The following is a 144,179-nucleotide window of genomic DNA, read 5'->3' on the forward strand; positions in this document are numbered from 1 at the left end:
TTTATTGCAACAGCAGTGCCCTGCCATTGTAGTTCGCAAAAGCCAGATAGTATATAGACGGATGCACATGGTCGTATTCCAATGAAACATTATTTATAAGATAGGCTGAAGGCTGGATTTGGCTCTTGGACTGTAACTGGATGACTCTTGATCTAATACATTATGCAGAGTGCTTTATAAATGCAATTGGTGTTAGGAGCAACATGTTGAGCTAGATGAATGGTGTTATGTGCTTACTATGCTCCGAAACATTTAAGTCCTGCCATTTTTAAAGGCCTGAGAACTTTTAATGTATTTTTTCAGTAACTCAAGAAAATTTGAATATGAGAGAAGATGGGGAGGAACTGGAAAGAGTAGAAGAGGGGGAACTGTAATCTGGATAATATTATATGAGAAAAGAATCTGTTTTTAAGGGGAAAATCATTTTATATTATTAGGAGTTTGGTATGTTTAACAGGCAGGATTAGGTGGTATATGAACTTAGAAAAGTTTCTAAATGTCAGTCTTAGTCACTTCCTTCATCTTTTTTATAAAATTAATGGGATATGAGTTGCATATTTATGGGGTATAACCTAACATGATGCTTTAACATAAGTACATGCTGTGAAAAGCACTCCTCCTTTTGTCTTGTTGACTGCAAAGAAATCTTCATGGAGCATACAAATATTCAACATATAGGACTTAATGGTATTGATATTAATACTCTCACCTGGCCTAATCAATCATAAATTTTGTTAAATCTAATTTTGAATCTCTCCCTTGGTTATTCCTTGGAGAAGATTTAGATGTCAATAAAGTTCACAGTAGAGAGGCAAATACTATAACAGAGGAATATTGAAAGTAACTTTACAAATTGGCTAAATGATCCATGTGTATTTAATAAGAATAATTCACGAATCTGAGGGAAAGGAGAAACATCCAACAGAGCTGTCTCAAAGGTCCTTTTGTGCTTCTTTTTTTTACCGGCATTATTTTTATTCTTTTCTTGTTGAGCATGGTGCATGTGTTTGTATGGCTGTGAGCATAAATGCACGCTTGTGCTCCTATGCTCATCAGAAGGCAAGGTTTGGGGTTTTACTTGGTAGCTTTCTATTTTATTTTAGATGTGAGTTCTCTCATTGAACCTGGAACTCACTGACTGGGTAGATAGACTGCACAGTAAGCTCCAAGAATTCGTTCTCTGTCTCCCCAGTACTGAGATTGTAGAGGCTTGATGCTGCTTGCAGATTTTTACAGGGGTTCTGGGGATCTGAACTCCGGTCCTGATACTTGCATAGTAAGCACTTTATCAACTGAGCCATTGCAACCATCTTTATTAGTTATAATTTCCAATGTAGTCTAAAGAGCAATGAGTGGCTTTATTTATGCTAACTAGAATCAAGATGTCTGGAAATGACAATCTGTTGAACAGTCTCAGCATTCACCACTCCATTTTCCCTTCACTTTGGTGGTGGCCCTCGTTCCCAACTTACTATTCTTTTTCATATTTGTCATTTGAAGTTGCAGCTTGGCCTTCTACTCAATTCACCATGGCAACTTCCTAGTGAGATCACCGAAGCCATCTTATTTGGCCTTTGACAGTTTCTTTATGAAAAATAAAATATTCACTTGGTTTTGTTCCTAAAAAATAGAAAGCAGACAGACCACCAAAAGCAAGCAAGCAAGCAAACAAACAAACAAACAAGAATAGTATTGTTAACTAGAAAATTGCACAGATTCTAAAAGATTGTTGGTAAAGAATTTCAGAAACTCTACAATAGACATAACCTAACTAATGAAGTTTTCAAAGATACTCTTGTTTTTTTTATCATTCATCGAGTTTATAAAAATCTCTCTACTAGATTGATAAACTTGGATATGGGCTTTGAATAAAGACAGGTTCTAAGGCTCAGTTTATTTTCTTGTCAAGATCTTTAGTAGTTTGTGTATGTATGTGTATGCATGTGTGTGTGAGTGCAGTCGACTAGTGTGATAAAAATTCATCTAGTTAACCATCAGGATTTGACAGAGTACTTTTTAGCAGTGTCATCCATTCAACTCAACAGAGCAGTCATTTCAATCAGGGAGTGCATACCAGCCATTCAAATGAGGGAATACTGCCAGAGCTGGATTTCATCTTAATGGGCTGAACAAAGGGTCCAGAACCTCAGGGTTTTTCTTAGTCAATACAGTGTATTAATATTGTGACTGAGACTGTCAGGATCAATTCTTAATGATATCACTGTTTAGAACTCATCTTGAATACATAAAACAAAAGGGAAAACAGGCTTTATGTGATTTCTCATTCAGCGACACATAGATTTCTCTGTCATGGCTTCAAAAGCGTATCAAAAACATATATCATATTTAGTATCTCAAACGTCATTGGCTCTATTTTTCTCTTCCTTTAAAAAATATTATTATTCTGTGCGTGACAGTAATAGAAAGAGAAGAATAAGTGAGAAAATAAGGAGAGGGAGGAGGAAAGAGTGTGATTACCTGTCACAGTATGTGTATGGAGGTCAGAGAACAACTTTGTGGAATCTGGTCCCTCCTTCCATGCTGAAATTGGTTCATTGATTCTAGGGATTAAATTTAGGTCTCCACACTAGGAGCACCTTTACCCTCTCAGCCATCTTGCTAGCTCTTTCCTTTCTTTTTCAAATAGGTGGCTCAATTTGGTTCTGGGTCAATGATATAGTCTCCTTATTCTTATATCAGCATTCTGGGACATGATCTTTTTTGGTGATGATAAAAGCATAACCGTGTAAGCTCTTTTCAAGCCTTTGCACACATCATGCCTGCTAACATCCTACTATACAAAGTAAGCCATATATTCATATTAATGGGAAGAGCAAATACATCTTATATGCAATGTGTAAGGTAGGACGTGAATACTTTCTGAAAGATAATCTAGTATATTCTACCACATCCAACACCTCACTACAACCGAGAATTCTATGAAATTAGGTATCTGAGAGCACTTCATCTTTTTTAAATCATGCTATGTAACTATGGCATTTATGAATGCTCTGCTACAAATTACTAACATGATTTCTTTTAATATCAGCCTACTAAGCATTCCATAACCTTAAAATAAGAAAAAAGCACATACACTGCTTATTAGAAGCTGTTGACTTAGATTACCAAGGTATCGTTGCATATTATTATAGTAGGAGGCCAAAAATCAGGAGTATCTATTACAGCCTAGGATGTTTAAACTACTTCTTGGCTTTCCATAAGACTTTAAATTCAAGGAGAAAGCAAGCCAAGGAAAGAGGGTTACGCTTGAACAGTCTTCATGATAAAATAGTAGTAATTAGTTTGAGCAAAATCCCATAATAGTTTTTTCCCCTCACTTTGCAGGAACCAAATGGCAGACAGATAAAACAAATTACTTTATTCGGCATAATTAGCAAGCGATTATAAGGTTCTGCCTCTGTTCTCCCAAGAGCACAAAGATCATGCCCTGTTTTTTTCGAAGAACTTTATGTGACTTAATTCCTAATCCATCTAAAGTCACTGCAAAATGTGACAGCAACCTAGCTATAAACACTTATCCACACAAAATAGTTGAGGCACTGGGAATGCTCACTGAATTAAGAGAGGGATGATGTGGGAGTGATTTCTTATTAATAAAGAAACTGCCTAGACCCATTTGATAGGCCAACCCTTAGGTAGGCGGAGTAAACAGAACGGAATGCTGGGAGAAAGAAGCTGAGTCAGGGAGTCGCCATGATTCTCCCACTCCAGACAGACACAGGTTAAGATCATTCCTGGTAAGCTAGCTCGTGGGCAACACAGATTAGTAGAAATGGGTTAGATCAATATGTAAAAGCTAGCCAATAAGAAACTGAAACTAATGGGTCAGGCAGTGTTTAAAAAAATACAGTTTCCGTGTAATTATTTCGGGTAAAGCTAGCCGGGTGGCGGGACACAGCCCGCCGCTCCGTATTTCAACAGAGGGAGGTGGGAAACAAAACTATGATGCCTTTCTTTCATTTTGTTATTCTTTTCCCACCTATGTTAGCCCCCTACACTGCATTTTTCTTAATGTAGATATGATGTAATTACTAAGATTTAAGATCTACATGGCACCAAAGCCTAAGATTATGAACTAAAACATTATTGTACATTTAAGTTCATGGCATTTCATTTGTGAACAGTAGCATCAACGAGAGAATTGTATTCTTGATAGAGGTCACAGGAAATGCAAATTAATTTCTAATCACAGATGACTCAGGAAAACAGTTCACATAATGTTTTGATTGAAGGACATTGAGACTTTCCGAGTAAAGTTGCTGCCAACTAATAAAAATGAAGGCATCTGACTTTTGTGTATGGGGGATGATAACACAGGAACAGATACAGGTTCCCTTTGGACACAGAGGCTGTAAGACCTAGTCACATTAGATATGGTAGACCCTAATGACAAGGAAACACATTGATTGACACACATCATTAAAAGTCTTCTCTATTCACATATTCACAGGAAAGGAAAATACACATACAGAGTTTCGCCTTTTGATGAGATTGATTTTTTCTTTTTAATGTATAAAGTCTTTTTTTAATACGTAAAGTCAAATCTTTCTAAGTTGTTCATTGTGCTTTTCTTTTCTACACTTAGTTATATTCGGGAATGGTTTGTAACACATTTTGGACATGTAAATATCTACAAAGACACAAAACTTGTTTCCATTCTGAACCTGGTTCTTAAAGGCTTTGGTATTACAGATGTGCTAGTTTGCTTGTTTTATTGAATAAGACTCTGAAGTATTAGATGCACTGCATAATGAAACAAATGTCCAATAGAATTACACCACACTGGATATGTTTTTGTCATGTTTATAGAGTAAATCTATAAACAGAGTATGATTCACCATTCACTGCCAGCCAGCCAGCCAGATGCCTTTTTTTTTTTTTTTTTTTTTTTTTAACGGTAGGGCTTGAATTCAAGGTCAAGTTCTTTTGTCATGGCTGTGTTATATAAGCTACCTGGTCTTTTTATTTGATCTTATTTAATCTATGAAACAAAACTAGAAATCCTTCCTACTCAACATGGCTCTTGTATGAATATAATGAAATAGTGTTAATAAAATTGCACCAATATAATGTGTGATGATGACATACACAGTATAGATCTGCTAATGCTATATAATGAGACATATCTGAAAATAACAAACAAACAAACAAACAAAAACCCAAAGAATTTTATGTTACTAGATTAAAATATATTGGTAGGTAATGAGGAAAAACTCAAATGGCATGGCAGTGAAGTTCGAGGAGCTAATAATGTAAAATGATAAGAAAGTAGAAGTGTAATGGCCTATGACTAACAGGGTACTAGAAATAGAAAAGTGTTGTCTTAGCCAAATACATGGATGCTGTTAATCTCCTTTGAAGAGTTAGAGTTGTGAGTGAATCTGTTCCTCTTTAACATGAATAGATCCTGTGAGTTACATTTGTAAAACATTGAAATTCACGTTGTTCTTTCTTACTTATTTGGATATTTTGATTCATACTGATTGATTATATATGCCCCAGTTTTTCTTGCTTCTGTGTATCTGTGCCTTGTGGTAGTACCAGCCATTTTCCCATGGTCTTAGCCTAGGAAGTGTAACATGAGGGCTGGCTTGTTGGGGTTTCCGTCCTGCACGGTACCCCACAGCCAGCAAGCCTCAAAGGAAATCACACAGAGATTGCCAAAAGCTATAAAACTGATTGGCTCATTAGCTCAGTCTTCTTATTAGCTCTTATAGTAACCTATTTGACTGGTCTAATATTGAGATCAGCTGAGACAATTTGGTTTTCTGCCGTACTTGTCTTTTGCAGCCTTCACACAGCTTGACCCAGGTACCCCCTCAGATGAGAGACAGGCCGTCCAGGAGAGCAAAGGGACATGCACAAATGTTTTTTTAAGTCTGCTAACATCAGACTTGCTATTATTTATTTATCACCACTCTTATTTCTCCTTGTAGTATTTTCCTTGAAATAATTTTTTTGCAAAATGTCTTTAGAAAGCAGATCGCATTTTTCCCGTGGCAACAATGCTGCATTAGCAGGGATGATTTCAACTTTTCATCATCCACTTGATAGTCAACTCATTAATTGTGTAATATTCACCTAAAACTATTTCCACCAGATCCTTCATTTAACCTGACTAAACAGCCCCTTTTCAATCTTTACTCCCAGTTCCACCAGCACCATTTGTCACTACTAATTTTACATGCCACATTCTTGCAAAGTGTTGGAACAAAGCTTCCCTCAGTATGAGTACGCAGTGTTCTTCCTTATCTCTCTGCAAATTTATGTACTTTTATTTGCCTGCAAAACTCCTATTGCCTCTCTAATTCCCAATTCTCTCCTATTTTGCTCTTCTTTGTGTAACTCACCATGTAGTCTGGCTAAATATAACAACTACTCGAGCTATTTGTGGTATTTATTGAAATTGTCTAAATACTAATATAATGATCACAAATGTATAAAGTTCTAAATCATTATTTTTACTTTACTTTCACAAAATCTATGCCTGGTGCAGAGAATGTTAGCTTTGAGACTGAGTTTTATGATCCTAGCAAGATTTTATAAAATATTTTGAAGTAAGTTTTTACTGCCAAACACACCACAACCAGACAGGATCACATGTAGCCCAGGCTGATTTCACACTTGCTATGTAGCTACAGATGACATTGAACTTTTGGCTATTGGTTCTGTCACCCCAAATGCATATATTAAGGTTGTATACGATGAAACTTGGTTGCATTGACATCCCTAGCCTGAAAACTTACATTCCTTTCATTAAGTATTTACTCCTATGCTCTACTACTGTCTATTTGCTAAGTTTAATCACTCGATTGTGTCATTGAACCATAGTTGTACTGACTTTTGTGTGCATTCCAGGCAGATGCTTTGTTAGATCGTTGGTTCTGAGTGCGTTGTTAGGTTGTTGGCTTTGAGCAGCTAACACACTTTGTTAGGTTGTTGGTTTTGAGTAGTTGTTGAACCCTTTTAGTGGTATTCTCACTTTAGGCTCGATGCTTTTAAATTAATTTGCATTTCAACAAGATGGAGACTTTGTGGTGGGAAGGTGAGCTAAGTGAGCTCTTAGCATGTTTTTCCTATTGTCCCATTGTGGAGTACTAAGTTTCTCTCTGATGGTTTTAATTTCTGACAATTTTTACTGCCTTTTCAGCCGATTTGTCTACAACCTTAAATCCATTACTTTCCTTACACATTTATTCATCTTTCTGTTCCACTTGTTCTCACGCATTGTAATCAGAGAGCAATAACAGGACAGAGTGCAAGGGTTAAACTGTTTTGAAATTTCTTCCAGCAAATTAGCATGTTACTTTTGAAATCAGCCTAACTCACAGTTATTGGTGTTTCTTTTTTGCATTCTGGTCTTCCAAAGTGCTATGAGAGTGAGCAATTAATATCTGTTTACAACATCCTAAGGCTTATGCAGACCAAAGTGTCATCCAAAAGTCAGGATTCTCACAGCTATCTCCTGCCCCCAGATCACAGAACAAATTTTCATACCTTCTTAAGGGGAGAAATGCTTATTTGGGCTTACAGTTTAAGAAAGAGCACAATTTATCATGGTGGGGAAGGTGAAGTGGTAGTGACATGAGGTAATTCTTGTCACATTGTGTGTCCAGCCAGGAGGTAAAGAGAAGATAAGTCGAGTCAAGCAACAAAATTACAAGGTTCATTCTGAAATGACTCACTTATTCTTTTAGTGAGACTTTGCCTCCAGAAGCTTCCATATTCCAAAATAGTGCCACCTGCCAGGAAGCAAGTTTTGAAGCAAATGAACCTATGAGTGCTATTTTACATTCAAGCTACAGCACAAAGCTGCTAAGTATCACAAAGAATTTAAATCTAGTCTAGAATCTACTTGGAACTGTCACGTCATTCTAACTTTAGCTTTACTGTATGCTTCTACTAAAGATGAAGAGTTTGTGTGTGTGTAGGAGGGGGTTGATGATGATGATGATGATGATGATGATGATGATGATGACAACAACGATGATGACGATGATGTGTATGTGTGCATGTGTGCGTGCAGTTTTTTGTTTCGATGTATGTTTCTGGAGACCAGAGATGGTTGTTGGCTATTCGCCTCTAACATTTTCTTCCTTATCCACTAAATAGGCTCTCTCACTGAAGCTGGAGCTTGCTGTCTTGAGGCTAGGTTGCTCCAGTGATCTTTCTCCTTTCTCTCAGCATTGGGGGTTTACCGGTGCAGCATTTGTGTGTGTGTGTGTGTGTGTGTGTGTGTCTGTGTCTGTGTCTGTGTATGTGTGTGCTAGTGATCTGAACTACACTTGGGCAGCAAGTACTCTTATCCATTGCACCACCTCCCCAGCCCTAAAGACAACTTTTTAATTTCCAGAATCATTAATGTTCTACTATTTGATTGGTTAAAATGTCACAAAGACGGAAAGGGTACTGTAATCAGAAAACCCGGTCAAGTGGTTGATGGAAGAGTGGTTTGTTGTGTTAGGCAATGTGGAACAAGTAGAACTATTATATTTGATTTCCTCATGTGGGTCTCTTATCCCTCAGTCAAAGGCAGAGGTCTGCTGATGTCTTGGAAAATCTCCCTTTGCACATTTTCTTTGGTGGTTTGTCTGATTGAAAGAGTTATCCAAATTCTGTGGACTGAAGAAAATCAACTCCAAAATACTAAAGACCCTTGAAATCCAATATTGATGTAGCAACCTAATGGAATTGACTCAAATATTATATTAAATATGTGTTATTCCTCTGAAATAATATTGGGTACCAGAGATCTCTAAAGAAGACACAGGACATGCTGGAATAAGGTAAGTTAGGAGAAAAAATCAGATTGTCTAAATCCCCAATTGTCTGTACTTCACTGGGGAAAGGTCAGAAATTCTATCCTGTGCTAATATTGCACACTCATCCTTTCTGCAAACCCTTTCAAAAGAGATTAGGTTCCTATTACTTTATTACTGTAATAAAATGTACAGCCAGAATTCTGGAATGAAAGAGCTTGCTGCTACAGGAACTGTTATAGAAGAAGCTGTAGGTTAAGTGTTAGCTTGAAAAACTGCCATAAAGGCAATCTTTCACAGAGAAAATGCCTTCTAATGTCTTGCTGCAGAATATGCACTATTATAGATATATAATGAAATAGACTCTGAGTTTCAAGGGTCCTTAATTTTTTAAATACAGCACAGATTATCATTAGTTATGGTTGATACTTTATTGATGATAAAACTGTTAGTTAACCCGCTATTTCTAGGTAAGTTCATTCCTTAATTAATGGGTGTCTTAGGGTTTTTATTGTTGTGATTAAACTCTATGACTTGCAATTTGGGGAAGAAAGGATTTATTTCATCTTACAGTTTGTAATCCATCGTTGAAGGGAAATCAGGTCAAGAATTCAAGGCAGGAACTCAAGGCAGGAGTTGATGGAGGGGCGATTAAGGTGTAAATGCTGCTTATTGGTTTGTTCCCCATGGCTCACTCAGCCTGTTTTCTTAGACAACCCAGGACCAACCATCTCCCCAAGAATTGGACCCACCCACAGTGAGCTGGGTCCTTCCATATCAATCATCAATCAAGAAAATGCTCTATAGACTTGCATATATACAAATCCTATGGAGACATTTTCTCTATTAAGATTCCTTATTTTAAATTACTATTGTATATCCAATTGACAAAAAACTCACTAGTATGACCAATATTATTTTTAAGTTTGTGCTATTAAACATCAAAAGGCTTTCTAATAACACCTCTATTTTTCTCTCTTTCGCTTCCCTCCATGTACTTATCGTCTTTTGTTTTAGAGTCGATTTTTCCTTTTTTATGACTGCTGAGATGGAACAAGCATGTTGATCTCCCAGTTGTTTCTCAAATAATAATCTCTGTTCTCATCACTATGTGCAGTGTAGGTATAGGTTTACTTTGTGGAAAAAAGGTCACAATCAGGGCCATGCATCTGAATTTTCATAGTAGAGCAAGGGATGTTTTTGTAATATGATCTACTATCATCTTTCGACAGATGTTGTCTTTGCAAGGAAGCAAGAGACACTCTACACGCTTATTTTTGTGCATGCCTTCTTTGTCCACAGAAGCCTCTATGAAATAAATGACAGCAGAGATTTTGCAAGCACAAAATACATTGTTTCAGTTTCAATAAAAGGAACCATGAGACATTAAACAAAAGCCAATATTGAATTTCAATGTAACTAACATAAATATTATATTGCTGTACTTTGCGTGTAACCCACAGTTTCAAGTCATGTGAATCTTTTAATATGTCATTAAATAATTTTATGGCACACTAGCAGCATTATGATGATATGCTGCTGAGAATTTGTAAGGGAGATATGTTTATCTTAATCTCCTAGATCATGTGTCTGACTTGAGTAACCCATTACATAGCCTACCTAGTGCTTTCATTGATATTGCCTAATTTGTTCTTCAGAGCAATTTAGCACACGGGAAAGGCAGATAAGGCTGTTTCCAATTTGGTAATATGACAAAGGACTCTCATAGAAGCTAAGTGACCTAGGAAGTAAAAGTTAGATACCAGAGTTTCTGTATCATGCTCCAAAACAGGGTAGTCTTATAGCAAGAGTCTGTGTTCTGAGTAATGGTCTTGTCATGAAGGTTACTACAAGTGGATAACAAATGGCTTTCTTTTAAAATTATTTTTCATGCAATATATTTTCATCATCTTCTTCCCCCCTCAAACACCTCTGAGATCCTTCCCACCTTTGTACCAACCTAACTTCATGTTTTTTTTTCTGTCTTCCTGTTTTTCTTTCAAAAAGAAAAAAAAAAGAAAATTGAACAAACTTTTAAAAAGTAGGGCAACAAATACTAACAAAACAAAAATCTCACACATACAAAAAATCCCAGAGTTTCCTTTTTCTTGGTCAACTATCCTGGATATGGAACCTGCCCTGGAGGGTGGTTGATATGTCCAGTGACACCTCACTGGAAAAAACTACTTTTCCCTTTACCAGCAGGTATCAATTGCAAATAGCTTCTTAGTTGGGGTGGGATTTGTGTCTACTTCCCCGTCTCATATTGGGACCTGTCTGGCTTGAACCTGTGCAGGTCTTCTGTGTGTTACCACAGTCTCTGTGAGTCCTCATGTGCATTAGTCCTGTAGTGTCTGGAGTCATCTACCACCTCTTCCAGACCTTCTATCTCTTCCCACCTACATCCCTGAGCCTCAAGGGGAGGGGTGTGCTGAAGATATCCACCCCATTTAGGAATGAATGCTCCAAAGTGTCTTGTTCTCTGAACATTGTCCAGCTGTCAGTTTCCATACGGCTTTTCTAAAGGCCTTTAGTACTAGTTGTCCCTCCACACATTACCCCTCTACCTTACTCTCCTATCCCCCTCCCCATTTTTTCCTCCTATTCTAGCTTCCCTTTATCTCTTTACAACACTCGATTTCATTTCCTCATTTTTCTTTTATTTTCTTTCCCATCTCTTCCAATTCTGTCCCCTTTTCCATGCATCTCAGTTCTTACTGTCCCTCCTCCTCCATGCAGGCTGGCACGTCACTGACTAGGTAGACCAGGCTGACCTTGAACTAACGACATCCTGGCTTGTCCTTCATGAATGCTGGGATTACTAACCTATGGCTGAAACTGAAGCTTTAGCTCACACCTCCACTTTGTTTGCAAGTCTTACTACATTTCAAAAAAAAAAAAAAAAAAAAACCAACTGTTTTTGCTTTCCTATTTCCTGTCATTTGAATTTCAATAAATGTTTCTAAATCTCTGTAGAAAAAAAAATTCTTTCCACCATTCTGACTTTTTGTCTTCTTGAAACAAAAGCTATCAGGGCAAATCTCTGGCATCCAAAGTAGCAAAATCAGTAAGCTAAGTTAAGGATTGCATGGAATTAATTTCAATTTAGGTCTGTGGAAATATGGTAGAGAAAGCAATTTTTAGTTTATTGAATTTTAGAATCAAAATATATTATAATGATGCATTTTACTTCATACACTTCAATTATTATGAAGTCATATACTTCAATTATTCCTTTGCAAAAACATATATTTTGACCCCAGGGTGCTAAAGCATATTGAAAAGTCCCAAAGTACAATAAATATATAAAACTATTATTTTTAATTAAAAACTTTAAAAAGTCTCCAAGCTGCTGAAGATAAAAATAGTATTATATTGAAGGTAGAGTAATTGCATTATAAGTTTTATTTACTTATTTGTAAACAAATAAATAGTAATTTTTTGAGTCTTCATTTGAATTGAAGTTATATTTCTAGGAAGGAGGTTGTAAAGTGTGAGAGAATTATACCAAGATGGCAGAAGGAGAATTGATGGAAATAACTGATGGAGTCCTCTGACTTTAATATTTATTAATTTCACTTCAATAAATGGTAGTTATTTTCTTTGTACTTCCACTTATTTGGCACTTTATATGGAAGAAAGCGGGCGGATTTTTGCTAACACTTTGCTTTATTTACTCATGATTGACAAAGGATTTGTCCTTTATTCTTCACATTTTGTTTTCCATCAACTCCTTGTCATATATCTTGATCTTGTCTCTTCTAAGAATTTGGGGATTCAGTAGTAAGAAGACTTGTAAATAAGATTTACCTTTGAGTTCCAAATATCTATTTCATCTCTGTGTAAGACACCACTAACTTTTCTTTTTTTTTTTTTTTACCATTTTTGCTTCTTTATTTTTATTTATTTTATTGAGTTCTACATTTTTCTCTGCTCCCCTCCCTTCCTCTCCCCTCCCCTTCAACCCTCTCCCATGGTCCCCATGCCCCTAATTTACTCAGGTGATCTTGTCTTTTTCTACTTCCATGTATGTCTCTCTTAGGGTCCTCATTTTTCTCTAGGTTCTCTGGGATTGTGATTCGTAGGCTGGTTTTCTTTGCTTTATGTCTAAAAACTACTTGTGTACATGTGATAACTGTCTTTCTGGGTTTGGGTTACCTCATTCAATATGATGTTTTCTAGCTCCATCCATTTGCCTGCAAATTTTAAGATGTTATTATTTTTTCTACTATGTAGTACTCTTTGTGTAAATGTACCATATTTTCCTTATCCAGTCTTTGGTTGAGGGGCATTTTAGGTTGTTTTCAGGTTCTGACTATGATAAACAATGCTGCTATGAACATAGTTGAGCACATGTCCTTGTGGTACGATTGAGTATCCTTTGGATATATACCCAAAAGTGACACCACTCACTTTTCAGCTTTTAGACAATTCAGAATAAATTTCTTTTTTATGAGAACCATTATAACTAGCATATGATGATATTTCATTACAGTTTAGACTTGAATGTCCACGTTGATTAGTGATGTTAAACTTTTTTACTGTACTTTTTAGTCACTTGTATATTGTGGAACATTAGTTGAAGATGTACTACATTTGTTTATGTTGTGGAACCTTTGTTTAATGATGCAAAGATGTATTGCATTCTTTTGTGGTGTATTTGTTTAACTCTACGAAGCTGTGTTACCTTGCCTGTCTAAAACACCTGATTGTTCTAATAAAGAGCTGAATGGTCTAGAGCTAGGAAGGAGAGGGGAGCGGTGGAAATGGCAGGTAGAGAGAACAAATAGGAGAAATCTGGGAAGAGATGATCAAGGAGAAAGAAAGGAGGATGTCAGAGGCCAGTCACCCAGATACACAACAAGCCATGAAGAAGTAAATAAATGTATATAGAAAGGTAAAAAAAAGTACAGAGACAAAAGACAGACAGGATAATTTAAGTTAAGAAAAATTGGCTAGAAATAAGCCAAACTAAAGTCAGGCATCCATAAACAAGAATAAGTCTCCGTGTATTTATTTGGGAACTGGGTGGCAGATCCTCACAAAGAGTAAATGTAAAACAACCAATTACACTTGTATATCCCCTTTTGAGACGTGCCTAGTAAGTCCATTGCCCACATTTAAATTGGATTGCGTTGGTGTTTTGCTATTCAGTGAGTTCTTTATATATTCTGGATAACTCATTGTAAAATAAATGTACAGCTTGCCAGTGTTTTCTTTCATTATATATGTTGCAGCTCAGTATATTGGTTGTTTCTTTGCTGTGCAGACATTTTTAGTTTAATATAATCATATTTTGTCTATTTTTGCATTTTTACCATGTATTTTTGTTTTATTTTTTTATATTTTATTAAGATTTTTTAATAAAATATTTTCTCATTTTAAATGGCTCTTCCCACATCCTCCCCTCCTCCAGTACCACACCCTTTCCCCCATCCCAACCCCCATCCACTCCTCAAGGTAAGGCTTTCCATGGGGAGTCAACAAAGTCTGACACTTCACTTTGAGGCAAGACCATGAACCTCCCCCACTATATTTAGACTGAGCAAGGTACCCCACCAAAGAGAATGTGCTCCTAGTTGCCAGGTCAAGCCCTAGGGATCCTGGTCCCACTGCTAGTGGCCCCACAGATGGCCCAAGCCTCACAACTCTCCCCCAAATTCAGAGGGCCTAGTTTGTTCCTATGCAGGTTTCCCAGATGTCAGTCCAGAGTCAATGAGCTCTCACTAGCTGAGGTAAGCTGTTTCTGTGGGTATCGCCATCATGGTCTTGATCCCTTTGCTCATAATATTGCTCCTCCCTCTCTTGGGCTGGTCTCCAGTTGCTCAGCCCAGTGTTTTACTGTAGATTTCTGTGTCTGCTTCCATCAGTTGTTGGTTGAAGGTTCTATAATGACAATTAAGGTAGTCACTAATCTTATTATAGAGTAAGGCCAGTTTAGTCCTCCTTTCCAGTGTTGCTTAGAATTTTAGCTGGGATCATCCTTGGGAATTCCTGAGACTTTCTCTGGTACCATGTTTCTCACTAGCCCTGTAATCATTCCCTCAATCCAGGTATCCTTTTCCTTTCTCTCTCTCACTGTCCTTCCCTCTTCTTGAGCATCCCGTTTTCTCATGTTCTCCTTCTCCCAAATATATGCTTCTTACACACTGTGAGAATAGTAAATTAGTAAAGTTATCATGGAAACAATATTAAGGCTCCTCAAAAAAGGAAAAAAATTGGGCAACATGTGATGGCAATACCATGACTCTAATGCCAGAACTTGGCTGGCTAAGGCAGGAGAATCATGAACTTGATACCAGCCTGGGCTACATAACAAATTCCAAACCATCGTAGAGTATACAGCAAGAATCTGTTTCAAAACACTAAAAACTGAATTACCATCATATAATCCATACTATTGATTGCATGCATTTAGAGAAATGTCTAAAATGGTATTTTATTTGGAATTAAAATTTTAAATTGATTTTAGAAAAGTAGGAAGGTGTCTTGTTGAGAATAGTGTCAATGGAACAGAGACGAATAAGTGGGGAGAATAGGGAGTGAAAATGACTTAAATTCAATCTGAAGAACAGGCTCTGTACCTTGCCTAGGCAAAAAACATTAAAGCTGACCCTGGTGATATGAGTGAGGGGGACCTATATCTGAGGAACTGAGGGGAGCTTGTTGCAGGCTGCATTGGGCGAGCAAGATGAGGCAGTGCTGGAGAGCTCATCTGGGTAAGACGGCAAGCTGAACAACTCTGCTACCACCCAGGCCCAGAACCAGGGATATGAATTGACCAATCCCAACATCCATCGAATCTATGAACTGTTGGAACATTTTAAGAGGATGAACCTATAAATCCAAAACAGCAGGATCTCCACAACACAGGACAACAACAGGATATCTAAGAGGAGCCCCAGTGAGAGAGCTCATTATCTGTATTTTAGCAGAAGCCAGAGGTCGTGAACCAGACCAATGATTTCCTGCAATGAACACTTGCAAGTAAGAATTAATGGGTTAAAGAGTAAACTGTGTGACCCAATGGGCCACACCACAGAAACCACAAGATTCTTGTCTTTGTTTCTTTGTTTTGTTTTGAATTTTCTTTAAATTCAGTTTAGTTTTCGGAGGAAGATTGCCAGAGCAGGAGATAGATTCAAGGGGACAGGGAAATAAGTGGGTTCAGAATGAATGATGTGAACTCCACAAAGAATCAATAAAAATGGCTGAAGTTCATTATACAGATGTATGAACACTTCCAGAAAAATAGAAACAATATATTTTTAAATATTCCGATGATTTTGGAAATGTTAAGTTACTGCAAGGCAGGGAACGTGATCTGGAAAGAGTTGAGGGAGGAATGGGAGGTGAATATGATCAAGATATATTATATGAAATTCTGTAAGAATTGGTAAATATTTTTAAAAGTCTAATTTGACTAGGATTTTCAGAATAAAATGTTACTCAACTGTATTTCAAATCATTATGAAGAAAATTCAATTTTTATAAATTAGGTAATTTTTCTTAGTAACAAATCAATTCCCTTATTTTTGAGCACTTACTACTTGTTATGTATATTGTGAGAACATATACACAGTAACACAAAATACAAATTAATAGATCTAGTTTCTGGGAAAAGTTATAACTTCGTGAGAATATAAATAATGATTCAATATGATGCCTTGTCCAAATGAATCAGGAAGTGATGAATCAGAATGCTCAGGTTGATTTCTTGAAGGATATTCACTTTGAACTGGGAGGAAGTAAGATCTAAGTGGCTAGTAGGGTTTGTGGTGATGAGCAAACATGATAGGGAACAGTATCATATCAGTTGCTTCCTAGTCTTTCTTCTTCATATCCTTAAAATGAAGACAATTTTGAAAATGATTTAATGTTTGATTGGTCAATGTTTATATAGAAGGAATTAGGAAATAATGTCAGGTCTTTTCCTTATAGGAAGGATGGATCATTTTCTATTAAAAATAAATATTTTTTCTATTCTATTATAGCAGTCAACCATGTGAAGAAAACTTACTCCTGTTAATTAATTTTTATTTAAAACATGTTTCATACAAAATATTTTGATAATGTTCTTTCCTTTCTCCCAATTTTTCTCAGATATTCTTCATCTTCCTACTCACCCAACAAAGAGAAGAAAAACAGTACATTTGTAATTTTTTGTTAATACTTCACTATTAGAATTAAGTGAAACAAATATAACTTTATTCAGGAGACACAAACAAGAGGCATGATGTAGTTATTAATATATGACAATTTTAAAATATTTAAACAATGTCTTCTATAATGAGATAGTTGACTTAATGCTACTGGGCTTTATGTATCATAACCATGTTTTTATTTCATTTTTACTGTTTTTTAAAATTTTTTTTGAGATTATAATATAGTTACATCATCTCCCCCTAACCTTCTTCCCTTCAAACCCTCCCATATGTCCCTCCTTGCTTTTTCCAATTTGTGATCTCCTTTTTCACTGTTTGTTAATAGATATATATCCTAAATTATATCCTATATACTATCCTGAATGCATAAATGCAACCTACTCAATCTTAATAATGTTACTTGTATGTAACACAGATTCATTTTATACTATCTTCTATGTATTGGTCCTTGAAGGTGATCAAGGTTGTTCAGGTATCTAAAGTTGCTAGATGTCTCTCAATGGGACCTAGCTAGTACTAAAAAGGACAGCAGGCAAATAAAGAAATACAGCTCAGTGAGCAGTTAAATCAATAGTGTAAATGGACTGTTAGCACCTCATTGACTTTTATTGGTCATTGACTGTCCATGCTGTTTGTTAAAGATCAGTAAAGTAATTTTTCCTCTTATTTATCATCTGCTTAGTATTGTTCCTTTTCAAGGCTACAGCTGCACGAGCGCGCGCGCGCACACACACACACACACGCACACACACACACGCACACACACACACACTTTCTTGAGATCTAAAAGTGCTTTTCAAATTTGGATAATCACTGCAATTACTTGGTGTGTTTTTATAAAATATAGTTGCCTGAAATTCTGTCTGTATCATTTAGATAAAGATCTCCATGCTGAGCTGGCACACCGATACATGTCCTCAAAGCTGCCAGTACTGCTGAAGTTCCATGTGATTTGAGAGGTTCTGACAGCCCTTGGGCAGCACTGAGAGGATTAATGCATTCATTTGTGTATGTTTTTTTCTGTCATGTGCTTTAAATGAAGGCATTAACCGAAATGCATTTTCAGACCTTGGATCATTGAGTTTTAAATAAAATGAAATGCATGATCAAACAGTAAGGACATGATGCAGCAGATGCTGACCCAAAGAAATCGAGCACCAAGGTCACCATTACAGCAGTGTCTTTAAGAAGGACCAGCTATGGACTGGAGAGAGGGCTCAGTTGTTAAAGGCTAGGCTCCTAACCAAAAATATAAGAAGAATTAGTGACTATACAGTACCTTTGTGCCAGGGGTAAGTATGTATCACCATTCTAATTCCTTCTGGCGATTGAGTGGATGCTGTCATCTAGATACACATTGGGAAAACAAAGCTAATTAAGCTATAACAACCTATCACATATGGGGAGTGAGAAGTGAGGACCCAATGAGAGAAACTCTTCTGATTCCTTGGAAGGACAAAGAAAGAGCAGGAGGAGACAGAGTGAAGAAACTAAAAAGTCCACATACAAAATATCTTTTCTATGTGTAAGATGCTGTGTAATAGCCAGGAATCATTGTCCTCCCACCTCAGTGAAGCAGAGTGACTATATATGATCTCCTTCTTGGACTGCTTTTCATAGGTTTACATTTTGAATGTCTCCCCAAAGTTCATTTATTTATTTATTTGTTTGTTTATTTATTTATTTTATCTTATTTATTTATTTATTTATTTTGGTTTTTCGAGACAGAGTTTCTCTGTAGCTTTGGTGCCGGTCCCGGAACTAGCTCTTGTAGACCAGGCTGGCCTCGAACTCCCAGAGATCCGCCTGCCTCTGCCTCCCAAGTGCTGGGATTAAAGGCGCCCGGCCCAAAGTTCATTTTTAAAGGCTTGGTTTCCAGCACATGCCTCTGTTGGGAGGTGATAGTACCTTTAAGGGCCTAGTGAAAGGAAGTTAGGTCACTGTAAGTATGTCTCCACTGCTCCTGTCTCTTGGGCTCTCTATGGTTATATCTTCCTTTCCTCATCTTTCTCCTTGCTAGGCTCAGTGACATGAAAAGCTTTCCTCTATAATATGCATCCATACGATGTACATCCTTATTCCAAGCTCAAAAGTGATGTAGCTGACCAACCGTAATCTGAAATCTGTGAAACCATGGATAATATTAGTCTATTGTTTTTAGTTGGTTTATCACACACATTTGTTAGGATAATGGAATGCTGACCTATAAGCAGGAAATCAGTCATAAAGCATTTAGAATTTAGACTCCAATTCAAATCTAACTGTATCTATATATAGTATTAGTAACTCTGGAGAGGTTCCTTTTCTTGTTGGAGGCTGCTTCTCTAAAATATGTACAGTTTTGATGTATGAAAATTATAGAAAATTTGGCTATAAGTTCATTAACCTAGTATTTATTAGCTACTATGGACCAACTACTGGCTAAGTAGGACTACAGAAAGAGCAAAATTGACCGACTTCTACTTCTCACATATCACACAGAAGTAGATGAATCAAAATAAGAAATACATTTAAAAAAGAGACATAATATTCCAAGTGGCTATTGCAGACTTTGCAGAAATGGAAATCATGGCAAGAAGAAGATGAATTCTTGTTGGGGATTGGAATATGGAGGTTTTGAGATTCCGTATTGGGAAAACTTCACTGATTTAAATATTTGTGAAAATTCTTGATGGAGTGGAGCCAAGTGGACAAATGTGGTATACTTACTTCAAGGACAAGACATAAAAAGTGCAAAAGCCTTGAGATATGATTTTGAACCCCAGGATGTACATGATGGAAAAAGAGAAGATGTAGTAATTTACACAATGGAGTACTACAAGCAGAAAAAAAGACATCTTCAATTTTGCAGACAAATGGAAGGATCTAGAAAACATCATATTGAGTGAGGTAACTCACACTCAGAAAAACAAATATATGTACTCACTCCTAAGTGGCTTTTAGACATATAGCAAAGAAAACAAGCCTACAATTCACAATCCTAGAGAACCTAGACAACAATGAGGACCCTAAGAGAGATATACATTGATCTAATTTACATGGGAAGTAGAAAAAGACAAGATCGCCTGAGTAAATTGGGATCATGGGGATCATGGGAGAGGGTAGAAAGGAAGAGGGGAAGAAATGAGAGGAGTGGAGAAAAAGATATAGCTCAATAAAAACATTTTTAAAAAGAGAAGTACTCTTTCAAATTGTTCTCTGATATATGCATTGCTGCAGCACCACAAATAAGTAAATACGTAAATCAATTAATAAAAATTAGAAAAATCATGAAGAATGTATAGGGAAAATACAATAGCCAGAAAATGTCTTAAAATGATCATTGTTCTGGGATAATTTACAAATGCTAGGAGTCCATTATGGCCGTGCTATAGTGACAAATAGTGAGACTAATAAGTGACAAGTAAAAAATTCAACAGGAAGCCAAGTATTTAGATGGAACCATTCTGCTCAAGCTATTCCCTCCCCGTGTGTGTGTGTGTGTGTGTGTGTGTGTGTGTGTGTGTGTGTGTGATCTAGGGATCATATTGATGTGCAAATTAAGACTTAATAGGTCTGGGCTTTTGCATTTCTCATTGACCCCAGATCCAGAGACTACACCCTCTAGGTAGCACTGGTGTAGGATAGTGTAATAAGTGTTTTTACAGATACTAGTTTTAGTTCTGAAAAGGAAAACCATAGGAAAGTTTTGAGCAGGATGGCCTTTTGTAGTGATTGTGTGACTACTATCATAATGAGATGTGTTCAAGAGCCCTGTCTGGCTTTGCAGACAAAGTTTGTCTGAGTTTCAGTCCAAGTATCCCCATGCATGCATGCTTTTTGCAAGTTGCTTAAACCTCTATTTCTCCCAAAATTTAAAAAAAAGATAAATGTAGATAAAGGATGAAAGGAAAGCATAACATGTATTTTTATGACCTGTTTTATATTAAACAATTATTAATATTTTATTATTGTGCTTATTAGGTTTTTTGTCAGCTTGACACAAGTTGGAGTCGTCTGAGAAAATGTCTCAATCAGATTGGCTTGTAGGTACCTCTGTGGGCAATTTTTTTCAATGTAGTTTTAAAAAGTTATTCCTTTTATTTTTTAAAATCATAATATAATTCCATCATTGCCACCTTTCTGTCCCTCCCTCCAAAATGTCATGCAATATACCTTACTCTCTTTCAAATGTATGGCCTTATTTTTCATTAAGTGTTATTTGATGCATATATATTCCTGCTCAGTCTGTATATTGTTACTTGTATATGTGTTTTCACGGTTGACCATTTGATAGCCAATTTCTGTGCTCTTCCTTGGGAAAGACTATTTCTCCCACTGTCAATGTTCCTTAATTACCAGTGGTTCTTTGTACAGGATTAAGGCCTCAAGGGCTTTCCCATATCCACTTGAGCATGCGTACTGTTTTTCAGCTAATGTTTAGGTAGTCATGTTGGTGAGGCTTTATGGGTGTAGCTTCTGACTTTCCTAAGAGACACAATCTTACAGCAAACTACCTGTTCTTCTGACTCTTAAAATCTTTCACCCCCTCTTCTGTAATGTTTCCTTAGCCTTAGGTGTAGGAGTTGTATTTGTATGCATTGGGACTGACCTCCACACCTTGACCTTTTGATTGGTTGAGGTTTTCTGTAATCATCTCCCTCTGTTGCAAAGAGAAGTTTCCTTGATGTGGGGTAAGGACTACATTTATCTGTAGGTATAAAGACAAATATTTTAAATGTGCATAGGAATTGCTATGTTGTTTGATTAATGTGGCTGCTGTAAGTTCTCCAAGATTCATGAATTCACAAGCCCTAGGCAACTGGCAAAGATTTCACAATAAAGTCTGATTTTCCTCTTGTTGAGCAGGATTTAAGCCCAATTAGGAAGATCATAGTTATAGCCAATGTATGCATGCCACAATGGCACCCTTAGGGTTGTTATGTAGAGGTTAGTTTTTAATTTGATTGCGTTATAAACCATTGCTATTGCTATTCTGGTGGCCAAATTGTCTTCCAGGGATAACCTATTTAATCTGATTTCTGTGTTCCTTTGAGTTTCTGAGTACTTCCTTTCTTTTTTGATTTTCAATGTTGTTCAGGCTCATGTGTATGTGTGTGTGTGTGTGTGTGTGTGTGTGTATGTGTGCGCGTGTGCACGCGTGTGCTTGCATACGCATGCATGTGCATGTGTGTGACCTTCTTCAATATTGTATCAGCTATTACTCCCATGAACTGTATTGCTTTCCCTGAGAACTTATATAAGTATTGTTTTTTTAATTTATAAAATTGAGAGGCAGGTGGCTGGAAAAATGTCTCCATGGTTAAGATCACCATCTGCTTTTGCAGAGGACCATGTTTCAATTCCCAGTGATGTGGGATTCCCCCTCTGTATGCTGTGAATATCATTGGTTAATAAAGAAACTGTCTTAGGCCTGTGATAGGGTAGAGTAGAGCTAGGTGGGGAAAACTAAACTGAATGCTGGGAGAAAGGAGGCAGAGTCAGGGAGAAGCCATGGAGCCCCGCCAGAGACAGACACCAGAACCTTGCTGATAAGCCACAACCACGTGGCGATACACAGATTAATGGAAATGGGTTAAATTAACTTGTAAAAGTGAGCCAATAATAAGTTAGAGCTAATAGGCCAAACAGTGATTTAACTAATACAGTTTGCGTGTGGTTATTTTGGGAGTCTGGGTGGCTGGTAAACAAACAAGCAGCCTCCTACAACATCCCAGTACACACAAGATGGCTTACCACAGTCTGTAATTCCACTTACAGGGTATTTGACACCCTTTTGGCCATCTGTGGGCAACAGACACATATGTGGTACACATAAATACATGCAGGCAAGACATTTATACACATAAAAAAGTAGTGTCAGATAATAACGTTTTCCAAATTGCCTGAAGAGCAAATGAAAAAAATTATATGAAAGGCTTTGCATGATACTTGTAACAGAATGTGCTGAATACGTTGTTTTTTCTAATGACTGTTAAGGGAGTATAAATATCTGGACATCTTATAATAAAAATTAGATAAATTATATGAACCTATAGATTTTTCACAATAGGTCTAGATCTATGTGCATTTCTTCTCACTGCACAGAGAAAAACATGTTTGCTACCAAGTGTAGTATTTTAGCATGAACAGTTCCCAATCTTGTTCTCAAGTTCTTATGCAAATAACATTAAAAATAAGTCATACTCTCAAGGAAATGAATTCTTAGTTTTGATGATTTGGGAAGGGATTTTACATAAAATGTTCAATCCTAAAGCATTTTACTTAAAATTATTTGCAAAAATTCTTTAAAAAAAGTATCATATGTAACAAAATTGGTGCCTTTTAGATCTACATCTAGATCCAAGCAATACAGGAATTTAATCCCAGAATTTTATGGTGAAGAGATTGTATTGCTTCACCATTTCTAAGTTCTTTTCATTTGTTTGAATGGTTGGTCTTCATATGTTTTATTGTTTTCTAATAATTACTAAGGTTGTTCTTTCTAAAACAAACAATGCATGCTATTTGTGAGTAAATTAGGGCATGTGAATAATCAAAAAGGGAAAAAAAGTTGTTATTACTTCAGCAGTGAAGCTAACTTCAGCCAGTGAGGAGTTGGTTCAGGAGTCGATTGCTAGTCATGCAAGCATGGTTACTTGAATTCAGATCCCAAGCACCCAAGTAAACATCTAGGTGTGGTGGGGTGCCTGTAATCCTAGAGCTATGGTTGCAGAAAAAGATCCTTAGTGTTCTCTGGCCAAGTCAGTTTATCTGAATCATTGAGCCCTGATTTAGTGAGATACTTTGCCTCAAAAGCTTAAGATGTAGAGTGATTGAGAAAGACATTTGATGCCAACCTTTATATGAATGTGCATATATTTGTACCTGCACACACATGCGCGCACGCCTGCACACACACACATATAAAGGAACATATACATACATAAAATAAAGGTGACTGTAATCGATACTTTAGCCAATACTATGTATTTATAGGTGTTTATATATTTTCATACAACAAGTATGCACTGATGCTACAGTATTGTATTTACCTACCTTTAACAGAAGATATTTTGTTTTTAATCATGTGTGTATCTGTGTCAGTTTGTGCATGTGATTGTATTTGCCACAGAGACAAGAAGAATATGTCAGATACCCTGGAGATGGAGTTACAGGCAGCTGTCAACCATCCAGTGTTGGTGCTGAGAACCTAACCTGGGACCTGCAAGAGCAGTGTGCACTCCTGATTGCTGAGCCATCACCAAAGCTCAGCTCTCCCTTTCTGAAAACTATGCCAGAAACATTGTAGTAGGAGAGCGGTGGGCTGTGTTCCGGCCGCCCAGGCTCCCACATGGCTAGCTTATGCCCTGAAATAATTACACAGAAACTGTATTCTTTTAAACACTGCCTGGCCCATTAGTTATAACCTCTTATTGGCTAGCTCTTACATATTGATCTAACCAATTTCTAATATCCGTATTGCCTCTTGAGTGTGGCTTACCGGGATGAGTCTAATGGGCATCCATCTCGGAGAGGGGAATCATGGCGACTGACTGACTCAGCTTCTTTCTCCCAGCATTCTGTTCTGTCTACTCTGCCTACCTAATTTTCTGTCCTATTAAAAGGCCAAGGCAGTTTCTTTATTTAACCAATAAAATCAACACAAAACAGAAGACTCTCCCCCATCAAAACATAATTTCATGTTGGTCCATATTATGTTAAATCATTTTCAAGGACAGAAAATAGTCAGTTAAATAATGCTATAAAGATTTATTTAACAACCTGTTTTTGGGAACTGTGTCTGACACTTCTCTTATAGACAGTGCCTATTGTCCATAAGAATATCTTGTTTATTTGAGGTTTTCTAGCATCCAACAGTTTGTCAGTATCCATTTAGAAGTCAATAAGTATGTCTTCAAGGCATGCATACTTTAAAAATATCTCAAGTTCATTCCTATGTTGGGAACTTTGTTTTCATGGTAACATACTTAGTAAGACAGAATCTAAAAATAGTTTTAGCAAAAGAAATTTCGAATTGTTTCTCTAGGATACAGGAGTACATGCCCTGGGGGGAAATGTTAAGTGAATCCTTCTTGAACCTCTATGTAGCATTTTCATTGCAGAAATATAAGGTAAAGGGACACCACACACATTATGATCTGATACATAGTTTTATGCCTCTCCTGATACTCCTTCATATGTATAGTTTTTTTCCTGGAGAGAAGGGAAATGTTCTCATTATGGCAAGGGGCTCTGTGTAAGCAGAGGCAGTGATGTCTTTCCATTTGGGTAACCTCTCTCTCACTTTGGTATGTCAGTTGAGAAAGGAGAATAATCCTTTCCCAAAAGGATTGTTCTAGAAAGTGCTGGCAAGGGCTCGATTTTATTGTTTGTGGTTGAAGTTTTAAAGTGTTCTGTTTCAGCTAGTTAAGAGCAAGTGATAAGCATGTAAATAGACATTTCTGAAAGTGTTGTAGCCTTGAGAATTCTAGGGGTGGTACTCCGTCCATTACAGGCATCTAAATTAGCCTGGCTGTCATCACAGTGAAGACTGAGAGACATCCTCTATGCGATGGACTTTTCTTATGTAAGTGATGGGAGCAGGGTAAGTTGGCAGTTGGGAACTTGCATTGTGTCAGGGCCACTGTTCGCTTCTTCTGGTTTGCATTCAAACCTGGCCAAGCATGTTTTATTAGAAACAGTTGCATTTTTTTAAATTTAATTTTTGAGAATTGAATATCTGCATTCTTGTTTTACTTTTAACTTATTCAAATGATAGCCTGTCTCCAAGTATATAAACTTAGCCATTCTTATGTAACAGCACTCATTGACAGAATCCCTTGGCATTGCTGAAGGTGTCTGACCTAGCCTGGGCATAGTTAGATAGCTCCACTGCACACTGTGTCACTGGATCTGGCTCCATGCAGAAAACTGGGAGAAGGTCTGGTCTACATATGTTCCTGCTGGGACTGCATTAGTCAGGGTTCTCTGAAGTAACAGAACGGATAGGATGGGTATATATTAAAAGGGGAGTTGTTTAGAGTCAGGCTACTCACAGCAATGGCTGTCTCTCAAAGGAAAGACCAAGAGTTGTTCAGTCCGTAAGACTGGATGTCTCAGCTGGTCTTCAGTCCATGTTAGAAAAGCAAAGAAGTGGGCTCTAATGCCAGTGAAGGAATGCCTCAGAAGCAGAAGACATGAAGTCGTCAGTCAGAGTGAGGGCAAGCAGAAGAAAAGTAAAAGCTTCTTTTTCTCCATGTCCTTTTATGTGGACTAACTCCAAGTTATGGCCCAGATTTAGGATGAATTTTCCAATCTCAAAGGCTTCAAACAAAAAATACCTCAGAGGTATGCCCAGACCCTTGGGTTTTAGTTGATTCCAGATGTAGTCAAGTTAGCAGCCAAGAGTAGCCGTTACAGGGACCAAGACAGGGAGATCAGCAGCCACTTGTGGAAGGTGCTTCCTTCTCAAATGGATGTGAGAAGTATAAAAGGAAGTGCCCTCAGGGAGCACATTTTAAGTCTTTGCTTGCTAATGCTTCATTTGTCCAAGCAAGGCATAATACGCAAAACAACACAGTCAGCTTCTATTGGAGGGACATGCCAGCCCCTGTGGATATAGGCTAGCATGAACAATAGAGGCAACAAGTCAATCTAAACATTTTTATTACACTTCATTTTACTTATTTATTGTGTATGCACATTATATGGACATATATACATGAACTCCATAGCGTGCGGGTGGAGATCAGGGATGGCTTCTGAAAGTCAGTTCTCTCCTTAAACCATGCAAGTTCCAGGAATTAAATTCAGGCCTTCAGGCTTGGCAGCAAGTGCCTTTACTCCTTGAGGCATTCCACTGCCTTCAATTAATCAGCTCATCACTTCAAAGACCACACTGTCTTCCATTCTGAGCATTTCTTTGCCAATTTCTTTTATGTCCTTTAAAATAATTACATCATTTCCCCTTTCCCTTCCTCCCTCCAACCCCTTACTTGCCCACTCTTGAAATTATGATCTCTAGATGTTCTTTAACCATTAACACACACACACTCCTAAATATATAAATATAACCTGCTCAATTTCAGGGCTGAACACTTGGTATTGAGTAACTAATTAGGGGGTACCTATCATCCCTGGATAGTGTTTTTTCGCATTCTCAGCATTCCTAAGTTTCTTGAAGTCCTTTGTCTAGAGGTGAGGCCCCGTGAGACTTCCCCCTTTTGTGGTAGCGTGTTTGTTGATGCTGTTGTTGTTGAGGTCTTGTATAGACAGCCATATTGTTAAGGCTTCATGGTGGAGCTTCACTGCCATAATCTACTTGCAGCAGATTTTCCAGTTCTCTGACTTTTACAATCTTTCTTTCTTTCTCTTCCCCAGTGTTCCCTGAGGAGGAGTTCTGTTGTAGATGTACCAATTGGAGTTGGACATTTATGGTCACTCATTCTTTGCATTTTGACCAGGTGTGTTTTTTCTTTAGTTGTCTCCTTCTGCTGCAAAGAGATTCTTTTTTTTGCTGAGGGATGGGAGCTACATGTATGTGTGGGCATGAGGATAAATATTTATAATGCAGTTAAGCCACACCGGTTTAGCAAAGCGGCAGTAAAAGGTTTTCTTCTCAGATCTATGGCCTCACTAGCTATGAGTAGTTGGCCAACATCCTTCCAGTAGCAAGCATGATTTTCCTCTTGCTGAGTGGGTCTTAAGTCCAAATAGAGAGGTTTTTGTTCCCAGGAATATATGAATGCTGTTATCTAGGCATATTTTATGGAGGTCTTGCCGTATCATGGTAGTTCATAGTTGGTTGCGTCCTTTCTTTGCAGGCTTTGCATAAGTTCATCTGGTGCTATAAAAGTCCTCAGTGGGGAGGATTTTCTATCAGGTCCTCAGAGCCTCTGGGTCTTGTGTTTGAAGGGTGTGGTGTCCTCAGCAATAGGGACGTACTGTCATCCTTTGAGAGGCAGCGAAGGGCAATAGGGATAGGTTGTGTCTCCTGGACTCCTTGACCAACAACTGAAAACTGAGTTTCTCACGCCTGATATTGGGGGTTTTGTTGGTCTATGGATCCTGAAGGAAGCCTTCAAGTAAATTCAAATAAATCATATAATTCTTTTTGGCTTTACAAGATATCTTTTTAAAATTGATTTTTATTGAGCTCTACATTTTTCTCTGCTCCCCTCCCTGACTCTCCCCTCCCCCCTTCAACCTTCCCCTAAGGTCCCCATGCTCCCAATTTACTTAGGAGATCTTGTCATTTTCTACTTTCCATTTTCCATGTAGATTAGATCTATGTAAGTCTTTCTTAGTGTCCTCATTGGCTTTACAAGATATTTTTAGTGTTACTTTCACTCCCTTCTCTCTCTCCTTCTTACCCCTTCCTGATTTAAAGAACCCTCTTTTTACTCATTTACCCCTTCAAATCACTTATATCTTGCTGTTCCCTTCTCTAGTGATTTCCCCCATAGTTCCCTTTATACTTTTTTAGTTTCTGCAGTCACTCCATGTTGTATACTCACATCTGAACATTTTGGAATCAGGAACAACAGATTAGAGGGAGCATTGTGATGTTGGTCTTGCTGTGTCTGTGTTTTTTTCAAGCAATATAATCTTTTCTAGTTCTATCCCTCTATCTGCAAATTTTATGGTTTCATTTTTTACAGCTATATGTACCTTATTTTCATTATCCAGGAGTAAGTCAATGAACATTGAGGTTGTTTTCATTTTCCAAGTATTGTGAACAGACTGGTAATGAGTGTGGCTGATCAAGTATCTACAATTTTGGAGGTCAAGTCCTTTGGGTATATGGCAAGGTGTGATATAGCTGGGGCATTAGGTAGATTTATTTTTAGCTTTTGGAGGATTCTCCACATTGATTTCTATAGTGGTTGTGCTAGGTTGCATTCTTACCCGACAGTGAGTGAAGTTTGCCTTTTCCCAAAACCTCTCCAGCATTTGTTGTTAGTTGTTTTATTTACCTTAGTCATTATGACTGGGTTGAGATGAAATATTAAAGTTCATTTGACTTTATGTTCCCAGTGCCAAGAATAATGAACAGTTTTTGAGAAATATCTTGGCTACTTTATTCCTTCTCCTGAGTAAGGCCGCTACTTAGTTTCCAGTCGCTTAGCCCCAGTATAAACAAATAATAACTGTATTGTTTAAATTACTGCTTGGTCCATTAGCTATAGTTTCTTATTGGCTAACTCTTACATCTTAATTTAACCCATTTCCATTAATCTGTGCATCACCATGAGGTCGTGGCCTACCAGTAAAGTTTCAGCACATCTGTCTTTGGTGGTGGCTCTATGACTTCTCCCTAACTCCTCCTTCTTTCTTCCAACATTCAGCTCAGTTTTCCCCACCTAACTCTGTTCCACTATAGCTCTTCTATAGGCCCAAAGCAGTTCCTTTATTTGTCAATGGTAATCACACCATACAGAGGGAAATCCCACATCACCTGAGAGCTCTCTGTTCAGATCTATAGTCTGTTTAATTTGTTCATTTGTTTTTTGTTTTGTTTTTTTGAATAGGTGGTTTGTTTTTTTTGTCTCTCTCCTTCTCTCCCTGTCTCCATCCCCTTTCTCTCTTTTGCTCTTTATAGATTTTGGATACTAATCTGTCAGATACACAGTAGGCAAAAGGGCCTTTATCCACTGAGTTATTTCATCAGCTCCAATAAGTCAACCTATCACTTCACATCAAATATCACAATATTCTCTGATATGAGCATTTCTTTGCCAGTTTCCAATTCCCCATGTTTTTACTGAAGTTGTTCTTTTTAAAACTCATATACATGAAACTTTAGGATTTAGTTATATATGATACCAATAATACTCAAGTATATATTCATGAAAACAACATTAGAGATATTTCCTGGAGAAAAAGAAGCCTTATAAATGCTAAGATTTTAATCTATATTCTCATTAAAACTAGACTGTAAGCATATAAAACCTTAAAGAATTTGACATAAACTCACTGCCTAGCCCTTTCCAAATAAATATGAATCTGAAAGCAGTAGGAGTTGTATGTTTCTAGGCTGCCTACTGATGTAATATTAACTATTTCTGGTAAAATGGCAGGCTGTCTCCTCTATAATCAAAGAAGTATGTCAGATTGTCGATGCTTCAGACCATTCAAATGTCTTTTAAAAATAAGGTTGGTGATAAGTAGCAGGCATTTTGCTTATGCTGGTTATTTTGAGCTGATAGATTTGCAAATTTTTTTGTGTGGAAAGAACATAAAAAAATCAACTGCACCCTATTTTTAAGTATAAGTCTTGGGTGCAGCAAATGAAGTCGCATTATTTATTTATTTATTTATTTAGTCATTCATTTATTTGTTTGTGCTGTTAGAAAACCACTTTGTAGTGAGCATGAGGGAGGGAGAATGCTTATTAGACTAATAACAAAAGAATAATAGAAATGAGGCATGTAGAAAATCTGAGAGGAAAATGAAAATGAATGACTGTGTTTAGGATGACAGTTTTGTCTTTAATAACCATTGAAATTTCTGGAATTTCATTAGATATCTAGAAATTCCTCCAAATAGATAGCTTTTATTCTGCACATATTGATATTTCCTAAGGGTGTCATTCTCATAGATGGAAGTTTCTGTCCTGCCCAGCGCCACAGCCATTTAGTCCCAAAGAAACACACAGAATCTTATATTAATTATAAACTCATTGGCTTATTAGCTCAGGCTTATTATTGACTACATATTACAACTTAAATTAACCAATAATTATTATCAATGTTTAGGTATGTGTCTTGGTACCTTTTCTCAGTAAGACATTCTCATCTTGCTTCCTCTGTATCCTGCATCTGGCTGACTCTCTCCCTTTCCTCTTCACAGAATTCTCTTAGTCTGGTTACCCTGCCTATACTTCCTGTCTGGCTACTGGCCAATCAGAGATTTTTTTTAAAGCAATGTGAGTGACAAATCTTTACAGTGTATAAGAGCATTATTCCACAGCACATTCTCTACTATGTTAGATATAGTCATGTGTGTGCACATGCAAATTCACACACACAGACACACATGCACACAACCTTTGAGTTATATAGTGAAATTCACTGTCAGTAGAAGTTATTGGTATGGGAAATAAATAAATGAGCATGTTTGTGACAAAGAATGCCAGTTCTTAAATATAATGTTTTCTCTAGCCACATAGAATTTTGTAATTATTATTGTTGTTGAAACATCCTCCTGTAATGTAAGAGATAATACATTATGTTTTCTTTTAACAAAAATGCAGTTGTTTCGAAGTACTGGCTCTGGCTTCCTTTCAGTTTTAAATGCAGTATCATGAAACATGTTTTCTTTTCATGAAGATATTTATTCAGAGTGAAACCAGAAGATAATGTCATAAAGGAATGTGTTTTGTCTACACACACTGTTTTTTTCTTGCTTCTTCAACACCCAAAGGAATTTCCAAGTCCTATGTTCAAAACTGGGTAAAGATTTTTTAAAAAGGCTCTTTTCTTTTTTTCCTAGCTGTCTTGTGTTCATAACATTGTTGATCCAAGATTATACTTCACAATCCATTCTGAAACATTGAAAGAAAATAGTTAAATAAGGTACATTGCATTTATTTGTGCATTTCTGCTGTTTATCAATCATAATTGTCGAGTGTTTTTCATATTCTTGCAAGATTCAAAAGCCAACAGCTCCAATTTCTGACCTGTGGTCTTTAGAAACATGAGCAGAGATTATAGGATGTATTGTTGTTGTTCATTGTGGTCTTTTGTTTTTTAGATAGGATCTCACTATGTGTCCCTGGCCAGCCTGAAATTCACTTTATAGACCAAATTGTCTTTAAACTTGCTAGCAGATCCTCCTGACTGTGTGCTGAACACAAGGATTACAGGTGTAAGTCAACATGTCCAGCTTGACGCTTGGAGTTTGTATAATGTACCATAATCATTTCTTAGGACTATCAATGTAACACTCTGATCTGTTTAAACAGCCAAACATTTCCACATAATTTTAGATGTTATCATTCCCAAATCGTAATTGTGGGAGAACAGACTTTACTTCATGCCTCTGGATTTGTTTTCTAGGTGGTCACCTTTCTCACTGACTTTGTGTGGACAGAGAAAGAAATAATATCATATTCCAAAATAATGAGGAGTAGAATTTTAATGTGAAAATAGGAGAATAAATTTATAACACATTTTATTAACATAATGTAAGAATGTTTAGGTCACTTCTAACTGTTTCAATTCCTATCAGTTTGATTTAGTGTAAATATTTGTGGTTCAACATATGTTTGGCAAGTCAAAAGTACTTCAGGGCATTCAAAAATGTTGTAGCTATGTCAGCACATTTGGTAGGTAATCCAGTCATATTGGGCAGATTGCCTGGCTTTCATATCTACATGTACACTGAATTGAGGCCAAATATGTATTTTTTTCTACCTTCTGCTGTCCTCCCACCATAAATGAGATGGAATTACTTGAGAAAAATGTTGAAAGTAAAAGAACCTAGAAGAAAAACATACACGTATAAACAAATGTATATATATATACATATATATAATACATATATATACATATATAATACATATATATACATATATATAATATGTATATATGTGCACATATTTTTTTCAAATATATTATAGTGGAAATGGTATAATGTAACTATTTATATAATCTCTCTAAGGTGCATTTCCACAAATATCTGATTGCCATATCACCCTCCCCTCCATTCCTTATTCCCTCCTTACCTCCCTGTTTCCTTTGTTTCTTTCTTTCGCCTCTGTCTTTCTTTCCTTGATCAACTAACTCTGCTATTTTTACATACAAGGAGGAGGGCCTGCCTCCATTAAACTGATTGCTAATGTAATTCATTTACCACTCATCTCTGTGATCACTCCAAGTTATCTGATAAGGACAATGAAGTTAATAATGACATAGAAAAGAAGAGAAGCCGGGAAGGTTAGTGATAAGGAAATAAGCACAGGGTTGCAAAGAACAGGAGAAGAGAGAAGACTGTAACTTTCTCCAGGGTACCAGGCAGGTAGGGGGAAGAGGGTACCTTTCCTTGTGACCCTCAGTGGAATAAAATGCAGCTGATCATATTAATCATGTGCATTGCTTGCAAATTCATAATTGAAGCAAAGGTGGTGGGATTTTTTTTATTTGTATTTATTTATTTTACATCCCAAATGCAGTTTTCACTCTCTCCTCTCCTCCAATTCCTTCTCCCACCTTCCCTCTACTGCATCCCCAACCTACTCCTCCTCTGTTTATGTCCAGAAAGGGGCAGACCTCCCAGGGGTATCAGGAAAGCATGGAGTATTAAGTTGTCATAAGACTATTATTTCGTCAAGGCAATACAGTATGAGGAATAGGTTCCCAAGAGCCTGCCTAAACATTAGGGATAACCCCTGCTCACTTTGTTAGGAGTTAACACAAATAGACTAAGCTACACAACACTCGCATATATGTAGAGGGCTTAGATTGGTCCCATTTTGGGTCCCTGGTGTGTTGGTTTAGACTTTGTGAGTGCCTCAGAATGAGGTTAGATGTTTCTGTGCATTTTCTTGTGAAGTCCTTGACCTCTCTGGTTACTACAATCCTTCCTCCTTCTCTTCAGTAGGAATCCACAAGTTTAGCCTAATGTTTGGTTATGGGTCTCTGTATCTGTTACCAAGGCTCTCTGATGACAAATGGGGTAGACACAAACCTGATCACAGGGGATGGCCAGTTAAGACTACTATATCCACTATTTCTAGAAGTCTTAGTTGCATTCATCCTTGTAGATCCGTGGGTGCTTTCCTTGCATCCAGTTTCTATATGGCTCCCCAAACCCCCTTTCCAGTAATCTCTTTTAGTATTCTCCCCCTCCACTCACCCCCACCTTGATCCTTCAAGTTCCCATGCCCACCCACCCTCAGTCCATCTGGGAGATCTCTTCCATTTTCCCTTCCCAGGGAGATCCATGTGTTTACCCTTGGGCCATCCTTGTTACCTAGAATCTTTGGATCTGTGGATTGTAGCCTGGTTATCCTTTACTTTACAGCTAATATCCACTTATAAGTGAATACATACCATGTTTTTCTTTCTGGGACTGGGTTACCTCACTCAGGATGATTTTTTTTTCTAGTTCTATCCATTTAGTCTTCAAATTTCCTGATGCTATTTTTAACAGCTATGTAATACTCCATTGTATAAATGTATCACATTTTCTTTATCCATTATTCCATTGAGGAGCATCTAGTTTGTTTCCAAGTTCTGGCTGTTACAAATAAAGTTGTTATGAACATAGATCAAGAATCCTTATGGTATGATTGAGCATGTTTCTGGTTTATGCCCAAGAGCAGTATCACTAGGTTTTGAGGTAGATCAATTCATAACTTTCTGAGAAACCATCATTATGATTTCCAAATTGTCTGTACAAGTTTACACTTCCACCAGCAGTGGAAGAGTGTTCCCTTTGCTCCACATCCTCTGGAGCATAAGCTGTCATTTGTGTTTTCGATCTTAGCCATTTTTACAAGTGTAAAATGGAATCTCAGAGTAATTTTGATTTTCATCCCCTTGATGGCTAAGGAAGTTGAACAAATATTTAAGTGTTTCTTGGGTATTTGAGATTCCTATGCCGAGGATTCTCTGTTTAGATCTGTACCCCAATTTTTAATTGGATTATTTGTTTTTTTATGACTAGTTTCTTGAGTTGTTTATGTATTTTGAAGGTCAGCCCTGTCAGATGAGGGTTTGGTGAAGATCTTTCCCATTCTGCCAGCTGCTGCTTTGTCCTATTGACAGCATCCTTTGTTTTACAAAAGCTTTTCAGTTTCATGAGATCCCATATATTAATTGTTGATCTTAGTGCCTTTGCTACAGGTTTTCTATACAGGAAGTTATCTCCTGTGCCAGTGCATCCAAGGATACTTCTTACTTTATCTTCTATCAGGTTCAGGGTAACTGGTTCTATGTTGAGGTCTTTGATCCACTTGACCTTGAGTTTTTGCAGGGTGATAGATATGGATCTATTTGCATTCTTTTGCATGCTGATATTCAGTTATGCCACCACGTGCTGAAGATGCTTTATTTTCTCCTTTGTATTTTTCTGGCTTCTTTGTCAAAAACCAAGTGTTCATAGGAGTGTGGACTTATGGCTGAGATTTCTATTTGCAGATGATATTATAGTATACATAAGTGACTCCAAAATTATAACAGGGACTCCTACAGCTGATAAACACCTTTAGTGAAGTGGCTGGATAGAAGATTAACTAAAGAATATCAGTAGACCTGTTATAAATAAATGATGAAAGGACTGAGAAAAAAATCAGGGAAACAGCACCCTTCACAATAGCCACAAATAATATAAAATATCTTGGTATAACTCTAACAAAGCAAGTGAAAGACCTGTGTGACAAGAACTTCAAGTCTTTGAAGAAAAAAATTGGAGGGGATATCAGAAGACAGGAAGATGTCCCATGATCACAGATCAGTAGGTTTAACATAGTAGAAATAGCCAGCTTACCAAAAGCAACCAACAGATTCAACACAATTCCATCAAATTCCACACAATTCCAACACAAGATCTTTATAGATCTTGAAAGAACAGTACTCAACTTCATATGGAAAAACAACAACAACAAAAAAAAAAACCCAGAATAGCTAAAACAGTTCTGTATAATAAAAGAACTTCCGAAGGGATCACCATCCATGATCTCAAACTCTACTACAGAACTATAGCAATAAAAACATCACAGTATCAACATAAAATAGACAGGTGGACCAATGAAATTGAATAAAAGATGAGACGTAAATCCAAAGGTGTTGTTCAGGAGAGAATATGCAAATAAGAATGATTATATGGCTTTGAGGTATGATTTCTTTGTTCTACAGAATATATTCTTTAAAGAAGTTTTACTAGACTCACACATTTTTCTACAGGAAATACAGGATAATTTACCAAGAAATAACAAAATCTACCAAAGTAAAAAGCATCAAGAATGTAACAAAGGAAATCCTCCTTTTTTCTTTACACTGAATAAAAAGAACTAGCTTGTTTCTTGGTAAACTGGTCCAGTGCTATAAAAAGAATCACAAAGAGCACATTTGATTTTGTGCATGATTGCCAGAAGTAACTTCAATGTATTCCTGACTTTTGTCACTAGACAAACCAGAAACATATGGAAGTTATTTGCATTTGTTAATCTGTTTTTACTGATAGGAATTGTAAAGAGGATTTATCTTAACCATTTTAGGGTTTGCTAATTAGATAGCTATGTCCTAAGAGCTGGGAGGATTGATTACTTCAGGTGCATTTACTAACAGGCCATTGCAAAAGTAGGATTTTGTCTGGCAAGGACCCTATATTCATTCCATCTGTCCAAATGACACAGTTGTTAAAGGATCCTGGGACCAAAGCCAAGGTCGGAAGGCAACACCTGGTGATAGATCAATAAATACTTTAAAGAATCTCTTTTGGTTGAACATTTTCCTAGCAAAGCAAAACATGTTTAAAACAGTATGGGTCCTCGATTCAGCACGGGAAGTTATTAATTCCACAATACTAGTTAAATTCACTTTTCTTTTTTTTTTACTGCATTGAGTTTATCTACAAAAGTTAAGGTAACAATTACAATGGCATCTACCTACCTACAAAGGCATTTGAAGATCAAACAAGATGGTATAGGCAAGTCTGATACAATAATGATCACACAGCAAATAGTAAGTTTTTGTATTAGTCCTGTTATTGTTATATTTAAAATATGCATAAAATTTCATTATGCATGTTAGAATGGAAAACTGTACTCTGACTTTCTTTGAACTACCATCTCCCAAATAATGATAAGGAGGCGTCTTATTAACTATGAAAGGTTGGCTTCAGTTTAGACTTGTTCCCAACTAGCTCTTAAAACTAAATTAACCTACTTATATGAATCTATGTTGTGTCACATGGCTCCTTACCTCTCCTCTCTACTCTATGTACGACTTGCCCTGTGTTTTGCTGACAAATTCTGCCTCTCGGATTCTTTCCCCAAATCTCTCTCTCTCCCCAAAGCTCTTTAAAGTCCTGCCTATACTCTCCTGCCTAGCTATTAGCCATTCGTAAGCCAATCAGAAGGTGCCTTAGGTAGTTGAGGTAAAGCAGTCCTATTTTCACAGTGTAAATAAAGATTATCCCACAACAGAAAATCCAAACTCCAAAGTATTAAAGGAAGAGTAGTCCTCACGCTGCAAAATTTTGATGGTATTCATTGCAAAATAATGTGTCTACAGTTGGGAAGATAGAATGAAAGTGTTTTATGTATGTGAAAATTCTTTTGGGAAGAGATAGTTTCGGTCATTGGATTTCCCTATGTAGCTCAGGCTGGCCTCAAACTTGCCACCATCCCACCTCAGCCTATAGAGTTCAGGAATTACCCATATCTGCCACCATGCCTGGCTAGAAAAATTCTTCTCTTTTTGAGATTATAATGTACGTTTTTTTACATATAACCAAAATTATATTTGGTTGTAATTTGATTTATTTTATTTTTCTTGATTCTTTGCCATTCAACAATATTATTCTTATCTGAATAATAGCTTATATTATTTTATTTGGTTATTTTTAAATCATAACATTTATATTTAAATTTTTATCTTTAAAATTTATTTTAGAGATTTATTTTATCCTTAAATATTTTATCCAGAATAATGCTTTCCTAAAATTACACATTTGTAACATTTTGATTGAATAAGTAGGTTTCATTGGATGTGTTTATAAATTTACAAATAGATAAATGTATTTATCTATTCACATCTATCTCCTGTAGTTTATTTCACAGCGTTGAATTTTTTGTTGTTGTTGGCCTTTCATGAAATTTAAGGAAAGGCCCTTGATTTTGTTGTTTCTTTCTTTGTTTTTTGACACAAGGTTTTTCTGTGTAGCCCTGGCTGTCCTGGAACTCACTCTGGAGCCGATGGTGGTCTCAAACTCATAGAGATCTCCCTGCCTCTGCCTCCTGAGTGCTGACATTAAAGGAAGGTATGCAGCACTATCATCTGGGAAAGTCCCATGATTTTTTTTTTTTTTTTGGTTTTTCGAGACAGGGTTTCTCTGTAGCTTTGGTGCCTGTCCTGGAACTAGCTCTTGTAGACCAGGCTGGCCTCGAACTCCCAGAGATGCACCTGCCTCTGCCTCCCAAGTGCTGGGATTAAAGGCATGCACCACTACCGCCCGACAAGTCCCATGATTTTGACCATCACTTTCAGGTAAGAAAATAACTCTTAGACTGTAGTTTGTCTTGTGGAAGTAATGAATTGTATTTTAAGCTTTATTGTTTGTTCTGTTTTGTTTTATTGTAGTCTGTTTGGTGCAGGCTAGTTGCTAGTCAGCGGGTGGTGTATGACTGATCCTGATTGCCTTTCATTTCCTTCTTCCCCTTCTATATTAACTCCTTCACCCCGAAACATTTTCAAAACATGATGGGTTTTGTGCCACAGGGGTCAGATGAGTAAAAGACAAGAAAATTCTGGCTTGTCTGCCATTGCTTACTGACTTACTATGAATTCTCCCTGGAGTTGGCAGCTATTCAAAATTAAGTCTTGGGATGGGGCATCTAGTTCAGGGATATAAAAATCCTGTAGTATGTAAGGGACACTGGTCCCACACTTAGCACCACAAAAGTGAAAGCATGACTAACTAGTTAATTAAAAACTAAAGCAAACAATCTTTAAGGAGTATTTTATTGGTTCACCAATGACCTCTGTGGCCATTGGCTTCACTTCATTAATTGATCTCTTTTTCCCACTCAGTGTTCTGTTGGTAGAGTCAAATGTATCTGTGATTTTTCTTGGATGATTTCTAACTTCTTTAGCTCCTAGTCATCTGATGGTACTTTCAAATTCTACTTGTTCCTTTAGCAAAATCTAAGGTGCAGCCACACTAATTCTCTTGTGTACAAGAGAATGCCTTTCCAAAATTGTTTTAGTGATCCACATGACCCCTGATGTGGGATGTCTTTCTGTGTATGTGCTGCTTTTATTGGTGGATGAATAAAGTTGTTTTGTCCAATGGCTTAGCAGAGTAAAGCCAGGTGGGAAATCTGAACAGAGATAGGGAGAGAAAGTAGGCAGGGTCTAGGAGACGCCATGTAGTCACCATAGGAGAAAGATGCCAGAACATTACCAGTAAGCCACACCCTTGCAGAAATACAGAGATTAATAGATGCAAGATGCATTTGGGAATACATCTGAGACATTGACCAAATAGTGTTTTAATTAACTTAATTTCTGTGTGATTATTTGTTCTGGATGGCTGGGAAACAAAAGTGCTGCCTCCTTTCACAATCCACTAACGTAGCAGTGTTTCCTGCAGTACTGTTTACAGAAGCCTGTTGGCTAGGTCCTGGACCTTTGCATTACTAAGGAATGAGTCCGACTCTTATCCAGGATACATTTCCACCTGAATGAGAAATAAATGTAACTTCCCAGACAGTATCTTTAGAGTTCTTTCCCTAGATGTGAGGAAAGGAGTCTCAATACATTGATTTGTTTCTCAAAAATTCCTCTTCTGGTTTAAACTAAATTTATTCTTTTTATATCCTTAACTTTAGTGTGAAGTTAAGGGTAGAATAATAGGTTATTTTTCTTTGACTCTTAACTGAGGGGTAACAGTCTACTATTGTTGAAAATACAATTATTATGTAGTGTGTCACAATACAAGATCACTTATTCTAAAGTCTTTTACAGCTATGCATTCTTTACTCTATATAGTTTCATCTAAAGATATATAGATTTGAATTAATTATATATAAAATATTTATTATATGCATGATTGTGATAAAAGACATGACACAAAATTTTCCATCATACATCTTAAGTATGTAATTTAGTAATATTCAGTATAGTCACACTGTGGTTGAACATAGGCCATATTTTAAATATCTCCCTGTGTATTAAATAATTCCAGGTACTTGCAATCAAGTTTTCAAAGAATTTTAATTGTTTTATTGGTTGCTGAAGGCTTACCTAAGCTGATTAATAGAGGATGAGGCAATATCATGACAGCCATGGACAATAAGAAGATGGAATTTCAAGACAATTCAAATTCTTACAGTGGCAAGACTCATGAGAAGTATTGTTGGAAGACTAGGTGGGAATAGAAGAATGGCTTCTGAAACCTTGACCACATGAGTCCCCATTCTATAGCCACACTGTTTATGGGATGTGGGTGTTCCTAACATGTTTACTTCTTTTTAAACTGACTGTATCTGCCTGTTGCTTTTTATTTATAATTTATTTATAATTTTTTAATGTTGCACAGTTTTTATTTTCTAACATTTTATGGTTCATAAGATTTTCATTCTGCTGATTTTATGATCCTGACAACCTATTCATCACTCCAGCTTATCCTCACAACAGAACTCCTCATTTATTTGATACTGGCATTTCCTGACATATTTTCAATAGAAGAAATGGGATCGCCCATGCCTCTCTTCTCATGCTGTGTTCTCCATTGTTTTTTCATATGAAGTTTAGGTTAGAAGAGATGCGACAAGAAATTAGCAGAAGCAAGGCCTTTCTGTACTCCCTCCTTGAACCCTGTAGATTGAGGAATGGAAGAGGAAAAGAGGTCTGGAGTAATGCACTAATATATATTGCAGTCATGGTACCGTATTACAGTACACAGTTTGCAATTTTCTTTTTTTTTGTTTTTCTTTTTTTTATTTTAATTTTAAATTTATTTATTTATTAAAGATTTCTGTCTCTTCCCAGCCACCGCCTCCCATTTCCCTCCCCCTCCCCTAATTAAGTCCCCCCCTCAGCCCAAAAAGCAATCAGGGTTCCCTGTCCTGTGGGAAGTCCAGGGAACCCCCCACCTCCATCCAGGTCTAGTAAGTTGAGCATCCAAACTGCCTAGGCTCCCACAAAGCCAGTACGTGCAGTAGGATCAGAAACCCATTGCCATTGTTCTTGAGTTCTCAGTAGTCCTCATTGTCCGTTATGTTCAGAGAGTCTGGTTTTGTCCCAGGCTTTTCCAGACCCAGGCCAGCTGGTCTTGGTGAGTTCCCAGTAGAACATCCCCATTGTCTCAGTGTGTGGGTGCACCCCTCATGGTCCTGAGTTCCTTGCTCGTGCTCTCTCTCCTTCTGCTCCTGATTTGGACCTTGAGAATTCAGTCCTGTGCTCCAATGTGGGTCTCTGTCTCTGTCTCCTTTCATCGCTTGCTGAAGGTTAATATTCAGGAGGATGCCTATATGTTTTTCTTTGGGTTCTCCTTATTTAGCTTCTCTAGGATCACTAATTATAGGCTCAATGTCCTTGGTTTATGGCTAGAAACCAAATATGAGTGAGTACATCCCATGTTCCTCTTTTTGTGTCTGGCTTACCTCACTCAGGATAGTGTTTTCTATTTCCATCCATTTGTATGCAAAATTCAAGAAGTCCTTGTTTCTTACTGCTGAGTAATACTCTAATATGTATATATTCCATACTTTCTTCATCCATTCTTCCATTGAAGGGCATCTAGGTTGTTTCCAGGTTCTGGCTATGACAAACAATGCTGCTATGAACATAGTAGAGCATATACTTTTGTTGTATGATAAGGTCTCTCTTGGGTATATTCCCAAGAGTGGTATTGCGGGGTCCAGGGGTAAGTTGATCCCGAATTTCCTGAGAAACCGCCACACTGCTTTCCAAAGTGGTTGCACAAGTTTGCATTCCCACCAGCAATGGATGAGTGTACCCCTTTCTCCACAACCTCTCCAACAAAGGCTATCATTGGTGTTTTTGATTTTCGCCATTCTGACAGGTGTAAGATGGTATCTTAAAGTTGTCTTGATTTGCATTTCCCTGATCGCTAAGGAAGTTGAGCATGACCTTAAGTGTCTTTTGGCCATTTGAAGTTCTTCTGTTGAGAATTCTCTGTTCAGTTCAATGCCCCATTTTATAATTGGGTTGGTTAGCCTTTTACAGTCTAGTTTCTTGAGTTCTTTATATATTTTGGAGATCAGACCTTTGTCAGTTGCGGGGTTGGTGAAGATCTTCTCCCAGTTAGTGGGTTGCCTTTGTGTCTTAGCGACAGTGTCCTTTGCTTTACAGAAGCTTCTCAGTCTCAGGAGGTCCCATTTATTCAATGAGGTCCTTAATGTCTGTGCTGCTGGGGTTGTATGTAAGAAGTGGTCTCCTGTGCCCATGTGTTGTAGAGTACTTCCCACTTTCTCTTCTATCAGGTTCAGTGTGTTCAGACTGATATTGAGGTCTTTAATCCATTTTGACTTGAGTTTTGTGCATGGTGATAGATATGGATCTATTTTCATTCTTCTACAGGTTGACATCCAGTTTTGCCAGCACAATTTGTTGAAGATGCTCTCTTTTTTCCATTGTATACTTTTAGCTCCTTTATCGAAAATCAGGTGTTCATAGGTTTGTGGGTTAATGTCAGGGTCTTCTATTCGATTCCATTGGTCGACTTCTCTGTTTTTATGCCAATACCAAGCTGTTTTCAATACTGTAGCTCTGTAGTAGAGTTTGAAGTCAGGGATGGTAATGCCTCCAGACGCTCCTTTGTTGTATAAGATTGTTTTGGCTATCCTGGGTTTTTTGTTTTTCCATATAAAGTTGATTATTGTCTTCTCCAGATCTGTGAAGAATTTTGATGGGATTTTGATGGGGATTGCATTGAATCTATAGATTGCTTTTGGTAGAATTGCCATTTTTACTATGTTGATCCTCCCAATCCAGGAGCAAGGAAGATCTTTCCATTTTCTGGTGTCCTCTTCAATTTCTTTCTTCAAAGACTTAAAGTTCTTGTCAAGTCTTTCACATCCTTGGTCAGAGTTACCCCAAGATATTTTATGCTATTTGTGGCTATCGTGAATGGTGATGCTTCTCTAATTTCCCTCTCTGTTTCCTTATCCTTAGTGTATAGGAAGGCCACTGATTTTTTGGAGTTGATCTTGTATCCTGCCACATTACTAAAGGTGTTTATCAGCTGTAGGAATTCTTTGGTAGAGTTTTTGGGGTCGCTGATGTATACTATCATATCATCTGCAAATAACGAGAGCTTAACATCTTCTTTTCCGATACGAATCCCCTTGATCCCTTTATGTTGTCTTATTGCTATTGCTAGAACTTCAAGCACTATATTGAAGAGGTATGGAGAGAGTGGACAGCCTTGTCGTGTTCCTGATTTTAGTGGGATGGCTTTGAGTTTTTCTCCATTTAATTTAATGTTAGCTGACGGCTTGCTGTAAATAGCTTTTATTATATTTAGGTATGACCCTTGTATCCCTAATCTCTCCAAGACTTTTATCATAAAGGGGTGTTGAATTTTGTCAAATGCTTTTTCAGCATCTAATGAAATGATCATATGGTTTTTTTCTTTCAGTTGATTTATATGCTGGATTACATTGATAGATTTGCGTATGTTGAACCAGCCCTGCATCTCTGGGATGAAGCCTACTTGATCATAATGGATAATTTTTCTAATGTGTTCTTGGATTCGGTTTGCCAGTATTTTATTGAGAATTTTTGCGTCGATATTCATGAGTGAGATAGGCCTGTAATTTTCTTTCTTGGTTGGGTCTTTGTGAGGTTTTGGTATCAGGGTAACTGTAGCTTCATAAAAGGAATTTGGCAATGACTCTTCTGTTTCTATATTGTGAAATACATTAAGGAGTATAGGTATTAGCTCTTCTTGGAAGTTCTGGTAGAATTCTGCATTGAAACCATCTGGTCCTGGGCTTTTTTTGGAAGGTAGATTTTTGATAACGGTTTCTAGTTCTTCGCGACTAACAGGTCTATTTAGATCGTTCACCTGGTTTTGGTTTAGCTTTGGTATGTGGCACTTATCTAAAAACATGTCCATTTCTTCTCCATTTTCTAGTTTTGCGGCATACAGGCTTTTGTAGTAAGATCTAATGAGTCTCTGAATTTCCTCTGTGTCTGTGGTTATGTCCCCCTTTTCATTTCTGATCTTATTTATTTGCGTGTTCTCTCTCTGTCGTTTAATTAGTTTGGATAGGGGTTTGTCGATCTTGTTGATTTTCTCCAAGAACCAACTTTTTGTTTCATTGTTTCTTTGGACTGTTTTCTGCGTTTCTATTTTGTTGATTTCCGCCCTCAGTTTGATTATTTCCCGTCTTCTGCTCCTCCTGGGCGTGTCTGCTTCTTTTTTTTCTAAAGCTTTCAGGTGTGCTGTTAAGTCTCCGATGTATGCTTTCTCTGTTTTCTTTAAGTGGGCACTTAGTGCTATGAACTTTCCTCTTAGCACTGCTTTCATAGTGTCCCATAGTTTTGAGTATGTTGTTTCTCTATTTTCATTGAATTCCAGGAAGACTTTAATTTCCTTCTTGATTTCTTCCTTAACCCAGGTGTGGTTCAGTAGTTGACTGTTCAGTTTCCATGAGTTTGTCGGCTTTCTGGAGGTAGGATTGTTGTTGAATTCTAACTTTAATCCGTGGTGATCTGATAAGACGCAGGTGGACACTGATATTTTTTTTGTATCTGTGGAGGTTTCCTTTGTTTCCGAGTATGTGGTCAATTTTCGAGAAGGTTCCATGGGCTGCAGAGAAGAAGGTATATTCTTTCCTATTTGGGTGGAATGTTCTATAGATGTCTGTTAAGTCCATTTGCTTCATTACCTCCAGTAGTTCTCTTACTTCTCTATTAGGTTTCTGTCTGATTGACCTGTCCATTGCTGAGAGAGGTGTATTGAAGTCTCCTACTACTAGTGTGTGTGGTTTGATATCTGCCTTGAGTTTTAGTAATATTTCTTTTACATACATGGGTGCTTTTATATTAGGGGCATAAATATTCAGGATTGAGACATCATCCTGACAAATTGTTCCTGTTATGAGTATAAAGTGTCCATCTCGATCTCTTCTGATTGATTTTAGTTTGAAGTCAGTTTTGTTAGAAATTAATATGGCCACACCTGCTTTTTTCTTAGGACCATTTGCTTGAAAGACCTTTTCCCAACCCTTTACTCTGAGTAGATGTCTGTCTTTGTGGTTGAGATGTGTTTCTTGCAAACAGCAGAATGTTGGATCCTGTTTTCGTATCCAATCTCTTAGCCTGTGCCTTTTTATAGGTGAATTGAGACCATTAATATTAAGTGATATTAATGACCAGTGGTTGTTCATGCTGGATATTCTTGTTGTTTTTGGAAGTAGAATTTGTGTGTCTCCCTTCTTTGAGTTGTGCTAGTGAAGGGTTGCTAGATGCCTGAGTTATTGTAGGCAGTGTTGGCAATGTTGGATTCCTTGGGTTGCGGTTTTCCTTCTATTACTTTCTGTAGGGCTGGATTCGTGGCTACGTATTGCTTAAATTTGTTCTTATCCTGGAATGTCTTGGTTTCTCCATTTATAGTGAACGAAAGCTTGGCTGGGTATAGTAGTCTGGGCTTGCATCCATGGTCTCTTAGCTTCTTCAGTACTTCTATCCAGGACCTTCTGGCTTTCATTGTTTCCATAGAGAAATCAGGTGTAAGTCTGATCGGTTTACCTTTATAAGTTACTTGGCTTTTTTCCTTTGCAGCTCTTAGTATTCTTTCTTTAACCTGTATATTTTTTGTTTTGATTATTATATGGCGAGGGGATGTTTTCCTTTGATCCAGTCTGTTTGGTGTTCTGTATGCTTCTTGAATATTCAAAGGAATATCTTTCTTTAAGTTGGGAAAGTTTTCTTCCATAATTTTGTTCAAAATATTTTCTGGGCCTTTGAGCTGTGACTCTTCTCCTTCTTCTATTCCTATTATTCTTATATTTGGTCTTTTTATTGTGTCCCATAATTCCTGAATGTTTTGTGATGAGAATTTGTTGGCTTTGCAGTTTTCTTTGATCAGAGCGTTTATTTTCTCTATGGTGTCCTCAGAATCTGAGATTCTTTCTTCTATTTCTTGTATTCTATTGATTATGCTTGTTTCTGTAGGCTGTGCTCGTTGACCTCGATTTTCCATATCCAGCTGGTCCTCAGTTTGTGTTTTCTTCCTTGCTTCCATTTCAGTTTTCAATTCTTGAACTGTTTCTATTACCTGTTTGATCGTTCTTTCTTGGTTTCCCAGGGTATTATGTACGTATTTACTCATTTCTTCAAATTTTTGTTTATACTTCTCATCCATTTCTATAAGGGCATTTTTCACATGTTGTTTAAGGGACTCTACTGCTTTCAAAAAGTCAATTTTTTCCACTTCTTCTGTGTTAGGGTGTTGGAGACCTTCTGTTGTAAGATCATTGGGTTCTGGTGTTTTCATGCTGATTTTCAGATTATTGGATGAATTCTTTCCTTGACGCCTGCCCATCTCCTCCTATCGATGCTATCTAAGGGGTCTGTTAAAACTGGTTCAGGTTTCCCTGCTGGCCAGGGGCTCCTCTTACAAAATGCCCTTGCTCTGTTTCCTGGTTCCTCCCGGGGGGCCAAGATCCCTCTCACCCCTCAGAAGGGTCTTCAAGAATAGGACCCGGCTCCTCCTCTGCCAGGGACCTCCCCAACCGAATGCCTACCTCTTTGGTTTAATTGTAGTGTGGCGATCTGTTCTCGGTGTTTCGCGAAGTCCCTGCAGCCTGCTTCTGCTGCTGGGATGGTTCCCGCCACCAGCAGCCTGTGTCCTCTGCTGTCGCTCCGGTCCCCGCCGGTTCCAGCCTGTCCCAGTTGGTCCCCGCCTGCTGCGCTGGGCGTCCTCTGGCCACCTTCCGCCGCCCGGTGTTCTGGCCGCCTTCCGCCCCAGTTTGCAATTTTCTACTTGTTACTAAATACCTGAGAAAAAGAAACCTAGGATGTGGGTTTGGGGAAGATATTTTCCCATTCTGTAACCTGCAACTTTGTCAAAACAATGGTGTCCTTTACCTTACGAAGCTTTTCAGTTTCATGAAGTCCCATTTAGTAACTGTTTATTTCAATTCCTGTGCTAATTGTGTTCTGTTCAGAAAGTCATTTCTTATGTCAAGGAGTTCAAGGCTATTCCCACCTTCTCTTCTGTCAGGTTCAGTGCATCTCATTTGATTTGAGGTTTTGATCCAGTTAGACTTGAGTTGTGTGCAGGGTGATAGGTATGGATCTCTTCGCATTCTTCTACATCTGAGCATCCCGTTTGATGTGCTGCCATCCAGCTATGCCAGCATCATTCCTGGAAAATTCTGTTTTGCATAATTCTGGATTCTTTATAAAAATTCAGGTGTCCATAGGTGTATGGATTTATGTCTGAGTCTTCAATATTTCCACAGATCAATCTGTTTTATGCTAATATCATGCTGTCTTTTTGTTTTCTACAGCTCTGTAGTATAACCTGAAATCAGGAATGGTGAGACCTCTAGCATTTCTTTTATTGTTCAGGATTGTTTTAGCTATTCTTTTTGTTTGTTTGTTTTGTTTTTTTCATATGAAGTTTAGAATTGTCCTTTCAAAGTCTGTAAAAAATTGTATTGGAATTTTGTTGGGGATTGTGTTAAATCTGTATATTGCTTTTGGTAAGATGGTCACATTTATTATCTTAATCCTACTGATCCTGAGTGTGGGAGCTCTTTACAACTTCTGATATGTTCTCCATTTTTTTTTCGAAGACTTAAAGCATTTATCATGAAAGCCTCTCACTTGCTTGGTTAGAGTTACCCCAGGATATTTTATATTATTTGAAGCTATTGTGAAATGTGTTGTTTCTCTGATTTCTTTCTCAGCCTGTATGTCATTTGTATATAGGAGGGCTACTGATTTTCTAAAATTAATCTTCTATCCAGCCACTTTGCTGAAAGTTTGTCTGTCAGTTGTAGGATTTCTCAGGTGGAATTTTTAAAAATTTATTAGATTTTTAAAAATACCAATCTAAGTTCCCACTCCCTCCCTCCTCCCATTCTCTCCATCTTACCCTCATCCACTCCTCAGAGAGGGTAAGACACATTGCTTTGTGGAAGATCCAAGGCCCTCCCTACTATATCTAGGTTGAGCAAGGTATACATACAAAGAGAATAGGTTCCCAAAAAGCCAGTAAAAGCAGTAGGGATAAATACTGGTGCCACTGTCAGTGGCCCCTCAGTCTGCCCCAACCATGCAACTGTAAACCACATTCAGAGGGACTAGTTTGGCCTTATGTTTGTTCCTTCCCAGTCTGGCTGGAGTAGGTGAGCTGCCATTAGCTCAGGTAGACTGTTTCAGTGGGTGAACACATCATGGTCTTGAACTCTTTGCTCATATTCTCACTCCTCCCTCTCTTTAACTGGACTTTGGGAGCTCAGTCCAGGCTCCAATGTGGTTCTCTGCCTCCATTTCCATCAGTTGCTGGATGAAGGTTCTATGGTGATATTTAAGATATTCATCAGTCTGACTACAGGGCAAATCAAGATTGGTTCCCCTCTCCTCTATTGTTTAGAGTCTTAGCTGGAGTCAGCCTTGTGGAATCCTGGGAATTCCTCTAGTGCCAGGTTACTGCTAACCCTATAATGGCTCCCTCAATCAAGATATCTCCTTCCTTGCTCTTATCTATGTCCTTCCTCGACTATCCCATTCCCTCAAGTTCTCCTCAACCCTTCTCTTCTCCCCTCCTCTTCCCTTTCCACCCTCCCTTCTCCCTCCACCCCCATGCTCCCAATTTTGTCAGGTGATCCTGTCTCTTTTCAATTTCCAGGTGAATCTATATATGTTTCTCTTTGGGTTTATCTCAGGTGGAATTTTAATGCTCATTTATGTGTGTTATATCATCTGCAAATAACAATACTTCTATTCTTCTTTTCCCTTAATCTCCGTCAGTTATCTTATTGCTCCATCTAAAACTTCAAATACTATACCAAATGGATATTTGCATTATTCTACATACAGATGCCAAGTTAGACTAGCACCATTTGTTGAAGACACTTTCTTTTTTTCCCATTGTGCAGTTCTCACTATGTTTACAAAAAATCAGATGTCCATAGGTGTATGGATTTAAGTATTGGTCTTTGATTCAATTGTATTGATCAACCAGTTTTCTTGACAGTACCATGAGGTTTGGTTTGTATTACTATAGCCTTGTAGTCTGTAGTCAGGGATGGTGATACCTACAGGAGCTCTTTTATTGTACAAGATTGTTTTAGCTATCTTTTTTTTTTTTTTGGTTTTCTGTATGAAGTTGAGTATTGTTCATTTGAGGTCTGTAAAGAATTGCGTTGGAATTTTGATGGGGATTGATTGGATCTGTTTATTGCTTTTGACAGATGCAGAGACCCATAGCCAAACATTAGGTGGAGCTTGGGGAACTCCACTGAAGAAGGGGAGGAAGGATTATTGTAGTCAGTGGGATCAAGGATACCACTAGAACAGGAGCCACAGAATCAACTAATCAGAGCTCACAGGGGCTCACATAGTAACAATCAGGGAGCCTGCATGGTACTATGCTAGGTCCTCTGCATATGTTAACAGTTGTGTAGCTTGGTGTACTTGTGGGACTTCCAACAATGGGAGTGTATGTATGTATGTATGTATGTATGTATGTATGTGTGTGTGTGTGTATGCGAGGGGAGTATCTCTGACTATTCTTCCTGCTCTGGGGACCCTTTTCCCACTACTGGGTTGCCTCATCTAGCCTTGATATGAGGGTATGTGTCTAGTTTTATTGTTAGTTGTTATGCTATGTTTGTTTGATATCCCTGGAAGACCTTTTCTGCGCTTTTCTGAAGGGAAAAGGAAGAGGAGTGGATCTGGGGGAAAAAAAGGTGGAGGAGGAAGTGAGAAAAGAGGGAGAGAAAACAGAGGTCAGATATAATATATGAGAGAAGAATAAATAAAATAAATATTTAAAAAATAAAATGCTATCTTGGTAGATTTTTCTTTGATTAGTATGTAGTGTCCTTCCATATATCTCTTGATTAGTTTTGTTTTTATGTCTATTTTGATAGATACTAAAATGGCTACACCAGCTTGATTCTTAGGTCCATTTTCTTGGAATATCTTTTTCTGTCCCTTTACCCTGAGGTAACATCTATCCTGATATTGTGGTATGTTTCTTAAATGCAGCAGAAGAATGGATCCTGTTTTCACATTCATTTTGTTAGTCTGTGTCTTTTTATTGAGAGATTGAGACTATTACTATTGAGAAATATAAATGACCAACTATTGTTGATTTGGCTCCTGGGGCGTTTTTTGGTGGTGATAGTGGTGATGATGATGAGATGATGAGTGTGTGAGTGTGTGTGTGTGTATTTTTTGATTTAGTTGGTGTGAGATCATTTTCTTTGTTTTCACTGATACAGTTAACCTCCTTAAGTAGTTTTCCTTTTATCAACTTTTACAAGGCAAGATCTGTACATTGATATTGTTTAATTTTTATTTTATCATGAAATTTCTTATTTTCTCTATCTATTGAAAGTTTTGATAGATCTTAGCTGGCATTTGTGTTCTCTTAGAGTCTACAGCACATCTTGCCAGGCCCTTCTTGCCTTTAGAGTCTCCTTTGAGAAGTCAGGTGTAATTCTAATAGATCTATCTTTATCTGTTACTTGGTCTTTTTTTCCCTTGCAGCTTTTAATATTCTTTCTTTGTTCTCTATGTTTAATGTTTTGATTATTATGTGTCGAGTAGACTTTCTTTTCTTCCCCAGTATATTTGATGTTCTGTAAGTTCTTTGCACCTTTACAGGCACTTCTTCTTTAGGGTAGAAAGTTTTTTTCCTATGATTTTGTTGAAAATATTTTCTGGGCCTTTGAGCTGGGTTTATTCTCCTTCCTCCATTCCTATTATTGTTAGGTTTGTTCTTTTCATAATGTCCCAGATTTCCTGGATGTTTTGTTTCAGGAGTATTTTAGATTTAACGTTTTTCTTTGGTGGATATATCCATTTCTTTCATCTTTTCTTCAATGCCCAAGTTTCTCTCTTCTTTCTTTTGTACTCTGTAAAACTAGGCTCTGTAGTTACTGTTCAAATTTTTAAATTTGTATCCAAAATGCCCTCAGTTTGTTTTTTCTTTACTAATTCTATTTCCAATTTCAGGTCTTGATAGTTTTATTTATTCCCTTATACTGTTTGTGTTTTCCTGGATTTCTGTAAGGAATTTATTAATTTCCTCTTAAGGACCTCTAGCATATTCATAAAGTTGCTTTCAAGGTATTATTCTTGTGCTTCATCTGTGTTGGACTATTCAGGGCCTGCTATGGTAGGACAGCTGAGCTCTAGTGGAGACATATTGCCCTGGATGTTGTTGATTGTGTTTTTATGATGGAAGAAGGTCATTGGCTAATAAAGAGACTGCCTTGGCCCATTTTATTGGTTAGAACATAGGTGGGTGGAGTAAACAGAACAGAATGCTGGGAGGAAGAGGAAGTGAGCTCAGACTCAACAGCTCTGCTCTCTGGAGCAGAGGCCATGTTCCCCTCTCCCGGGCAGACGCCATGAAGCAAGCTGCCAGGTCAGACATGCTAAATCTTTCCCGGTAAGACTGATGCTACACAAATTATTAGAGATGGGTTGATTGGGATATGAGAATTAGCCTGTAAGGGCTAGAGTTAATGGGCCAAGCAGCGTTTAAAAGAATACCATTTCCGTGTAATTATTTCGGGTATAAAGCTAGCAGTGTGGGCGGCCGGGTGCCGGGAACGTAGCCCGTCACTCCTATTACTACATTTTTATGCTGCCATATAGGCATCTGGGTTTGAGATGCTTATAGGTCTAGGCGCTGATTTCTAGATTTGTCTTTGCTGGGTGGATGTTCCTTGTTTTCTGCTTCTACTCTAGAGTTTCAGAGTGTGATGGCTGTGTGCTGCCTGTTTTCCTGACCCGTTCACCTGGTGTGTTCTCGGAGAATATCTGTTGGCGTTGGAGACTGTAGAACTGAGATAAGTTACAGGGAGAAAGATTGGAGGAGAAGGTCTTTGTCATCCATTGGAGATGGAGTCAGAGAGCAAAGGGAGACCTCAGCATGTTTTCAGCCGCAAAGCTGGGGATGTGACTGACTTGGGCAGTGAGGTTGGATCTCAGGAGCAGTAGAAGTGTGGGTCGGCCTTCAGCCTACTTGAATTGCTAGCAGTGGCCCTTGGTTTATGAGGGAGCACCTGCTGGAGTTAGGGTCTGGAATAAAGCAACAAGTGAGGAAAGGAAGTTTAGAAGAGGAAGATATGTGGGATACACAGGAAATGCGAGTAAGAGGAGCAGGGAAGGCTGTCATTTGTAATCTACTGCAGATCTGGGGATGAGAATGGGGGATTGGATCCAGGAGAAGAGAGAGGGGGGGGGAGAGAGAGGGGGAGAGAGAGAGAGAGAGAGAGAGAGAGAGAGAGAGAGAGAGTCAGTGGATGGCCTACTTCTGGGAGGTGTGGCCTGTGGGTTAGCTAGAAAAGAAAAGCCTGCTGGAGTTGGGGACTGGGATGCAGCAATGAGTGGAGGGAGGGAGGCTATGAGGCGAAGATCTGTGGAATCCACAGGAGATGTGGGTAGGAGGGAAAGAAGGCTGCAGCTGGTGTTCTGTTGCAATGCCAGGGATGAGATTGGGATTGGGAATGAGTCATTTTCAAGCTCTCTCAGTTTTGTGAAAGAAGGTCCTCAAAACTAACTTTGTACTGTCAGTTTAATACTGTGTGATTCTGTTTCTGGACTTCATCATTCCAGAGTTAAGCTGAAACTTCTTATCACCATGTTTTCTGTTATCATTCCATCAGCCTTTACTCAAAGTTATCTAATTCATTTTAAATTTTTGTGCTGTTCTGTTCTTCCGTGTCTTTGTAATTTTTCCCTAAATGACCTAGGCCAGGTTTTCGAGTTCAAAAACTAAACACTATGTATCATGCATCAGAAGTTACCCAATTAGTTTAATTTTTCAAAATCTGGAAATGAAAATACTGCCCCCTACAGTTTTTTGAAGTAAATACAGTAATTTATACTTTTAAAGTGATTAACCAAAGAATTTATTTATATCCATTGCTCCAACTAGCAAGTTAGTAACATTTAGTATGAAATTAAGCTGTCTGACAAGAACCCTCAACGCCAAAAGTTTGTGTTGTGTAAGGCATGGTTATTCAAAGATACCATTCTCAGAACTGTAGGTGAGAAACTTTTTGGAAATATGTATATGAAATCTCCCCTCTGACAATCAGAATGTTACCTGGGGAAAAAAATCTCAACAAAGAGATCTTCTTATTTTTTTATAATTTAATATATACAGGTAATGTTCTTTGATTAAAGTACCCTGTTATCATCCTCTGTTTTTCTTTCTCCCTCTCACCAAATCCCTTCTTTGCTCCAAGTCCTCCTTCTATTTTCATGTTCTTTTTTGTATGTATTTTTTTTCTGTGATTTTTTTTTATTTTATTGAGAAAAGGAGAAAAAAAAAACAAGTTTCCACCTCCTCCCAGCCTCCCATTTCCCTCCCCCTCCTCCCCCCCTACGCCCCCTCCTCCCACCCTTCTCCCCCTCCCCCCACTCCTTTCCCCTCCCTCTCCAGTCCAAAGAGCAGTCAGGGTTTTCTGCCCTGTGGTAAGACCTAGGACCTCCCACCTCCGTCCATATCTAGGAAGGTGAACATCCAAACTGGCTGGGCTCCCACAAAGCCATCACATTACGTAGGATCAAACCCCCGTGCCATTGTCCTTTGCGTCTCATCAGCCCTCATAGTTCGCCATGTTCAGAGAGTCCAGTTTTATCCCATGCTTTTTCAGTCACAGTCCAGCTGGTCTTGGTGAGCTCTCAATAGATCAGCTCCACTGTCACAGTGGGTGGGTGCATCCCTCGTGGTCCCGACTTCTTTGCTCATGTTCTCCCTCCTTCTGCTCCTCATTGGGACTTTGGGAGCTCAGTCCAGTGCTCCAGTGTGGGTCTCTGTCTCTATCTCCATCCATCACCAGATGAAGGTTCTATGATGATATGCAAGATATTCGTCAGTATTGCTCAAGGATAGGGTCATTTCAGGTTCCCTATTCTCAACTGCCCAAGGAACTAACTGGGAATAAATGGGACCTACTAAAACTGAGAAGCTTCTGCAAAGCAAAGGACACTGTCACTAAGACACAAAGGCAACCTACTGACTGGGAGAAGATCTTCACCAACCCCGCAACAGACAAAGGTCTGATCTCCAAAATATATAGAGAACTCAAGAAACTAGACTTTAAAATGCTAATTAACCCAATTAAAAAATGGGGCACTGATCTGAACAGAGAATTCTCAACAGAAGAAGTTCAAATGGCCAAAAGACACTTAAGGTCATGCTCAACTTCCTTAGCAATCAGGGAAATGCAAATCAAAACAACTTTGAGATATCATCCTACACCTGTATTTTTGTATTTAATTAGTGTTGGTGGCATGAAAATGGGTGGGGGATTGTGTACGTGTGTGGAAGCAATTCACCAATGTCTACTTCACTAAGGAATATGATGCCCTCTCCCTCTGCAACCTTTAACTGTACATAGCTCCTCTGGGAGGGGTGAGGCCTTTTGAGCCCGTCCCTTATGGAATGTTGATGGCCCCAGTCTTGGGCAAGTCTTGTGCAATTGGTCACTGCTGCTGCCTGGATTTGTAAAAGTTCATATGAATGTGGGAAACACACTGCAGAAAAAATTAAGACTAAGAATTATAGGCTTCATGAAGTATTATTCATTTGTATATGCAATGAAACTGAAATAGAATTTAAGAAAGTGCTTCAAATTTCATGTGTTTTAAAAATAATGAGTTGTACATGATTCCTTATTTATGATCTTGAAATTCAAAGAATTCATAGACAAAATTGGCAACATGTCTAGGAGGCTAGCCATGACCTTGCTAACAGTTTTGGGTGGATAAATGTGCACAAGATTGAGACAGACACCAGGATGCCAACTGTTTAAAATCCCACGAGAATTCATTGTCAAGCTCAGTGTCTACACAAGGGCCCCCTCATCTGTAGTCCATGCAGCACATTAGCCAAGGTTTGCCTCGTTGAGTAAGAAAGGAAGAGGATGTCATGAAAATCCCCAGCTAAAATAGATGAACAAATCTTCTGATTTGAGAAGTTGCTTTGCTACTAGCACCAGGATATTTTAAATTACTTGGTAAGCACTTTCTTTGTCAGAGTTGTGTGTGCCCATTGTTTGGTGTTTCCTATTTATTTGTACTTCTTTGTGATTTATTATGAGTTTCTGTAAGTACCCATTTTCCTTATATCCCTCAGAATCATAGTTTCAATTGCTGGTTTGGCACACTGATGTTCCTGATTTGCCTGGTGTCAGTGGTTCTCAAGGCTGGATGCACATTAGAGTCACCTTTGAAGTTTATTAATTTAGTCAATTATATCAGAAAGCCTTGTTGCTGGAACTTAAATGTTGGAAAGTTTAAAAACCTCCCCAAGCAAAGCATATCCAGGGTTGGAACACTGGATGGGGTCTTCTGAGAAAGCTATTTACTTATGTTTTTAATGTGTTTTCCTCCCTTCCAGGACGGCTAAATTACGTGTCTCAATAGTCCCTTTCTGTGCTTTCATCAGAAGGCAGTTTCTCTTTCTGTATTTCTAGGTATTGGGAGATATCTTTTTGTAGTCTCAAAGTGCAGTTAAAAAAAAAAAGCATGTGTTGCACATTAAAATGCTTTTGTACTGTCACATTAAGGATTTTTTAAATTGTTCCTTTTCAGTATTTGAAGGTGCAATGTTTTTCAACCTTAACTGCATTTTGAAATTACCTGGGGGAAGTTCTTAAAAATATTGATGGTATGAAAGGATCCCATATACAGAAATTCTGTAGAAATTGGTATGGGGTACAACTAGTGCACTGGAATAAAAAAAACAGTCTTCACATAATACTTTAATAGAGTATTAGCAGATAACACATATATGTTTGAATTATGTAAATGATATGTTAGGTAAATGATATGCTGATCTATTATTGAACTAAGGGAGCCGGTTAAGCCAGTTCTTCATGGGAATTGCTTGGGATCAGGGAGCTTTGAAAACTACTGATGCCTATGCAGTATGCTTTAGTAATTTTGATGCTATTAGTCGGGGGAGGGGGCGGGCAGGCTATATTCTGAGATACTTAAGAGATGCCTAGTGATTCTTATTTGTAGTAAAGTTGGGGGCTCCAGTTTATCTTGACTTACCAAGTACATCCATTCAATTTCAATAGTTGGTGTCATGGGAAGGATGTTTTGAAGGGCCTGTGTGTGTGAAACTGAGAATTCAATGGCTATATGTATATATATATATATATATATATATATATATATATTAGTATATTCTGCCTCCATCCCCTGATTTATTTCCAAATAAAAGTTTCATGTTGTGAAAATTGATTATAGTACAGGACCCTACACTTCATTATTTTGAGTTACTGTTCAAATTACTATTATTGAATTGGGGCTTTATTTGGTGTTGTGTTTGAATATAAGTTTCTGGTGGAAAGGCCAATATCTTTAACTGTTTTTAAGTATTGATCGTACATCCTTCCAGTGTTCAGATGAATGTCAGTGATTGTTCCAGAGTTCAATGGGACTTATATAAGTGGCCGTCTATTAAATTCTCTGCAAGGTGGATTTTCAAAAACCTAACAGATACTTAAGGTACGGGTGGACATAGTCTTTTTTTTTTTAACCTCTCTTTTGGAGAAAAGAAAAGCAAGATGGCATCATTTTTTAAGGACTTCCCGGAGACTATGCTTTTTACTTCAAAAGGAAAATGCGTATATTTAACTGGTGACAATAATGTGGAGGAGAAGGTATTGATTTTTTTGCAGCAAACACGTAGTTCATTTTTACTATAGTTCATTGCAATCGCCAATATCCTTTATAAAGAAAGGATTTAAATAAAGTTGCCATTTTTGGTAGAGAAACAGAGCGAGGCTTTCATTTGCAACTTCTTGCCACTGGGGGTCACCATTACAATTGCTAAGTGCTGCCTGTGGCTCAGGAGCAACTGCTGCAACTTGGCTAAAATGAGGAGGATGCCGGGAGGACTGATGCCTCTTAAGCAGCTTCTTTTCCTCAGTGTCGCAGAGAAGCATTTTCAGATATTAAGATAAATATCTGTGTTTTGTGGGTGGGATACTCACCTGTGGTAAGAAGGGACTCGATAAATTGTCTTGTCTGTGTAATAGAGAAAATGATTCTTCATGGTTACAGCTCATTCAGAGCTCTGTGCTGTCCTTCAGAGAGGGTGATCGATATATACTTTTCTGCCCTTCTACATTTTTCAAACATTTAACTAGGATTGGTCTGCAATGTGTTTTCAAATAACTCATCCGAGTTTGCTTTATGAGTACCAACCCCTACTGTCTTATGTTATTAATCAATACATTGTTTCTGTCAAGAAAAATCCCTTCAGCTATTTGCTTCTTACATAGCAGGCCACTGCTATTGCCATTACATCAGGGAAAATGAAGCAAGAAGGAAACCAATGCCTAAGTCTCCTATAGTGTGAGTCATGATAGAGCAAACAAGGTTTTTGGATAAGGTGAGGTTACATACACATTTTGCAATACAGACGGTCAAGGTAAGATGCCGAGACAGGAGAAGGGCAAAATGACAGCAGATGACACTTACTCCTAGACGTGTGTTACTATGCAGTGCACTTCACTTATGTTAGACTTTGCCCAAGTAAACTTTCCCTTTTCACACAACTCTCCTGGCCTTCATTGTTTGCGCGGGACATTTAATTAACAGTTCCCCAACATCCCCATGATAACAATCATGGCTAAAACACTATCTCGGCCCTCAAGGCCAGCTCCTGAAATTAAGATTTCTACATGCAGGGCCTACTACTCAGAAGTATCCTCCCATTCCACATTGTCTTTAAATCTCTTAATACTTTTGAAATAAGGGCCCTGCACTTTCATTTTCCTTTGGGGTTCAATAATTACGTCCCTGAACCTGACTGCCCGCAAGGGTTCACATTGTAAAGGAGAGACAAAGAAAATATAATTGGTACTTATTATGCTAAGATTTGAAGTTTGATCTGTTACCTTTTCGAACAAAATATTATGGAAATGACATTATTCTTCCTGCAGAGAAGTGGAGTGAATTTAGGAGAGTTTTCTTCATCATTCACATATTATTGAGTACTTACTATGTGCAAAGCATGGTGCTAAATGACTCGGGGATTCAAAAATGAATTAACTGGGAATCCTGCCATCCATCTCAAGTTAACTCGGTGTATGAAAAGCATAGAGAGAGCATAGAGGGTTTGATATGATTAGGTAGTCCATGGAGCTGGAATGAGACGTCTGTGTCAATGCTACATTTTTTTTTCTCGTTTTTATCCTTTCCTTTTCTTACATATAGGCTTGCTGAACTGTTTTCTTTTTAACACATGCTTTTGAAAATACCCCTGCTCACTACCTCCTGGCCTCCTTATGACATCATTCAAGATATACTATAACCCACTATTTGAAATTTAACATATATTACTGAAGATATTGCTGGAATGTAGAATTCAATACAAGAGGTATATGGTATAGCCCAAGACTACTTGCTTCTAAAATAGGTATTAGTATATGAAGGTTTAAAATCAGATCTAACAAAAATATACCATATACCAAGTTAAACATTTCTCCTTGTAAACTTGTGTGTCAGAATGAAAAAGCTTAAGACAAGTCATTAATAAACACAGAATTCTGCTTTGTTAGAATGGTTTAATATTAATAATGTTTGTTCCTCTTCTTATATCTTACACCACATACACACTGTCTCTCATCAGACAAAGAAAGAGGGTTCCAGCATTCAGGAAGTTTTCCTTCCTTGGGTAGTTTGCACAAAGCTGGAGGTTTGGCTCAAGTTCTCTTTGCACAGGAAGATATTCCGAGCTGCATTATCATACTTGCTAACCTGTGGTTTTCACATCTGGAAATCATATCACTGTTAGAATGAACTAGGTACAGCCTCTTTTATAAACGTTTCTGGAACTCCTGCAGCATAGCAATGCAAAGCCATATGTGAAGCAGATGCTTATAGTCTACTAAGGGAGAAGGATGTGCCAGATAAATTCATTCATTGTGGTGTAAGGCACAAAAGTTACTGAGGTAAGAGATGGGGAGTAGGTAGGTTATAGGCTGAAGTGGGATGTCGTTATAATTGAGGCCCCATCTCTTATTTGTAAAGCTGAAGTTAAGGTCTTGTTTCTGCTGTTTAACATTGAAGCCAAGCAAACTTGGGAAACTAGAATCCTTTCATCTATAATGGATAATTCTCTTCTCTCTGAAGTTCTTGAGGAAATTATGTGCCTGAGAACACAGCATGGTGAACATTAAAGAAATCACCCTTTTATCCAGTGGCTAACTGTTTACTACCCAAACTCTGGCCTCTGTAAGTGATGCAGTAGCTAGTGTCTCTCTTTCCCCCCTCAGTCCTCAGATCTTTAGACTCCTTAACTAGATCATGTATTTCTCAGACTGCTGTTGCTGTGGTGAAATGCCTGAGAAAAACTGTTTGGACGGAGGAAATAGCTGATTTTTGGCTCCTGGTTTACGGGTTTCTGTACATGATCAACTATCTCTACCATCTTTAGGCTTAAGTCAGAATATGGTGAGGATCACATGGTGCTCAAAAATGCCTGTAATTCTAGTTCCTAGGGGATTCAAGCATTTCTTGCCTCTGCGAGCCTGCATATGCATGCTACACATATATACCCTCAGATAGACAGACACACGCACATACACTAAATCATTTCAAAGGGAGGTAGAAAAGGGTTTTGGAGGAGTGAAGAAAAAACTATCATAAATTAGAAATATGGAGCTGAATGCAAGTCAAAAATGAGAAAAAAAAATGCCAACACTTAGTCAGAGCTCTCCCTTTCATTTTCAATAGTGTACTTGGTGTTTAGTTCTCATTTAGTAGATAAAATTATACTGGGAATGGGTACACATTAAAAGTAACTCAACTTCTTAATTCTTGATCATCCATTTTAGAAACTGTGCCATGAATTAATACACGCCAAAGAAGCACATGTAGTAAAAACTGAGTCATTTTATCTAATGCCTTGATAATCTTTCCCCAGCTCTCCGTGTCATCATTCCTCTTCTTTTGATGCAAACAATGAGGGATGAAAATATGCATATGTTATTTATGCCATATAATCATATATTTGTTAAGCTAAGGTGAGTATTATAAAGGGAGTATCAGCAGTGAAATTTAAGTGGTTTAATACAGATGAAAGTTTATTTGAACTTATTGTACTTATTTTCCTTCTTATAACATACCCAGTGTGGGCTGACGTAGGGAGGCTGTATTCCATACAGTTATTAAGAGATCCAAGATGATGAGCGTTATGTCACCTTGTAGCTATATAGAATAGGTTTCAGTGAAAGTAAAGAGAAAAGAAATGCATGAGACATATTATTCTTAACTGCTTGCCCCTTTACCAGAGCCAGTTATGTGATAATACTCAACTAAAAGGAAGGCTAGTTAAGTGTTACAGAAATGTAAACTCATATTTGTTTCAATTAAAAATTCTTTTATCATGTGTACATCAACCCCCCTGCCATGTTTCCCTAAAGGTAGAAAGGGTCTCTAGAATCAATAATAAGGTGTTAGAAAATTCTAGGACTAGAGCATCAAACAAAATTGAATTGAAGAGATCAAATGGAAGCAGTCATTCCAAGAATTAAGAAATACAAAGTAAGCAATGAAAAGAAAGAAGCAGGACGGTTTGAAGTCAGAAAAAATGTAATCAATACAGCTGTCAAAGCATTAAGTCTAGAGTAAACAAGGAATTGGAGACATCAAGTAGCAATCAATATAGAGCAAGCAAAGGTGGTTTGTAGTTGTGGGTAGATGAAAGGCAGTTTAAGATCCAGCCAGGGACATATCCTGTTTACACTGACAGCAGGCCGCTATTCTTGTTCATGTATCCTTTCAGTATGCCAATTGTAAAACCCCATGCTAGGCAGCCAGAGTCCCATCAAGACTATTGTTTAAAAATCCATCAGAGGCCCCAAGTGCCTTCACCAGCTGAACCATCTGTTTGCTGCATGCTAGCCTTGTGGCTGTCAGATAGTCTTTGCAAATCCTCAAGTGTGGTATATTTTTCATATTTCTATGTCCTTCACCTTCAGGGAACATTTTCTAGAATGTGTTTTTATCCGTCCTCCATCAATCTAAAATCATCTCAATATTGTTGAAGCAATAGGTACCAGAGAAAGTGGTCTGAACAAACAATATATGCCTTGTATTTCCATGGCAACCTAGGCATGTTTCTATCATTGCACTTATCAGATGATTTTTAACTACTGGCTTTCTTTCAGTTAAGAGATGTGTGTCTCTTCACAAAGCACAGAGTTTGGCCACATCAAGGGTACACCTTTATTGTTTCTTGAATCATCATCATGTATTCAGGGGCCATTTGATGACACGGAGCCCCAGACAAGGTGCGTTTATGATTTTGATAGCATCAACCTATCAAAATTCAAATGTACCCTATTTAGCACAAAGTAATGCTGTGTAAGAGTTGGAAATTTTGTTTCCTTCTGGAAATGGGAATATTCTGGTTAATTATTTGTAGTTTCCATCTGCCTATTGTCAACAAGACTTGATGTATTTTTTGTTTTTGATTTAAAAGACAATAAAACACAATAGAGTAGCTTATCAGTCCAAGTTTCCTTAGGAGAACGATGATACACATCAAGTACTTTAACTGACATAACTTGATAAAAACGCACACCACCACTCCCCCCACAAAACAACTATGTTGTGAAACACTGTCCTCTGAACATAATAGCCAGTATCATATTAATCAGATCAGCACTTATTGCCTACAAGAAATCTTCAAGTTCATGATATTTTCTCATATAAGGGAGAGGTTGGAAAGTCCACTAGATGCTTACCCATGATTCTAGTCTCCGTGTTCTTATCCAGATTGCATGTGATTCTGATTCTGTTACATGTGGTCTCAGGAGCTGCTAGTGGGGGCTTCTATGCAGCATAAGACAGTTCTTATGCTCACTGAGTGGGATTTTTTTGGTGATGCAACTGTACTAAGCTAGACAGGTGAGGTCATTACTTTGGTCTGTTGTTGGTACTCAGGGGCAAAAAGATGTTTTTGTCTTCACAGAAAAAGTTAACATACAAAAAATGTAGTCAGATGTGAGAGAATGAAAAATGCAGAGTGGAGATGTGGCAGTCTACTAGTATGAAATTGTTAAGGCTTTCAGGACTGAAGGAACAAAGGAAGAGGGTTGAAGGGATGAAAGAAACGTACCTTAAAAAAGACTTGAGGAGCTAGGACTTATATGGGGGGAGATAGGGTGACAGTTATGAGGTGCTGGCATCTGTGAGGTTAAAATGAGATGGATTCTGTGTATGCATAAAAGGCAAAAATTAGAACTAAATGCTGCTTCTGGGCTAAAGAGTTGTTATGGGATGATGAACAATTGTAAACAAGCAAGAAAAACAAGTCTTTTTCTTCCTTCTCCAGTTTTATAATCTCCATCATATAAACCCTCATGATTTAAAAAGAACATGAAACTGAACTGAATGGGATACACACAGGTATAGAATTACTAATAACCAGCAATAGAATAGAAGCACACTACCACAAGACATCTGTTATATTTTAAATTTCGATGTGACTTTTCTTTATATAGTTTCAACATTATTCTTTCTTTATTTGATACCTCATTAAAATAATTCTGGTTTTCTATATTATATTCACAATCATAATGTTAATTGCTAGCTAATTGTCTTGGTCACCCATTGGTCATACCAAATTTATTAAATTGTTCTTTTAAAGTTCAGTATTTATATAGTCTAATTTATTGTTAATATAGATGGCATTTTAACAACGGTATGTATATATCATTTTCCTTCTATTTAATATCCCTAAGAGTAGAATTATTATTTTTTAAAAAGCGAGCATGTTTATGTGTTGTTTTATTGTAGCAGGCAAGTCCGCCTGTTTACCCAGTAAATAATGATTTTAAAGCTCTCCTGTGAAATCACAGGAGAACAAGAGCACATAGTTGGAGGCAATGACAAAATACATTATGGGATGGGGCATTTAAAATTTTGCCTTTAAATCCTACATGTTTCTCTTTAAACAGAAAATATGGTCACAGTATAAAGTTGATATAGGATTTTTTTTTTTTTTTACTTGGTTTAGGCTTTCCAATTAACCGATAAGTTAAGATGGTTCCTCTCTAAGTGTTATTATGCCTGGGCTGGCGGCATTGGCACAAAAGCAAACTACTGACCTGTATTTCAGTTCTATTGAGTTAAGAAGCCTGAGGAAGGGGAATCCAGTGATTTGAGTTTTTAGAATATCTCTGCTGCTTACTAAATTTGGCGACCACCAATGTTATGCATATTCTGAAAGATAATGTGAGCATTAGCTCTGCTTTGTACATGAATCATACCTAAAAATCTTTTTGATTTTGTATTAGGAAATAATGAAAAGGGAAAAGTCTAGACACACGATTATGTTAACATTAAAACACTTCTTTCTTCTCAGCTTGAACTTTATATGCGTCAGAAAAATATTTTTTTAAATAAAAATATGCAGATAGTTACATGGATCCAGTTTTACCCCATGTTTATGGCTCAACTGTTTTGCTTTTAGATATTTGTAGTGGTGCCTTTAGCACTGAGGCAAGTATTTTAAACTATACTGAGAAGAAAACTCAGAGGTTTGTACATACTATCCTGAACCTAAATAATCATGCTCCTGATCTGTATTGGACTTTAAATTCTTCCAGCTCTTTTATGTTCATTGTGTTAGTACTTTTTTTTGAGACAGGGTTTCTCTGTGTAGCCCTTGCTGTCCTGGAACTCACTTTGTAGACCAGGATGGCCTCAAACTCCAATCCACCTCCTTCTGCCTCCTGCATGCTTGGATTAAAGGTGGATACCACCACATAATAAACAAAAATCGGACTCAAATCAATTAAGTCAAAAGGAGACTATTTGGGATTGTATTCCCCTAAGTATTGGCAACTGGGGCTTAGGACAGAAATCCAAGAATGATTGGACTTAAGCGCTCTTTCCAGTCTTGGTCTGTGTTTTTCTGCTTATTTCTTCTATCTAGTCAGGAAAATGGCTGTCTAAACCACTGACTCAGATGATGACAATAGTGCTATAATACATCAACTGACTCGTGATGAACATTTAGAATGTTTTAGTTACTATGACGAATCACAGTAAATGGTTTATGTGAAACATATGTTTATACAGATTTGAGATATAAGAAGACACAGTTGGTAGTTTATTCAGAATCATAGAATTTTTTAAGTGGAAAGAAGAGGACCCAAATTTAGTAAGTCCAATTTTAGACTCCTGGTTATAAAGAATAGGCAATATTGGACTTGTGAAGAGTGGCCAACATGGCCATTCATAAAGAATTAAGGCTTTTTGATTGAACCATATAATTAAAATAGAAAAAGCATTTTTCCCAGAAACAAAGTGCCTTGTTTGTTTGTTTGTTTGTTTGTTTTTCAGTAGAGAGTATAATATCAGTCCACCAAATCCAATGTGGACAAACAACTCATTGTTAACTATGCCGACCGATCATTTTCCAGATTTTTAATAATTTATTAGATTTTTTAAAAATACCAATCCAAGTTCCTACTCCCTCCCCTCCTCTAATTCCCTCCACACACCCTCCCACCACACCTCTTCCAATTCTCAGAGAGGATAAGGCACATTGCTTTGTGGAAGGTCCAAGGCTCTCCCTACTATATCTAGGCTGAGCAAGGTATCCACCCAAAGAGAGTAGGTTCCTAAAAAGCCAGTATGTGCAGTAGGGATAAATACTGGTGTCACTGCCAGTGGCCCCTCTATCTGCCCCATCCATGCAACTGTCACCCACGTTCAGAGGACTAATTTGGTCCTATGCTTGTTCCTTCCCAGTCTGGCTGAAGTTTGTGAGCTCCCATTAGCTCAAGTAGACTGTTCCAATGGGTGAAACCATCATGGTCTTGACCTTTTTGCTCATATTCTCGTTCCTCCCACTCTTCAGCTAAACTTTAACAGCTCATTCCAGTGCTCTGATGTGGGTCTCTGCCCCTGTTTACATCAGTTGCTGGATGAAGGTTCCATGGTGATATTTAAGATATCCATCAGTCTGACTACAGGCCAAATCAAGATTGGGCCCCCTCTCCTCAATTGCTTATGGTCTTAGCTGGAGTCAGTCTTGTGGATTCCTGGGAATTTCTCTAGAGCCAGGTTTCTGCTAACCCTATAATGGCTCTCAATTAAAATATCTTTCTTTGTTCTCATCTCTGTCCTTCTTCCTTCTCTACTATCCCTTTCCCTCAAGTTCTCCTCAACCCTCCCCTTCTCCTCTCCTTTTCATTTTCCACTTTCCCTTCTCCCCCATTCCCCAATGCTCTCAATTTTGTCAGGTGATCTTGTCTGTTTCCAATTTCCAGGAGGATCTATATATGTTTTTCTTTGGGTTCACCTTATTACTTAGCTTCTCTAGAATCATGAACTATAGGCTCAATGCCCTTTGCTTATAGCTAGTATCCACTTATGAGTGAGCATATACCATATTCATCTTTTTGGTTCTGGATTACCTCACTCAGGATAGTGTTTTCTGATTCTATCCATTTGCATGCAAAATTCAAGATGTCACTTTTTTTTACTGCTAGTAGTACTCTAATGTGTAAATATGTCACATTTTCTTATCCATTCTTTGGCTGAGTGGTATTTAGGTTGTTTCCAGTTTCTGGCTATTACAAATAATGCTGCTATAAAGATAGTTGAACGAATGCCTTTGTAGTACTACTGAGCATCTTTTAGGTATATGCCCAACAGTGAGTGGTATTGCTGGATCCTATGGTAGGTTGATTCCCAATTTTCTGAGAAAACTTTATACTAATTTCTGAAGTGGTTGTACAAATTTGCATTCCCACCAGCAATGGATGAGTGTTCCCCTTACTTAACATCCTCTCCAACACAAGCTATCATTGGTGCTTTTGATCTTAGTCATTCTGATAGGTATAAGATGCTATCTCATAGTTGTTTTGATTTGCATTTCCATGATGGCTAAGGATGTTGAACATTTCCTTAATTATCTTTCGGCCATTTGAGATACTTCTGTTGAGAATTCTCTGTTTAGTTTTGTACCTCATTATTTAATTGGGTTATTTAGAATTTTAATCTCTATTTCCTGAGTTCTTTATATATTTTGGAGATCAGTCCTTTGTCTGATATGGGGCTGGTGAAGATCTTTTCCCATTCAGTAGGCTGCCTTTTTGTCTAATTGACTGTTTCCTTTGCTTTACAAAAACTTCTCAGTTTCAGGAGGTCCCATCTATTTATTGTTGCTCTCAGTGTCTGTACATATAAATAAACTGAAGGAAAAAGCATATGATCATTTCATTAGATGCTGAAAAAGCATTTGACAAAATTCAACACCTCTTCATGATAAAGGTCCTGGGGAGATCAGGGATACAAAGAACATATCTAAAGAAAATAAAAGCAATATATACAGCAAGCTGACAACCAACATAAATTAAATGGAGAGAAACTCAAAGCAATTCCACCAGAATTAGGAACAAGACAAGATTATTCACTATCTCCATATCTCTTCAATATAGTTCATGAAGTTTTGGCTATTGCAATAAGGAAACAAAAGTAGATGAAGGGGATTAAAATTGGAAAGGAAGAAGTCAAACTTTCATTATTTGCAGATGACATGATAGTGTATATAAGTGACCCCCAAAACTCTACCAGAGAACTCCTACAACTGATAAATAACTGCAGTTGTGTGGCAGGATAAGAGATCAACTCAAAAATTCAATAGCCCTCCTATACACAATGATAAAAAAAATACTGAGAGGAAAATCAGAGAAATATCACCTTTCACAATATCCATAAATAACATAAAATATCTTGGGTTAACACTAACCAAAGAAGTGAAAGACCTATTTGACAAGAGCTTTAAGTCTTTGAAGAAAGAAATTGAAGAATATACCAGAAAATGGAAAGATCTCCCATGCTCTTGGATAGGTAGGAACAAACATAGTAAAACTGGCAATCCTACCAAAAGCAATCTACAGATTTAATGCAATCCCCATCAACATCCCAACACAATTCTTCCCAGACCTTGAAAGAACAATAATCAACTTCATATGGAAAACAAAAAAAAAACCCAGGATATCCAAAACAATCCTGTACAATAAATGAACTTCTGGAGGCATCACCATCCCTGATATCAAGCTTTATTGCAGAGCTACAGTAATGAAAACAGCTTGGTATTGGCATAAAAACAGAGAGGTTGAACAATGGAATCGAATTGAAGATGCTGATATTAATCTACACACCTATGAACATCTGATTTTTGACAAAGAAGCTAAAATTATACAATGGACAAAAGGAAGTATCTTCACCAAATGGTGCTGGCCTAACTGGGTATCAGCATGTAGAAGAATGAAAATAGATTCATACTTATCACCATGCACAAAACTCAAATCCAAATGGATTAAAGACTTCCATTTTACAGCTTTAAGGGGCTTAAGCAATTTTCCACAGGGAAGTTAGGACTAAAATAGATCATTCAACTCTGAGAATTGTGCTCCCTTCATTATACATTTTTGTCTCAATTATAGTCGCTCTGCATTTTGTCCAGTTGTGGAGAAGCTGCAACCACCATTTCCCCAAACTAATACAATTTTAACTATATTTCAATTTTTATTTTGTATTTTGAGATAGGGTCTCTCTATGCAGTCCTGGCTGTCCTGGAACTTCTTCTGTAGATCAAAGTAACGTTAAACTCACAAAAATCCACCTGCTTCTTCCTCCAGAGTACTGATATGTGCCACCATGCCTGTCTCTAACTATATTCTAAGTACCCTCATATCAACACATCAATGTAACTCTCACTCCTCGTGGAGAAGATTCATTTTGCAACAAATGGACACTACTATAGAGATCAACAATTGGTCATATGAATTTTTATGTATTAAGGTTTGATTTATATTGTCAATTCATCTGTACATATTTGGATACTCCTAAAGAAAATTTAAATAAATAATGTCATAGTCTTCTGTTTCTTCTTTTACCATATCTAAGTTACTCTGGAAAGAGTCACATTAAGAAGAGCAAGATCATATTTTTAAATGTGATATAAGATAAAAATATAAAGAAATATATATAGGAGGAAAGTCAGTCCCATCAAAGCTCTTTTAATTCTCACTAGTTGAAGAGCATTTTGTTTGAGAAGAGCTTTGGAGCTGCATAACCAGTAATCTTTACAGGGATTAAAATATACATTAAAGATGTGAATTTAAGGAACTAGTATACCTATTGTCCTAAATTCTATCTTCTTATGTATAGCCAGTCAACTTAACCATGTTCTCTGTCTTTCTCCTTTGTCCAACCCTTCTTTCTCTTCTATATGCCTCTCCTTTCCCTCTTATTTCCTCCCCATCCCTTTCCTTGTTCTCTTCATAGGCGAGAGCTATCAGTACTTTCTGAAGTTATGTGTTCTTTCTCCCCACTGTCTCTCTTTATTTAAATCTTTTCATACAATCTTTATTGATCATATTTTCTGCTTTACCAACTCCTAAATCCTGTTCACTTCCCGACCCTACCCACCCAACTTCATGACTTCATGCACTTGCTCTCTCTCTCTCTCTCTCTCTCTCTCTCTCTCTCTCTCTCTCTCTCTTTCTCTCCCTCTCTATCTCTGTAAGAAAAAATGAAAATCAAAAAAAAAAACAATCTAACAAGACAAAAATAATGAAATGCAACAAAAATCACACAAAAAAGTTGTGTGTATTTTGTGCTGGCCAATTACTCCTGGGCACGGGGCCTGCCCTGGGGTGTGGTTTATATACTCTGTATCACTCCATTGGAGAAAATTGGTTTTCCTTTTCTCAGCAGGTATTAATTGCAAATAGCTTCTTGGTTAGGGGTGGAACTTTGTGTCTACTTTCCCTTCTCAGTGCTGGAATTTTGTCTGATTTAAACCTGTGCAGGTCTTCTGCATGCTGTCACAGCCTCTGTGAGCTCATATTCCACACTGTCTCTTTAAAACTACTGTTTGTAATACTAACTCAGAGAGCACAGTGACTTTCACAGTGACTTAGTTAATGCCTCAAAAGTCTAAGGAGTGATACATTTGCTCTTAATTTGTCAAAGGTAGTAGGAACTAGCAGTTAAATGTGATAAACAAAGAGGGATCCCAATATAACATGCCTCTTAATAGAGGAGATGATGATTGCGCTGTGCCTTTTTCTCACAGATGCAGGCTGACATTTCATTGTGTGGGCGATGCAGACAGACCTAATGCATGTGTAGCTGTAGAAGAGATGACCTCTGCTGTTCACTATTGTCTGTGGACTCTTAAACATTGCAGCAGTAATTCCCTATTCGTGCTGGCTGCTCTTTAGACAGTTTTCTGAACCTCAGCAGTTTTACTGTCAAAAGGGTAAAGATTTCCTGAAGACTCAGGGGAAAAGGTCCTGAAACTTTCACCTTGCTTTTTGTCCTTGAAGGTGTTTGTGTGAAATGATGATGAAGAAGAAAAGAGAGAGAGAGAGAGAGAGAGATGAGAATGAGGCAGAAAAATTCTGCATAACAAAATAATGACAAATAGTGCCTGACTTTTGTGATTACAACTGAAGCCATTCAGGCAGACTACAAGCTTTCAGAACGTCAATAGTATAAAAAATGAATTGATTGTTACCAGGACCCTTCGAGAATGGCTTGGAAATTTCTAGCTGATCAAAAATGGCCTTGTGGGAATGGCAAACTTTTCTAGACAGGAATTAAAATCAAGTAATGTTAACCTTGACCATATTTAAATATTTTCTTTTGGAAAGGAATCGAAAAATAATCAGAATTTGCATATGTACTCACTACTGCCACAAACTTATTCGCCCATGCCTCAAATTCATTCGCTTACTATTAAGGGTGATTCTATAAAGTGATATAATGAGAATAGCAAAATTTAAAATTCTAAATGCAATGCAATTTACTAAAATTTTTCATTCTGAATACATTTTTAAGGAAAATAATAGTTCTGGAGGTCAAAGCTGAGAGTGTAGTTCTTGGGCATCTGGGAAATTTAACCTTTTTAAATCTCTGTTCTTCTCTGCAAGTTGGGGATACTATCTGCTGTGGTATTTAGTTAGTACTCAATAGAAAGTTATACTCTTTCATTGTCCCTAGGCATTGGATTGTTAGATATTGGAATAATTAGTGGACCTATTTGTTTGTTGTCCATCTCCAACCTTAATGACATCCAGCTTAAGAACATACCTACTAGTTCCAGTGCATCTGGAGTAGTATGATTAGCTTCTCCATGGGAAGCATATACATGGACTACCTACCTACTTTGGGCTTCTTGGAAGAGTGATTTAGTCACTGCAAGCAACTGAAGTATCTATTTTCAAAAGGATGTCTGTATCTCTCCTGTCTGCTTTGTGTTTCTACTTTGGTTTCTGCCTCATACTTGGTCTTTGCTTTTACAAAACCACTACATGGTTAAAGAGCTCCGTGTGTTTGCTGCTGTGTGCTCTCAGGAGCTTATCAATATGTCACTTAGGATTCCAGTAAGCTTCTGTGGTCTATAAAGTGTACATGTAGTTGAAACTCCCACTTCAACAATTGCTCTTCACCAATATCCATGCTAAATATTATTCCCCAAAGAAATGAATTAGTTCATCAAGCGTGACCGAGTGTTTGGGTCTGGATTTTCTCTCTAATGTGTTGACAATTCTGAGAGATTAACTCATTTACGTCCCTTGGGTTGTAAGTTATACAAGTACAAAATGAAAGGTTTAACCCTTTCCCAAATTTGAATAATGGTGAAGAATGATCAAATATGTTGCAAATGAAATTTACTATTGCACAAAATAAAACCATAGGTTTAAACTCTAATTTGAGGCTTTATTAGTTAGTTTATATATCTTTACCCAGGCACCAAAAGGTCAAAAAATTGTTGCTTTCACTGTTACATATTGTGAAACTCGTACAGACTCTTCACTCTGCCTTTATGGCTTTCTGCAATTCATCAACACAGAATCCAATGGCATAATAGAGAAAGGTTTTAGTCACATGTGGGTGGCTGAAATGAACATTCTTTGATAATGCAATTATGTGTTTGATGCTGAGTAAATGGCCCTGTTTCTCAGTGAATGTCTCTCTCTTTTTTTGTAAGAGGCAAAGCCTGTGTACATTAAATGTGGGTTTCTAGGGAAGTTATCTGACCTGTCTTTTATCAAGTAGGACACAAATGGAGAAAGATAGACTCTGAAATAATTTGTTTTTAGCATGAACAAGTTCCTCCTAGAGACAGTGGGAAATACTGCCTTCATTTGGGAGAGGGCTCCAGGGGCCTTGAGAAGGACATAAGGAGGCTATAGTTTATTGAGTTCTGCTGCGTTTAAGGCACTGAACATTCTTATTTATATAGGTCACATTGTGTAGGGATAAGTCCCGCCCCTTAGGGGGCGTGTTCGCCTCGGGCTAATGTCTGCCTATAAATTTGGCAAGCAAGCTCCCAGCTCTTGCTTCTGCTTTCCTGGTCTCCGCGGGAACAGTGGTTCTGTAAGTCTATTTCTACATTAAAGCTATATATATATATTTACACTCTGTCTGCATTCATTTACGCCGTTACATTTTGGCGTCCAACGTCGGGCTATTTTGCCCCCGACTCAAGCGGGTAGCCCGCTAGATAACACAGCACCCTCCCCGGTGCTGTTTTTCAGTTCGTGACTCTGGCCCCAGTGCCGAGTCCGAGACACACTCGGCGACACAGGCCCATTCTGCCTGCCTTGGCTAAGTTTTGCAGCGGAACCCCACTGCCTGAATTAGCAGAAGCTCAAGTACTTGCGGTTTTGCAACAAAAGCTGCCACAGCGTCAGATTTGGTCTGTTACAAAGTGACTTGGCCGGTTGTGGTGGCCCACGCCGGTAGGATTTGCTGAAGGAGGCAGAGGCAGGAGGATCACAAGTTTGAGGCCGGCCAGGCAGTGGTAGAGCACGCCTTTAATCCCAGCACTTGGGAAGCAGAGGCAGGCAGATCTCTGTGAGTTTGAGGCCTGCCAGGCCTTGGTAGTGCACGCCTTTAATCCCAGCACTTAGGAGGCAGAGACAGGCGGATCTCTGTGAGTTCAAGGCCAGCCTGGTCTACAAGAGCTAGTTCTAGGACAGGCTCCAAAAACACAGAGACCACCACTGGCAGGAACCGATCTTTGCAGGTAAAAAAATTTTCTTTTATAAATAAAATGTCTGAACACATTACTGTTCAAGAATTTAATGATTTTTTTAATTGTACCATGTGGGAGATTTTACAAGAGGTGTCTATCACCCCACATATATGGATCCTTCTGGGATTCGTAGTTTTCATTGGCACCAAATGGTTTGATAATAGAAATATGATAAAGTCTTTACGAGACGAATCCAGGATTCTTAAGGTAGAGATTGAACGCTTAAAAACAATTGAGAATGACAACAATCTTCTCAAGAATCAGTTTGAAGTTCTCCAGGCTGATAACAATCTTCTCAAGAATCAGTTTGAAGTTCTCCAGGCTGATAACAATCTTCTCAAGAATCAGGTTGAAGTACTTCAGGCTGATGTTAAGGAGAAATTCATTACTATGGAAGAGGGAACAGCTGATCTGGACCATAAGATTCAGTCCCTTTCTGTAGGAAATGAAACATTAACTGAGAGAATCAAAACTGCTGAATGTGACAATCGGATTTTGTCTAAAGCTTATGACAGATTGACGGAAAGATTGTCAATACAAGAAGGCACGGTTTATGCCATAAAAATTATGTCCAAAGATGAGATGTTATCTCTAACGGACAAACTTCATATTTTAGAATCCTCAATGAAGGCTTTGGAACATAATTCTGGACAGGAGATTCAGACATTGCAGAAAGCAATGGTGAATAGAATTGAAAAGATTGAGGAATTTCTAAATTCTGATGAGGAAGAGCAAAGGGTAGAAAGGAAAATTTTAACTACATCTGTGGGTAAGTCTCTCCGGGACAATTTCCACAAAGCTCTACCTACAGCTCTACCTGCCTTTCCAGTAATAACAACAGAGAAGGTGATTGGTTCCAAAAACCCTAGGGTCATCAAGGAGGATACATGGGAACCTGTGCGTATGAATGATCTCAAGGAAATAAAACAGGCTGTCATGACTTTTGGGATGCAAGCCTCTTTTGTTAAAGAGATGCTAAGATCTTGGGCCACGACAAGCAGAGCAACCCCCTCAGACTGGCTCCAGCTGAGCTCTGCGGTACTGGAGAGTGGACCGCAATTGAAATGGAAATGCTTATTCAGGCAAGAGGCTAGACTCTTAGAACAGCAGGAAAAAGCGAAGGGAATTGACATTTCCCTAGATCAAATTCTAGGTGAAGGGCTCTTTTCTGATCCTCAGGAACAAGCTAATTTGGATGAAAACACACTCTCCATGTGTACTACAGCAGCCTTAAGGGCTTGGGACAGGGTACAAGACCCAGGACAGAGAATGGAATCATTTGTCAGAGTTAAACAGGGTCAGAGAGAACCCTTTAGTGACTTTTTACAAAGATTAACTAAGGCTGTACAAATAGGAATATCTGACCCAGAAGCAAGACGTATAATGATTGAGTCTTTGGCTTATGAAAATGCAAATGTGGAATGCAAAAGGATTTTGGGTCCTTTAAAGCTCAGATCAGCACCGTTGGAAGAATGGGTCTTGCATACACTCAATGTTGATACATTTGATTATGGCACTGAAGCATGGGTAGAAGAAGCAATTTCCAATGGTAAAAGGAGACACCAGAATACCAAATGTTTTAATTGTGGAAAAATGGGTCATATTAAAAGGAATTGTAAACAACGGATTTTCAGAAATAATAATAATAATAATAATGCATCTTTCAGAAATAATAATAATAATGCATCTTCTAGAAATAACAGAAATAGGAGGACTCAGCCTTCAGGTTTATGTAGAAGATGTGGAAAGGGCAGACATTGGACGAATGAATGCAGGTCTACAAAAGATAGACAAGGCAACCTGATACAGCCGGGAAACGTGAGAGGGGGGGCCTCACAGGCCCCCATGGCAAACATGGTTCAGTCATATCCAGTTTCTGCAGAGAACGTGCCTCATCAGGACAATTAGGAAGCCCCATGCCTACTGTTACAAGCAATAATGATCAGAAAGATAAGTTACGTGTGTTTTGGCAAACTTCTATAAATGATCAAAGACCTAAACTGAGAGTGTGTGTAAATGGCATTTTTATTACTGGCCTGCTGGACACAGGTGCTGATGTAAGTATCATTACCCCAGAATCTTGGCATCCGTATTGGCCTCTTCAGAATGTAAATGTTCAGCTCCTGGGAATTGGAACCCTATCTCGAGTAAGGCAGAGCACGAGATGGGTTGAATGTATAGGGCCAGAGGGACAAATAGGAAAATTAAAGCCATATGTAGCCAATATCGCAATGAATTTATGGGGTCGTGACCTATTACAACAATGGAATACTGAAATTAACATTCCTGCTAAATCTAGAGCCTATATTTCTGAGAATAATATTAAAAGATATTACAAATTGAGAAAACCGGCCATTCGGGCTGTAAAAGAACAAGCAATTGATGTCCCTTCAGAGATACCAACAGCCTTGCCTCTAAAATGGTTGACTGAGAAACCAATATGGACAAAGCAATGGCCTTTAGCTGAGGAAAAGTTACAGGCTTTAGAACAGCTGGTACAAGAACAATTAGATGCTGGACATATAGAAGAATCTACCAGCCCTTGGAATTCTCCTGTATTTGTGGTTAAGAAAAAATCAGGTAAATGGAGAATGGTGACAGATCTCAGGGCCATCAACAAGGTTATTCAACCTATGGGCCCTCTGCAATCTGGAATTCCTTTGCCCTCTTTATTACCAAAAGGATGGCCTCTCATAGTTATTGATTTAAAGGATTGTTTTTTCACTATACCTTTGCAAAAAGAAGATAGAGAAAAATTTGCCTTCACAGTGCCTACTTATAACAATTCTCAACCTTCGAGGAGGTACCACTGGACCGTTCTCCCCCAGGGTATGTTAAATAGCCCCTCCCTGTGCCAATATTTTGTGAACCAACCATTGCAAATAATACGCAAGAAATTTCGTTTATTGTCTTAGTCTTTAAGTTAGATAGATATTGAGAATTATATAGACTAATTGTCATCTAAGTTTGTCATTTATAATTAGACTAATCAGGTTCTTTAGATATATAGAGATTATACTCAGTATAGATAGATAATCTTCAACCTCTTCAAAGAGCTGTAGAATATGGCCTTTAATCTAACTCAGAGTTTCGTGATAGTGAGACACAATTGCTCCTGGCAACACCGCTCTATTCCCGAGAGAATGTTAAGCACCAAAAACACTCCACCTGGAGCCTTTCTATTTGGCAGAACTGGCCTTTGGGCAAAGAAATGCCCATACCTCAACCACTGACACAGATACAGAGCGTGCATCAATGGATAAAACAGGACTGTCATATCCTGCCAAGACAGGGTAAGATAGTTTTGAAAAGTTCCTTGCCTTTAATAATGGTATGTCAGTTATGTTAGGCCTTAGCCAAAATTGGTTGACTCAACGTTGCAAACGAGACTTTGGGTGATTGCCCAGGTAGTCAGTTGTCTCTGTCAATTGTTGCACATTTTGGATATATCTCGTTTGTTGAGTAGTGTTTATTCCCTTCTCAGATCTTTGACTGAGTTGAAGATTATATAATTGTAGTTACTCTTTACATTATTTGGACTCCTTGAGATAGAATGTTTAGCAAAGCTTTTGTTCTCAATATTGTTTGTTATATTTATTATTTGTTGTTATTGTATGTAGTTGTATTTGGTTTAGTTCTGTCTTATTTAGACAAAAAGGGGAGATGTAGGGATGAGTCCCGCCCCTTAGGGGGCGTGTTCGCCTCGGGCTAATGTCTGCCTATAAATTTGGCGAGCAAGCTCCGAGCGCTTGCTTCTGCTTTCCTGGTCTCCGCGGGAACAGTGGTTCTGTAAGTCTATTTCTACATTAAAGCTATATATATATTTTTTTACACTCTGTCTGCATTCATTTACGCCGTTACAACATTGGTTAATTATTTCCTCAATTAGCATATTCTTTCCTTATAGGCAAGTTGTACACAAAATAAAATGGCAGTTCTAGAGTTCTGTATTAGAATGGAATTTGAACAAAAGACTTGATTATGTAATATGAAATTTTAATAGTTGTAAAAACTTTTATACTACATATATTGCCTGCACGTGTAGATGAGAGAGGTTTTGAGTAGCTCGTAGACAGGTGAAACATTTTTCCATACTTTCTCTTTTCTGTGGTTTGCATCTCACCATCTCTATTTTGACGACCTCAGAGGTTGCTACATTAAACCTTCATTTTCAAGCTCAAGGACTATAGCTCAGGTAGGATTCAGCTGAGCTAGGCTCAATTTGACTGGGTCAGATTAAACGTCTTACTTCTGGGCTGGTTCAGCTCTGTTTCTCATGTCTTCTAGAGGCAAGGTTGGAGGGGACATGGTCACTTGGGGATGCTCTTCTAATAGCAAGTGACAGGAGCACAAGAGGTGATGTTTCTTAAGGGCTTGATTTTGAGCTGTCAGGCTGCGCTGTAATTTCTTCCACATCAACAACTATGTAGTCACAAGGCCAAGCATTGCTAAAGTGCAGAAGTATACTCTTCTAGATGGGAAATTTAAAGGGAAAGGAGCAAGGATGCAAACTCTCAAAAAAAAGGGGGGGGGCGGAGTGAAGAATTGAGAGCAACAATCTAATCTACCAAGATAACTCTGCAGTTGTGTATTATAATTCATTATATGTTTATTCAATAGATTAGTTCTCAGAATACAAATTTATTTAGAGTCCTGGGAGTTTCAAAGGAACGTGGCATTTCAATTTTGCTTTCTGTTCTCATGGTCAGGGAAGGGGCATGCCTGAATCCTCCTCTTTATATCTGAACATTTACTTTGAGTCAAACTGACTCTTATCCCTGTCATTAAGTACATTAATGGTGTAAAGAATTGTTCAAGGGATCACAAACCTGAGGAATGCCTTGCTTGGCCTGATGTCAAGGCAGGGGACAAACCCTATTAAATCAGAACCTTTCTCCTTTCGTGATAAATAGGCCTCACCTCTCTTTGTTGAAACTAATTTGTAGGCCCTCTCTAGGGTGTTGTTATTATTTGCTTTACTGGTTGCTCCTGAGAACTAAATTGCCCACATAGTTCAATAAATATGATTATTATTTTCATTGAAAAAAATGTGAAATATATCATAATGATAGGGGAGTATATATACAGACCAAAATTAATTATAAAACTATAGTCTATGTTATGAACATAGAACCCTTTTAATGGTCATTTTTGTTGATGAGTATTTGATTTTTCCACGTTTGGAACTACTATGAGAAATGCGTCTATGAGCATTTTGATACAGGTATTCTGGGGTAGTTGTATTTTTCTTCAGAGTTTTCCTAAGACACATAACAGTCAACTCTGAGCCAAAGGATATGAACAACCAATTAGCAATCTCTGTGTAAAAAGACATTGTAATCATAGTAAGTTCAACAGTTACCATTTTATTTGCTTATGAATTCCATGGATCAGAAATCTGGACTGGTTTCTGCTAGGCAGTTAATTTGCTGGTCTCTCCTGGGCTCACTCATATTATTGCCATCATCTGGCAGCTCTGCCAGAATGAGATGGTCCCAGCTTGCCTTATCCATGTGTCTGGCACTCAGTGCTGGCTGTCAATCAGATGTTTCTCTTCCTTTGTATTCTGTTCTTTAAAGTCTAGCTTGGTTTCCTAGCAACTTCATAGCAGCAAAGGGACAGGTTAAAAGCTACAAGGTCTCTTGAGATCTGTATTTCATATCCTCGTATGAAAACACTTAATTTTTCTAGTCAAAGCATGTCATAAAGTCAACCTAGAAAGGAGATGGTAGGAGCATCAAAACCATACTTGAAGTGGGATGCACTTAATGGAATGGAAAGAAATATAGAACGTTTTGCAGAAGACAAATCAGTAACTTTACTAGATGTGGTGGTTTGGGTAAAGTATGTCCCTTATAGGCTCATGTATTTTATTACTTGCTCCCCAGTCAGTTGTTCCATTTTGGAAGAGGCTAACCTTTAGGGGATGCAGGAGAAAGCACATGGCTGGAGGCAGGGTTTGAGACCTGCCCTACTTCCAGTTTGCTTTCTGCCTCCTGCACTGTTCCAGTCACCTGTTGCCATACTTACCACCGTTTCTCTCTCTCTGTCTTTCTGTCTCTCTCTCTCTCTCATCATAAGCAAAAATAATCTCTCTACTATAATTTGGTTTTGGTCATGAAATTTTATCATAGCAACAGAAAAATAACCAGTACACTAGGTAATGGTGAATCACTTTCCTAAGTGGTTTTCTTTAAAGTTTATATATACTCATTGTTGATGAGTTATGTTTTCATGCTCCCTTTCCTTTCCCAACCTTGATAACATTAAGTTGTTAAGTTTCGTTTGTTTACTGAATATTTAATTGTGTGGAGTTTTTGATTTTACACTTTGTAATTAGTAAATAATCTGGACATCTTAAGTTTGTCATTTGGATTTCGTGTTTTATAAAGTGTCTCCGAAGAGTAGAAATTTTTGAATATATAAATATATATTCACGTATGATATATGAATGTATAAATATAATTTTCATCAAAAGTTATATATTGTCTTTAATCAGTAGTTTTTCTTCTACTTTAGTTTTCAGACCTTTTGTGCTCTTAGGATTTGTGATTTAATTAAGCCTTTCCTATGTTCCATGTATTAGTCCTTTGATGTTTATAAGAACTTTGAATTATTCTCCTTATTTTATCTTTTTCTTCAGTGCTGTGGCCATAACACAGGCCACTGAGCTTCCCATATACCGTCTTTACATGACTACTCTTCCACATCATCGTCCTTGTTCTCTTCCTCCTCCTCATCCTTTTCCTTACCTCCTTCCATTTCATTGCCTTCTTTCTCCTTCTCCTGATATATTCCAAACACTTATTTTTCTTCATACTGGGAAATGAATCCAGACCTAAGCACATGCTAAACATACATCCTGTCACTGAGCTGCATCCAGGCCCTAAGAATACTTCTTATATTTTAATCAAATTTACTACTTCCCTTTTGCTTAGTACTATTTGTGATTTTATAGATTCATTTTTGAAATTTCTGACTAATCTGAATGCTTTGAAGATGTCTCATTACCACATAGATCAGTGGTTCTCAACCTGTGAGTCATGACCTCTTTGACAAAACTTAATCTCCCAAAATATTGATATTACAATTTATAACAGTATCAAAATTACAGTTATGAAGCAGAAACAGACATAATTTTATGGTTGGGGACACCACAACATGAGAAACTGTATTAAAGGGTCACAGTATTAGGAGGGTTGAGAACCACTGATCTAGCTAGCTGCTTTAAGTTTTCTTTCACGATTATTTTTCTTCATTATCAATAACCAATATTTTATTATTATTATTAAAAATTTCCACCTCCCATCCTCCCATTTCCCTCCCACTCCCCCAGTCCCCCTCTCCCTCCCTTTCCAGTCCTAAGAGTAGTCAGGGTTCCCTGTCCTGTGGGAAGTCCAAGGTCCTCCCCCATCCATCCAGGTCTAGGAAGGTGAGCATCCAAACAGACTAGGCTCCCACAAAGCCAGTATATGCTGTAGAATCAAAACCCAGTGCCATTGTCCTTGGCTTCTCAGTCAGCGCTCACTGTCAACCACATTTAGAGAGTCCAGTTTGATCACATGCTCCATCAGTCCCAGTCCAGCTGGCCTTGGTGAGCTCCCATTAGATCAGTCCTACCGTCTCAGTGAGTGGACACACCCTTCGGGGTCCTGACTTCCTTGCTCATGTTCTCCCTTCATCTGCTCCTCATTTGGACCTTGGGAGCTCAGTCCAGTGCTCCAATGTGGGTCTGTCTCTATCTCCATCCATCACCAGATGAAGATTCTATGGTGATATGCAAGATATTCATCAGTGTGGCTATAGGATAAGGCCAGTTCAGCCACCCTCTCCTCTGCTGCCCAAGGAACAAGCTGGGGACCTCTCCTTGCCAGAACCTGGAAACAACCTAGGTGCCCCTTAATAGAAGAATGGATAAAGAAGGTGTGGCACATATACACTTTAGAGTTTTACTCAGCTGTAAAATACAATGACATCTTCAATTTTGCATACAAATGGATGGAAATAGAAAACACTTTATTGAGTGAGATAACCCAGACCCAAAAAGATGACTATTGTATGTACTCACTCATAAGTGGATTCAAGCCATAAATAAAGGACATTGAGCCTATAATTTGTGATCCTAGAGAAGCTAAATAAGAAGGTTAACCCAAAGAAAAACATATAGTTATTCTCCTGGATATTGGAAGTAGACAAGATTGCCAGGCAAAAGTGGGGAGCATGGGGGTGGGTGGGATGGGGGTAAGGGGAGATGGGGAGAGAGAAGGGAGAAGGGAAGGATGGGAAGAGCTTGGGGGAATGGGGTGGTTTTGATGGAGGAAGGGTGGATATGGGAACAGGGAAGTAGATATCTTAATTAAGGGAGCCATTTTAGGGTTGGCAAGAGACTTGACTCTATCTAGAGGGGTTCCCAGGTGTTCAATAACCAGTTTTTGTAGTATAAGTAGTTGTAGTCTTTGTTGTTATAGCTGAATTTCCAACAGGTGAAAAAAGTTTTCCTTAATACAATTTTAAAATTGACAGGTGAACGTGTAACTTTCATTTTGAAACATACATGCATTGTAGAACAGCTAAATGAGGCGAATTACCATGTATAATGCCTTATATAGGTACAATTTTTTTGTAAGAACACCTCATCTATTCTCACACTTCCAGAAATGCAAATTGTTATTAACTCTGGTCACTGTATTCTATCTCATACCTGTGATTACTGAGATGCAAAAGAGGTTTCTGCCAGCTGCTTTCCTAACCAAAAGATAGGCTGTAGGTAAATGGAAGCAAAAATGTTTGCTTAAATTGCATATTTATAAAATATTGCTTTTTAAAGAAGCAAGTCTGGAACAAAGACCACATGCATCTCCCAATCCTCTCACATAACTCCTTTGGGAAAACAATCTTTCTTAGTTAGGGTATCTATTCCTGAGATAAAACACCATGGCCAAAAGAAACTTAGGGAGAAGGGGGTTTATTTCACCTTAGCATTCAACCACATCACACTCTTATCACTAAGGGAAGTTAGGGCAGGAATTCAAATAGGGCAGGAAACTGGAGGAAGAAATTGATGTAGAAGCCATGGAGGATTACTGTCTTGCTCTCCATGACGTGCTCAGCCTACTTTCCTATAGAACCCAGGTCTTCCACCCACAGTAAGCTGGTCCCTCCCATATTACTCATCAGTCAAGAAGATGCTATATAGACTTTTTTTTAAAATTTGTAGTGGTTTATTTTTTTTTCTTTTTATTATTATTATTTTTATTTTTACTTAAAAATTTCCACCTCCTCCCCTCCTCCCATTTCCCTTCCCCTCTACTCTCCCCCTCTCCCTCCCTCTCCAGTCCTAAGAGCAGTCAGGGTTCCCTGCCCTGTGGGAAGTCCAAGGTCCTCCCCCCTCCATCCAGGTCTAGGAAGGTGAGCATCCAAACAGACTAGGCTCCCACAAAGCCAGTGTATGCTGTAGGATCAAAACCCAGTGCCATTGTCCTTGGCTTCTCAGTCAGCCTTCCTTGTCCGACATGTTCGGAGAGTCTGGTTTGATCACATGCTCCAGTGGGACCAGGATCTGTTCCTGGCACATGAGCTGGCTTTTTGGAGCCCATCCCCCATGGTGGGATGCCTTGCTCAGCCTTGATGCAGGGCGGAGGGACTTATTCCTGCCTCAGTTTAATGTGCCAGGCTTTACTGAGTCCTCATGGGAGGGCCTTACTCCCTCTAAAGAATTGGTGGTGGGTGGGTTGGGAGGAAGGGAGGAATGGGAGGAGAGGAGAAAGGGGGAACAGTGGTTTGCATTTAAAATGAATAAAAAATTAAAAAGAAACAAATTAAATGGAATATAGTCATATACTTTTTATATTCAAATATTAAAGATCAGATAAGTTCTTACAAAAATTAAAAGAAGAGATCTTTTTGTACTATTATAATCTTTTTAGATTCTAATAAAATGCTAACCTGATCTTTTTAAATTTATTTACTTTAAAAAAAACCAATCTTTTCTCATTTTACATACCATGTTCTCACACCTCCCCTACTCCTGCCCCTCCATCTCCCCACCCCAGCCCCCATCTACTCCTCAGAGCGGGTAAGGCTTCCCATGGGGAGTCAATAAAATCTAGTACAACCCTTTGAGGCAGGACAAAGGCCCTCCCCACTATATATAGACTGAGCAAAGTATCTCTCCAAAGAGAATGGGCTCCAAAAAGCCAGTACAATCAGTAGGGATAAATCCTGGTCCCACTGCCAGTGGCCCCACCCCAGCCACACAGCTGTCACTCATATCCAGGGTGCTTAGTTTGGTCCTATGGTAGTATCCTGTTGTTATTCTGAAATCAGTAAGCTTACACTAGCTCAGGTCCGCTGTTTCAGTGGGTATCCCCATCATGGTCTTAACCCCTTTGTTCATATTATCGCTCCTCCCTCTCTTCGACTGGACTTTGGGATCTCTATCCAATGCTTCACAGTGGATTTTTGCATATCTTTTCATCAGTTGCTGGATGAAGGTTTTATGATGACAATTAAGGTAGTCATCAATCTGATTACAGGGGAAGGCCAGTTCAGACACCCTCTCCTCTATTGCTTAGGGTCTTAGCTGGGGTCATCCTTGTAGATTCCTGGGAATTTCCCTAGTGTCACGTTTCTTGCTAGCCCCAAAATGGCTCCCTTGATCAAAATATCTTTCCTTGCTCTCATCTCTGTCCTTCCCCCGTCTCTACCATCCCTTTCCCTCATGTTTTCCTCCCCTCTTCTCTCCTCCTACGCCCCTTCCACCCTCCCCCCCACTCCTAATTTTCTCAGAAGATCTTGTCTATTTCTCCTTCCCAGAGGGCTCCATGTATGTTTCTCTTGGGTTTCTTCTCGATACCTAGCTTCTCTGGGGCAGTGGACTCTATATTCTGGTTAGCCTTTGCTTTATGTCTAATAGTCACTTATGAGTGAATACATGCCATGTTTGTCTTTCTGGGTCTGGGTTGCCTCACTAAGGGTGTTTTTATTTTCTAGTTCCATTCATTTGCCTGCAAATTTCAAGATGTCATTGTATTTTTACAGTTGAGCAGTACTCCTTGTAAATGTACCACATTTTCTTTATCCATTCTTTAGTTAAGGGACATCTAGGTTGTTTCCAGGTTCTAGCTATTACAAATAGTGCTATTGTGAACATAGGGGAGCAAATGGTTAACCTGATATTATTGCTGTAAAATAAATGAGAATTTGTTCTGCAATGCTGAGGGTCAAACCCAGTCCCATGTTCATGCTAGGAAAACAGACCACTTCTAAGTTACATTTTCAGACAACCATAGCATAATCAAATTATAACAGTACTTATTATTAACAATAACAATAATAAAATTAGAACAATAATGTTTATAGCATAAATATGATTGTCAGATATTGGCTCACTGACTTATTTTTACATGTATGAAGATGATTCATGATATCTGAGTTCTGTATAAGGGTTCCTGCTGTTTTTCCAAGGAAGCCTGGTGGGGCTGTAGTCTAGTCTCTTTCCTATAAGAGAAAGACAGGACCATAGAAACTGGTAGGTATATCTAGATTACTTTCACTTATCTCATGATAAGGCAAGTGAGCCTATCATGCCTGTTAAAAACATAGATAGTCTTTGCAAATAAAACTTTTTGGTTAGTATTTATTTATTTATTGAATTATTTTCAAATGCTGGTATTATATTATTTTGAGACCAATTTAGGTTCACTACCTATAAGAAACAGAGGCTTAGAATAAGGGCTCGATTTCAGTTTTTGTAGTCAATGGATATAAATAGGCTCTTGTAAATTTATGTTAGCAGAAGCAAGTGGGAAGTCCTTATATTGCATTATTTTTAATAGTCAGCTTATATTTGGGAGAAAGTTTATTTTATATCGCTTTTCATAATGTTTTATTCATTAGTTTTATAAAGAAAAGATCCATCAGACTCACCACTTTCCTTAGACAATGTTCAGAAGAGCTTGATAACTGGGAACATAGTGATTACACTACGATATAGTATTAGGAGAATGACTTTTCTGAAAGTGTTTATCAGCTGTAGAAGTTTCTTGGTGGAGCCTTTATGTAGTTTTAATTCCAGGATAATAGTGGCTTTGGAGAGAGAGTTAGGGAATGTTCCTTTTGTTTCTCTTTTGCAGAATAACTTGAGTATTGGCTTCTTCTTTGAAGGTCTGGTGAAATTCTGCACTGAGAAAGGGAAGTGGATGCAAAGTCTGAACCCTAATGAAGAATCTGTTTGCATCTGATAACTGCTGACATAAGAGTCATGCTTATAAGGACTCTTTCCTGCTACTCTCTAACCTAATGGAGACCCTGCCACTCAACATATTTCCAGATAATCATTTTTCACATCATGTGGGAAACTGTCAGAAATGAAAAAAATCTTAGGCTCTACCCCAGACCTATGCATTAGAAACTGTATTTTTAAAAATCCCCATGGGATCTGTGATTCAATTATGAATTGAGAAGCACAAGTATATGCATAATATGTTTTAATTCATGTGATGTTTTGGAGGAAACTAAAACAATCCTTGATGATTCAAACTTGTGGAGGCTGTGGGGTTGAGGACTTATCATAAAGGAACTTGAAAGAACTTCTAGGCTGGTAGGAATTTTCTGTACTGTGAGGAGGTAGGTTGCATAGGTATATAAATTTACCATGTGATATCAAAGATTTGTAACTTTAATAGTGTGTAAAATATAAAATTAACTGACAAAGTAAGGAAACATTCCATGCTTGGGTCCTACTGTAGATTTACCAGGGATGAAGTTGCAATCAAGTCGCTTGGGGATTTTTAAATATTCCTAGGTGATTCTAGTGGGCAACTCAGTTTGATTCAGTGCTGTATTGAATGTAGAATGGGTCTGTGTATCATTCTATAGTCATGAGAACAAGGGAGGGGAGGGGTGGAAGGGCACACTAAGGGAACGAGAAGACAAACAGAAAAGATTAATGTTAAGAAACAGGATAGTGCCGGGCAGCTGTAGCGCACGCCTTTAATCCCAGCACGCGGGAGGCAGAGGCAGGTGGATCTCTGTGAGTTTGAGGCCAGCCTGGTCTACAAGAGCTAGTTCCAGGACAGGAACCAAAAGCTACGGAGAAACCCTGTCTCGAAAATCAAAAAAAAAAAAAAAAAAAAAAAAAAAAAAAAAGAAAAAAGAAAAAAGAAGCATGATAGTTTAAGAGATTCTTTTTTAAAAAAAGAATGCCTTGGAGCAGACTAGAACAAAAAAATGAATCTTAAAAAAGTCTATTCTTATGAGTTGATTTGAGTAGAAGTGTGTAGACTGGAAAAGATTGCAGTGTCTTTGAAGAACTTTGTTGTTAAAAAAAAAAAAAGAAGATACCAAGTGTAGCATTAACTTGGAATACCTCTAAAAGCATGTGCTAATCACACCAAAGTCTGACTTTTACCCTTATGTGAGTAATAACATATTCCTGTGGATTTAAGATATCCTGAAACTATTTCTCAGACTGTTTATTTCCCTCCAAGGGAGAATCAAAGCGGAGAAACTCCCTCTTTGCATAGTGACATAACCATTTTGTTTATTCTGCTGCTGTTATCTAAGTGCAAAATATCTTGTCGTTGCATAGTTTCCAACTGTGAGTTAATCCTATAGCAAGGACCCTTGGAAGAGAGTTGCTATAAAAGTTTAGGAAAGGTTTATAACTAACCGTCCTATCGTTTTTAAATAGCATTGTAAATTTTGGCTTCTGTCAACGTTAAACTGTATACTGTTACATCATGTGTTAGAGTTAAGCCTTATTTATTTTCCCCATAGTCTTTTGGGAAACAATACAAACATTCCATCCTAGTATTATTGTTCAGAGAAAGAATTAAATTCAAACATTAACTTGGGGAGGAGGGAGGATATGCATGACAGAAAGAGCTTTGGATCCTAAGCTTTTCTCTCTATTTGCCTACTAGCTAATCCAAAGTCTGTTGAATTAGATGTAGGTGAAGCACCTCCAAAACCTGGGGTGGAATTTTCTACAGTAATTCTTTGCTTTCCCCATGTAGGAAACCTCAATGACTGTTTATGGAGGAAAATTCTTCGTGCTCATGGTTCATCTCTCTGTAGACCGGGAGAATGATTTGTGCACTGGGAAGGAGGATGAAGTGTTTCATGTATTATTAATTAGTGTGTCACAGTCAATGCTGAGTGTCAGAGAAACAGATACCTGCTCATTAGCATCCTCTCCTGAAGGGATCACAGCAAAAATCACAGTAACCTTCGGACTATCTGTGCCCTCTCAAATACCCTTACCTGAATCACATCACTCTTGCCAGAACAGTTAGCACAGTAATAAGCTCTGTTCGATGTCACTCAAGTTGACCTCTAGCATGCTTTCTGTATTGGTAATCTGCTGTGTCTAGAGACAGTCAAGGAGAACAACAATAATCAGACCTTAAAGAAATTGGCCCGCTTGACAGTGACAAATTAAGATACTGTCACCTCTGACAGAATAGTGAACCTTGAAGCAATAGTAGCTCAAAAGCTTTGGTTTTCAGAAGTTTGGGAAGCAGCACTCTGTCTTTTGTCAGGGGTGGCATTTTCACATAGGGGATGGTTTGTGGACAAGATCCAACGTTTGTTCCTGTGTCTTGCTCTCTTGCTCCAATTACCACAGTGCTTGCTTCTCTCCACCCCATAGCTACAAGAAGAGGTGGGAAAATTTGCTTTATGAACTACTACTTATTTGCATCATACCCACAGACTTTCTGTGACTAATACTTTCAGAAAGCATAAATACTTGGGAGCTGAATTTCAGTACTAAAGCGTTAGATGTTTTATGTATGATACAAAAATAAGAAAGGGAAGCTGATGGTTTAAAGACATAACTGTGAAGTTTTAGATTTTGTTTTATTGTTTATTTCCAGATCTTGAAAGGGAATGTCAGGTTATTTGGTGCTTAATGAAATCTAACACCATTATGAGAGCCAACCTCATTGCAAATTCTGTTCGTGATTCTTGCTAGTTGGTATCCTCTGTTCATTTGTGTGATTCTATCTCTGGAAGACAAGAAATATAACCGCTTTATGGGAATCAAAGCTATGACAGGGATGGGTGTTAGGAGAAATTGAAAAGGAAAAAGGGAAGCTTGAAGCTTAATGACCTTGGGAAAGTCATGTATGGTATGACTTGTCAGTCATTTATCTTATTAGAACCCTCTTCCTAGTTCTGCTTCATGAAAGCAGTATTTTATAATATAAGGAAATCCCCATGTTTCTAAATCAAATGACAAAAATTTCATCTGAAAGACATTAATTTTGATATGTGTGATTGGGAGAAGATTAATACTTAGTCACCATCTAAAGAAGTATTCTTCTATAGAGGGAGGAGGGCCCAGCAATGTGACCCTCACCTTTAGGAGTCAGATAAATCTGAGGCAAAATTCCAGAGCCCCCGCATGCTAGGTTTGTAAGTCATGAAATTTTCTGTGTCTTCTGCTTTTATTCATTTTTAAATTAAAGCAAAAATCCAAAAATTTTCAATTTTATGTAAGGACGTAATACAAGCAAGTATCTAATAACGGTTTACTGTTTGTAGATTTGGGTTCAGGAAATTGTCAGGAAGACACAAGATATATATATTAATGAGTGCCAATCAAGACAAACAGAACAATCTAAGAAACGCCTAGACAAACAAAAGACTAAAGACAACTTTTGCTTTCAATTCATTCATCAAACATTTCATAATCAACCCTGTATACAATTTTGAACTAAGACAGCCAGTGTAATGACAGTAACTTATATGGCAGGCAGATTGTAGAATACCAATTAGGGAAGCTGTATTTTGGTGTCAGTTGTAGGCTGTCTTTGTCACCTGGATAATACCTTTCAAGTGTTCTGAATTTGCTTTTTCTTGAATACTTGCTGAATCTACCTGCATTACATAATAGGATTGTGTGCTCTTTTCATCTCTAGTATTGAACAACCAGGACTAGTTGACCTAATTTGACTTGATTTTAGATATCTATCTGCATTCTTCTGATTCTATGGCATTAGTAGAAGTAGTAAGATAAAGTTTCTCCCTACAAATACAAAGAAGTTATTGATAAGCAAAGGAAGATCTTTTAGGTGCTATACCTAAAAATTGTTAGATAATCCCAGAAGTTGATGGTAGACTGAATAGTAAACCAATTTTCCTCCAAAGTAGAGTTATAATCATTAGATTTGTTTCTTCCATATTAAGAAAATACTACCTAATATATACTAAGAGCCATAAACTTGTATTAAAATTTATGGAAATTGCAGTGATATGGAAATATAGGTGTATTTGGTCTTTTTCCAATTTCATTTGCTTATAAATCATCTCAATACTATCATCTTGGTTAAGCACCTCTATGGAAGACAAGGAAATATTCTTTTACAATATAAAATGAAGGTTCTTACTACCTTTAGTCTTTTTTTTTTTTTAATGTATACTACATTCCTTCCATATATGTTTGCATGCCAGAAGAGGGCACCAAATCTCATTATAGATAGCTGTGAGCCACCATGTGGTTGCTGTGAATTGAACTCAGGACCCCTGGAAGAGCAGTCAGTGCTCTTAACCTCTGAGCCATCTCTCCAGCCCCCTCTTACTCCCTTTAAAGAAGATTTAGTAAAGGCAAAATAAAGACTGCTTTCATGGATATAATAGTGACATAAAAGTCCATGTAACCATGGATAGCTCTTGAACCTTGTCTAATAACACTTGTTTTATTTTCTCTGATGTGTTTTCATCATTTGAGAGGTTCCAATCACCTTTGGGGTAGCCTTTACTTAAATGAACTCATGACATTGACAAAATTACCCTTTCATACTTAAATGTACTTCAGTGTCATCTCTTTCTGTTATCAGTGCGAAAATATTTCCTCCAGGTGGTTTTGAACCCTGTATCAGTTATTGATATGTCACAAGTCACACCAGAACTCAGTGCTTAAGACTGAAATCCTTTTGCTTTTGAGTCTGTCATTCATATTGGAGGGTTACTGACCTGAGCAGGTTTGTATTGGGGTCACTTACATATCTCTGCCGAAGCCTGGACTGTGAACAATCCCAAGTCAATTTGAATAAGAAGCTCTGATCCATGTGTCTAAAGCAGTACTTGAATCAGTGGAGAAGCCCTTCTTTGTTTTAACAATAACAGAGATTCATGAGACCACAACCACTTTGCAAAAACGTTTCCAAGTATCTGCTCCTGCCACTTCTGTTTACATGCTAATGTCAAAACAAAACATTGTAGCTGAACCGAGAATTGGATGGCAGGAAATCACTCTCCCTTTAGGAAACTACAAAGTCACAGAACAAAGGACACAGATAATAAAGTATAAATAATTGCAGTAATTGATTAAATATGCTATAGCTGACTCCCATTTTGCCTCTATTAGCATGTATCAATCATTTTTCTTAAATTCCAAATTGTTTACTAAGTGTCGTTTTTTTCCTAAATAAGCTTCCTTAAGGTAAGGATTGGTTGATTAACAACAAATTGCTTCCAAGAAAGTAGATGGTCTGTAAATCTCTGAAAATTATTTTTGTTACAGAGTATGTGAGAGTCAATTTAGAAGGCTTGGTTAGATTGTACCCAAGCTACAGCAGTCATGTAAGGAGGGTGTTCATTGCTTCCACAAACCCATGGTTGAGGAGCTGAATCTTATTGCTGGTGTGCTGTGTCATTTAGCTGTAAATACAAGCATTAGATCCCAGCTTCCTGATCCATCCAGTGAAGAACTCAGTGCTGTTCCCAAGTATTGATGAACTGACAGGACAGAGCTGGACGCAAGGTTTTGGAAAGTCAGATTAAAATTATACTCTGTTCTCCTTATTACTCCAAGACAGAGGCTGATGGCCCTTTTAGATCTTTGCAGGCTTCTCTGGATTGAGTGACTAAAGGACCTGCACGTCTGCTGCCGCCGCCTTCTTTGTGAATGTCTCTCTAAATGTTCTGGCACAGCTGATGCCATGTACATTCCAATGTTAATATCCCTACTTTATTATTAAGATATAATAAAATTCAAGACAGCGAAAAATTCAATACCTGCAATTAGTGTGTGAAAATGATATCAGAGTAATTAGCAGATCATGTGCCTTAAACGTAATTTCTTCAGGTTGAAAATCTTCAAAATCTGCTTTTCTTAGTTACTTTATAAAATATGTAACAAATTACTGGGTCCTGTAGGCACCTTGTTGTGTTGTAAAACATTGGCGCTCATTCCTACCTTGGTGCTTGTTATTGAATTTCCTTCTATTCCTCTCCCCTGCTAACTACCCTAGTCTCTAGTAACTTCTGTTCTCTATTTCTATGAAACCAATGCTTTGAGCTTCCACATTTGAATGGGAACATGTCATATTTATCTTCTGTGCCCGTTTTTTTTCACTTAAAATAATGACTTTCAGTTTTTATCTCTGTTGCTGTAAATGAGAAAGTTCCATTCTTTTTGTTTTTGAATATCATTTTCAGATGTAAACCTACAGATGATATGGACTGGATATATGGCTATTACATCACTCTGCCCATATACATTAATATCATTTGAGGAAGCTGAGCACAGTTATAAATACACTGAATTCCTGACACTCAGTTTTATCTTTATCTGGGTAGACTTTCTGATTTATTTTAATATGTATGAGTTAGGGGTCAAATTAGCAGAGATGCCCTGAGAAACTGCTCTTGAGAAAGAGTGGTATAGCTTTAGAAACCACAAAAGTTTATTGATTCCGATAGGATTGTGCTAGAATTGAAGAGTCTTTTCCTGGAAACTTAACATTAGAGCTCTCCACTTTCCTGCTCAAGCCTTGTGGGTTTCAGGGTATGAGCACAAATCCCCTCATTGTGTTGCATTGCTGTTTCATTAAATGCCATTTTCTCAAGAAGGTTACAAAGTTACTGAGGGCTAAGAACTCCTATGGTGATGCTCTATTTGTCTTCATCTAAGTATGATAGAACACAAAGCATAGTATGTATTTGAGTACTTCATTATACGTGAAATGAATTAATGAAACAGAAGAAATACAAGAAGCTTGTGGTATTAGAAAAGAAATGCTACTATCCAGGGCAATCACATTTTTCTAAAACTTTAATAAAATCCATCTTTGTCTCTGAGTAACTCTCTCACAAGTCTTCTCTCACTGTTTCCAGGCCCAATCTCTTGCAGCTCAGATATTTTACTTGGAATGAGACTCTGAGGGAGGGTATTTAACTATTTATTGATTCTTTTAATGATAGCTATGTTCTTTTTTTTTTTTTTTTTTTTTTTTGATTTTTGAGAAAGGGTTTCTCTGAAGGTTTTGGTGCCTGTCCTGGAACTAGCTCTTGTAGACCAGGATGACCTCGAACTCACAGAGATCCGCCTGCCTCTGCCTGTGCGCCACCACCGCCCGGCTGACAGCCACGTTCTTTTAAAGACCACAATGTAGAATGTTCCTCTCTCGCCCTCTTCCAGACTGAACTTGTCTCATGAAAAGAAAATCTGTGGGTTCAAAGGGATGTACCTACTCAGATACTGTACTCGCTCTTATATACCACACTCTGGTTAACTACTAACCTAGCATGCTAATACAAAGAATTCAATTTTGCATCATTAAGGGCCATTTTGGTCCTCTCCAAGTCAATCCTTTTAATATCATATGCTAATGCCAAGACACACTCAGTAGGTCTAAGATGTGGTCGGACCATTACTCTTATGGAAGTTTGGGGCACAGTTGAAATGTTCAAATTAAAATGCCTATGTGTGTCTATAAATTTAATGTGTTGAGTGCAGAGAACCTGAGGAAGAGAAGGGATTAGATTACAGGCCGCATACTTTACTCATATGGCCATGTTCTTACTCAGTACATCAGACTCCTGAAATTTTTATTAGTTTTTAAACAGTGACATATAAAATAATGGCTTTCATTATGCCATTTCCTCTTTTTAAAAATTTTACTTACTTTTGATTTATTTATTTAGTGTGTGTGTATATATATTTCTGTGTACACCTGTGTGCATGTACCACCTATGTGCATCAAGATCTGAAGAGGACATCAGATTTACAGAGCTGGAGTTACAGACATTGGCTTATTATACAGGTGCAATAATCTTACGTCCCAGTCCTCATGATTTAGTAGCAAGCACACTTGTCCCCCAATTCATCTCTCCAACATCTTCATTATGTCATTTTCTTACATACTTGGTTGTGTCTGATCCTTGCCCTTTCCCCCTGCTGTTGACTTTCTTCCTCCATACACCAACCTTCCTCCTGTTTCCATATAGTTCCATTATCTTTATTGCTGTTCTCAACCTAAAATATACTATCTATAAATGAAAGAAATTATGTGGTATTTGTACTTTTACTTTTGAGTCTAGGATACTTGGCTTATTGTAATTTCCAGCAAATGTTGCAATTTTCTTTTCATGAATAAATAAAATTCCATTATATATATGTATGTATATATGTATAAATATATATGTACTATATTTTATCAGTTTTGGAACTCTATCCTCTTTTCATTTCCTAACTATTATGACTATTACTATTATAGCACCAATAAACATGGATACTTAAGTATCTTTGTGGTACTTGATTTCCAGAATTTTAAATTCAAACCTTGATTTCTAGGTTGTTAAAAAGTCATCTGATATGTGGGACTTTGTATGTATTTGTACAAATCCCATGAATATGAAGGAAGGCTCTTTCAACAAAATAAAAAGTTAGAGTGTATTTTTCCTTTTATCTGTCTGTGTTTTTATCCTTGTTAAATGATGGCCACAAATACATTGTTCCTTGAAAGTAATGAATTCTATTGCCTGCCAGGCTTTTCTCTAATGAGATATATAGATCCCTCAGCTGACTGTAAAATCTATGGTAAGGTAAATCACCTTTTACTTTGTACAACATATGAAAGAAATGAGTTTTCGTGACTTAAATTTGTTATCTGATCAGTAATGAACTGTGATCTAAAAAAGGAATATGCACAATAGCAGAATCATAATTCAGGCATCTATGAAAAAGTACCACAGAGGGCTAGAAAAAATGGCGCGATCACTGAGTAAGAGAACCTGCTGCTTTTGCAGGGGTTCTGACCTTGGTTCCCAGCACCCACACGACAGCATACAGCTGCCCATACTCCAGTTCCAGGGGATGTCACACTCTCCTTTGGCCTCTATTGGAACCTGAACTCATATGAGCATACCCCCACACAAACAGATAGATAAACACATACTTCAATAATAATAAAAATTAACCTTCTTTAAAAAGTACCATGGACTGGATGGCTTAAATAACACTTTTTTTTCCTATTTCCTAGATTAAAAAGTTCATGGTCAAGATGGATCGATATTGTGGTTGGATTTGCAGATAACTGTTTCTGGCATAGAAATATTTTGTACTTCTCTTTCTACATACATTAATGACTTCACGAATGGCTCACTTTTTTGCATGTGGGAAGGACCTGCTTGTTCGTCCTGGCCGCCAGGCTAGCTTAGCCCCGAAATAACCACACAGAAATTGATCACTGCTTGGCCCATTATCTCTAGCCTCTTATTGGCTAACTCTCACATCTTGATTTAACCCATTTCTATTAATCTATATATCACCACATGGCAGTAGCTTACTAGAAAAGATGCGACATGTCTGTCTCTGGCAGCTTCATAGTGGCTCCCTCTCTGACTCTGCCTTTCTTCCTCCCACTTCTTCAAATTCCTATCGTCTACCACAGGGACTCAACAACCAAATATCATCACACTGGGGACTAGACTATAGCATTGTCTCAAACATTCAGTACTTAGCAGATTATTTGGCTTAACTGAAGTTTCCTGCATGTGTTAAAGACTAAGCTTTTTATATGTGCACACGATACCATATCTATAGTATTTATTTTTGGGTGCTGGGAATCAAACTGAGGGTTTCATACGTATTAGGCAAGCGGCCCACTACTGCACAATCCCAGTCCTTACTAAGTTACAAAGTTAGTCTCATTCAGTTGAATTTTTACTGATCTTTTGTCCTCAATTTTGGAGTAAGATTTTTAACCTTGCATTGCATCAGTTTCCCAATAGAACAGTTTGTTCTCGGGGAGCACTTTATGGTATTCTCACCAGATGTTTTTCATTCTCAATAGAGATCATTGTGCTTGATTCATCTTCTTTATCTTGTCAAATATTTCACTCATCTTGACATTTGCAGAAGGCCTTGAAGGTGTGTCTTCCATTAGTAATAGTAAGTTCCAATTGCTCTCATAATTTTCAGTAGAGTTTGAATAGAATGCAGAAAATTACCAGATTTTGGCATTTGTTAACTGCATGATGCATTGTCGACAACCTTGGTATTTTGTTCTGCTATGTGAAATTGAGAAACTAACGCACTCTGAAAAGAATAGCATTTTTGTTTCTTTAGAACAAACATAAATAGACAGCATTTGTGATGTTGGCTTTCATTCCCATACAGTTCGGGGTTTTGTATGATAGGCTGTGTACCAAATGGTTCAGACATTCTCTTGGCCCTTCTCATCGTCTCAGCCTGGACGTCTTCATGAAATATCATTGGATTGAACGTAGAACAACAGTCTAGAGAAAATCTGAATTATATTTTCCAAATAATCACAGCAATATTATTAGTTACGATGGAAATTAGAAATAACCTAAAACACCTTCAGTAAGAAATATTGGCAACCATGAGAATAAATCAGCATTTATTAGCATGGATAGATCTCAGGAGAACACTGAGAGAAAGAGAAAGTTTACAGGAAGGCATGGGACATGTGCAGTTGCCTTTGCTCCTCTTCCCATATATACAGTTTCTCCTCTCTATGGAGAACCCCAGGTGATTTTATATCCTGCTCTCTTGAAGCTAAGTGTTATCACAGACATAGCTTAGCTAATAAAGTGGACAATAGTGATATCCATCACATCATGGAAGCATATAAGTGCTGCTTACTGCATCAGGCCTGTATATTTCTCTCACATACCCTGGGGATTAGTGGAGACACACTGTGCTATGTGTCATGCATAATTTTGTGCAGTTTCCTGAACCTGTAGCAACCTTGAAGTAAGTAAGAAATCAGCCTTGGTTGTCTGAAGTCACTGAAATGTTCTGCTTTGTTTTTTGGAGAAGTTGGAATGTTTATCCCCTAACTTCTATTCCTTCTCAGTAGAAGGCATCCTGAACCTGCAAGGTGTTTCAGCTGTCATCAGAAAATGCTTCAGGCAGAAAGACAGGAATGTGGGTGGTTTTTTTCTTTGAGACTGTGATATAATTACAACAGTTCTCCCCTTCCCTTTTATCCCTCCAAATCCTCTAAATATAACCTTCTCTGTCCATAGAATATTACTTCTATATATGTTTTCAGGGCTGACCATTTGGCACTGGACAAATAATTGGTGTGTTTGTCCTGAGGAAGACTACCTCTCTTCCTCCCAGCTTTCATCAGTTACCAATAGTTCTCTGCATAGGACTAAGGCCTTGTGGGCAATTCCCCATCCAGTTTAGCATGTCTATTGGTGTCATCCTTGTTCAGCCCATGCTTAGGCAGTTATATTGGTGTGACCTTATAGGTGTAGCTTCTGATGTTACTAGGAGACACAATTGCACACTATACTCCATGATCCTCTTGCTCTTTCACAATGTTCCCTGAGCCTTAAGTGTGGGGTTGTTTTGTGAATATATCCATGCAGATGGGGTTTCACAACTCATTTTGATTTGTGGTTTTCTGTAGTGGTCTCTGTCTGTTGCAAAGAGAAATTTCTTTGATGAGGGGTGAAAACTGCATTATTCTATGGGTAGAAGAACAAATGTTTATAGATTGTTGATGTGGATTATGCTGGTTTGGTAAATTAGAAGTTGTAGATTAAGGGGGAAATCTCTCAGCATATATATGGGTTATCTATTGTATTATCACTTTCCATGAAGCCACAGGTGAAATGCAATAGAGCATCACTCTCTGCGATGGCTCAGTCAATCAAATGCACACATGTTCTAGCTACTGGCAGTACACCTTTTGCCTTAAATAGTCTTGGGGGGTATTGCTGTAGTTTGGAAATCTCAGAGAATAGCAGAATACATGAAGAGACAAAATTGTACAGGTGGAAGAGAGCAAATGTTAGAAAGAAAGCCAAGACTATCAGCAGTGGAGATTCATAGAGCTAAGAGAAAGTATGACGGTGACAGCTCTCCAAAGGTAAAGTGTGTTCAATCTCCAAAAGATCAAATAATTTTTTACTAGGCAAATGTGTCCCCTCAGAGATCATGCGTTGCAAAACTTAATCTTTAAGATCATACTCGAAAGTATTTGGTGGTGTTGCCTTTGGAGACTGATTAAGATAGATGAGGGTGTAAGAGTTGCATTGACAACTTTACAATACAAAGAGAGCACACTGACCCTGTCTCACCGTGTGATGCCCTCTGCTATGCTGTGATGCAACAGGATCGTTACCAGCTTCCCAGGGGATGCTGGTGCCATGTTCTTTTACTTCTCCAGAACCAAGAGCCATACAAATTTCTGTTCTTTGTAAACTACCCAGCCTCAGGTGTTTTTTATAGTAACAGATACCAAACTTAAGGCTGACGCTTTCCCTGTAGGTATGTGTTGTTGTCACTAGAAGAATTACAGCCAATTATATATGACCTCTCCATTAGATGATTTCTCATAAATGTAGCAGTAAACTAAACAGACTAGCACTTGTTTCTATTACATTAGGTTTTGTTCCACACTACAATGTCTAGTTATCTTTTGAACTTTATAACTTTTTAGAGTTTGGAAAATAGTATGGTTTGTATTTTTGTATTACCTAAACTTCATTACATCTAGGACATACTACCCAATAAATTGCATTTAGGCAGTAAAATATAAAAATGTCCACACCATGCAAGTTTGAGACTAAATATCTTCTTGACAGCTTTCACCTATATTTGCTGACAGAAAATTTCACTTGGGGAAAAACCAAATTGCCAATAGTTATAAGAAAAATATTTGCTTTGGGGGCCTTATGGGCTTTATAAAGATGATTATCTATACATCTACTTTTTTTCAAAACAGGGTTTCTCTGTAGCTTTAGAGCCTGTCCTGGAACGAGCTCTTGTAGACCAGGCTGGTCTCGAACTCACAGAGATCCGCCTGTCTCTGCCTCCTGAGTGCTTGGATTAAAGGTGTGCGACACCACCATCTGAATATACATCTACTTTTAAAAAAGAATAAATGAAGAGAGAACTACAGTGTGACATTCAACTTTCAATATAGTTCTGTGATTTTTTTTTTGCATCCACACTAAATATGACTGAGTTATAAGTACCAAAAAAATACCGAGGAATGATCAGCTCTGAGGTCTTGGGGCTCAGGCATAAAAAGCATGTGACTTTTGCCTTACCCTTATTCCTTTTTTTTCTTTTTTTTTGTTTATTTTTTTTTTAGTTGTTGAAAAAAAAATTTCTGTCTCCTCCCCGTTTCTCATTTCCCTGTCCCCTCCTCCCACACATAGCCCCCTCCCACCCCTCTCCCCCTCCCCCCCACTCCATTCCCCCTCCCTCTCGAGAATGAAGAGCAGTCCAGATTCCCTGCCCTGCGGGAAGTCCAAGGTTCTCCCACTTCTATCCAGGTCCAGGAAGATGAGCATCCAAACAGGCTAGGCTCCCACAAAGCCAGTTCAAGTATTAGGATCCAAACCTAGTGCCATTGTCCTTGGCTTCTCATCAGCCTTCATTGTCCGCCATGTTCAGAAAGTCCGGTTTCATCCCATGCTTATTCAGTCCTGCTGGCCTTGGTGAGCTCCCAATAGATCAGTTCCACTGTCATAGATGGTGGGTGCACCCCTCGTGGTCCTGACTTCCTTGCTCATGTTCTCCCTCCTTCTGCTCCTCATTTGGATCTTAAGAGCTCAGTCCGGTGCTCCAATTTGGGTCTTTTTCTCTATCTGGATCCATCGCCAGATGAAGGTTCTAAGGTGATATGCAAGATATTCATCAGTATGGCTATAGGATAGGGTCATTTCAGGTTCCCTCTCCTCAGTTGCCCAAGGTACTAGCTGGGGACATCTCCCTGGACACCTGCGAGCCCCTCTAGAGTCAAGTCTCTTGCCAACCCTAAGATGAATCCCTTAATTAGGATATATATTTCTCTGCTCCTGTATCCACCCTTCCTTTATCCCAACCATCCCTTTCCCCCAAGCTCCCCCCATCCTCCCCTTCTCACGTTTCTTACCCCATTTCCCCTTAGCCCCATGCCACCTCACCGCCAAGTTCCCAGTTTTTGCCTGGCAATCTTGTCTACTTCCCATATCCAGGTGGACGACTATATGTTTTTCTTTGGGTTCACCTTCTTATTTAGCTTCTCTAGAATCTCAAATTATATGCTCAATGTCCTTTATTTATGGCTAGAAACCAATTATGAGTGAGTACACGATAGCCACAAATAGCATAAAATATCTTGGGGTAACTCTAACCAAGGAAGTGAAGGATCTATTTCACAAGAACTTTAAGTCTTTGAAGAAAGAAATTGAGGAGCTTACCCTTATTCTTAAACATTGACTGGAGAGGAATCTGTGAACTATCTCTTGAGGCTACTAAAAGCAGCCATGTCGGTAAGCAGTCCTAGAATTGAGGCCTCCAGTCTAGTGATGCCTTTTCATGACTACAGCCTTAGCCAGCAATTTTTTTTTAAAATAAAACATTTAACTTGGGGCTCAGTGTTCCAGAGAGTTAAAGTCCATGACCATAATGGTAGGGAGCATGGTGGCAGGCAGATATGTCCCATATCAGTAGCTGAGAGCTTACATCTTGGTCCACAAGCACAAAGGAGAGACAGAGAGGGAGACAGACAGACAGACAGACAGACAGACAGACAGACAGGAGAGAAAGAGGAACCTAGAAGCCCACACCCAGTGATACAACTCCTCCCACATAGCCAGCATTTTAATGAAAGGTTTTGGTTCAGAATCATCCAGCAGTATGGCACCAAGATTTCAGACCCAAAGAAACTATGACAGTTACTAAACTTTATTATTTGGAATTCCCTAAATTTGAATGAAGTATTGTTTCATTCTTTGACAATTTTATATATGCATATAATGAATTTTTGTTATCCCTGTACTAATCTCTCTCATCCATTTTCTTTCCCATTAAGCCCTTCTTACTTTCATGTCTTCTGTTTCTGTGACCCTGAGTTTAATCAGGGTTGGATGCTTGTGCATATGTAGGGTCTTATTTTCTAAAGCAAAGGCAAATTTTCAGCAGCAGCAGCACCACCACTAAGGAAAATTACTCCCCGTCTCCTAGAAAGGTGAAGCCTCATAAGCCCTTCTCCCATCCATGGGAATGCTGCCTAGTATTATGTCAACTTGACAGAAGATAAAATCATTTGAGAGAAGGGGACCTCAACTAAGAGAATGTCTCCATAAGAACAAGCTATAGGTGTGCATGCAGGGCATTTTCTTAACTAGTAATTTATTGGGGGTGAGCTCAGTCCATTGTGGGCAGGGTCATCCCTGGGATGGTGGTCCTTGGTCCTATAAAAAAAAGCATACTGAACATGGGGAGCAAGCCAGTAAGCAGCATTCCTCTAGGGGTCTTTGCATTATCTCTTACCTCCAGGTTTCTCCCCTGCTTTACACTTCCGTCAATGATGAAGTGTAAAACAAATAAGCCCTTTCCTCCTCAACTTGCTTTTTGACGCTTCTGCTTCTGCTAGTTGCTGTTGGCTCTGACATCATTGCTGCCCTAACTAAATGATAATTCCTGTCTGGTCATGGTGTTTCATCACAGCAATAGAAACCCTAACCAGGACAGGGTTTGAAGGAGAACAGTGGGGTATTACTGTGACAGACCTCATCATGTTGTTTTTGGGAGGACTATGGAAGGACTTTGGAACTTGGGACTAGAAAAGCCATTGAGTGTTGAGAGCTCAGAGAACTGTTCTGTAGGAGCTTGGAGGATAACATTATTGAAAGTTGTGCAAACAATGGAGACCTGGCTTGTGAAGTTTCAGAGGGAAATTTGAAGACTTTACGGGGCCTTTTGCTCTTTTGAGTTGAGGATCTGTAGTTCTGGTTAGCTGAGGCTTACACTACAATGAAACCTCTGCTTTACTGGGACAAGCGATACTGGTCAGCTAGAGCTGAGAAATTAGTGGGGATTAATTAGAGACCTGCGTCATTTATGTGATATCTGGGAAGTGTTTCCTCAGAGGCAGCACATAGAAACTGTGTTCCAGAGGAATGACTATGTTTTGATAAGGTTTATATTTTTCTAAAAAGAAAAGAAAATCTCCCAATAGGTTGTGTTTAACCCATGGGCTACAGCTGGACACTTTCTTGTGTGTGTGCGCATGCGTGTGTGTGTGTGTATGTATGTGTGTGTCTTTGTGAAGATAAATTAATCCCTTCCTTTTAAATTTCTTTTAAAACAAGGTTTTGCTATGTAACATAGGGTAACCTCAAGATCACTATGTAGCTCAGGTTGATATTGAATTTGCAATCCTCCCGAGTGTTGGAATTTTATGTATGCACTAGCATTTTTGTCTCAAGATTTTGTAGCTATTTAATTCACTTAATTCACTAACTGTATAATGTATTTAATATATGTCATGTTGTATTTTAGGAATATTTCACTTTATGATATACACTTAATGCTGAAATCTTGCAAAGTGTGTTTTTCATTTCTTTTCATTGTGTGTGTGCATGTGTGTATGTGTGCATGTGTGTGTTTGTTCATGCATATGTGTATATGTGTGTTTGGAGATCAGAGGCTGATGCTTGGGTGCCTTGCTCAATAACTCCTTGTCTTTACTTTTTGAGACAACTCTCACTGAACCTGGAGTTCACTGACTCAGCTGGACTCCCTGGCCAGCAAACCCCAGATGTCACCTGCCTGTACTGGGATTACAGATGCATGTAACTGTCACTAGCTTTTTACATGGATGCTCTGGATCTGAACTCAGGTCCTCATTCTTGTGTGGCAAGCCCTTTACTGACTGAGCCTTTTCCCCAGGCATGCCAAGGGTGTTTGAATGAATAACTGGAAGGGCAAGTTTAATACAGGAAATAGAATGATACTGGGCACTTAATGAACGAAATGATTCCTTCCCATCTTAATTTTCATCACTTAGTTAAAAAGAGACTCAGTAAATGACTCAGACTCTTGAAACTTAAACCCTGGACAATTTTTTGCTGTGTATAGAGGCTTATGTCTGTAATCCTAAGAAACTGAAGTGAAAACTGCATTTTAAGTTATTTCACAAGATCTTTTTCACGAACAAATTCAATACCCTTGTGCCCAAAACTGTACCTTTCTCAATATCCAGTATAATTAAGCTTGTAGATTTACTTTTATAAAGAATGCTGTAGGTCAAATTGCAGATTATTTGAAAAATGTCACCTCATATTAACAGCTGAAAAGATAGTAAATCCCTATATGTAAATACATTTTTCAAGTTTAGAAAATAATTTCATTTCCATGAATCATCAAAATCTGTCACAGAAAGACAGGAAGACATTTTTTCTATCAATTCCTTTATAACTAGCGGTGATAGATTTCAGTAAAATATGAGAAGTAGGAAAAAAACCTACCCACCGAATGTTATGCATGGGGTAGTCTGATCAAGAGAATGTGTTGTGACCCTTATGCCTTCTAGCTCAAAAGCAAGAATAAATTCTGCTCAGTGCAGTACCAGTGTCTTGACCTGTCACTCTAGCAAGTCACTCTGATCTAAGCAAGATTCAACTTCTGACTTGTGAAAAAGAGGTCTCAAAGGTTTTGATGAAAGTTATTTTCAATGACATCCAATTTAGAAGGTGCTGAAAAAAGCCTAAATAGACATAGAGGAGGAGGGAAGCAACCACCAAACTATATAAGGACGCTCACCAATAAATTAGTGAGCAAAATATATTGATGAAGGGATTTTCAAAATGGTCAGTCTTAGAACAGACTTTAGTCTTATAATAGAAATAAAACAAGGACATTTTCAGAATGTTCATGGCATGTGTAACAGTTCCTTCTACACATTTAAAAATCTATGTGCAAATTCATTTGTACACACAATATAAATGATTATAATTAGAAAATGAATACAGTAAGCAATGATTTTCTGCTGCAAAGATCTTAAACTCCAGGAAATCAAAAACATACACAAGCAAGGAAACCTAATACTAATTTCTTTTATGCCAGTTTTCTGCCTTGGCAGCAGTGGTCAGATTAATGCTGTAAACACAGAACTTTGGCAACAAGATCCTGAGCATAGACAATGAATACAAATAGATGTTAGGAGTTACAAAGCGGGGTGATTGGTGGTTTATTTAGTCTATATTAATCAAGTGATATTTAATCATTTTTTTAAATCTTTCCACAGTCGGGAGTAGAAATATAGATCAAATATTTTATATCTGTGAAATCACCTTATGAATTGGAAGGGGATTAAGATCTGTTTTATTTTCAGAGTAATGATGGTGTAAAATATATAATTTCCTTTATAATGTGAATATTGAATACTAATGCCTGGCTTCTGCTGATAACAAAAGAAAACATGTTTCTCCATGGCAAGCATGCAAACTAAATGAAAATGGGGAACCATAGCACAAAGTTACTAGTGCTGAAGGAAAAAGAATTGGGGCTGAAAAATGACTATTGATACTTTATTATAGACCCAAGAGGAGTTAGTAAAAGAAAACTATAATAATGAAGTGTGGTTCCTAACTAATGTGTACCTTACAGCAAAGGAAATATAAAGCTAAAAAGATACCAAAAGAACCTTTATAAAATTATTGAAAATGTTAGAATAAAACTGGAAATGGGAAGGGGTTTCAAATGATAAGAGTTGAAGCAAACACACAGAAAGGAGCAAATAAGTAAGATGGAATAACAATGTCCAATAATTTAATATTTTCAGTAAGTTTTAAAAAAGATTTAGTTTATTTTAAATTGTGTGTATTCACGCACACACGCATACACATGCACACGCACATGTACACAAATGCATTCAGAGTCCAGAAAAGGGCCTCACATTTCCTGGAGCTGGAGTTGGAAAGTGGTTGTCAGCTATCTGTTGTGAGTTCTAGGAACCAAACTTGTGACCTCAGAAGGAGCCATATATAACCACTGGTCGATGTCTCCAGTCTGCTACTTCAGTAAATTTTTAAAAATATAAAACAAAACAGCATTTGCAGAAGGTTACTGGAAATGTGTTGCATTTTGTTCCATTCCTCTCCTCAGTGTTATGAGAACGTGTACACAGAACATTATATGCATCAATTACAATATGTCAGGTAAGCTAATTTATACATAATATGTATTGTAATCACAATATGTCAAGAACAGGTTTATTATTTTCCTTATTTTAAAAATAAAGAAATGGGGGCAGAGGAGAGTGAAGTATTTTCTCCAAGACTGATTTGAAATCAAGAGTCCTTTCTCCAGAGAGTTCATATTTAGTTTTTGACCTTTACTTATTTTGGTTTTTTGGTATTCATAGTTTACTTTTAAATATTTATTTATTTTTATTTTATGTACATGTCTGTTTTTGGCTGCGTGTGTGTCTGTACACCACATACATGCCTGCTGCATGTGGATGCCTCTGTGAAGGCATCAAATCCCCTGCACTATCAAGTTTTGAAACTTTTCTCAACTTGTATGATTTGAATATAAAAGGTCCCCTTGAACGTTTCATGTATTAAAAGCCTGATCTCCAACTGGTGGTGTGATTTTGGGATGTGTGAATAAAAAAAAACTGGTGTGGTGGTTTGAATGAAAATGCCCCCACCCAACTTATAGGGAGTGGCACCATGAAGAGGTATGGCCTTGTAGGAGTAGGTGTGGCCTTGTTGGAGGAAGTGTGCCACTTTGCGGGTGGGCTTTGAAGTTTCAGATGGTCAAGCCAGGACCAGTGTTGCTCTCTCTTCCTGCTGCCTGAGGATCCAGATGTAGAACTCTCAGCTACCTCTCCAGCACCATTTCTACCTGCATACTGCCATGCTTCCTATCATGATAATAATGGACTAAACTTCTGAACTCTAAGCCAGCCCCAATTAAATGCTTTCCTTTATAAGAATTGCTGGGGTCACGGTGTATCTTAGCAATAGAAACCCTAACTAAGACACCCGGGGAGATGGGATGTAGCTTAAAGAATTGAATCACTGGTGGCACGTCCTTGGGGATGTATTATCACTGGTCTCTTTCTATTTCCTTCTGTACTTCCGGTCCTGTAGAGGTGAAATACTTCTATCACATACTCACACTGACATTATGTTCTTCCAAACATATGGAGCTGAATAACAGTGACTGAAGACCTTGAAACTATGGACCAAATGTATCTTTCCTCTTATAAGGTATTTTGTAACAGCAGTTAAAATTCTGACTAATACAGAATCTTGAGCTTAGTTATACCCTTATATTTAGTGTCCTGTTTAACTCTTTGGTGTCATAATTTCTTAATGTGTCAACAAAATCTGCTTATCTTGTTTATTGTTTGTCTAAAAGTATATCAATTTTACTTATCTTTTGGTTTATTTGTCTACTAGGATGCCAACCCTGATAGGATGGAGTTTTCCATCTATTCTGTTCACTTTTTCATATTATAATACTTAATATAGTATCTTTGGACACATTGAGAAACATAAAAAAGAGAGTTACAAGATGAAGTTGGGAAAATCTTCAGGAAAATAAAGCAAAAAGATAAAGTGAAGGAAATAAAAAGATATAAAGAGTTATGAAAATTCCAGGTCAAATCTGGACAATCTAATAGCCAAATAACGGGAGTTGCAGAAAGTAGAAATGGAAAATAGAGGGGATGGTATTATATCACATAAGCAACTCAGGAAAATGTCTCCAAGAAGTTGTTATAATAATATTCACATCAAATGACACCATTATAGCATTTTGGAATGCTGGAGACAGCTATTTTAATAGTATGAAGAATTTTAAAAATTATAAAGGATCAGTAATAGTAATTCTCCTTAGACTTTTTCAACAAGAATTCTGGAAACTAGAATTTGTGCTTTCAAATTTAAGAAAGAAAAGAAATAGTGCCCTCAAATTCTATAACATATCGGCCCATTAATTAAATGGGTGTCTATTATGCATATGTGTTCAGATAGCCTACGAATCATAATGTTAACTTCTCACACATTTTTTCTTAGAAAATTGCTAGAGAAATCTGGGCAGTAGTGGTGCAGGCCTTTAATACCAGCACTCAGGGGACAGAGACAGGCAGATCTCCTTGAGTTCAAGGCCAGCCTGGTCTACAGAGTAAGTTCCAGGAAAAGCTCCAAAGCTACAGAGAAACTGTCTTGAAACACCAAATAATTTAAAATAGAAAAAATTGCTAAACAAGAGTTTAAAATATATGAAAATTGACATAGAAAATGGGATATCTATGATTTGTGAAGTGTCACCATGAGAGAACTGAAAAAAAATTTGAGGATCATGGCCATGCAGTTTGCCTGGAGAGCCAGGAGTTTTGACTAGGTTATGTCAGAAGTCTCCATGGAAAAGAGTGATAAATATCTGAACATGGAATACAGGGGCAAGAATTTACATACTATAGGGACAATTTAGAAATAAATTAATAAATAGTTACAAATTACAAGCAAATAAATAGTTTGTGGAAAGCTAAGGAAAAACATTATTATGAACTCCAAGAAGGAAAAGTTATTCAAGAAAAGCAAAGAATAACCATAAGTCAATCTATCATTCAAATGTAAATATAATATATTAGCCAAAATAATGCAATTCTTATTAACATATGATCAAAGCTATGCATGCTTGTGTCACTAGTGAATACTTCTTGAAGGAATAAGAGAGCAAGTGATCCAAATGGTTTTCTTTTATCAGAAAATAATGCCCACAATGGTAACAAATCTAAAAATAACAGGTTATTTGGATTTATGTAGAAAATTAAAAATGAATTCTCGCTAGAATGATTGGAAGTACTTGCTTCCGTGGTCCATATAAGGTAATGGGAAAACTGCCATCTTTGTAATGTAATTTGTAGATCTTTTTGATCCTTTGCATTATATGATAGATCGCTTCACTAAACATTAACACAACACAACATTTAAATGGATGGAAATAGAAAACACTATCCTGAGTGAGGTATCCCAGACCCAAAAAGATGAACATGGGATGTACTCACTCATAATTGGTTTCTAGCCATAAATAAGGGTCACGGAGTCTACAATAGGTGAATCTAAAGAAGCTAAATAAGGAAAAACATATAGTTATCCTCTTGGCTAAGAACCTTCATCTGGTGATGGATGGAGATAGAGACAGAGACCCACACTGGAGCACTGGACTGAGCTCCCAAGGTCCCAATGAGGAGCAGAAGGAGGGAGAACATGAGCAAAGAAGTCGGGACCACGAGGGGTGCACCCACCCACTGAGACAGTGGAGCTGATCTAATGGGAGCTCACCAAGGCCAGCTGGACTGTGACTGAAAAAGCATGGGATAAAACTGGACTCTCTCAACATGGCGAACAATGAGGGCTGATGAGACACAAAGGACAATGGCACGGGGTTTTGATCCTGCTTAATGTGCTGGCTTTGTGGGAGCCTAGCCAGTTTGGATGTTCACCTTCCTAGATATGGACTGAGGGGGGAGGACCTAGGACTTACCACAGGGCAGAAAACCCTGATGGCTCTTTGGACTGGAGAGGGAGGGGGAAAGGAGTGGGGGGAGGGGGAGAAGGGTGGGAGGAGGGGGAGAAGGGTGGGAGGAGGGGGAGGGAAATGGGAGGCTGGGAGGAGGTGGAAACTTGTTTTTTTTCTTCTCCTTTTTTCAATAAAAAAAGAAAGTAATGGTGAAAAATAAATAAATAAATAAATAAATAAACAAAATTGTAAAATAGAAGGAACAACAGAACTATTATTATATGTCTTATTAGTAGTTAGCTAATGAGGTATTTTTCTTAGTTGACAAGCCACAAGATCCTTAAGCAGTTACCTTTACCTCAGAGGTGTGAATATTGAAAAGCTTAGCAGTTATCTTTATCCCTGCATTCTTAGACTTGTTCTTTAGGAGTAACTTGTTTCAAGTGTCACAGCTCTTTACTTAGTTCTTGTCCTATATTCATAGACCTCTTGATGGCAATCTTAGATAGCCCAATATCAGCTGCTAATCTTTTCTCCTTTTAAAAATCACTTCTTAAAACAGTGAAGCATCTTAAACTGAACTTAAAAAAGAAAATTGGGATGTCTTATGGGCGGTAAATATTTTGAAAGGTTGGGATGTGATGCCCCAATGTAAGTATCTGTCCTTGTAGAAACTACTTTCCCATCATCAAGTTATATTTTATATGAAGCAATGTATGAGTCTTATTTTTTCAAGTAGCTGTAAGTGCACTTGTCATAAACATAACTGGGTTCTAATGATCATAATGATTCTTAAGCTTTGGATTGAAAGCATAATACAGTAACACTAGTACCATTGACTGCACTAAATTGTGGCTTAAATTTTCTTTCAACTTTCTGAGATTTATATGAATTTATTTTCTGTATATTTATCTAGATGAATTTAACACAAAGTTGACACAAATATCTTATTTTAAAATATACCGGTGAATTATCTTTTTCACGTTTGTCTGAGTTATATATCCAAGAGTCCCATGGAGTTTAGAGAAAGTACTGTTGATATACAACTTAAATTTTAGAAAATAATTAATGATATCTCTGATAACATTCACTTAGTATCACTCACTCCTGGTTTCCTCTAAGCTATGTTGACTGTGATGTGGAACATAATTTATATGTTCTTGATGGCCTCCACATTCTTTTCCCATTAATGTGCATTAGTACTGCATCTCCATGTTTAGACTCACTACATCTCTTAATCTTGTTGCAAGTGATAACGTTTGCCATTAGAATAACCTTTCAGCTTGCTAGTTTGAAGGTTAATATTGCATCCAGGATTTAATAGTTATAGTTTGCCTATAACTATTTGTGAGATGTAGGATATAGAAGATTCAAACATAATTTAACTGGAGAAAATAGAAGAGATGAGTACTAATGAGTAGGGTGCCATGAGGGAGCAGATTCCAATACAGGTAAATACATTTGGAAAGTTCTCAAAGAAGTAATCTTCTGGGATTAAAGGCATGCACCACCACCTCCCAGCGAAACAATGTTCTTGATAATGTTTTTGTTACACTGTCAGTCCAATGTCTACATAGAAATCAATAAAGATAAAATATTTTCCTAAGAAAAAATTCTCTGCTAGCATCAAAAATAAAGAAGCATACAGAACTTTATTGTTAAATGACATTAAGTCAATCTAGAGTCAGTATATTGAGTTATGATATTATAGGACTGTATCAGAAATTTTCTTTTAAGAAGTCAGTTTCCGTGTCTACTACTTACAAAAGCTAGAAGGCAAAATCACCCCTTGAGAACAGTTTGGAGTCATTGACAGAGGGGAGCTTAGTAAATATGATTCAAGTATGGCCATAAAGAAAAAAGCAATCATGAATCAGCTCATGTAGCATTGGGGCAATTTGTACTATAATCTTCATTGTTATTCTGGCCCTTGTTTCCTATTGCATGTGATTATTATTAATATAAGCATTTACAAAAAATAAACCTTAAAATACAAAAAAAGAAAAATCATCAGGTTTTTTTTGGGGGGTAAACCAAAGAATATTATTTATTTATTTATTTATTTATTTATTTATTAAGGATTTCTGCCTCCTCCCCGCAACCGCTTCCCATTTCCCTCCCCCTCCTCCGATCAAGTCCCCCTCCCTCATCTGCTCGAAGAGCTATCCTGAGTGCGGTAAGCCAGACCCAAAAAGAGGAACATGGGATGTACTCACTCATATTTGGTTTCTAGCCATAAATAAAGGACATTGAGCTTATAATTCATGTTCCTAGAGAAGCTAAATAAGAAGGTGAATCCAAAGACAAACACATAGGCATCCTCATGAATATTAACCTTCATCAGGCGATGAAAGGAGACAGAGACAGAGACCCACATGGGAGCACCGGACAGAAATCATCAGGTTTTAATGAACACAGGCTTATCATAGAAGCATGGTCCTTTATGCTCATGCACAGTGCATGGTCTGCATGGATATATGCACAACCTAACAATGAACATGTGAGCACTGTATTTGGTTAGCAAAACCACTGAGATTTTCTTGTTTGGGGCTAGGTTTTTCACTTTCTGTGATGAGTTCTTGACGTTGCTCCCTCACCTAAGCCCTAGTTTTCTTTTATTACATTGGGCCTTTGGATCACTCTAATGTCCAAAATCAAGGCACATCAAGTGTTTTTAAAAGAGCTATGAAAGCAGATAGGAACCTGTTTTCTGGGGAGAGGAAACGGAGTAGGAATGGGACCCCTAATGAGAATATCTTGATTTGGGATCAGTGGGGTCCTTAGGTAGGAACACTTATGTATTGGTAACTCTGGTGGAATTATTTTGAGAGTCAAAGCATGGATAGACAAACAAGATAACTTTCAAGAGGCTTAATTATGAAGGTTAGATTAGATGTCAAAGTAAGGAAAAGTAGGGTTCACTTTCCTAGTCATCAAGCAATTTACCCAGGAGACCATTTTTTTGATGTCTAAAAAACTAGACCTTTCCTTTCATCGCCTGATGAAGGTTAATATTCATGAGGATGCCTATATGTTTGTCTTTGGATTCACCTTCTTATTTAGCTTCTCTAGGATCACGAATTACAGGCTCAATGTCCTTTATTTATGGCTAGAAACCAAATATGAGTGAGTACATCCCATGTTCCTCTTTTTGGGTCTGGCTTACCTCACTCACGATAGTGTTTTCTATTTCCATCCATTTGTATGCAAAATTCGAGAAGTCATTGTTTTTTACTGCTGAGTAGTACTCTAATATGTATACATTCCATACTTTCTTCATCCATTCTTCCATTGAAGGGCATCTAGGTTGTTTCCAGGTTCTGCCTATTACAAACAATGCTGCTATGAATATAGTTGAGCATATACTTTTGTTGTATAATAGGGCCGCTCTTGGGTATATTCATGTACTGACTTTGGGGGAGCCTGGGCAGTTTGGATGCTCACCTTTCTAGACCTGGATGGAGGTGGGTGGTCCTTGGACTTCCCACAGGTCAGGGAACCCTGATTGCTCTTCGAGCTGATGAGGGAGGGGGACTTGATCGGGGGAGGGGGAGGGAAATGGGAGGCTGTGGAGGGGAGGAGGCAGAAATCTTAAATAAATAAATTAATTGATAAAATAAAATAAAACCCAAAACCTAAAAAAAAAAAAACTAGACCTTTCCCATATATTTTAATTCAATGTTAATTTACTTGTAATTTTCTTGGGTTCCCCAAAAGTTTGCTTTTTGCTTGGGTGAGTCTATAATATTTATCATATCCCCATGCTTATTCTTTCCATTTGTTTTAATTTCCTGAAAGTTGTGGCAATGTTTTGATTTTTTGTCATTTTTTTCAGGGTGTGGAATTGTGTGTGCACAGTGGGAAATATCTCAATATAAAATAAAAAGAAAATTGTAAAAATCCAGAAATGCATTATTTATTTTCTAACTAATGTCTGACATATATAGTTTGCTGCAATAAATCAGTGAACCAGACAAATGATATCTCCGCCCTTGTGGAGGTCATTGTCTCAGGCAATCTGTGAATATAATGAGGGCCAAGGCTATGTAGACACAGAAGAGAGGATGCTCATATATATAAAGAAAAATAATAGATATTGCATACATTAAGTGCCAGTTGGTGGAACTTGATTAACTCCAAAGGTGAAAAATTATTCCATGAATGAGTTATGTGTGCAAAAGTATGGCTGCAAGAATGCAATGAACAATGGACTTGTTATTTGTCTAGCATTCAGAGATGGTATATGGGAATAGTGGGCTACAACACTTCAAGGATACATAAAAAAAACACTGAAATTTTGTGAACAAATAGACGATATAATAAAGTTTAAAGTTTATGATCCTAAAACCGATACAGAAATCAAGGTAAGAAGCAGCATAATAAACAAGATGAAGGAGTTGCTAACCCTGATTGATTTTATGACATTGAGCATTGGGAGGATGTACCAATACTATGTCCTGTTTTATAGAATGAGAGCCATACTATTATGATGTTATAGGAGATTCTTGGTCCCTATAACTTCAAAAGAGCATTGGTATATTTAACTGCTTTGATATTGTTTAGTACTTCCTTTCATTTCAGCCTGGACTTTAAATTTTTTGTCTCATCTGTACAGTTCTGTCTCTTTTATTCCCCTTTGTGATTATGACTATTCAATGATATTTCTCATATAATCACCATCACCAACCTTGAATAAGCATGTACTGTTCTTGCATATTGTTTCCACAACAATCATAGATAGGATATACTTTTGGTTCAAGTCTAGATTCTGAGGTTATTTAATAACAGTGCAGCTGGATCATGGTCTTAGTTCAGAAATCCTGGCTGAGCCTTCAAATATAACCTGCCTGTGTATTTTTTCCTTTGTTCAAAGGGGTCGACATGCTTAGCGTTTGCACCAATCCTGATATCAAATATTCCTTTTCTGATTTCCACAATAAAGCCAATCACATGAAGCATGTCATGGAAACATGTAGCTCATGAAATTAGGTCATGAATAACTCATTTATTGTAAAAACAGTAAACAATACTGATACTTTTGTCTCTTCTGTCAGAATCTTCAAGTTTCTACCTAGTCAGGTGAGGTGTGTGTGTGTACTCTTTCCCTATGGTGCCTAGTCTGCCTCCATTACTATCCTATTGAGGTTTATCCCTCCTCCTCTTCCTCCTCCTTCTTCTTCTTCTTTGTTTTGTTTTTTGAGACAGGGTTTCTCTGTAGCTTTGGAGCCTGTCCTGGAACTAGCTCTGGTAGACCAGGTTGGCCTCGAACTCACAGAAATCCACCTGCCTTTGACTCCCAAGTTCTGGGATTAAAGGCATGCACCACCACCGCCCGGCCTATATCCCTCATTCTTATTCTTTCCTGTTCATGGTTTTCTTTTTTGCTGCTATTGTTATTTTGAGTCAAGGTCTCACTATACAGCCCTAGCTATCTTAGAGCTCACTATGTAGAACAGATTGTCCTTGAATTTCCAGAGATTTTCCTGCCTCTGCCTCCTGAGTGCTGGATAAAGGCATGTACTATCATATTCAACCTTCCTGCTGAATATTAATCATGCTATCTCACTGTTACCAGAGAGAACATTTCCAACCACACCTAGTTTCCAAATGTTCACAGCACTTCTTATTAATGACTACATTTTTCTTCTGAAGCTGCTACACTATATCCTTTGATCACTTTTACACAATGCCAACAACCTCCCTGAAAGATAACACACTGTATCCGCTTCTGTGTCACGTTTGCTTTACTTTGGTGCTATGCACAGTGAGTTTTAAAATTCAGAGAGTGCTGGCACATCAGTTTGAACCAGCCCTCATTTTACACTGCCAATCCACTAAAGGAGGAGAATAAATTTTTCAAAGATGTGACTCAGGAGAGTTAAAACTAGCTCATCTTTATGAATTATCATACTAATTACTCTACAATTGGTATTTGATAATCTAATATGAAAGAAAGACTAGATGACTGGCCTTTCTTACAACAGTATAAAATTCTGATGGCCTCGAACTCCCAGAGATCCACCTGCCTCTGCCTCCCAAGTGCTGGGATTAAAGGCATGCGCCACCACCACCTGGCTTATGCTGACGTTCTTGATCCATTTGCAAGTTCAGTTTTGTCCAGGGTTACAGATTTGGGCTTATTTTTATTCTTCTACATGAAGCTATCCAGTTTGACCAGGACCATTTGTAGAATATTCTGCCTTTGGTGTGTATTTTTGGCTTCTTTATTTTTTTTTTTTAAAAAGGGGGGTGGGGGGAGGCAGAGGTGCTTGGAATCGTGTCCATGTCTTCTATTCTGCTCTACTGATGAACGTGTCTGTGTTTATGCCAATACCACATTTCTATTATGACATCTCTGTGGTACAATTTGAAATCAGGGATGGTGGGACCCCTGGGAGTTCCTTATATCATTTAGGATTATTTTGGCTGGTGTGTGTGTGTGTACATATGAAATTTAAGATTTGTTTTCAATTTATGTGAATATTTTTGTTGGAATTTTGATGGGAACTGCATCGGATCTGTAGATTGCTTTTGGTAGGATGAAGTTACTACTTCCTTGGGTCAGCAAACATGGAGAAATTGAGCTGGTGCCCAGCTAGGCAGTTTCAGCACTACTGACTAACCTTCATGGTGAAGGAACGTGCCACACCGAGGAGAAAAGTAATACTATCGCCAGGTCACGAGCCCTGCAGCTATGAACCTGTGACTCCATTGCTGTGTATACTCCTTTTTGTTGTTGTTATTGTTTGGTGTTTTCTTTGCCTGATGTTTTTTGGTGGGGAGGGAAGCTTCTTATGTGGGAGACAGAGAAAGCATGAAGTTGGGTGAATAGGGAGGTGGGAAGGATGTAGGATAAATTGGTGGAGGGGAAAGAATAGGATCAAAATATACCATATGAGAAGATTTCAGATAATACAGTAATTTAAAAAAAGAACCACTATGTGTTAAAATTGTTTCAAATGATAAGGCATGTGTTTGTATGCTCTGGAAGTCTGGGCCCCCATCTCCAGGGCTGTTAAAGAAATCATGGTGGCTGTTGGTAGAGTTGGCAGAAGAATAGTCTGTGGATATTTACTGCTATCTGTTGTCTCTTAACTCTATCTTAGCCCGGCATTTTTTAAAAATAAAGTAGTAAAAAATAAAAAAAAATTCTGATTTCCTAATGACTTCTGACTAGCAAGCAGTAGTCCTATTTCATTCAAGTAGTTCAATGAAAGATGGTCAGGAAAAGTTACATGGTACCTTGCAAAGCTTAGATTAATGCTAGTTATTGCTGTTTCCCGGAGCATTGACTGTAGGTACACTTTTGCTTTGGTGCCTGAGCTTAAATGTGTGAGTTCTGTAGGTTGACTGGGCCACTTTTTACCAATATATAGTGTCTGGTATTTGCTTCTACCTTCTCTATTACAGCCATGTGGCTTCACCCTGAAGTTACCTTTGTTATACCCTAGAATTTGCCATTCTGATGGCTATGGGTGATATAGACTCAAATAACTATAGAAAATTTATAAGCAAGCACAAATTTAAAGCAGAGAAACTTCTTGCATCATTTTCTACTGTTGGGATGCTATCTAATCTTTGCAGCTTAATGTTCCCCCCCCCCAATAGCAGTCTGTCATTGGAGGGTGTTTGTTCATTCCCAGATGCTCTGACCTGAAATATTCACACAGAAACTGTATTAATTACAACACTGCTTAGCCAATGACTCTAGCATATTCTTAGCAAGCTCTGACATCTTAAATTAACCCATTTCTATTAATCTATGTATCACCATGTGGCTGTGGCTTACCAGCAAAGTTCTAGCATTTTGGCAGCTACATGGCTTCTTCCTGATTCTACCTACTCTCTCTATATATCTCTTTCAGCCTGGCTTTACTCTGTTAAGCCATAGGCTGAAAGCAGCTTCTTTATTAACCAAAGGCAATAAAACATATTCACAGCGTACATCACCTCCCACATCATCAATCCTTCCAGATACTTAGTCCTTGAAAACAATTGGGCAAAAGTAGAATTTGGCAACTTTTGATTTTTAAGGTCATTCCAGTCTGTTGTGATATCCTGACAATCTTCCTAAAGTCTCCACAATTTTTACTTCTCTAATCTGGTGCTCGACCTCCTAATCCATGTGGTAATTCAGGAATAATATCCGGCCAAATAACAATTTAGTAATTGCAAGCCACCTTTAAAGTTTATTATGAATACCTTAAAACGTAACATAATTTATGTATTACTCAGTTTAACTGAGTGTGTCCTCCTGTATTGATAAAAAATTACCATTTATTGATCATACGGTACCATGGCCCTATTCTGTATGTTTACAGATTATTTAATATAGCTTTGTCAACTTTGCCCAATAATAAGAAACAGTATTGAGGAAGACAGCATTCTAACAATGGAGGTGAAAAATGACTGGAAGGGAAATGACCTCATATGAACAGGCAGATGATCCAATAAGGCTATAAAACCAATGAAATGGAACCACTCCAACTGTGACAGTGAATCAAATGGACAACACACACTCTCCTGCACAATTATACTCCCTCTCTGCCATATTAACAAGCAGAGCCACACCTGTTCTGGTCCCTTCTGTACTGGCTAAGTCACCTTTCTGGCTGCCTGCAAAAACAGCTATGATATTCAGATATTCTTCCTTTGTATCCCCGGTTATTGTTAAATAAGGGGCACAGACTTCAGAAGGGGAAAATCTGTAGTATCATTTGCAGCTATAATTATGATTTTAAGACTTTTCTGAGAGTCAGTTTTCTCACCTGTGGGAATTCTTGCCTACTTTATATGACTGTTCTTGCAGGGTTGTGCAAGGGAACATTTTATTAAATAAACACATGTAATGGTCATATTAATATTTTAGCCTCTTCAATTCTTCACCCTTTATTTCCTTTTCCCTTTTCTCTAAACTCAAAACTTTCACCTTAGGTCACTGAGATAGAATCTCATGCATTATCTTGTCCATTATTATCTTCAGCTATAAGGTGTGCATATTTTGCTTATGCTTCATTGTCCCTTAAGATACTTTTAGTAGACTGAAATAGGTACTGTCTAATGTGTTCTGAACATGCTGTGTGCTCTAAACAATTAGTTGCTCCATGAGATATATCCCTTGCCTCAGCCCTTTGGATCATAGATTCTTGTGAACCTAGAGCAATATCCACATATTATATATAATGCTACATATTATATAATGTTGAATACACATAAAGTATTGCAAGATATCATGTTACATAATGGATAGTATGTAATATAGTGCATAGAAAACATTATGTATTATATTATACATAATACATGACATATATCTATCATAAATTATAAATATAGTTGTATTATACATTATATAAAGTATATATTATAGTTGTATTATACATTATATAAAGTATATTGTATGTTATATAACAATCATAATATGAAGTATATTATACTTGATATTACACATTATACACAAGCATTAATGTGTTATAGTGTACATTGTATAATATGTATATTGCTTATTATTTATGTATGTTATATATTACATATTCATCATTAAATAATATATAGGGTTTTATAGATAACATCTGCAATGTTTTGGTAATTGAATGTTGTAGAGAGCATCAATGACACCATTGGGTCTATGATTTATATGTGGAGGCACAAGTATATGAGGCAATAATCAGACAAGTTACAGGCCAGTGAGATGGCTCAACAGGTAAAGATTCTAGTATTCAAGTCTGATGATCCTTGTTCAATCTTGAGATGCCACATGACTGAGTATCAGAGTCTGTCTATTAGTCTCCACATGGGTTCTGGGGCAAGCATGGACACACACATATATACATACATAATAAATAAATACAAAATTAAAAAATAAAGGGAAGTGCAAATGACAGTTTTCCTTATCAATAAGCTGTGTAAATTTAAAGGTATTTGCAATATTCAACTCCATATTCCTACTATGTTAAAAAAGCATAATAGTGATTGCATATTGGTTGATGTTAAATGAATTAATACCTATAGAATTACTTATTTAGTTCCTGGAACTTACTCATTGAAAAATGTTTTTCAAGGCACTGAACAGCGATAAGCAGGTTCACAGAGATGTGCTAGAATAGGAGTCTGATTGGATTCATATTATTTGATAATTTTCATCTGCTTTCAGTAGAGCCAAAATCTGTTCAATTCATTCCTGATTGTGATTACTGGTTCAAAACAATTAGATTCCAATGGCATTTTATACTACAAGAGAGGAATATACCACATTAAGCATTGAGTTAGCTTATAATTATGAAAATGCTAAAAATCATTTAAATTTGAAAGGAGAATAAACTAAATGCATATTTTTACATTTGGTATAAAGGTCCAAGTTTTGAATGCACTGTGTATTCAAAAGTACTTTAGTTTGTGATTCCGGATCTGAAATTGGGATAATAACAGTTTTCAGATACTTATTTCAAATATTTATTAAGTAACAACACTTTTCTCAAGTGCATGAACTTTATGGTGCCTGTTTTTCAGTTTTTATGACATTGTTTTGTATTTGAATTATCTTTTTTACTATTACAGTTCCTTGATTTCATTCAAGGCTAACTAGGAAATGCCATGCAAAGGGGAGGCTGATATATATATATATATATATATATATATATATATATATATATATATATACAAACTAATGGCTGTTTCCTTGTCCTTGGAATTGACTTGAGTGCAATAGTAAGCTTTCTTCACATGAATGCAGTAATGGTAAACTTTAGTTACATTGTTCAACAAAACAAACAAAAGAACCTCTAAAAACTAAAAACAGCATAGCGTTCTCAAAACGTGTTATCTCTTCCATATCTGAGCTATCCCCGTGATCGTGATCAATACGAGTTTAAGCCCTAGAGGTTCAAACATCCTCTAAAAATACTTGACATTATGGTATTCAACAGATGGATACTTGTAATGGCGAATTTCTCACTAGGCTTCTCCGTCTGATTTTTCAGACTGACTTGAGGTGTTTTAAAAAGAAATCTCAGTCTCTCACCCTCACTTTCCCTCCTTTCCAGGGTCCTTCAGTCATTTACATACTCTCCTGCTCTCTCTCATCCCTTTTGCTTTCCTCTAGCCCATATGAAGTAGAAGTTTTCTACGAAAACTTAGGTAGAAACGCTTTTGCCCGGGCTTGATCTTATGGTATCTTCCACTTTTACATGGAAAAGGAGTCTAGGAGAGTCAAATGATCTTCAGAGTAAGAACTTCCTAGCAGTGTGAGACAATGAACTTCAAAAAAAAAAATGAATATCTCTCTAAATGACCTTAAACAAGTTAAATTTGTTGCAGTGGATAAGTGAGCCTTGAGTATAGGAAACAGGATGGTAGTGGTGCTAGCAGTGAGAAAGACCAAAGAAAATTTATTAAGGAGAGATGCTCCATCTGGGTTAAGTGAAACAGCTGCTTATGTCTCTGGGCCAGTAGAGCTACCCTCTGAAGTTAAATGCCCGAGTCACCGCTCTAAATCTTTGTAATTCCAAGGTGATTCCTCTGCAAAGTCTTTTATAATTAATTGCATGTATATTGCCATTCACTTGGGAGATAGGTGATTACTCGCCTCAGTGTTACTGTAACACATTACAATATCAATAACACTACTGATTTTAATTAGAACTTCCAAATGAGTACCTGTTGAAATATTCATTATTGCACCCTTGATTGTCTGTGAGAATTCAAAGTCTTCTGTGCTCATTTTTTCATATAATAATACCAAGGCAATTAACAGACGATAGACTGCAAAATGTTTTTTTTTCTTTTTTTGAAGGGAGAATTAACATCTTTATTGAGTGTTTCAATCCATAAAAATGGCATTATTTTTTCTTTGAATTAATTATCTTTTATTATGTCCATTTATGTTTTCTAGTTTTGTTTTCCTTATTGAAAATTGATTTTTTAACATACAATATCCTGATTATGGTTTCCCCTGTCTCTACTCCTCCAAGTTTCTTCCCACTTCCCCTTCATTCCAGATCCGCTCCCTGTATTCTTTCATTAGAAGACAAACAGGCTTCTAAGGAACAATAAAAAAATTAAATGAAATGTAATATGATAAGATAAAACAAAACACATAGACAGAAGCAAATGAAGGGAAAGAGCCCTAGATAAGTCATGTTTCTATGTTTTAACAACAGAATGTTTGCATGTGTGTGTGTGTGTGTGTGTGTGTGTGTGTGCGTGTGTGCACACGTGTGCGCATGCATGCCCCAATGTGTGAATATCCCAATCTGATTTTTTTATGTTACTCTAATTTTGTCCTTTGAACTCCAAAAACCCTTCTCCATTGTTAAATTTAGTAGATGAAGCTAAACTAAAGGTTAAAGTCCTTCCCTGTCTTAGTTAGGGTTTCTATTGCTGTGAAGAGACACCACGGCCATAGCAACTCTTATAAGGAAAACATTTAGTTGAGGGGGCCGTTTACAGTTTCAGAGGTTCAGTCCATTGTCATAAAGATCCGTGACACTGAGCAATGCTTAAGCAAGTGAGACCCCACAGCCTCTCGCCACATACTTTATTCAACAAGGCTACATCTACTTCAACAAGGACACAACTCCCAACAGTGTCACTCCCTATGAGTTTATGGGGGCCAATTAAATATTAAACTACAATATTCTCTAACCAGTTACTTGTATTGGATCTCGGTTTCTGTGTAAGAAATGTAGTAGTTCTCATCTCTCTGTCAGGTATATGGACCTGCATTTTGAAGCCATATACTTAAGTTACTCAGGTAAAACAGGGAAAAAGGTGATAGTACTGTATGTAAGCTCAGAGAAAAGGGTACATGGAACAGGCAGGTAGGCTGGCTGTCTGCCTTAAGTTGTCTCCATGTCATACTCTGTGACTCACAGGGACAGGTTTACCAAGGACAACCAGTACGGGACAGTAGTGATGATCCAGGCTCATTTCTTTATTTTTATACATTGTAATTGTAAACTTTTGTGGTGGTGGCACACACTTTTAATCCCAGAACTTTGGAGGCAGAGGCAGGCAGATCTCTGTGAGTTCAAGGCTAGCCTGGTCTATAAAGTGAGTTCCAGGGCAATCAAAGCTGTTACACAGAGAAACCTTTTGTTGAAAAAAAAATGATGAAGAAGAAGGAGGAGGATGAGGACGAGAAGAAAGAAACCTTCATTATGGTAGATGGCACCACTATTTTTGTAATTCAATTTTTTCAGTCTCTCAGTTCAAAATAGAGGCGTGTGCTCGTGTGTGTATGTGTTTACATAGCATACCTGCAGTCCTAGGTTGCTTTCTGACATGGAAAATAGTGTTCTGAATCTTGGTGAGAAGCTTTCTGTTAAATCATGGTTGCTGTTTTTGAAGAAAGTTCATTACAGTATAGTTTTCTTTCTCTTGGACTCTTAATATAGTTATTTTACTTGTAGTAAGTTTACTATATTAGTAACTTTATTATTTAAAATAATATTTGATATAATTTTGAAGTTTTAGGTGGCTCTATTAGAAACATTTGGAGTGAGGCTGAGTCATATTCAGTTATCACTTTCTTATGTGAGAAAGCATAATAAAGCTATTGCAGTCAAAGCAGGGCACTGCAGAACAACAGGTGGTTTTGTTCAGTTGGGTATTCAGGTCATACACAGCCTGAACTAGAGCAGGTAGGCTGCTAAGTTACAGCTTTCTTTACAAGCGAGAAAAGCTAGTCTTGATTGCTTCAACTTTGTGCTGACTCTAGAGAGTAGTTTCAATTAAAACTTTCCCTCTAGCTTTAGAGACAAATCTCTTCCTTCTTTATTAAAGTTGGTTTGGGGATGAAACTTTCAAAACCATACGGAGTCATAACATTAAGAGTTTAGATTCAGTATGTGGGGCTAAAAAAAGATAAAAATCCAGATGTCCTTTGTAGATTTCAAGTGAAAACAATACTTTAATTATAGCAGTATTTGTAGGTAAGATCAGCAAATTCCCAAGCACTGGGACCTGCTTTGCAACATCAGAGAAGAGCTATGACTTGGCTATGGGTCTTTAGTGATGTGGGCAAATATAGCTCATCTTTTCACTCCAGTCTCTTAACTTAATTGGTGGCCATAATTTTGGTTTTTAGATATCTACTTTTCATCTTGTATGTCAGAATTTCTTTCACTCTATGACATGTTTTCAGGATGACAGTAGCTGTTAAGAAATTTCTTGATCCCTTGTTTGTTCAACTTACTTAAGTTCAAGCTTAGGAGCTTGAACCACACTGAAAATCTGCTATTCAACCAGTTGATTTGTATTAGATGGTCCTAACATTTTGTCTTTAGACCTTCAAATTTTAATTTATTTTTGGAAGAATTCTAAAGAAGTGATAATCTCATCCTTTTTTACTCAGCCTAATAGTCAATTTTTCTTTCTTTTTGAATTTTAATGTGCATCACATTTTAAGGAAACATATGCAAAGACTTTTGCAGATCCCAAGTTTATTACTATTTTTTTGAGGTTTGACACATCTATGCAACAGCATAATTGATATCCTAACAAGAATACCTAAGATATTTTCATCACCCCTGAAAAAGTTTGCTTTTGGGTCTTTTTGATATTTGTTGGCATAAGAAATATCCATTTCCTGATTAATTCTTCCTACTTTAATTTTTATGTGAAGGTATAGCAATATGATCCTTTGATCCCAGATTCTAGTGTTCAGTATAATATCTAAAGGATACATCGTATTGTTGCATAAACCAGTAAGAAGTTTGTTCCTTTTTGTTCTCAGTAGTTAACTGGTATGCAGATGTATCTTTCTCTTGCTTATACCTGAATTGCTTCTAGTTTTGGCTGTTGCATATAAAGCTACTTTGAATATTTCTGTATGATTTTCTTTTTAGTTTCTTTCTTTTATTTTTTCTTTGTTTTTGGTCAGTGTTGGTAGACAGTCTCTAAAATGGTCTTTAAAGACCACTTCTGGGGAGAAGTCTCAGTGGGTAATGCATTTGATTGCAAGTGTGAAGACTTGAGTTTGAATCCTCAAAACCCACATAGAAACCACAGGGCATGCCTGTAATTCAAGTTCCCCTAGAGGAAGATAGGTGGAGAGACAGGAAATCTTCAGAAGCTTTTGGGTTAACTCACCTCACATATTCAATAGAAAACAACAAAGACACCTTGTTTCAAGCCAAGTAGAATGCAAAGACCCATAACTGAGATTGGCCCCTAACCGAAATATGCATGCACGTGTGGACACACACACGGGGGGGGGGGGGTCTTCACCTCTTGGAATCAATGCCATTGGATATCAGCTAAGATATCTGTCTTAGTTCTAGTAAATGGAATATAGTGAAGTCAATGGGACTACTAATTTGGAGATGGACTGTTATCTCTCATTTTCCTGCTTTGTTAACTCTAGGGAAACCATATTCCAAATTGCGAGGAAAGCCCAGAGAAAAGCCTCCATGGGTCAGTTTGTAAGGTGATCTGCTGACGCCTTGTCAATTTATTTGAAACTAAACGTAGCTTCTTTCCCAATTGAGTCTTGAGTTGGCCATAGGTCTGGCAAACTTTTTTATTGCAACACGGTAAAACACTAAATTCAAACCATCTAGATGCTTTTTAGATTCCTGATACCCAATATGATGATTTAATAGACATTTGTTGCTTCTGTCCATGAAAAGTCAGGGGCGATTTCTTAGAGAGAGTAGGTAGCCAGATATATTCCATATATAGTTCTTTGCTGATTCTTCAGTAGAGGGAAAATTTAGTAGGACTTTTGCGTTGTTCAGATCTACAGTTGAAAATAAAATTTAGGGTCTTCATGACAGAGAAAAGCTTATGCAATTTCTTCATGCATTTTCGAAAAACAGCTGAAGAACTTATTTTTTCCTCAAAATAAGTTTTATTCTTTATTGTGAAAAACAGAAACTCATTTTAAGAAGTCCAGTGAATAAGGAAGAAATGATGTAGAAATTACATAAAATCACCATCATAACATAATCACTGTTAAAATTATGCTGTTCACTTCCCTAGATTTTTACCATAAAACACACATACAAATGAGTATGCTTACATTTAAAATATTAAAGTCACATGAGATATGCTTTTTATTTTTCCTTTCCCCTGACAGCATATTTTGATATTAATTCAATGCCAAAAAAGACACACCTATGCATTCATTTCAATGGTTTTCCATACTCATTATGTATTCATAACTTACCTATTCTGTACCTCTGAGCAGTCATTCAAAATGTCACACTGTTTATTTCATAGCTAACGATAGCCATTGATAAACATTTTTGGTCATTCATTACTTACACATATCAAGTATTTCCTCGGCATACTCTATCAAGGAAATATTTCTCAATGAGTATGCACATTTAAGGGACTTGAATGAAAATTATAAAATGCCATTCAGACAAAAGAGATTCAAAACTGACTGGATATCACTGAGCATATTATATTTTAAATGCTAAAAGAAACAAACGTGCCGCCATCCTAAACTGCAATGAAAGAGATGAAATATTTTGTTTTTCTTTTCTGTGCTCGTAACTAAATATAGGACCTCACATATGCTAAGTATATATTCTACCACTGAGCTATGCTACATTTGTTGAGCATCTTTTGATAATTTTTTGAGCCATAATGTAGTTTGATCATTTTGTTTACTCTCTTACTCTTTCTACCACTTCCGTTTTGCCCACAGGTCATCCCTCATTTATGTTCATCTCATTATTTCCTCCATAAATTATTTATATGAGAGAGATTTCACTGTGAGTTAACGTTATTTTTTTAAGATTTTATTTATTAAGTATACAGAAGAGGCACCAGATCCCATTATGAACCACCACCATGTGGTTGCTGGAATTGAACTCAGGACCTCTGGAAGAGCAGCCAGTTCTCTTAACCTCTGAGCCATCTCTCCAGCCCCATGTGTTAATGTTATATGATCTCTATTTATTTCCATTTCCCTATAAATGACAAAACTTAATTATCTATAAATGAATAAATTTGATTATATTAAAATATAATACATTTTCTTTACTCATTCATCAAACACCTAGAATGTTTTCAAACTTGTTCACTATAATATCAGTGTGATAAATATTGGTATATGTTATCTATATATTAGACTGACTTTGATTCTTGAGTTTATTCCCAGGAGAAGTATAGGCAGATTATATCATAATTCTCTATTTTCCTTTTACTGAAAATAAGATTTTTTTCATATAATATATTCTGATTATGGTTTCTCCCTTTCCCCAAATACTTTAAGTTCTTCCCCACCTCTCTTCCCATCTGAATCCACCCACTGTTTCTTTCTCTCAGTAGAAAACAAACAGGTATCTAAGAAATAATAATATAATGAAATATATCATTCTACATTTTATTCATTGAGGAATATTCACACTGGTTTCCATAGTTGGGTCAATTTACATTTCCTTCAACAATGAATTAAGGATTCATTGCCTGACCCAAACTTGCCAACATTTATTGTGTAATATTTTTTGTTTTTCTTCACATTTTGTATTCTATCTGGAATAAGATGGAATCTCAATGCAGTTATGTTTTCATTTCCATTATGACTATGGCTATTGAGTAGTTTTCATGTATTTAATAGCCATTTGTACTTCTTTTGAGGACTATCTGCTAGCTCATTTTCTTGCTTATATGGATTACTTATTCTGTTGGTGCTTGATTACTTCAGTTCTTTATATATTCTAGTATCAATATTTCATTGAATGAAGAGCTGGCAAAGGTTTTCTCTTATTCTATATGCCATGTCTTCCATTTACTAATTCCTTTGCTTTTTAATTTAATGCGCTCCCATTTGTCCAGTTTTGATATTATGCAACTCCTCTAACATATCCCTTTAAACACTAACTAGCCTTTTACAGACATTAAAACAAAATATAAATCCCAACAGTAGTCAAAGTCATGAAAGAAGATTCAGTAAGAAATTGTTAAATGAGGAGAAAAAGAGACTTCAGTCTAGAGAACTGGGTTTAACTCTAAATACAATAAGAAAAGGTGGGGGTGTATAGTCAGTGGGGTAATAAGATTCTTGTTGAGGGTGAAATTTTCTCTTAAGATGTCTCACAACAAACTTTTCTAAAACACGATAACCCTGCCAACAGCCATTGAATGGAACTTCCCTACATGTAACAGAGGGATTCTAGACCATTATTTTAAAGTAGTGTGGGAAAGAAGGGGAATTTTTAAGAAAACTTTCCAAAAGTACATGCTAGGTAATTTTATACTAATTAGAATTGAAAAAGGGTTTCAATTTTTCTAGAATCTTCTTAGAAGATAGTTCATTGAATTTAAGTTTTATGCACAAGATAGAGATGAACTTCATTTTTCAGATATTTGATTTTTTAGCCACGTATACTTTATACATTAGATATTGACTACTTCACTGTGTGTTGGTAATGAAATTCATACTTTCATACATGAATTGATGAAAAACATTTCAATCTATTGAATGATAGCTTGCGAGGCAGCATTTTCCATCGCATCATCTTTATCTGTTATTTTAAAAGCGATTAATTCAATGTTATTCTTCATTGCAGTATTGCACATCTATTTTAAATTGAGAAGAAAAAGTTTGAAATAAATGTGAGTACTATTGAAAAATACTTTGTCTCGTAAATTTTATACAATTGAGGCAACAAAAGAAGTCTGCTGAAAATGGTGGTTCTTTAGCCCCAACTATTTGTTCATAGACTCATGCCCGTAGACCGTAAAGAAAGTAATACAAGAAAAACATAGTTATGTGAGAAGACTGCATCCAAGAAACAAGATGTAACTAATGCTATTTTAGTTTAAAATAATATTTTAATATCTGAGTTTTCTGATGTTGGTTAAAAATTTTAAGAGGCCATTGTTTTGACAAGGTTACTGCCCTGAATCCTAGTAGAATACACTGAAGATGAAGCTTCACGTCAACCAACAGAAACACCATTGTTTCCTAGTCTTGCTACTTGCCATGTACACAATCCCTTAAAGTTGTGGTCATTTTTTTTCTTTTGAAGTAGTCTTGGTTTGTAGGTTAGACTGACCTTAAACTTGGATCCTTTTGTCTCAGCTTCTGAGAAGTAGGATTACAGGCGTGTGTCACCAAGCCTTGAAGTAAATTATCTCATTTTCAAGCTAATGAAGAGGTACTGAAGAGGTAGAGAAAGCAATGATATCAGTTAAATTCTCAAACAGACTAGTTATGACTAGCATGGTGGTGATATTCTTTATGCCTTAATCATTACACAAAAGATGCAACTTTGCTGGGTATCATAGGTTAGGGTAGTGTATGTAATCCTGTGATCCCAGTACTGGGCAGGCTGAAGCAGCACTCCTCCATTGCCTCTCCATCACCTCCTGCCTCTGGGACCCTGCCCTGCTTGAGTTCCTGTCCTGAATTCCTCCCATGATGAATAGTAATGCTGAATTTAAATGTAAGCCAGCTAAATCCTCTCCTCCCCAACTTGCTTTTTGGTCATGGTGTTTTGTTGCAGCAATAGAAACCCTAAGACAATCAGGCTTGTCATTTTTCCAGAGGAAACCGAGGAATAGGATATCAGAGGTATGAGGAAAGAGATAGTTTATAGAAGCTTTCATAAGAACATGAGTTGAACAGAAAAGCGTCATTGGGTGTGTATAAAGTGTCTTGCCATTGTGAGTTTTGTTGGAGTTAAGCTTTACCAATTGTGTAAAACTCTTCAGAAGAATCCAGCTGATGAGATGCAAGCATAGAGAATAAGTGGCTTCCTGTAGAAAGGAGAATTTACCTAAATGGTTGTAATGAAAAGATAGCTGGACAATGCAGAAGTAAAGCTTCTGCCTAAGGGTTTGAAATGCTGATTTTGTGTTCCACGGTGTTTAGGGAGGCAAATAATTAAAATACATGGGCTACCAGATCAAGGGACAGTAGAAAGATCATTGGCTTTATGTTCCCAATGAGGCTAAAGTAAAACAAATAAATTTATTTCATTTCCCATTAATGTTTGGAAATGTTTCCCATTGGTGATCTAAATGTTTAAAGACTGGTTTTTTTTGTTGGTTTTTTTTTTTGTTTGTTTGTTTTTTTGTTGAGGACCTCTTAGCAGCATAGTGCAATTCAATTTGCTGTCTCTGGAGAATGGTATAGGAAGTAATCATTTACTTGTATAATATTTGATTTAATTTTTGTTGTGATATTGGATCAGTCTAGAAAAAGAAGGCTTCATAGAACTGTGTTTTTGCATGCCTGTTCCTCCATTAGAAGGTAGAAAGTGAGGCAGTCCAGGATTTGAGGAGGCACTTTACTTTTTTCTTTTCTTTCTTCACCTTTTCCCTCTCCCCTCATCCTTCTCTTTCTGCCTCAAAGGGCGCTTGTTCATGTTTAGCTTCAAATGTCATTTTGACATAACTGGGAAGAAGAAACCTCAATTAAGAAATTGCATCAGTTATATCAGCCTGTGAAAATATCTGTGTGGACATTCTCTTGATGGCTAAGTGATGTAGGAGTGCCGAGCACACTGTAGGTTGGTACCATTCCTAGGCAGGGAGGCCTAGGCTGTATAAGGCAGGTAGCCTGGAGCAAGCCAGCAAGCAATATTTCTTCATGGTCTCTGCTTGAGTTCCTCCCTCCAGATTCCTGCCTGGAGTTCCTCCCCTGATTTCCTTTGAGGATGGGCTCTAACCTGTCAGATGTGATAACCACTTTCTTTTTAAAATGGTTTTGGTCAGGGTTTTATCACAGCAATAGAAAGAAAACTAGAAAAAGGTTATTTACCCATACGTGCTTAGGCATCGTGGAACCACTGGGAAATTTCAACAACCTAAAGCTAGTGCTAGCTGGAATTTTATTATCTTTTAGTACAAAAGGCTGAGGGAAGAATGTGGTTTCATATGGAAAAGTAACCAGTCCTGTGGAGCTGGGAACACTAGGAAGTTCTTTGACGATTGGTCAGGGACTATTATCAGGGCTTCTTTACCTCAGAGTTTTATAATATAAATGAACACCCCAACTTCATATTTCTCCTCTCCAATTTCTTCTTAACTGGCAAAATTCAACTGGAAAATAATTGTGGTCATGTGGTATACCCATATTAGGTCTTTGAGGCCCAGAGCAGGGTAGAGAAAGGTAGTCCAAAAATTTAGAGGACCAAAAAAAAAAAAAAAAAAAAAAAAAAAAAAAAAAAAAAAAAAAAAAGTTACTTGGCCTATGAAGGAAGAGAATGAAGGTTTTAGTTTCTTTCTGAACCCACATCTTATTTCTACATTTGGCTATGCCTATGATGAGAACCTAACTATGGAATATTCTATAGTCCAGGGTCTTCAATATTCTACTATTTAATTATGTGCTCAGATTTCCTGTGGTATGTGTGGTGTATGTGGTGGGTCTGAGCATAGGAAATGCACACTAGATATGGTTTCCCCCATTGAGATATAGTATATTCTGATACTAAACCAATACCCAGTTATATTTCCTTTTTATTCATGGTTATTATTTTTATTATCTGCAATTACATTGTAGCCTGGAGAATGTAGAACAAATTTTTGCCTCCCTACCTTTATATATATATATATATATATATATATATATATATATATATATATATATTGTGTGTTTGTGTGTATATGGGTAAGTTGTTTGAGGAGAGGCAGTGTAACTTCAAATGACCATCTGAATTTAATTAAGACATTGTTGTCATTATATCACTCTAGTTTACTGAGAAGCTTTTAGAAGAAACTCCAAAACTTTTCCATATCTTTCAAAGATATGTCTAAAGTATGTGACATAAAAGTCAAAAATTGTGTGATTATTTCTATCCTAGAGACCAGAACAGCTAAAGACACTGGGCTTGAGGTGGGGGTAGTGCTTGTGTTTTAGGTCTCTGCCTTCCAAGGTCTTAAAGTGTCCCTGTTCTTTTAAAACACCTTTCTCATGCTTAGTAAGCTGTCTTCATTCCTGGAGAGGAGCCACTGATTTCCACGGGGCCTCATCATGGGCATCTTGATGACAGATTAAAACTCCTATTCTTCTCTTCTTGAGAGAAGCCCTAAAAAACTGCCATTTCCTTTTAGGAAGAGATAAGTACATTTGATGTTCTGCTAACTAAAAATGTATGTCCTTAATTAGTTCCAGTCTCCTTAGAAAAATATTCATCTAAAATAGTTCATAATAAACTAAAAGGTTAAAAGCAACCCTATTAATCATAAAAAAAAGGTTAAAAGCATTACTTACACAATAATGTTCTTGCATGCACATACCATGCATTAATATAAGAAATGATAAACTTTGTAAGGATTTAAAATTATATTTGGGGAAATTAACTTAGCTCAGTTAAATAGTGAACTTTAGAGTAGCAATTTATTTCAAGACTCATTTAAGAATCAAATAGTTCACAGACACCATTCCATAGCATAAACAATTACTGTGAAAGAAGACAAAAGAATTTTAGTGTTTATTGTTAGGAACATTTTCTAACCAAGCCGCTCCGGTGGTGCAAAAAAATTCTAATCAAGCCAGATTAGACCAAATCAAAAATGCCCACATTAAATGAATGCCATGCTCTCAGGTGGCTGGGAGCAGGGCAGGGGAAAGACAGAGGGAGAGCACACACAAAACCCAAAACCACTTGTTCCTTTTTCAGGTGCAAGCGTAAATACCCTGTAGAAGTAGCCCTGACCCTCTCTGGGGAGGCATCAGCACTTGGCAGGCTGGGAGTTGGAGTCCAAGCACTTGGCAGGCTGGGAATTGGAGTCCAAGTGCTTGGCAATTCCCAGGCCAGGGGCTGGGGTGACACTTCCAACTCAGTATTACATTCCAGACTCTTTGGATATAGGGGTGTTAGAGGGCTGGGATCTCACTTTTGACCAAACATCCTAGAGTCCTTGGATATAGGAGTGTCAGTTCAAGTCTGGCTACTTCCTCCGGGCATGGGGTCATGTGGGAGAGGGGAGTTGATGTGCTCATGCTCAATGAGAGGTGTGGCTCGGCAGCATCTGGGTTGCTGTCATCCTAGAGTCCTCATGCAGCTGTTTCTTTTGAGGGAGATAAGAAGGCAGGTGGATAGGAGAAAAGAATATTGTTATTATTGGCCCTATGAAATGGGGCTAGCCATGGGATGGGAAACAATAGCAGGTAAAACCAGATCTTAGTGGGAAAGTGTCCTTTATGCAGAAGAGTTGGTATCAATGGTGAAGTTCCAGGAGCTGGTGCAGGTCTTCGGCTTTGTGGGTTGGTCTTGGGCCAGGCAGCAGGAATGACCTGTAAATATGCTTGAAACTGACTGGGATTAGCAAAAGGCTCTGGAGACTGTTAGTTTTTTTTTTTCCAGACCTGATTTTTGATACAGCAGTAGAACTTTTTTAGGAACCTGTAAGAGAACTGGAACAGATTTACATCTTGGTATCATAGCAAAAGGTTATTGCTTTAGGTTAAGACAATAAAAGGAATTGGGAACCCTGGATTCTTTAAGATACACTTGAAATTTGTTAGGCACACTTGCCTGCATTTTAGCAGGAAACGTCATTAAATGTCATGGATGAAGTAATAAGTTAACAGTACCTGAAGTTGTCAAAGGCTATTAGACAGATCTGGGAGGGATAAATGAGCAAAAAAAAAAAAAATGAGACAGCATTTTTGGCTATGCAGTCAATCCCAAATCCTCTCCTTGCTCCTTGGAGAACACCAGTCTTAGAAGCAGTGTTTGCCATTAGCTGCTGAGTATAAGAGGTCCAAAGATTTTTCCTGTGGAGGGGTAGGAAAGATTTAGTCTACCTGTCTTGGGAGGATGAAGAGATCAATTCCTGAAAGGCATCAGGAAGCTGAAGAGGTGGAAGGCCACTTTTGCTGTGTGGGTTGCTCTGCCAAACCCAAAGGCAAAGCCTGGAGGCAGAAGGTCTTCTGTCTTCTTGGAGGAGCTAAAGGGTTCTGTGGAAGCTGGTGTGTCTGTGGTAGAGGCTCTTGTTAAAATGCCATGCCTTCAGATCTATAAAGGCACTTGAGAACTAGGTACGATTATGTGTTATTCAAACTGGGCATATAAACTATATTTAGGCGTGTATTCTATCCAATAAGTTGCAGTTTACCAATGTAAAGCCTAAATACCCTGTGGGAGTGGTCCTGACCTGTGGGGAGGGGTCAGCACGTGGCAGGCTGGGAGTTGGAGACCAAGCGTTTGGTAGGCTGGGAATTAGAGTCCAAGCACTTGTCAGGCTGAGAATTGTAGTCCAGGTGCTTGGCAATTCCCAGGCCAGGGGCTGGTATGACACTTCCAACTCAATATTATATTTCTTGAATCAATATTTTCTCCTATTTGTGTTTTCTAGCACTCCCTCACAAACCTATCCCTATTTACATGATGAGGAATAATCTTATATCCTCAGCACCCTTAAGACTAATGTCAGTTGTAAAACTGGCAAACCACAGATTATGCAAATTCTCCTTAGTGTCTCAAACATTAAAAGAGTGAGGAGTGCTTCCTTTCTTTAGAAATTCATTTTCTGCTGTCAGAGCCAAGGCTCAAATGAACTTGCAGCTCACAATTAGGACTGCAAAACTACTGGCTTTGACAGCCAGTGTCATAAAAGAAAAGAAAGCAGTTCCAAAATTTAAAAAATGGGCTGTTAAAGCCAGGCCTGTGATGAGGATATGGGTTTTGCTTACAAGTTAAACTCATTACAGAACCGTACCTTTCAGGTCTTAAACTTAAACCATAGGGGGGGAAGAAATCAAAGAAGGTGAATTGCCCAACAAAAATGTGCCTCTCATGCAAATGTCTTTGGTAATTAAGGGGAGGGCGCTAAATGTGGAATATTCTCTCAAAGCAGAATTGTTTCTAAATGTAGGGGTAGGTTAACACTAGTCTACGAGGCAACAGCTGTTCTTAAGAGAACGCTGTCAATGTTGATAAGTAACTTTTAAAACTAAATCTGCTTGCTGAGCTCATGTTGTTTGGAAAACCATGAAGAATAAAATCTTTAATGATTTTTTTCTCCTGAAAAAAAAAAAAACTGGGGAAAAAATCTTATCAATTGCAAGCCAAGGCAGAATTCTACAAGCTGCAGAACCTGGTAAGATCCTAGGGTGAGCTCATTTATATGAGAAGAGAGGAAAACACTAGGCAGATTGGAATTCTGAGTCCCTCATCTGAATAACAATTTTACACTCTGAAAATGCACTGATTGCATTCTTTCAGTCCTTTTTATGGAATGCCTTAGTGGAGGATCAAAGACTATTTTGAACATTTCCCTTTTGTTTGTTTCCCAGGGTCCATTTGTTGTTAAAGATGTCCTGGCCAAAATTAGCTTTAGTCATCATTGTTCATTTTACTTTATGAGGTACTCTGGGCATTGTTTAACCACCCAGAGTAGGAGAAAGCCTATTGTCTAGTGACATGTAGGAAGTACTGTGAAAAATTAGGAGAATGTGAAGAATTGTGGAAATGTGATTGTGTGAGGAAATGTGAGAAATTATTTTCTCTCTTCAGTATGATAACTATTCTAAACCCCAATCAGTGCCATAATTATTCAGTTTCTTTCTAGACCTCAATACAAAGCCTCAGAGTCTCAGTGACTTTCAGATCTTTTATTTTTGTGATTTGGTGGGACAGGGTGTTGCTTTGTGTTCTTGGCTGGCTTGGGAATCGCAGTCCCCCCCCCCCCGCCCCCCCCCCCCCGGCAGCCTCATGAGCTCATGAATTTCAGCTGCACACCACCATACCTGGTTATCACTTTGGTTCTTTTGTTGTGGAGATGCTTTTCCGTTTTTAAGACAGAATATTGCTAAGTAGAAACTATACAATCTGGGGTGACCTCGAACTTATTCTCCTTTTGCTTTGGCCTCTTAAGTACTAAGACTATAGGTGTGTGCAGGCAGGCTTAGTTACTATGATCTTAATTCCCATCTCCCCAGCATACAATGAGGTACATATTTTCCACGTGCTCATTATTTATTGTGTGCCTTATTTCACGAAGTTGTGCCAGGCTTTTTTTCATGTGGTGTGTACAGTGGAAAGCATAGCAGAAGCATGACATTTTTATTATCTACAGCAAGGTCAGCAACCATTTTCGGTAAAGGGCCTGATTGTAAATATTTCCAGCTTTGTGGTCCATATGGTCTCTGTCTCAATCACTCAACTCTGTCATTGTGTCATTGTGGTCTGATAGCAGCCATAAAAAGTGTGCTCCTGTGTTCTGATAAAACATTATTTACAGAGAACATGTCGAGTGGCAGATGTAGGTCACCCCTGATTTAGAGAACTATTTGTGAGAAATAGTGTCTCTGCTTGTAACATTACCTTCTAAAGTTAGCAGCAGACCTGGGAGGAAATGCTACTTGGGATTTCATTCTTTCAAACCAGTAGACATTGGCAATAGAGACAGCTAAGAAAGATACACTGGTCATTTTTCAATTACTAGATTTTTTTTAAGATGCAGTCCTTCTGAGGAGTCCTAAAACTTAGCAGGAACACCTGGAAGTTGTCCTTGGGGGTCAAACTGAGGGAAGACTCCAGAGGAGGGGGATAGTTTTACCTTTTGTCACTCTGTCCTCCCTTTGTCCTACAATGAAAAAAGAGTTCTGCTCTACTCATTAGGTCTTGTGTATTACAGTGCTGTGTCAGAGGACTGTCCTGCTCGTGATTTACTTACTGTAGTATGAATAATAAACCCAGAGACAGTTATTGAGTTTCAACCCGAAAACCAGAAATGCAAAGCAGCCAAGCCTCTAGAGAAATCTTAGCTGTACCAAGGCTGGGCAACCACAGACTAAGCAGACTAAGCAGCTCGAGTCTCTCCCTCTTCCCATTTTCTATTCCCTCCAGTGCAGGGATTAAAGCCATGTGAATCCCTAGGACTGTGATTAAGGGTGTGAGCTGCCATCATCTGGATTTGTTTCTGTATTGATCTTATGTAGCCCAGGGTGGTCTTGAACTCACAGAGATCCATCTGTCTCTGCCTCCCAAATCCTGGGATTAAAGGTGTGTGCCACCACTGCCTGATCTCTAGTGGCATAGCTTTGCCTTCTGATCTTTAGGAAATCTTTCTTTATTAAAACACAAATAAAATATCACTGTAACCTAACAACATGTATTACAAACTGTAAGTGTTGCTGATGGTGAGTTTGGATCAGAAAGAGTCACCTTAAGAAGAATCGAGTCAATTCTCAATCTGGATTGGATAGGACACGCTTTCTCTTGAAAAGATCTATGTTGTTTCCTTTGTTCTTTAGGACGTAGTTTTCCTAGTTATCTCCTAATAGCTTTTTATCTCGTCCATTCATTAGTTTCACCAGTTTTAGAATATATATCAAGCAAAGGTAGAGGAATCAATAATGTAAACAGTGAAAAGGGAGATAAGGTGGTAGAGTCATACTTTTTTTTAAATTTATTTATTTACTAAAGATTTCTGTCTCTTCCCCGCCACCGCCTCCCATTTCCCTCCCCCTCCCCCAATCAAGTCCCCCTCCCTCATCAGCCCAAAGAGCTATCAGGGTTCGCTGCCCTGTGGGAAGTCCAAGGACCACCCACCTCCATCCAGGTCTAGTAAGGTGAGCATCCAAACTGCCTAATATGCTTTGGATAGAGGTGGGGAAGAGGAGCTCCAATTCCTCTGGCGATTCATGCAGGACAGGTTTTGAAATAAACTCTTGGGTTTGTATGGCAGATACTTGTGGAGTAGGCTCCTGAGTCTGGGCTGCCACTTCCTTGAAGGCCCTTCTACTCACTAGGAGAGCTTAGCCAACCTGCCTGCTCTGAATTCTCTAATTCAGCGAGGCAGGACAGAAGTGGCGTCAGCCCAGGACAAATATATCCAACTTGATCTAGATGGCCAGGATTCCCAGGATGATATTTATTACTACCCAGTGCCCTTCATGGGCTTGACCCCAAACTTGGGCCATTCAAGGTCACGAAACATTTGTAGCCAGCTTGTGGTGATAGGATAACCAAAATCTTCCTTAACTATAGAGGGTAAGTTAGTTAAAAACTTTAGAACACAGGTCAGAGTCCTCCCTGGCATACCAGTCATGGTTCCCGTGTTGTACATCCAATTTAGTCACACCAAGTAGTAACACATGAAGACAGACCAAACTCCAAACAAGACAGAAAGCAAAGAGAACAACAGAGAAGACAATAACAAGATTTGTTACAGAGTTTCACCAATCTGACGAACAGAATTTAACAGGAGGCTGTTTTATTTTTTTTGTAAGATTTATTTATTTATTATGTATACAACATTCTGCCTCCATGTATGCCCACACGCCAGAGGAGGGCGCCAGATCTCATTACAGATGGTTGTGAGCCACCATGTGGTTGCTGGGAATTGAACTCATGACCTCTGGAAGAGCAGACTGTGCTCTAAACCACTGAGCCATCTCTCCAGCTCCCCAGGGGGCTGTTTTAGTTGTCTACTTGCACAACCATTGCACTGCCTAATGTCCTCACCCTGGGCCTCTCCAAATTCTAGGTCTGACCCCTAGTGTCCTTGGCTTTGTTGTTCAACCTAGAGTTGCAACTTTGCTGATGGTACCAAGATGCCGGGTCTCTCTGAGTTTCTAAACCAGGTCCTTGATGTAACCAGGGCATCCTCGGTGTTCTGAGGCAGGTCAGAAAACAACTGGTGATTCTGGTTAAACTCCCAATTAACCAGAAACAATCAGTGGGCTAGGAACATCTCTCTTTGACCTGAACAAAGGATTGGTGGGCCTCATTAGGCCCCCATATCCCCAGATCACACAGAACCAATGACTTGCCCAAGAGAAGCTTCCTCGAAAAAAGAAAAAACAAAACAAAAACACTTTCTGTTTTCCTTTCAAATGTATCCATTCACCTCAGGAGTTCACAGAATAGAAAGCACTTCTCCTGGGGACCTTAGGTCAGCTAGCTTAGCTATTCCAAGGTGAGCACACCCTTGGTTGTCTCACCAGCTTTTGGAGGAGCCTGGAAGGAAGAGCCCTATCCTAGCTTCAGCAAAATTTGGGTAGACAGTTTTTCTTGCTGGGGCCTCCATATGTTAATCCTGAGATTCACAAGAAAGAAAAGCCCCAGGCCACAGCTGTCCAAATTAGAGCAACTTATATTTGGGTAGACCTGGAACTGGCTATCAGGCTGTCTCCCCCTAAGTCGGGGTTTGAGAGAGCAGCCCCCACTGGCCTCCTGAAGTCCCTTTTATAGAAGAGAGTGGTGTTCATAGGTGTGAGAGGGTTGATAGATATTCCTTGTTAAAAGGATACAATGGAAAGGGAAGGAACAAAGGCAAAGATAAACATCAACTGAATGAAAGTAAATACAACCAATAGAGGAGGAACAAAGGCAAGGATATACAACAAGTGAATGGGGGTTATAAGTAGTTTACATCAGACCAGGAACTTACCCTTGATTACAAATGAAAGCAAGCATGAAGGGTGTTGGATTTTCTCCAATGCTTTTTCAGCATCTAATGAATTATCATATGGTTTCTTTCTTTCTTCTTTCAGCTTATTTATATGGTGGATTACATTGATAGATTTTCGTATGATGAACCATCTCTGGGATTGAATCATCTCTAGGATGAAGGCAACTTGAACATGGTGGTTTTGGGGGAACCCATGTTTTTTGGATGGATACCTTTCTCAGCCTAGATACAGTAGGGAGGGCCTTGGACCTTACCCAAAGGAATGTGCCTTACCCTCTCTGAGAAGTGCATGGTGGTGGTGGGGGGAGCTGGAGGGAATGGGAGGAAGGGAGGGAGTGGGAACTGGGATTGGGACATAAAATGAAAAAAAGATAGTTTGTTTTCTTTTCTAAAAAAGCCATAACTAACAGGGATTTACTTTTTTATTTTTTTCACTTTTTTACTGATTTTTATTGAGCTATACATTTTTCTCTGCCGCCCTCGCTTCCTCTACCCAACCCTTCAATCCTCTCCCGTGGTCACCATGCTCCCAATTTATTCAGAACATCTTGTCATTTTTTACTTCACATGTAGAGTAGAACTATGTATGTCTCTCTTAGAGTCCTCATTGTTGTCTAGGTTCTCTGGGATTGTGGTTTGTAGGTTGGTTTTCTTTGCTTTATGTCTAAAAGCCACTTACTGGTGAGTACATATAATATTTGTCTTTCTGGGTCTGGGTTACCTCACTCAATATGATGTTTTCTAGATCCATCTATTTGCCTGCAAATTTCAAGATGTCATTATTTTTCTCCACTGTGTAGTACTCCATTGTATAAATGTACCACATTTTCCTTATCCATTCTTTTGTCGAGGGGCATTTAGGTTGTTTGCAGGTTCTGGCTAAGACAAACAATGGTGCTCCGAACATAGTTGAACACATGTTCTTGTGGTACAATTGAGCAACCTTTGGGTATATACCCGAAAGTGGTATTGCTTGAGGAAGGTTGTTTCCTAATTTTCTGAGAAATCGCCATACTGATATCAAAGAGGCTGTATCACTTTGCACTCACACCAGCAATTCACGAGTGTTCCCTTTACACCACAACCTCTCCAGCATAAATTATCATCAGTGTTTTCAATCTTGGCCATTCTTACAGGTGTAAGATGGAATCTCAGAGTTGTTTTGATTTGCATTTCTCTGATGGCTAAGAATGTTGAGCATTTCCTTAGGTGTCTTTCAGCCATTTTAGATTCCTCTGTTGAGAGTTCTCTGTTTAGGTCTACACTCCATTTTGTTATTGGATTATTTGTTCTTTTGATGTCAATTTCTTGAGTTCTTTGTATATTTTGGAGATCAGTTCTCTGTCTGATGTGGGGTTGTTTAAGATCTTTTCCCATTCTGTAGGCTGCTGTTTGGTCTTGTTGACCATGCCCTTTGCTTTACAGAAGCTTTTCAGTTTCAGGAGGTCCCATTTAGTAATTATTTCTCTCAGTGTCTGTGCGACTGGGGTTATATTTAAGAAGTGGTCCCTTGTACCAATGCATTCAAATGTACTTCCCACTTTCTCTTCTATAAAGTTCATTGTGGCTGGCTTTATGTTGAAGTCTTTGATCCATTTGGACTTGAGTATTGTGCATGGTGATAGATATGTATCTATATTCATTCTTCTACATGTTGATATTCAGTTATGTCAGCACCATTTGTTAAATATGCTTTGTTTTTCCCATTTTATATTTTTTTTGCTTCTTTGTCAAAAATCAGGTGTTTTTTGGTGTGTGAATTAATATCTGGGTCTTAAATTCATTTCTATTGGTCATCCTGTCTCTAACAGGGATTTAACATGGGTCAAAGGAACTTGTGTTAGGTAGGCTTTAGCTCAACAAGCAGTAACTTCTTTTTAACTGTTTTGACTCTTAGAACTCTTCACCTCTAAAGTATATTTTTGGTTTTGATCTTACATCAACCTGTGAGGTACTTGTTCCTGTTTTGGTTTTAAAATAGTCCTATAAGTATAGTCTATAATAAGCTTAAATTACCCTGAATAAAATGAAAACCAATTAATTTTATTAACTCAGACAATTTCCCTGTCTTGAAAAAATTTGCCTGGCTATATGTCTTCCTATTGGCCAGGCAGGCTTTCTTCTTACCTGCTATGTTTATTATTTTTTTTGTAAGGTTAAAAGAATACTTTTATTTCATAGGAGAGAGAACTGCATTTTGATACTGCTCTATTATTCTGTTTGAAGCTACAACATTTTGAAAAATCAAAACTAAGGCCTGAAATTATGGCTCAGGTGCATGAAGTCTTGGGTTTGAGTCCTGTCATTGCATAAGCCAGGTGTGACAGAAATGCTCTTTAATACCAGCAGTCAGGAGGTGAAGGCAAGTTCAAGATCATTCTCTGATACATATTCTGAGGCCAGTTTGGGCTACACAAAGCCTTGCTTCAATGGGAAAATATATGATGTGCTTAGACTTCTCAATTTAGAATTGTTTGTTACAACCTTACTATGTAGCTATCAGATTCTATGTGATAAAGGGAGATAATAAAACATTCAGCCATTACTTTCTCAGAATTAGAATCCACCAAGATGTGAAATACAGGAAAATTAATTAACTATTAGTTTTATAATATATATTGATCAGTTTTGCTTTTAGACTTGTAAATTTTTTTTACTTACATGATATTTAAATTTGATTGGTTTAAGAACTGCCTGGACTTCTAGGTATATCTGTGAAGGTGTTTCTGAAATATCAACTGAGAGGGGAGGACCCATCCTTAATGTGGATAGCACCATCTCATGAGCTAGGGACAAAATGCTTAAAAAGGGATAAAGGAAAAAGCAAACCCTGAGCATGGGCATTCCCTTTTTTCTGATTTCTGCTTAGCCACATAGCGAACAGCTCGCTTCTGCTACATATTCTGGCTGCCATGATGCTCTGCCAAGCCGATATGACCAAACAGCCACAAATGGATATCTCTGAAGCTGTGAGAAAAATTCATCCCTTTAAGTTGTTTCTGATAGCAATTTTGGTGACAGTTCCATAAAATAACTAGTACAGTTTATATGTGTTCATTTGAAAGTTTTGAACTCCACATATTTTTATTTTAAAATTTTTATTTATTTTGCATACCAACTGCAGTTCCCTCTCCCTCTCTTAAATCCTCGAGGAAAGGGTATAAACCATATTCTACTTCAAGGTGAAATCATGTTTTATAGAACTTTATACATCAAGTGCTTGGTGCACAGCATAATCTCAATTTATATTTCTTGAGTTACATATAAATGGTAGAAATGTCAATTAAAGGACTTGTTTTTAATAGACTTTTGAGTTACAAATGATTTTACAATTAATTTATTAGTAAGCAGTGAAAGAATTTTCTTTTATTTGTAATATATCTAGCATAAAACATTATGGGAAGTGTTAGGTATTAAAATATTTTGAATGTTTGGGGGACATAGAAGATAAAGCACTAAGTGTAGACACAGTACCTATTAGAGAGTGGTAAATACAGAGCGATGGTATACTGTGGTCTGAAAAAATTATAGAGGTGAGACAAAAGAATGTGAAACAACATGAGGAACTTCCAGCCAGATGAGATAGCTCATGCCCTTAATTCCAGCATTTGGAATGCTGAGGCAGGAGGAAAATTGAACTTGAGAATAATCTGGGATACAGGAGACAAGACTGTGTCTCAATCTAAACCAGATAAGCAAGCAAACAAATGCAGGACTAAAGTAGCATCCTCTTTTACTATTATTATAGTCTCTTCCCCTTCGCTCCGTTTCAAGCATTCAGGGGAGAAACTCGGAGCATAGTGTGATACATAGGTGGAAACAACCTAGATCTCCCTCAATAGAAAAATGAATAAAGAAAGTGTAGAATATATATACATTAGAATACTACTCAGCGATAAAAATAATGACATCTTGAATTCTCCATGCAAACAGATGGAAATAGAAAACACTATCCTGGGTGAGATAACCCAGACCCAAAAAGATGAATATGGTATATACTCACTCATTAGTGGACTCTAGCCATAAATAAAGGATATTGAGCATATAATTTGTGATCCTAGAGAAGCTAAATAAGAAGGTGAACCCAAAGAAAAACATATATAGATCCTCCTGGAAATTGGAGGCAAACAATCTTCATCCGGCAACGGATGGAGATAGAGACAGAGACCCTTATCAGAGCAATGGACTGAGCTCCCATGGTCCAGTTGAAGAGCAGAAGGAGGGAGAAGATGAGCAAGGAAGTCAGGACCATGAGGGGTTGGTCCACCCACTGGTTTTATCTTTTTTTTTTATTTTACATACCAATTCCAGTTCCCCCTCACTCCTTTCCTCCCGCTCCCCCACCTATCCCCTACCTTGCCCTCCATCCACTCCTTAGAGAGGGTGGGGCATCCCATGGGGAGTCAACAAAATCTGTCACATCACCTAAGGCAGGACCAAGGCCTTCTTCCTGTATCTAGGCTGAGCAAGGTACCCCTCCACAGGGAATGGACTCAGAAAAGACAGTTCATGCACTAGGGATAAATACTGGTTCCACACCAGTGGCCCCACAAACTGCCTAAGACACACTGAAGTAATAAGGGCGGCGGGGCTGCGTTCCCAGCACCCCGGCCGCCTGCTCGGCTAGCTTATGCCCCAAAATAATTACACAGACACTGTATTCTTTTAAGCACTGCTTGGCCCTTTAGCTCTAGCACTTACAGGCTAATTCTCACATCCCGATCAACCCATCTCTAATAATCTGTGAGAACCGGTCTTACCGGGAAGATTCTAGCCTAGTCCATCCTGGGTCAGAGCTTCATGCCGGGAGCGGGGCATGGCATCTCTCTCAGGCATCTGCTCCCTAGAGGAGAGCTGTCAAGTCTCTGAGCTCACTTCCTCTTCCTCCCAGTATCCTGTTCTGTTTTCTCCTCCCACCTATCTTCTAACCAATAAAATGGGCCAGGGCAGTGCCTTTATTAGCCAATGACCTTCCTCCATCAACACACAACTACCACCCACGTGGAGAGGGCCTAGTTTGGTCCTATGAAGGTTCCCCAGCTGTCAGTCTGGAGTAAGTGAGTTTCCACGAGCTCAGGTTAGCCGTTTATTTGGTTTTCCCCACCATGGTCGTTTAACCCCTTTGCTCATATCATAGCTCCTTCCCCTCTTCGACTGGACTGCAGGAGGTAGGCCCAGTGCTTTGCTTCTCTCTCTGCATCTGCTTCCATCAGTTACTGGATGAAGGTTCTATGATGACAATTAAGTAGTCACCAATCTGATTACAGAGGAAGGTCAGTTCAGCACCCTCTTCACTATTGCTTAGATTCTTAGCTCCATCATCCTTGTGGAATCCTGGGAATTTCCCTAGTGCCAGGTTTCTCCCTAACCCCCAATGGCTCTGTCTATCAAGATATCTTTTTTTCTTGCTCTCCCTCTCTGACCTTCCCCCAACTTGACCTTCTGTATCCCTCATGCTCTCCTCCCCCTATCCCTCTCCTCTCTCCCACTGCCCTTCCTCACTCTTCCCCCACCCATTCTCCCAATTTTGCATCCCCCCCCCCCGGAAGGAAAAACAGACAAGATCTCCTGAGTAAATTGAAACAACTTCTTGAGGGGCATTTCTTTTCCTGGATGATTAACAGGGTTGTTTGAATTAACTTTTGAGGGAGAAGACAATGTTATTTTATTTTATTAAAAAAAAACTATCTGTTTTTCATTTTACATACCAATCCCAGTTCCCACTCCCTCCCCTTTCCATCCACCTTCCCCTGATCCACTCTTCAGAGAGGGTCAGGCACATTGCATTGAGGAAGGACCAAGGCCTTCCCTGTTATATCTAGGCTGAGCAAGGTATCCATCCAAAGAGAATGGGTTCCAAAAAAGCCAGTACAAGCAGTAGAGATAAGTCCTGGTCCCACTGCCAGTGGCCCCACAGTCTGCCCCAGCCATATAACTGTCACCCACATTCAGAGGATCTAGTTTGGTCCTATGCTGTTTCCTTCCCTGTCAGGCTGAAGTTGGTGAGCTCCCATTAGCTCAGGTAAACTGTTTCAGTGGGTGAACCCATCATGGTCTTGACCTCTTTGCTCATATTCTCATTTCTACTCTTTGACTGAACTTTGGGAGCTCAGTGCTCCACAGTATGAAGGTTCTATGTGACATTTAGGATATTCATCTGTCTGACTACAAGACAAGGCCAGTTCAGACAGCTTTTCCACTATTGCTTAAGGTCTTAGCTAGGGTCATCCTTATGGATTCCTGGGAGTTTCTCGAGTGCCAGGTTTCTTGCTAGCCCCATAACAGCGCCCTCAATCAATATCTCTTTCCTTGCTCTCCATCTGTGTCCTTTCCCCATCTTAACTATCTTGTTCCCTCAAGTTCTCCTCCCTCTCTGCTCCTTCCCTCCTCCTCTCTTTTCTCCTTCCTTTCTCCCCCTACCCCCATGCTCCAAATTTTCTCAGGAAATCTTGTCTATTTTCCTTTCCCAGGGAGGATCTATGTATATTTCTCTTAGGGTTCTCCTTGTTACTTATTTTCTCTGGGGTCATCGACTATAGGCTAGTTATCCCTTGCTTTATAGCTAATAACCATTTATGAGTGAATACATAACATGCTCATCTTTCTGGGTATGGGTTAACTCACTCAGGATAGTTTTTTTTTTTTCTAGTGGGAAAAGGAATGTTGTGTCTTGTTCTTTACAAGAAAGCTTCTTGTTACACAGAGTGTAATCTTATCTTTCTGGCTGTAGAATGTCATGTCTCTATTCAGGTCCGGAAATACAGTTAGTATTCACTCTGTTTACTAGCAATCAAAATCCTACCTATTTCATGTCTGCTTTTACAAGCCACTGAGTGTGAGGGATGGAGGTCTATCCTCAAACCTGCTAGTATGTGACTATCCACCTAACTGTACATCCCTACAAGGATTAGTGTCAGTTGCTAATATTAAATGTCAGATCCCAAAATAAAAAAAATACCTCCTGCTCACAAGACCAGTATGAATAGGTTAAAAGAACATTTCCATGAACATTCCAAGTAAGAGTTCTTTAAGTACAGAATACCCAAGGTTCAGGGTGCTGATTTTTCTTTTATTCTTATCATATTGATTCTGAGCACATCAGTTTGCAGGAGTAGGTTTCCACCTATTGTTTGTGTAGTTTAAATTAACAAGTAAATAAGCGATCCCATGGAGTTTACAGGTGTGCCTACTTGCTCCTTAAGTGGGCTAATGTCAGCATCTCTTGTTTACTCCTATCTCTTGTACTCTCCAACTCCCCATAGCCCGAGTTCACTAATGCTGAGAGCACAAAGGGCCAGGAAATAGGCTTTGTTCTTCTTCTAATTCATTATTTGTCTCAATTCTCTTCATTCATCCGTATCATCACGTGACAGAAAAGGCATATACTTATCTCCATTTATTTGTTCATTCACCCATTTTACCTATAAAACTGTTAATTTGATAATGGCATGTCAATATGGGCTGTCTTATATTGGAGTGTAGAACACACACTGTTTTTTTTCATTACATTTTCTCCTCTATTTCTATATGGAAGGTCAATGTTATAATGTAGATACATAAACGGAGGTGAAGAAATGCACATAATCATTCTAACAATTCCACAAGCATTATATTTCTATAACTTTGAGGTTGAATGTACTTGAAATTGTCAGAGTCTTGAGTGACCTTTCATGATGACATTCTCGTGCCTCAGACACATTACTAGTTTTATGTATTTATTGATTCTACTTCATTTAAATGATTATCAATAATTTCTTTTAATGTGTTGCCCTTTATCCAATAAGTACACATGGCAGGACTGGAAAGGGTGTGGAAAATAATATAATTTGTATTCTGATAAGTATACATAAAAGTAAATCTTTATTAGGAAGTTCTTTTGAATAAGTTTTCAATATTAACTATTATATCTAACCTTCCAACCCAATACATTAGCATATGCACATTCTCTGAAAATCATTATGAGATTTGTAGTCAAAAATGCTTCAGAAGTTGCAGTGTGTTTGACCTTAATAAATAATTAAGTTGTTTGGATTATAGAAGAATGTTTTGTGGAACCACAGACAGTGTTTATTCTTATATTAATAATGAAAGTATAATAAAGTATGACTGGGTATATTGTAATATCTGAAAATACATTAAAGACATTTTTTCAGGGTGGAAACTTAACATTTTTCTTTACTAGTTTATTGGTTTTATGACCTTGCATGTGTTGTATAGTTGAAGCAATGGAATTGTTCACAAACTTGATTGAAAACATTGTCTTTATGGAGCACCAATTTATGTTTTATGTTCAGAAATCTTATGCAGTAGAGAGGTGTAATTGTCAAAATCCTGAATTCAAGATGAACTAAAACTTAAATAATCTGGAAAACAGAACCAGGTAGTAAACAGATGCCA

This window comes from Microtus oregoni, unplaced genomic scaffold, assembly GCF_018167655.1.
Source record: "Microtus oregoni isolate MIOR12 unplaced genomic scaffold, Mior012 000151F_ref0000176, whole genome shotgun sequence".
NCBI lineage: Eukaryota > Metazoa > Chordata > Mammalia > Rodentia > Cricetidae > Microtus > Microtus oregoni.